General features: G+C 52.3%; 1 long non-coding RNA gene across 1 annotated transcript; it reads left to right on the top strand.

Moving 5' to 3' along the window:
- The first annotated feature begins 113942 nt into the window (after positions 1–113942).
- LOC142566613 (uncharacterized) lies at positions 113943–117041 on the top strand. The gene is made up of 2 exons (XR_012825086.1): positions 113943–114029; positions 114827–117041. It is a non-coding gene; the product is annotated as an uncharacterized LOC142566613 (long non-coding RNA).
- The last annotated feature ends 27138 nt before the right edge of the window (positions 117042–144179 follow it).

Genomic DNA, 144179 nt, shown 5'->3' with positions numbered 1-144179 from the left:
TCCAGCACACGCGCAACGATTTGTGGTAAACCGCTCATTAACCATGCACATGTATCTTATGGTACACGCGGACGTGCTTTTCTGCCAAACCACAAATTAAGCATGCACATGCTGCTTTTGGCAGAGCGCGCATGTGGATTTCTACCAAACCACGCGCTAAGCACGCCCATGCTGCTCTTTTTCAGCAGACGCGCATGGATTTGAGCCAAACAACTTGTTAAGCATGTACATGCATCTTTTGGGAGACGCGCACGTTGTTTTCTGCCAAACCACAAGTTATGCAATCACATGCTGCTTTTGGCAGAGCACGCATGTGGATTTCTACCAAACCACGTGCTGAGCATGATCATGCTGCTTATTTGAGCACACGCTCATCGATTTGTGGTAAACCACTTGTAAAGCAAGCACATGCATCTTTTGGTAGACGTGCACGTTGTTTTCTGCCGAACCACAAGTTATGCATGCACATCCTGCTTTTGGGAGAGCGCGCATGTGGATTTCACCAAACAACGTGCTAAGCACGCCCTTGCTGCTCTTTTCAGCACACGCGCATAGATTTGTGGTAAACCACTCGTTAAGCATGCACATGTATCCTTTGGTACACGCGGACGTGGTTTTCTGCCAAACCACAAATTAAGCATGCACATGCTGGTTTTGGCAGAGCGAGCACGTGGATTTCTGCCAAACGACGAGCCAAGCACGCCCATGCTGCTCTTTTCAGCACACGCGCATCGATTTGTGGTAAACAACTTGTTACGCATGCACCTGCGTCTTTTCGTAGACGCGGACATTGCTCTCTGCCAAACCGCAATTTATGCATGCACATGCTGCTTTTGGCAGAGCGCGCAGGTGGATTTCTGCCAAACGACGTGCCAAGCACGCCCAGGCTGCTCTTTTCAGCACACGCGCATCGATTTTTGGCAAACCACTTGTTAAGCATGCACATTCTGCTTTTCGCAGAGCGCGCGCGAGGATTTCTACCAAACCACGTGCTAAGCACGCCCTAGCTGCTCTTTTTCAGCAGACGCGCATGAATTTGTGCCAAACAACTTGTTAAGCATGCACATGCATCGTTTGGTGGACGCACACGTTGTTTTCTGCCAAACCGCAATTTATGCATGCACATGTTACTTTTGGCTGAGCGCGCAGGTGGATTTCTGCCAACGACGTGCCAAGCACGCCCATGCTGCTCTTTTGAGCACACGCGCATCGATTTGTGGCAAACCACTTGTTAAGCATGCACATGCATCTCTCGGTAGACGCGCACGTTGTTTTCTTCCGAACCACAAATTATGCATGCACATGCTGCTTTTGGCAGTGGGCGCATGTGGATTTCTACCAAACCACGTGCCAAGCACGCTCATGCTGCGCTTTTCAGCACACGCGCATCGATTTGTGCCTAAACACTCGTTAAGCATGCACATGCATCTTTTGGTAGACGTGCACGTTGTTTTCTGCCGAACCACAAGTTATGTATGCACATCCTGCTTTTGGGAGAGCGCGCATGTGGATTTAACCAAACAACGTTCTAAGCACGCCCTTGCTGCTCTTTTCAGCACACGCGCATAGATTTGTGGTAAACCACTCGTTAAGCATGCACATGTATCCTTTGGTACACGCGGGCGTGGTTTTTGTCCAACCACAAATTAAGCATGCACATGCTGGTTTTGGCAGAGCGCGGAGGTGGATTTCTGCCAAACGACGTGCCAAGCACGCGCATGCTGCTCTATTCAGCACACGCGCATCGATTTGTGGGAAAGCACTTGTTAAGCATGCACATTCTGCTTTTCGCAGAGCGCGCCCGAGGATTTCTACCAAACCACGTGCTAAGCACGCCCTTGTTGCTCTTTTTCAGCAGACGCGCATGGATTTGTGCCAAACAACTTGTTAAGCATGCACATGCATCGTTTGGTGGACGCGCACGTTGTTTTCTGCCAAACCGCAATTTATGCATGCACATGTTACTTTTGGCAGAGCGCGCAGGTGGATTTCTGCCAACGACGTGCCAAGCACGCCCATGCTGCTCTTTTGAGCACACGCGCATCGATTTGTGGCAAACCACTTGTTAAGCATGCACATGCATCTCTCGGTAGACGCGCACGTTGTTTTCTTCCGAACCACAAATTATGCATGCACATGCTGCTTTTGGCAGTGGGCGCATGTGGATTTCTACCAAACCACGTGCCAAGCACGCTCATGCTGCGCTTTTCAGCACACGCGCATCGATTTGTGCCTAAACACTCGTTAAGCATGCACATGCATCTTTTGGTAGACGTGCACGTTGTTTTCTGCCGAACCACAAGTTATGTATGCACATCCTGCTTTTGGGAGAGGGCGCATGTGGATTTAACCAAACAACGTTCTAAGCACGCCCTTGCTGCTCTTTTCAGCACACGCGCATAGATTTGTGGTAAACCACTCGTTAAGCATGCACATGTATCCTTTGGTACACGCGGGCGTGGTTTTCTGTCCAACCACAAATTAAGCATGCACATGCTGGTTTTGGCAGAGCGCGCAGGTGGATTTCTGCCAAACGACGTGCCAAGCACGCGCATGCTGCTCTATTCAGCACACGCGCATCGATTTGTGGGAAAGCACTTGTTAAGCATGCACATTCTGCTTTTCGCAGAGCGCGCCCGAGGATTTCTACCAAACCACGTGCTAAGCACGCCCTTGTTGGTCTTTTTCAGCAGACGCGCATGGATTTGTGCCAAACAACTTGTTAAGCATGCACATGCATCGTTTGGTGGACGCGCACGTTGTTTTCTGCCAAACCGCAATTTATGCATGCACATGTTACTTTTGGCAGAGCGCGCAGGTGGATTTCTGCCAAACGACGTGCCAAGCACGCCCATGCTGCTCTTTTGAGCACACGCTCATCGATTTGTGGTAAACCACTTGTAAAGCATGCACATGCATCTTTTTGTAGACGTGCACGTTGTTTTCTGCCAAACCACAAGTTATGCATGCACATCCTGCTTTTGGGAGAGCGCGCATGTGGATTTCACCAAACCACGTGCTAAGCACGCCCTTGCTGCTCTTTTTCAGCAGACGCGCATGGATTTGTGCCAAACAACTTGGTAAGCATGCACATGCATCTTTTGGGAGACGCGCACGTTATTTTCTGATCAAACCACAAGTTATGCAATCACATGCTGCTTTTGGCAGAGCGCGCATTTGGATTTCTACCAAACCACGTGCTAAGCACGCCCATGCTGCTCTTTTGAGCACACGCTCATCGATTTGTGGTAAACCACTTGTAAAGCATGCACATGCATCTTTTGGTTGACGTGCACGTTGTTTTCTGCCGAACCACAAGTTATGCATGCACATCCTGCTTTTGGGAGAGCGCGCATGTGGATTTCACCAAACAACGTGCTAAGCACGCTCTTGCTGCTCTTTTAAGCACACGCGCATAGATTTGTGGTAAACCACTCGTTAAGCATGCACATGTATCCTTTGGTACACTTGGACTTGGTTTTCTGCCAAACCACAAATTAAGCATGCACATGCTGGTTTTGGCAGAGCGCGCACGCGCATTTCTACCAAACCACGTGCTAAGCACGCCGATGCTGCTCTCTTCAGCACACGCGCATCGATTTGTGCCAAACCACTTGTTAAGCATGAACAAGCATCTTTCGGTACAAGCGCAGGTTGTTTTCAGCCCAACCACAAGGTATGCATGCACATGCTGCTTTTGGCACAGCGCGCGCGTGGATTTCTACCAAACCACGTGCTAAGCACGCCCATGCTGCTCTTTTCAGCACACGCTCATCGAATTGCGGTAAACCACTTGTTAAGCATGCACATGCATTTTTTGGTAGAAGCGCACGTTGTTTTCTGCCAAACCACAAGTTATGCATGCACATCCAGGCTTTTCGCAGAGCGCGCGCGAGGATTTCCACCAAACCACGTGCTAAGCACGGCCTTGCTGCTCTTTTCAGCACACGCACATCGATTTGTGGTAAACCACTCATTAAGCATGCACATGCATCTTTTGGTACACGCGGACATTGCTCTCTGCCAAACAACAAGTTATGCATGCACATGCTGCTTTTGGCAGAGCGCGCATGTGGATTTCTACCAAACCACGTGCTAAGCACGCCCATGCTGCTCTTTTCAGCACACGCTCATCGATTTGCGGTAAACCGCTTGTTAAGCATGCACATGCATTTTTGGTAGAAGCGCACGTTGTTTTCTGCCAAACCACAAGTTATGCATGCACATCCAGGCTTTTCGCAGAGCGCGCGCGAGGATTTCTACCAAACCACGTGCTAAGCATGCCCTTGCTGCTCTTTTTCAGCAGACGCGCATGGATTTGTGCCAAACAACTTGTTAAGCATGCACATGCATCGTTTGGTAGACGCGCACGTTGTTTTCTGCGAAACCGCAATTTATGTATGCACATGCTGCTTTTGGCAGAGCGCGCAGGTGGATTTCTGCCAAACGACGTGCCAAGCACGCGCATGCTGCTCTTTTCAGCACACGCGCATCGATTTGTGGCAAATCACTTGTTAAGCATGCACATTCTGCTTTTCGCAGAGCGCGCGTGTGGATTTCTACCAAACCACGTGCTAAGCACGGCCTTGCTGCTCTTTTGAGCACACGTGCATCGATTTGTGGCAAACCACTTGTTAAGCATGCACATGCATCTTTTAGTAGACGCGCACATTGTTTTCTGCCAAACCACAAGTTATGCATGCACATACTGCTTTTGGCAGAGCGCGCATGTGGATTTCTACCAAACCACGTGCTAAGCACGCCCATCCTGCTCTTTTCAGCACACGTGCATCGCTTTGTGGTAAACCACTTGCTAAGCATGCACATGCATCTTTTGGTAGACGCGGACGTTGTTTTCTGCCAAACCACAAGCTAAGCATGCACATGCAGCTTTTGGCAGAGTGCGCACGTGGATTTCTGCCAAACGACGTGCCAAGCACGCCCATACTGCTCTTTTCAGCACACGCGCATTGATTTGTGGTAACCAACTTGTTAAGCATGCACATGCATCTTTCGGTAGACGCGCACGTTGTTTTCTGCCAAACACAAGTTATGCATGCACATACTGCATTTGGCAGAGCGCCACGTGGATTTCTACCAAACCACGGGCTACGCACGCCCATGCTGCTCTTTTGAGCACACGCTCATCGATTTGTGGTAAACCACTTGCTAAGCATGCACATGCATCTTTTGGTAAACGCGGACGTTGTTTTCTGCCAAACCACAAGCTAAGCATGCACATGCAGCTTTTGGCAGAGTGCGCACGTGCATTTCTGCCAAACGACGTGCCAAGCACGCCCATACTGCTCTTTTCAGCACAAGCGCATCGATTTGTGGTAACCAACTTGTTAAGCATGCACATGCATCTTTCGGTAGACGCGCACGTTGTTTTCTGCCAAACACAAGTTAAGCATGCACATGCTGCTTTTGGCAGAGCGCGCACGTGGATTTCTACCAAACCACGTGCTAAGCGCGCCCTTGCTGCTCTTTTCAGCACACGCGCATCGATTTGTGGTAAACAACTGTTAAGCATGCACACGTATCTTTCGGTAGACGGACAGGTTGTTTTCTGCCAAACCGCAAGTTATGCATGCACATGCTGCTTTTCGCAGAACGCGCATGTGGATATCTACCAAACCACGTGCTAAGCACGCCCATGCTGCTCTTTTCAGCACACGTGCAACGATTTGTGGTAAACCACTTGTTAAGCATGCACATGCATTTTTGGTAGACGCGCACGTTGTTTTCTGCCAAACCACAGGTTATGCATGCACATCCTGCTTTTGGGGGAGCGCGCGTGTGGATTTCCACCAAACCACGTGCTAAGCATGCCCTTGCTGCTCTTTTCAGCACACGCGCATCGATTTGTGGTAAACCACTCGTTAAGCATGCACATGCATCTCTTGGTACACGCGGACGTGGTTTTCTGCCAAACCACAAATTATGCATGCACATGCTGCTTTTAGCAGAGCGCGCAGGTGGATTTCAGCCTAACGACGTGCCAAGCACGCCCGTACTGCTCTTTTCAACAAACACGCATCGCTTTGTGGTAAACCACTAGTTAAGCTTGCACATGCATCTTTTGGTAGACACGCACGTTGTTTTCTGCAGAACAACAAGTTATGCATGCACATGCTGCTTTTGGGAGAGCGCGCATGTGGATTTCTACCAAACCCCGTGCCAAGCACGCCCATGCTGCTCTTTTCAGCACACGCGCATCGATTTGTGCCAAACCACTTGTTAAACGTGCACATACATCTTTCGGTGACGCGCACGTTGTTTTCTGCCAAAGCACAAGTTATGCACGCACATATGGCTTTTGGCAGAGCGCGCATGTGGATGTCTACCAAACCACGTACTAAGCACGCCCATGCTGCTCTTTTCATCACACGCGCATCGATTTGTGCCAAACCACTTGTTAAGCATGCACATGCACCTTTCGGTAGACGCGCACGTTGTTTTCTGCCAAACCACAAGCTAAGCATGCACATGCTGCTTTTGGCAGAGCGCGCACGTGGATTTCGGCCAAACGACGTGCCAAGCACGCCTATGCTGCTCTTTTCAGCACACGCGCATCGATTTGTGGTAAACCACTTGTTAAGCATGCACATGCATCTTTTGGTAGACGCACACATTGTTTATTGCCAAACGACTAGTTATGCATGCACATCCTGCTTTTGGGAGAGCGCGCATGTGCATTTCTCCCAAACCACGTGATAAGCACGCCCATGCTGCTCTTTTCAGCACAGGCTTATCGATTTGAGCCAAACCACTTGTTAAGCATGCACATGCATCTTTCGCTAGACACGCTGTTTGTTTTCTGCCAAACCACAAGTTATGCATGCACATGCTGCGTTTGGCAGAGCGCGCATGTCGATTTCTACTAAACCACGGGCTAAGCACGCCCATGCTGCTCTTCTCAGCACACTCGCATCCATTTGCGCCAAGCCACTTGTTAAACATGCACATGCATCTTTAGGTAGACGCGCATATTGTTTTCTGCCAAACCACAAATTTTGCATCCACATGCTGCTTTTGGCAGAGCGCGCACGGGCATTTCTGCAAAACGACGTGCCAAGCTCGCCCATGCTGCTCTTTTCAGCACACGCGCATCGATTTGCGGTGAACCACTCGTTAAGCATGCACATGCATCTTTTTGTAGACGCAGACGTTGTTTTCTTCCAAACCACAAATTAAGCAAGCACATGCTGCTTTTGGCAGAGCGCGCACGTGGATTTCTACCAAACCACGTGCTAAGCGCGCCCTTGCTGCTCTTTTCAGCACGCGCGCATGAATTTGTGCCAAACAACTTGTTAAGCATGCACATGCATCTTTCGGCAGATGCGCACGTTGTTTTCTGCCAAACCACAAGCTATGCAGATCCTGCTTTTGGCAGAGCGCGCACGTGGATTTCTACCAAACCACGTGCTAAGCAGGCCCATGCTGCTGTTTTCAGCACACACGCATCGATTTGGGCTAAAGCACTTGTTAAGCATGCACATGCAGCTTTTGGTAGACGCGCACGTTTTCTGCCAAACCACAAGTTATGCATGCACATGCTGCTTTTGGCAGAGCGCGCATGTGGATTTCTACCAAACCACGTGCCAAGCACGCTCATGCTGCGCTTTTCAGCACACGCGCATCGATTTGTGCCTAAACACTCGTTAAGCATGCACATGCATCTTTTGGTAGGCGTGCACGTTGTTTTCTGCCGAACCACAAGTTATGTATGCACATCCTGCTTTTGGGAGAGCGCGCATGTGGATTTAACCAAACAACGTTCTAAGCACGCCCTTGCTGCTCTTTTCAGCACACGCGCATAGATTTGTGGTAAACCACTCGTTAAGCATGCACATGTATCCTTTGGTACACGCGGGCGTGGTTTTTGTCCAACCACAAATTAAGCATGCACATGCTGGTTTAGGCAGAGCGCGCAGGTGGATTTCTGCCAAACGACGTGCCAAGCACGCGCATGCTGCTCTATTCAGCACACGCGCATCGAATTGTGGGAAAGCACTTGTTAAGCATGCACATTCTGCTTTTCGCAGAGCGCGCCCGAGGATTTCTACCAAACCACGTGCTAAGCACGCCCTTGTTGCTCTTTTTCAGCAGACGCGCATGGATTTGTGCCAAACAACTTGTTAAGCATGCACATGCATCGTTTGGTGGACGCGCACGTTGTTTTCTGCCAAACCGCAATTTATGCATGCACATGTTACTTTTGGCAGAGCGCGCAGGTGGATTTCTGCCAACGACGTGCCAAGCACGCCCATGCTGCTCTTTTGAGCACACGCGCATCGATTTGTGGCAAACCACTTGTTAAGCATGCACATGCATCTCTCGGTAGACGCGCACGTTGTTTTCTTCCGAACCACAAATTATGCATGCATATGCTGCTTTTGGCAGTGGGCGCATGTGGATTTCTACCAAACCACGTGCCAAGCACGCTCATGCTGCGCTTTTCAGCACACGCGCATCGATTTGTGCCTAAACACTCGTTAAGCATGCACATGCATCTTTTGGTAGACGTGCACGTTGTTTTCTGCCGAACCACAAGTTATGTATGCACATCCTGCTTTTGGGAGAGGGCGCATGTGGATTTAACCAAACAACGTTCTAAGCACGCCCTTGCTGCTCTTTTCAGCACACGCGCATAGATTTGTGGTAAACCACTCGTTAAGCATGCACATGTATCCTTTGGTACACGCGGGCGTGGTTTTCTGTCCAACCACAAATTAAGCATGCACATGCTGGTTTTGGCAGAGCGCGCAGGTGGATTTCTGCCAAACGACGTGCCAAGCACGCGCATGCTGCTCTATTCAGCACACGCGCATCGATTTGTGGGAAAGCACTTGTTAAGCATGCACATTCTGCTTTTCGCAGAGCGCGCCCGAGGATTTCTACCAAACCACGTGCTAAGCACGCCCTTGTTGGTCTTTTTCAGCAGACGCGCATGGATTTGTGCCAAACAACTTGTTAAGCATGCACATGCATGGTTTGGTGGACGCGCACGTTGTTTTCTGCCAAACCGCAATTTATGCATGCACATGTTACTTTTGGCAGAGCGCGCAGGTGGATTTCTGCCAAACGACGTGCCAAGCACGCCCATGCTGCTCTTTTGAGCACACGCTCATCGATTTGTGGTAAACCACTTGTAAAGCATGCACATGCATCTTTTTGTAGACGTGCACGTTGTTTTCTGCCAAACCACAAGTTATGCATGCACATCCTGCTTTTGGGAGAGCGCGCATGTGGATTTCACCAAACCACGTGCTAAGCACGCCCTTGCTGCTCTTTTTCAGCAGACGCGCATGGATTTGTGCCAAACAACTTGGTAAGCATGCACATGCATCTTTTGGGAGACGCGCACGTTATTTTCTGATCAAACCACAAGTTATGCAATCACATGCTGCTTTTGGCAGAGCGCGCATTTGGATTTCTACCAAACCACGTGCTAAGCACGCCCATGCTGCTCTTTTGAGCACACGCTCATCGATTTGTGGTAAACCACTTGTAAAGCATGCACATGCATCTTTTGGTTGACGTGCACGTTGTTTTCTGCCGAACCACAAGTTATGCATGCACATCCTGCTTTTGGGAGAGCGCGCATGTGGATTTCACCAAACAACGTGCTAAGCACGCTCTTGCTGCTCTTTTAAGCACACGCGCATAGATTTGTGGTAAACCACTCGTTAAGCATGCACATGTATCCTTTGGTACACTTGGACTTGGTTTTCTGCCAAACCACAAATTAAGCATGCACATGCTGGTTTTGGCAGAGCGCGCACGCGCATTTCTACCAAACCACGTGCTAAGCACGCCGATGCTGCTCTCTTCAGCACACGCGCATCGATTTGTGCCAAACCACTTGTTAAGCATGAACAAGCATCTTTCGGTACAAGCGCAGGTTGTTTTCAGCCCAACCACAAGGTATGCATGCACATGCTGCTTTTGGCACAGCGCGCGCGTGGATTTCTACCAAACCACGTGCTAAGCACGCCCATGCTGCTCTTTTCAGCACACGCTCATCAAATTGCGGTAAACCACTTGTTAAGCATGCACATGCATTTTTTGGTAGAAGCGCACGTTGTTTTCTGCCAAACCACAAGTTATGCATGCACATCCAGGCTTTTCGCAGAGCGCGCGCGAGGATTTCCACCAAACCACGTGCTAAGCACGGCCTTGCTGCTCTTTTCAGCACACGCACATCGATTTGTGGTAAACCACTCATTAAGCATGCACATGCATCTTTTGGTACACGCGGACATTGCTCTCTGCCAAACAACAAGTTATGCATGCACATGCTGCTTTTGGCAGAGCGCGCATGTGGATTTCTACCAAACCACGTGCTAAGCACGCCCATGCTGCTCTTTTCAGCACACGCTCATCGATTTGCGGTAAACCGCTTGTTAAGCATGCACATGCATTTTTGGTAGAAGCGCACGTTGTTTTCTGCCAAACCACAAGTTATGCATGCACATCCAGGCTTTTCGCAGAGCGCGCGCGAGGATTTCTACCAAACCACGTGCTAAGCATGCCCTTGCTGCTCTTTTTCAGCAGACGCGCATGGATTTGTGCCAAACAACTTGTTAAGCATGCACATGCATCGTTTGGTAGACGCGCACGTTGTTTTCTGCGAAACCGCAATTTATGTATGCACATGCTGCTTTTGGCAGAGCGCGCAGGTGGATTTCTGCCAAACGACGTGCCAAGCACGCGCATGCTGCTCTTTTCAGCACACGCGCATCGATTTGTGGCAAATCACTTGTTAAGCATGCACATTCTGCTTTTCGCAGAGCGCGCGTGTGGATTTCTACCAAACCACGTGCTAAGCACGGCCTTGCTGCTCTTTTGAGCACACGTGCATCGATTTGTGGCAAACCACTTGTTAAGCATGCACATGCATCTTTTAGTAGACGCGCACATTGTTTTCTGCCAAACCACAAGTTATGCATGCACATACTGCTTTTGGCAGAGCGCGCATGTGGATTTCTACCAAACCACGTGCTAAGCACGCCCATCCTGCTCTTTTCAGCACACGTGCATCGCTTTGTGGTAAACCACTTGCTAAGCATGCACATGCATCTTTTGGTAGACGCGGACAGGTTGTTTTCTGCCAAACCACAAGCTAAGCATGCACATGCTGCTTTTCGCAGAACGCGCATGTGGATATCTACCAAACCACGTGCTAAGCACGCCCATGCTGCTCTTTTCAGCACACGTGCAACGATTTGTGGTAAACCACTTGTTAAGCATGCACATGCATTTTTGGTAGACGCGCACGTTGTTTTCTGCCAAACCACAGGTTATGCATGCACATCCTGCTTTTGGGGGAGCGCGCGTGTGGATTTCCACCAAACCACGTGCTAAGCATGCCCTTGCTGCTCTTTTCAGCACACGCGCATCGATTTGTGGTAAACCACTCGTTAAGCATGCACATGCATCTCTTGGTACACGCGGACGTGGTTTTCTGCCAAACCACAAATTAAGCATGCACATGCTGCTTTTGGCAGTGCGGGCACGTGGATTTCTACCAAACCACGTGCTAAGCACGCCCTTGCTGCTCTTTTCAGCAGACGCGCATGGATTTGTGCCAAACAACTTGTTAAGCATGCACATACATCTTTTGGTAGACGCGCACGTTGTTTTCTGCCAAACCACAATTTATGCATGCACATGCTGCTTTTAGCAGAGCGCGCAGGTGGATTTCAGCCTAACGACGTGCCAAGCACGCCCGTACTGCTCTTTTCAACAAACACGCATCGCTTTGTGGTAAACCACTAGTTAAGCTTGCACATGCATCTTTTGGTAGACACGCACGTTGTTTTCTGCAGAACAACAAGTTATGCATGCACATGCTGCTTTTGGGAGAGCGCGCATGTGGATTTCTACCAAACCCCGTGCCAAGCACGCCCATGCTGCTCTTTTCAGCACACGCGCATCGATTTGTGCCAAACCACTTGTTAAACGTCCACATACATCTTTCGGTGACGCGCACGTTGTTTTCTGCCAAAGCACAAGTTATGCACGCACATATGGCTTTTGGCAGAGCGCGCATGTGGATGTCTACCAAACCACGTACTAAGCACGCCCATGCTGCTCTTTTCATCACACGCGCATCGATTTGTGCCAAACCACTTGTTAAGCATGCACATGCACCTTTCGGTAGACGCGCACGTTGTTTTCTGCCAAACCACAAGCTAAGCATGCACATGCTGCTTTTGGCAGAGCGCGCACGTGGATTTCGGCCAAACGACGTGCCAAGCACGCCTATGCTGCTCTTTTCAGCACACGCGCATCGATTTGTGGTAAACCACTTGTTAAGCATGCACATGCATCTTTTGGTAGACGCACACATTGTTTATTGCCAAACGACTAGTTATACATGCACATCCTGCTTTTGGGAGAGCGCGCATGTGCATTTCTCCCAAACCACGTGATAAGCACGCCCATGCTGCTCTTTTCAGCACAGGCTTATCGATTTGGGCTAAAGCACTTGTTAAGCATGCACATGCAGCTTTTGGTAGACGCGCACGTTTTCTGCCAAACCACAAGTTATGCATGCACATGCTGCTTTTGGCAGAGCGCGCATGTGGATTTCTACCAAAGCACGTGTCAGGCACGCTCATACTGCTCTTTTCAACCCACGCGCATGGATTTGTGCCAAACCATTTGTTAAGCATGAACATGCATCGTTCCGTAGGAGCGCACGTTGTTTTCTGCCAAACCACAAGCTAAGCATGGACATGCAGCTTTTGGCAGAGCGCGCACATGGATTTGTATCAAACGACGTGCCAAGCACGCCCATGCTGCTCTTTTCAGCACATGCGCATCGATTTGTGGTAAACCACTTGTTAAGCATGCACATGCATCTTTCGTTAGACGCGCACTCTGTTTTCGGCCAAACCACAAGCTAAGCATGCACATGCTGCCTTTCGCAGAGCGCGCACGTGGATTTCTGCCAAACGACGTACCAAGCACGCCCATGCTGCTCTTTTCAGCACACGCGCATGGATTTGTGCCAAACCACTTGTTAAGCATGCACAGGCATCTTTCAGTAGAAGCGCACGTTGTTTTCTGCCAAACCACCAGCTAAGCATGCACATGCAGCTTTTGGCAGAGCGCGCACGCGGATTTCTGCCAAACGACGTGCCCAGCACGCCTATGCTGCTATTTTAAACACACGCGCATCGTTTTGTGGTAAACCACTTGTTAAGCATGCACATGCATCTTTTGGTTGACACGCACGTTGTTTTCTGCTAAACCACAAGTTATGCATGCACATGCTGCGTTCGGCAGAGCGTGCATGTGGATTTCTACCAAAGCACGTGACAGGATCGCTCATACGGCTCTTTTCAACCCACGCGCATGTATTTCTGCCAAACCATTTGTTAAGCATGTACATGCATCGTTCCGTAGAAGCGCACGTTGTTTTCTGCCAAGCCACAACCTAAGCATGGACATGCAGCTTTTGGCAGAGCGCGCACGTGGATTTCTGTCAAACGACGTGCCAAGCACGCCCTTGTTGCTGTTTTCAGCACATGCGCATTGATTTGTGGAAAACCACTTGTTAAACATGTACATGCATTTTTCGTTAGACGGGCACGTTGTTTTCTGCCAAGCCACAATCTAAGCATGCACATGCTGCTTTTGGCAGAAGCGCGCACGTGCATTTCTGCCAAGCGACGTGCCAAGCACACCCTTGCTGCTCTTTTCAGCACACGCGCATGGATTTGCGCCAAACAACTTGTTAAGCATGCACATGCATCTTTCGTTAGACGCGCACTCTGTTTTCGGCCAAACCACAAGTTAGGCATGCACTTGCTGCTTTTGGCAGAGCGCGCATGTGGATTTTTACCAACCCACGTGCTAGGCACGCCCATGCTGCTCTTTTCAGCACACGCGCATTGATTTGTGCCAAACCACTTGATAAGCATGCACATGCATCGTTCGGCAGAAGCGCGCCTTGTTTTCTCCCAAACCACAAGCTAAGCATGGACATGCAGCTTTTGGCAGAGCGCGCACTTGGATTTCTACCAAACCACGTACCAAGCACGCCCATACTTCTCTTTTCAACACATGCGCATCGATTTGTGGTAAACTACTTGTTAAGCATGCACATGCATCTTTCGTTTGACGCGCACGTTGTTTTCTGCCAAACCACAAGCTAAGCATGGACATGCAGCTTTTGGCAGAGGGCGCACGTGGATTTCTGCCAAACGACGTGCCAAGCACGCCCATGCTGCTCTTTTCAGCACACGCGCATCGTTTTCTGGTAAAGCACTTGTTAAGCATGCACATGCATCTTTTGGTAGACGCGGACGTTGTTTTCTGCCAAACCACAATCTAAGCACGCACATGGAGCTTTTGGCAGAGCGCGCACGTGGATTTCGGCCAAACGACGTGCCAAGCACGCCCATGCTGCTCTTTTCAGCACACGCGCATCGATTTGTGGTAAACCACTTGTTAAGCATGCATACGCATGTTTTGGTAGACGCGCACGCTGTTTTCTGCCAAACCACATGTTATGCATGAACATGCTGCTTTTGGCAGAGCGCGCGTGTGCATTTCTGCCAAGCCACGTGCTAAGCACGCCCATGCTGCTCTTTTCAGCACATGCGCATCGATTTGTGGTAAACCACTTGTTAAGCATGCACATGCATCTTTTGGTAGACGCGGACGTTGTTTGCTGCCAAACCACAAGCTAAACACACACATGCAGCTTTTTGCAGAGGGCGCACGTGGATTTCTGCCAAACGACGTGCCAAGCACGCCCATGCTGCTCTTTTCAGCACACGTGCATCAATTTGTGGTAAACCACATCTTATGCATGCACATACATCTTTTGGTAGACGCGCAGGTTGTTTTCTGCCAAACCACATGTTATGCATGCACATTCTGCTTTTGGCAGAGCGCGCGTGTGCATTTCTGCCAAACCACATGCTAAGCACGCCCATGCTGCTCTTTTCAGCACATGCGTATCGATTTGTGGTAAACCACTTGTTAAGCATGCACATGCATCTTTCGGTAGACACGCACGTTGTTTTCTGCCAAACCACAAGATATGCATGCAGATGCTGCTTTTGGCAGAGCGCGCACGTGGATTTCTACCAAACCATTAGCTAAGCTGGCCCATGCTGCTGTTTTCAGCACACGCGTATTGTTTTGTGGTAAACCACTTGTTAAGCATGCACATGCATCTTTTGGTAGAAGCGGACGTTGTTTTCTGCCAAGCCACAAGCTAAGCACGCACATGCAGCTTTTTGCAGAGCGCGCACGTGGAATTCTGCCAAATGACGTGACAAGCAAGCCCATGCTGCTCTTTTGAGCACACGCGCATCGTTTTGTGGTAAACCACTTATTAAACATGTCCATGCATCTTTTCGTAGACACGGACGTTTTTTTCTGCCAAACCACAAGTTATGCATGCACAGCTGCTTTTGGCAGAGCGCGCATGTGGATTTCTAGCAAACCACGTGCCAAGCACGCACTTGCTGCTCTTTTCTACACACGCGTATGGATTTCTGCCAAACCATTTGATAAGCATGTACGTGCATCTATCCGTAGAAGCGCACGCTGTTTTCTGCCAAACCACAAGCTAAGCATGGACATGCAGCTTTTGGCAGAGCACGCACGTGGATTTCTCCCAAACGACGTGCCAAGCACGCCCATGATGCTCTTTTCTGCACACGCGCATCGATTTGTGGTAAAGCACTTGTTAAGCATGCACATGCATATTTTGGTAGTCGCGCACATTGTTTTCTGCCAAAATACTAGCTAAGCATGCACATGCAGCTTTTGGCAGAGCGCACATGTGGATTTCTACTAAACCACGTGCTAAGCACGCCCATGCTGCTCTTTGCAGCACATGCGCATCGATTTGTGGTAAACCACTTGTTAAGCACGCACATGCATCTTTCGGTAGACGCGCACGTTGTTTTCTGCCAAACCACAAGTTATGCATGCAGATGCTGCTTTTGGCAGAGCGCGCATGTGGATTTCTACCAAACCACGTGCTAAGGAGGCCCATGCTGCAATTTTCAGCACACGCGCATCCATTTGCCGTAAATAACTTGTTCAGCATGCACATGCATCTTTTCGTAGACGCGCACGTTGTTTTCTCCCGAACGGCAAGTTAAGCATGCACATGCGGCTTTTGGCTGAGCGCGCACGCGGGTTTCTGCCAAACGACGAGCCAAGCACGCACATGCTGCTCTTTTCAGCACACGCGCATCGATTTGAGGTAAACAACCTGTTAAGCATGCACACGCATCTTTTGGTAGAAGCGCTCGTTGTTTTCTGCCAAACCACGAGCTAAGCATGCACATGCTGCTTTTGGCAGAGCCTGCATGTGGATTTCTACCAAACCACGTGCTAAACAGGCTCATGCTGCTCTTTTCAGCACACGCGCATCGATTTGTGCCAAACCACTTGTTAAGCATACATATGTATCTTTCGGTAGACGCGCACGTTGTTTTCTGCCAAACTAGAAGTTATGCATGCACATGCTGCTTTTGGCAGAGCGCGCATGTGGATTTCTAACAAACCACGTTCCAAGCACGCTCATGCTGTTCTTTTCAACACACGCGTATGGATTTGTGCCAAACCATTTGTTAAGCATGTACATGTATCTTTCCGTAGAAGCGCACATTGTTTTCTGCCAAACCACAAGCTAAGCATGGACATGCAGCTTTTGGCAGAGCGCGCACGTGGATTTCTGCCAAACGACGTGCCAAGCACGCCCGTGCTGCTCTTTTCAGCACACGCTCATCGATTTGTGCCAAACCACTTTTTAAGGATGCACATGCATCTTTCTGAAGACAAAATTATAATAAATAAATTTAATATCTAAAGACATATTTATAATAAATAAAAGCCTATCCGTTTGACAACGTTTCATCTGTGTTCCCCTTTGCAAGGTGATACAGACTTGCAGGTGGTTCGTATCGGGGACCCTTGACATATGTCCAACCACCAAACAAAGGGTTATTACGAATGTTTCATTTCAGGAAGGTGTGTTACCCTCCAGTCTTTCATTCCCGTTCGCAGACACGCATAAGGCGAAAGTGCTGCGGGAGGAGCGTCGTTAGTCCAAGCCAACGAGCTACCGTAACTCACCTCGCCTATATCGTTGTTATTTAGGTTTAGATAAGAAATATATATATTTCAAATCCACACATCACGAATCCAAAAAGAGGTGCCCGTGACCAGCCCAGCTAGTTTTCTTTCATTTCGTACTTCGTCGTAGCGGCTAATAGTAGCTCACGAAGGAAAGCACTGAGTGTGGATATGGCAGAGAAGGTGTTCTATATACTGTCTGGTCACCCATCTAAAATTGCCCGCCGTGCTACTGGCCATTCCTAGAAAATTGTATATGCGACGCCCTGCCATTTGCAACACAGCAACTTTGTTTTGCGATGGGAGAGTCCGGGTGAGAGACAGGGTGGTTATGGAGATAAAGACACGCTATTTTCTGCAGTAACTTAGGAATGCATGAATGAATTCCGTCATTTATTGAGAAAAAGGAGGAGCAAGCATCTGTGGAAGCATGTCTTAGCAGACTTGGAATGAATCGGGGGACAAAGGGGAGAAACTGGGGCCCAGGTTGCAGGCGAAGTCGCAGCTTAGGGGCGAGATAATATAAGCATGAGTTGGCGAAACCAATTGAATTCCAGTGTAGATGTGCGATGTGCCGAGTAAATGATTGAAGTCACCGCCCAGCATCCATCCTTTGCGGCAGTATAAGCTCCCGCCGTTCTTGGTAACAAACCTTTACTGAAAACCAATCTTCGCAATTACTTATTCATCAGCCATGCCTAGCCACGTATTTCTTAGTGCAGGGTCTGTGTACTACAGCTACACTGTCCCGACTAGTTACGACCATAATGTGACGCTTCGGTTACGGATGCCATACTCGTGACTCTTACTATACTACTACTACATTGCGCGAATACTATGAACATGGATTTACTGCATAAGTTAGTGAACAGACATTTTAGAACCGCGTTTTTCGCCTTACATGAGCTCAACGGAAGCACCATTGCAGCAAGTTACGGTGCGCGTCCCTTCAAGACAGAGGCGCGAACGCTAACATAAGAACGCGTTAGAAAGCAGGATCGTGGGCCTCGTGCCTAACATATCCAAGTCAACATTATGTTAACAATCATGCCGTCGTTTCTAGGCAAAGAGGTTGTGTATTTAAACTTTTGGACTGACTGTCCAATCCGCCACCTACGGGAGCACGTGAAGCCGCCGGGGGCCACATTGTTAGAGAAGAGGGAGCGCGACGCGCTACGCAACCTGTGCTTGCTGTTCTGCGATGAAAAAATAAAATGACACCCCTTTAGGAAGTATATCAGTCCGCCATTGTGTGTCGCTGTTGTCAAAAATAATATGTCATGGTGGTGGGTTCCTTGTGTTCTATGTACAAAATGTTGCGAGAACTGAAAAACACTCGTTCCTGTTTTATTCATTTAGTAACCCGCCGCGTGCATCGGCACTGTGATGCCCTTTCGTCGATGCGCGGTGCCGGCCCGTATTGACACGACGACATGACCTCGAAATATAGTATCATTATGCCATTTCATTAAAAAATCCCTATTTGTGTAAATGAGCGTTTTTGGTTTAAACCTAGAAAACAAGAAAAAATATTCAACTGTAGGTCTCATTTTCGTCCGGCATTTCAGTTCTAGCTGAAAAGAGTCGGTGAAAGTAAATTGACAATAAAGCTAAGGCGACCCACAGTCTGCACGCAGCCGCAAGCCTACATGCGCTCCAATGAGAATAACCTGTGAAAGTTAAGGTCATGTGTCAGCTGGCGGCTCAAGCAAATTTAGTTCTTTTTCGTTTCTGCATTCGTTGTGGCTGCGTCTGCGGCAAAATCTTGAAGTGGGAAGGCAGATAAACAGAAATTGGTGGAGGCAGGTGGTTGCGTATTGGTTAGCGTGCCTATCTCCCAAATGCAAGATGGTGCATTTGGGAGATGGGCTCGAATCCCGGTGGTTTGTTTCTGAAGACAGCTTTCTGTGCTCTCTGGTTACTGTGAAGCTCAGAATGAGGCGGCAGCCTGACGACAACGGTCGCCGTCAACGTAAAAGAATAAGCGGACGTGCAAGGTCACACCTAAAGCCGAAAGCACATTCAGAGGAAATACACTATGTACTTGTCGACAAAAAAAGCGTGATGAGTAACGAGCGGTGTTGATGAGCGTGGCTGTAGACAGATAATGTCACCATAGACAGGACCACGCTCCAATCCCGGTCAGCGGAAATATACATCGACAGCATGTCAACTAGCGTGTAATTGATACTTCATTAAGGTCGTCGTGTGTTTGTGTTGTGTCTAGCAGGAATGAGTAGTGTAAGAGATGACACTGGAGAAAAAGCGGTGAGCGAAGTCCGCGAAAAGTAATTGAGGATAGCCATATTGAACGTCGACGCCATGTTGAATAAAGCCTGCGACTTCAGTTGCTCAGCTGCCAGAAAGGCTTGAGTGGTAGCATACCGCTGGGCGTATTTGGTAACCACAGCGATAAACACACACTTTGCGGAAGTAAACAGAGGAAAGGGACGTAGTGAGTTGGCCGCCCTTTTAGATCTCTGGCATAGCTTGAAAGATGAAAATTCCTGTGGTTTTTTCCGCGCCGCGAAAGCTTGCTACTTTGTGCCGTCTGATTGGTCCGGATGACTCTAAAAAAGTAGGGTGTTCTATTAAACATATGAACCCTTTTGTTAAGTGTGAAGAAGGGGTAGTATACCTCTTTCCAATGAAGTGTGGAAAAGAGTATATCAGCCAAACTGGCCGATGTATTAATAAACGCCTGCGGGAGCATAAGCTTTCATTGCAAAATGTATATGGTTCTAACTTGCCGCTTCGTTGCAAGGCCTGCGGAAATGAGGATGAACGGGTATGTGAAGCGAGGCTTCATGATACGACAATCGTGTATAAAAGTAAAGATTCTGTTGCGCTTCAATTGTTGGAGGCCAACGAGATTAAGAAAAGAGGGGACAACTGTGTCAGTACCCCGTCTTTGAATATATACACGAATGAAGGCATGTTTTTAGATAAGTTTTATATTTAGATTAAGCGTGATTCCCTTTATCTTCAGAGTTCTCGCACGTTCACATTCACATATTCAGTGTCCCTCTTTTTTCGTTCTCCTCTCCTCATGGCTATATAATCAGCCACCTGTCATTTCAAAAAAACAGTTGCAAGTAGCGCCTTGTCCTGTCTGTATTTCATCTTGTGCGCTGTCACTTTTGGTGCCTAATCTATTGAAAGTGTGGCGAAGTGTGACGCACAAAATAGTATATGTCAACCCAAATGAATCAGCGTGGAATTACTTGCGCGACACGCCAAGGTGGCCGTTCACCAGGACATCATGAAGTTGCAGCGCTGAGAGTTTTCATTGAGTACTTGAGAATAAAAACGAGCACTTCAGAGACGTCCGAGGGACATTTCTAGGGTTCAAGAGCACATCGTCCCCCCCCCCCCCAAAAAAAATCACGATTATAAGATTTCGAATAGGGACATCATAAGATCGAGCACTACGGCGCTTGCTCATCTTGTTTAGGATGACGTCAGCATTTCATTCAGCGTTTATTTCAGAGAAAATGAGTTAAAGTTCCCTTTATTTGCATCACAATGGCAGGCGTAATCAGGCAAACATTTACAGCATTTCATTAGAGAGTGCCTGTCTACTCTGTGGAGATTATGTATGACAATGCCAACAAACACAGAAATCTTTGTTTACATCGATTCGCACATACATGGGACCCGCCTAATTTTTTTACTGTCAATTTATATGCTCGAGAATGGCGCTCATTAATTCAATATTTCCATTCAGAGTGAGCAAAAGCGTGTGTCGTATCCACCGTAGAATTGATTTAAATGGCTTTAATTCCATGGACATTATATCGTTGCCAACTTCCATGGAATTGGAGTCGTCGAAATGGGATACAGTTGGCAGGGAAATCAGGAGGTTGATGAACAGCAAGTAGGCAGAAGCTTGCACAAGACGGCAGTGATATAAAATGACTTTCTGAGCACGTGATCAGGAGGCCACGCAATGGTTTCCACATCTATTAAAAATCCTCCAAAATATGAACAGAGGCCGACAAAAATGCGGGCATTTTAGGAAAGGTGAAACCTCTGGAAATTTTAGGACAGCATTGGCCTAAATATAAAATATGACTTAAAAATAAGAATCTCTAACGTCGACAGGGTGGCCTAATTTTGGCGCAAATAAAATGGCTGATGAAGCAGTTCAGCCGAAACGCAATGGTACGAAATAAAGTGAGAATGTCGGCAAGTGTTGAACACAGGTCAAGTAGATCCTGTGCCCGACGCCGGCGCTCGGCAGCTGTCAAGCGACTGGACGTAATAGCGTGATGCCTGGTCGTCAGTAGTTACAGTATGATTGGGGTCTGAAATATTGGATGCGGACTCCATCACATGAATTCTACGGTGTCATTCTTCGACAGATGGCACCGATTCTCGCGCAATGAGGATGGGAACAAATTATCTAACTTGCCGGCTGTCACCTTCCTCCTACTGCCAACATTCCTTCCCTTCCGTAGTTGCTTAGATATTATTGGGTTCAGCTGCTAATCACGAGGTCCCGGGATCGAATCCCAACCACTGTAGCCGTATTTAAATGGGTGTGAAATGCGAAAACCCCCGTACTTAGGGTTAGGCGCACGTTAAAAAATCCCAAGTGGTCTAAATTATTCCCGACTCCTCCACTACGGCGTGCCTCATAATGAAATCGTGGTTTTCGCAAGTAAAACCTCATAATGTGTTATGCAACATTCGTTAAGGATGTCCTGGGCATTCGCACAATTCTTGACTACAATTAAGCGTCAGGAGTTGTGCGCGAGGGCTTTGAGTATGTGGATAGCATTTATGGCGTTCGATAGCTGCAAGTCTACATTGCGGCTATATAATAAAGCGGAACGGCAACATGGTAGAGAATGTGGAGAACATACAAATCCCGCATATATTACTGCACTATAATTTTAAATAGCGTTATTGCTTCACGCACGTGGATAACCACCATAGGAGACGACTTTGGAAACTAACTGCAAGTACTGTATATGTGGTACCTAAGGGTGTACCTGGCCTGATGGCCAGTAAATGTGACGTAATATTGCGAGCTGCTTCGGCCATAGCATACTAACGGACGACGACACAGACGGAAGTGACTAGCGCAAGAGACAGGGGACACTAAAGACGCAACAAGGACAAGCGCCCAGATGGAAGTTTGCGCTTATCCTGGTCGCCTTTTAGTGTCCCGTGTCCACTCTTGCGCTAGTCACGTTAGCATGGAATACCAACAAACCCGGTCTCACACCCTTCAACGACACAGGGACAGTTTGCTCAACTCTTGTGTCGTGAGTTTTGTGTCAAGGTGAAAAACCCACATATCCATATATATGTCTTAATACTTAAGCACATCTAGATTTGCTGCTGCGGCGGTAGCCCATGAGTGCGCATTGAAAAGTCGCTAGTGAAATAATTGTGTGCGCCTTAACGAATTCGATAGGGCAAAATCAAAATCCGTACACGACGGTGTCTCTAGTAGACGCTGTGCGATGGTCTGGCGTTAACAATGTGTGCCGACTGAAGAAAGGCTGCCCCGAAGTGCTTCTGACGGTTAGGCTAGCTTCTTTACTCCGTAGAATGAAAAAAACAAAAAGAAAAGGGTAAGAAAAAAACAAGAAGAAAAAGAGAACCGCATCAAAAGCCCAGAATCAATCATTGCTCGTCGCGACTAAAAGTACTTAGGATGACGAGTAATTTCCAGGCGACGAGCGAATACGCTTTATCAAGAACACTGATAAAAATGGCGGGACGAGCATTGTGGCGAAGTTCAAGGCGCAGGGATAGCTTTTATATTTTTATTTTTTTTGGTTGACGTCATCACGTGTAACCGCGGTACGTTTGAAAAGTGTAAGGTCAGTGCTCCACGTGGTGGCACTCACGCGAGCTAAACCCTTGTGTCCAGAAACGCTGGATACCATGCTTCGGCTGGTACTGCCTTTCCCATTAGTAGGATCTGCGTGAAAAACGCAAGGGGGCTTGTGATGACGTTGACAGATGGCCAGCCCACATACCCACAAAAGTCTTGATGGCTCGCTGGTCTGGTTATGTAGGCCAAGGGGGGTGGTGCCGACCCGCCAGTGATCCTGGCAGTGAAGTGGTCCGACGACACCAGCGCGCACACTCCGAAGTGCAACTTCATCGCGCAGGCTCCGGGGGATGGCTTTGGTGTGATAATCTGTCAGGTGCTTCGGCTGGTACTGCCGTTCCCAGTAGTAAGATCTGCGTGAAAAACGCAAGGGGGTTTGTCATCATGTTGACAGATGGTCAGCCGACATGCCCACTAAAGTGTTGATGGCTCGTTGGTCTTCTTATGCAGGCCGAGGGGGGCGGTGGCGTCCCGTCAGTGATCCTGGAAGTGACGTGGTCCCACGACACCAGTGCGCACGGTCCGAAGTGCAACTTCATTGCACAGGCTCCAGGGGTTGGATATGAAGTGACTATGTGCGAGAATCTGTCAGGTGCTTCGGCTGGTACTGCCATTTCCAGTAGTAGGATCTGCGTGATACACGCAAAAGGATTTGTCATGACGTTGACAAATGGCCAGCCGGCGTGCCCATTAAAGTGTTGATGGCTCGCTGGTCTTCCTATGTAGGCCGAGGGGGACGGTCGCGTCCCGTCAGTGATCCTGGCAGTGACATGGTCCGACGACAACAGCGCGCACCTCCGAAGTGCAACTTCATAACGCAGGCTCCGGTGGAAGGCTTTGGTGTGACTAGCGATAATCTGCGAGGTGCTTCGGCTGGTACTGCCGTTTCCAGTAGTAGGATCTGCGCGATACACGCAAGAGGGTTTGTCATGACGTTGACAGATGGCCTGCCGGCATGCCCATTTAAGTGTTGATGGCTCGCAGGTCTTCTTATGTAGGCCGAGGGGGATGGTCGCGTCCCGTCAGTGATCCTGGCAGTGACATGGTGCGACGACAACAGCGCGCACGCTCCGAAGTGCAACTTCACTACGCAGCCTCCGGGGGATGGCTTTGGTGTGACTATCGGGGAAAATCTGTCAGGTGCATCGGCTGGTACTGCATTTCCCAGTTGTAGGATCTGCGTGAAAAACGCGAGGGGGTATTTCATGATGTTGACAGATGGTCCGCCGACATACCCACTAAGGGGTTGATGGCTCGCTGGTCTTCTTATGTAGGCCGCCGGGGGCGGTGGCGTCCGGTCAGTGATCCTGACAGTGACGTGGTCCCACGACACCAGCACGCACGCTCCGAAGTACAACTTCACTGCGCAGGCTCCGGGGGTTGGCTATGGAGTGACTATGTGCGAGAATCTGTCAGGTGCTTCGGCTGCTACTGCCGTTTCCAGTAGTAGGATCTGCGTGATGCACGCAAGAGGGTTTGTCATGACGTTGACAAATGGCCATCCGGCATGCCCATTAAATTGTTGATGGCTCGCTGGTCTTCTTATGTAGGCCGAGGGGGACGATCGCGTCCCGTCAGTGATCTTGGCAGTGACATGGTCCGACGACAAGAGCGCGCACCCTCCGAAGTGCAACTTCATTACGCAGGCTCCGGTGGATGGCTTTGGTGTCACTTGCGATAATCTGCCAGGTGCTTCGGCTGGTACTGCCGTTCCCAGTAGTAGGATCTGCGTAAAAAACGCAAGGGCGTTTTTCATGATGTTGACAGATGGTCCGCCGACATACCCACTAAAATGTTGATGGCTCGCTGGTCTTCTTATGTAGGCCGCGGGGGGCGGTGGCGTCCGGTTAGTGATCCTGACAATGGCGTGGTCCCACGACACCAGCACGCACGCTCCGAAGTGAAACTTCACTGCGCAGGCTCCGGGGGTTGGCTATGGAGTGACTAGGTGCGAGAATCTGTCAGGTGCTTCGGCTGGTACTGCCATTTCCAGTAGTAGGATCTGCGTGATACACGCAAAAGGGTTTGTCATGACGTTGACAAATGGCCAGCCGGCGTGCCCATTAAAGTGTTGATGGCTCGCTGGTCTTCCTACGTAGGCCGAGGGGGACGGTCGCGTCCCGTCAGTGATCCTGGCAGTGACATGGTCCGACGACAACAGCGCGCACCCTCCGATGTGCAACTTCATAACGCAGGCTCCGGTGGATGGCTTTGGTGTGACTAGCGATAATCTGCCAGGTGCTTCGGCTGGTACTGCCGTTTCCAGTAGTAGGATCTGCGCGATACACGCAAGAGGGTTTGTCATGACGTTGACAGATGGCCTGCCGGCATGCCCATTTAAGTGTTGATGGCTCGCAGGTCTTCTTATGTAGGCCGAGGGGGACGGTCGCGTCCCGTCAGTGATCCTGGCAGTAACATGGTGCGACGACAACAGCGCGCACGCTCCGAAGTGCAACTTCACTACGCAGCCTCCGGGCGATGGCTTTGGTGTGACTATGGGGGAAAATCTATCAGGTGCATCGGCTGGTACTGCCGTTCCCAGTTGTAGGATCTGCGTGAAAAACGCGAGGGGGTTTTTCATGATGTTGACAGATGGTCCGCCGACATACCCACTAAAGGGTTGATGGCTCGCTGGTCTTCTTATGTAGGCCGCGGGGGGCGGTGGCGTCCGGTCAGTGATCCTGACAGTGACGTGGTCCCACGACACCAGCACGCACGCTCCGAAGTGCAACTTCACTGTGCAGGCTCCGGGGGTTGGCTATGGAGTGACTATGTGCGAGAATCTGTCAGGTGCTTCGGCTGGTACTGCCGTTTCCAGTAGTAGGATCTGCGTGATACACGCAAGAGGGTTTGTCATGACGTTGACAAATGGCCATCCGGCATGCCCATTAAAGTGTTGATGGCTCGCTGGTCTTCTTATGTATGCCGAGGGGGACGGTCGCGTCCCGTCAGTGATCTTGGCAGTGACATGGTCCGACAACAACAGCGCGCACCCTCCGAAGTACAACTTTATTACGCAGGCTCCGGTGGATGGCTTTGGTGTTACTAGCGATAATCTGCCAGGTGCTTCGGCTGGTACTGCCGTTGCCAGTAGTAGGATATGCGTAAAAAACGCAAGGGGGTTTTTCATGATGTTGACAGATGGTCCGCCGACATACCCACTAAAATGTTGAGGGCTCGCTGGTCTTCTAATGTAGGCCGCGGGGGGCGGTGGCGTCCGGTCAGTGATCCTGACAGTGACGTGGTCCCACGACACCAGCACGCACGCTCCGAAGTGCAACTTCACTGCGCAGGCTCTGGGGGTTGGCTATGGAGTGACTAGGTGCGAGAATCTGTCAGGTGCTTCGGCTGGTACTGCCGTTCCCAGTAGTAAGATCTGCGTGAAAAACGAAAGGGGGTTTGTCATGATGTTGACAAATGGCCAGCCGGAGTGCCCATTAAAGTGTTGATGGCTCGCTGGTCTTCCTATGTAGGCCGAGGGGGACGGTCGCGTCCCGCCAGTGATCCTGGCAGTGACATGGTCCGACGACAACAGCGCGCACCCTCCGAAGTGCAACTTCATAACGCAGGCTCCGGTGGATGGCTTTGGTGTGACTAGCAATAATCTGCCAGGGGCTTCGGCTGGTAGTGCCGTTTCCAGTAGTAGGATCTGCGTGATACACGCAAGAGGGTTTGTCATGACGTTGACAGATGGCCAGCCGGCATGCCCATTTAAGTGTTGATGGCTCGCAGGTCTTCTTATGTTGGCCGAGGGGGACTGTCGCGTCCCGTCAGTGATCCTGGCAGTGACATGGTGCGACGACAACAGCGCGCACGCTCCGAAGTGCAACTTCACTACGCAGCCTCCGGTCGATGGCTTTGGTGTGACTATGGGGGAAAATCTATCAGGTGCATCGGCTGGTACTGCCGTTCCCAGTTGTAGGATCTGCGTGAAAAACGCGAGGGGGTTTTTCATGATGTTGACAGATGGTCCGCCGACATACCCACTAAAGGGTTGATGGCTCGCTGGTCTTCTTATGTAGGCCGCGGGGGGCGGTGGCGTCCGGTCAGTGATCCTGACAGTGACGTGGTCCCACGACACCAGCACGCACGCTCCGAAGTGCAACTTCACTGTGCAGGCTCCGGGGGTTGGCTATGGAGTGACTATGTGCGAGAATCTGTCAGGTGCTTCGGCTGGTACTGCCGTTTCCAGTAGTAGGATCTGCGTGATACACGCAAGAGGGTTTGTCATGACGTTGACAAATGGCCATCCGGCATGCCCATTAAAGTGTTGATGGCTCGCTGGTCTTCTTATGTATGCCGAGGGGGACGGTCGCGTCCCGTCAGTGATCTTGGCAGTGACATGGTCCGACAACAACAGCGCGCACCCTCCGAAGTACAACTTTATTACGCAGGCTCCGGTGGATGGCTTTGGTGTTACTAGCGATAATCTGCCAGGTGCTTCGGCTGGTACTGCCGTTGCCAGTAGTAGGATATGCGTAAAAAACGCAAGGGGGTTTTTCATGATGTTGACAGATGGTCCGCCGACATACCCACTAAAATGTTGAGGGCTCGCTGGTCTTCTAATGTAGGCCGCGGGGGGCGGTGGCGTCCGGTTAGTGATCCTGACAATGGCGTGGTCCCACGACACCAGCACGCACGCTCCGAAGTGAAACTTCACTGCGCAGGCTCCGGGGGTTGGCTATGGAGTGACTAGGTGCGAGAATCTGTCAGGTGCTTCGGCTGGTACTGCCATTTCCAGTAGTAGGATCTGCGTGATACACGCAAAAGGGTTTGTCATGACGTTGACAAATGGCCAGCCGGCGTGCCCATTAAAGTGTTGATGGCTCGCTGGTCTTCCTACGTAGGCCGAGGGGGACGGTCGCGTCCCGTCAGTGATCCTGGCAGTGACATGGTCCGACGACAACCGCGCGCACCCTCCGAAGTGCAACTTCATAACGCAGGCTCCGGTGGATGGCTTTGGTGTGACTAGCGATAATCTGCCAGGTGCTTCGGCTGGTACTGCCGTTTCCAGTAGTAGGATCTGCGCGATACACGCAAGAGGGTTTGTCATGACGTTGACAGATGGCCTGCCGGCATGCCCATTTAAGTGTTGATGGCTCGCAGGTCTTCTTATGTAGGCCGAGGGGGACGGTCGCGTCCCGTCAGTGATCCTGGCAGTGACATGGTGCGACGACAACAGCGCGCACGCTCGAAGTGCAACTTCACTACGCAGCCTCCGGGCGATGGCTTTGGTGTGACTATGGGGGAAAATCTATCAGGTGCATCGGCTGGTACTGCCGTTCCCAGTTGTAGGATCTGCGTGAAAAACGCGAGGGGGTTTTTCATGATGTTGACCGATGGTCCGCCGACATACCCACTAAAGGGTTGATGGCTCGCTGGTCTTCTTATGTAGGCCGCGGGGGGCGGTGGCGTCCGGTCAGTGATCCTGACAGTGACGTGGTCCCACGACACCAGCACGCACGCTCCGAAGTGCAACTTCACTGTGCAGGCTCCGGGGGTTGGCTATGGAGTGACTATGTGCGAGAATCTGTCAGGTGCTTCGGCTGGTACTGCCGTTTCCAGTAGTAGGATCTGCGTGATACACGCAAGAGGGTTTGTCATGACGTTGACAAATGGCCATCCGGCATGCCCATTAAAGTGTTGATGGCTCGCTGGTCTTCTTATGTATGCCGAGGGGGACGGTCGCGTCCCGTCAGTGATCTTGGCAGTGACATGGTCCGACAACAACAGCGCGCACCCTCCGAAGTACAACTTTATTACGCAGGCTCCGGTGGATGGCTTTGGTGTTACTAGCGATAATCTGCCAGGTGCTTCGGCTGGTACTGCCGTTGCCAGTAGTAGGATATGCGTAAAAAACGCAAGGGGGTTTTTCATGATGTTGACAGATGGTCCGCCGACATACCCACTAAAATGTTGAGGGCTCGCTGGTCTTCTAATGTTGGCCGCGGGGGGCGGTGGCGTCCGGTCAGTGATCCTGACAGTGACGTGGTCCCACGACACCAGCACGCACGCTCCGAAGTGCAACTTCACTGCGCAGGCTCTGGGGGTTGGCTATGAAGTGACTAGGTGCGAGAATCTGTCAGGTGCTTCGGCTGGTACTGCCGTTCCCAGTAGTAAGATCTGCGTGAAAAACGAAAGGGGGTTTGTCATGATGTTGACAAATGGCCAGCCGGAGTGCCCATTAAAGTGTTGATGGCTCGCTGGTCTTCCTATGTAGGCCGAGGGGGACGGTCGCGTCCCGTCAGTGATCCTGGCAGTGACATGGTCCGACGACAACAGCGCGCACCCTCCGAAGTGCAACTTCATAACGCAGGCTCCGGTGGATGGCTTTGGTGTGACTAGCGATAATCTGCCAGGTGCTTCGGCTGGTACTGCCGTTTCCAATAGTAGGATCTGCGCGATACACGCAAGAGGGTTTGTCATGACGTTGACAGATGGCCTGCCGGCATGCCCATTTAAGTGTTGATGGCTCGCAGGTCTTCTTATGTAGGCCGAGGGGGATGGTCGCGTCCGGTCAGTGATCCTGACAGTGACGTGGTCCCACGACACCAGCACGCACGCTCCGAAGTGCAACTTCACTGCGCAGGCTCCGGGGGTTGGCTATGGAGTGACTAGGTGCGAGAATCTGTCAGGTGCTTCGGCTGGTACTGCCGTTCCCAGTAGTAAGATCTGCGTGAAAAACGAAGGGGGGCTTGCCATGATGTTGACAGATGGTCAGCCGACATGCCCACTAAAGTGTTGATGGCTCGTTGGTCTTCTTATGCAGGCCGAGGGTGGCGGTGGCGTCGCGTCAGTGATCCTGGAAGTGACGTGGTCCCACGACACCGGCGCGCACGCTCCGAAGTGCAACTTCATTGCGCAGGCTCCAGGGGTTGCATATGACGTGACTATGTGCGAGAATCTGTCAGGTGCTTCGGCTGGTACTGCCATTTCCAGTAGTAGGATCTGCGTGATACACGCAAAAGGGTTTGTCATGACGTTGACAATAGGCCAGCCGGCGTGCCCATTAAAGTGTTGATGGCTCGCTGGTCTTCCTATGTAGGCCGAGGGGGACGGTCGCGTCCCCTCAGTGATCTTGGCAGTGACATGGTCCGACGAAAACAGCGCGCACCCTCCGAACTGCAACTTCATAACGCAGGCTCCGGTGGATGGCTTTGGTGTGACTAGCGATAATCTGCCAGGTGCTTCGGCTGGTAGTGCCGTTTCCAGTAGTAGGATCTGCGTGATACACGCAAGAGGGTTTGTCATGACGTTGACAGATCCCCAGCCGGCATGCCCATTTAAGTGTTGATGGCTCGCAGGTCTTCTTATGTTGGCCGAGGGGGACGGTCGCGTCCCGTCAGTGATCCTGGCAGTGACATGGTGCGACGACAACAGCGCGCACGCTCCGAAGTGCAACTTCACTACGCAGCCTCCGGGGGATGGCTTTGGTGTGACTATGGGGGAGAATCTGTCAGGTGCATCGGCTGGTACTGCCGTTCCCAGTTGTAGGATCTGCGTGAAAAACGCGAGGGGGTTTTTCATGATGTTGACAGATGGTCCGCCAACATACCCACTAAAGGGTTGATGGCTCGCTGGTCTTCTTATGTAGGCGGCGGGGGGAGGTGGCGTCCGGTCAGTGATCCTGACAGTGACGTGGTCCCACGACACCAGCACGCACGCTCCGAAGTGCAACTTCACTGCACAGGCTCCGGGGGATGGCTATGGAGTGACTATGTGCGAGAATCTGTCAGGTGCTTCGGCTGCTACTGCCGTTTCCAGTAGTAGGATCTGCGTGATACACGCAAGAGGGTTTGTCATGACGTTGAGAAATGGCCATCCGGCATGCCCATTAAAGTGTTGATGGCTCGCTGGTCTTCTTATGTAGGCCGAGGGGGACGGTCGCGTCCCGTCAGTGATCTTGGCAGTGACATGGTCCGACGACAACAGCGCGCACCCTCCGAAGTACAACTTCATTACGCAGGCTCCAGTGGATGGCTTTGGTGTGACTAGCGATAATCTGCCTGGTGCTTCGGCTGGTACTGCCGTTGCCAGTAGTAGGATCTGCGTAAAAACGCAAGGGGGTTTTTCATGATGTTGACAGATGGTCCGCCGACATACCCACTAAAATGTTGATGGCTCGCTGGTCTTCTAATGTAGGCCGCGGGGGGCGGTGGCGTCCGGTCAGTGATCCTGACAGTGACGTGGTCCCACGACACCAGCACGCACGCTCCGAAGTGCAACTTCACTGCGCAGGCTCTGGGGGTTGGCTATGGAGTGACTAGGTGCGAGAATCTGTCAGGTGCTTCGGCTGGTACTGCCATTTCCAGTAGTAGGATCTGCGTGATACACGCAAAAGGGTTTGTCATGACGTTGACAAATGGCCAGCCGGCGTGCCCATTAAAGTGTTGATGGCTCGCTGGTCTTCCTATGTAGGCCGAGGGGGACGGTCGCGTCCCGTCAGTGATCCTGGCAGTGACATGGTCCGACGACAACAGCGTGCACCCTCCGAAGTGCAACTTCATAACGCAGGCTCCGGTGGATGGCTTTGGTGTGACTAGCGATAATCTGCCAGGTGCTTCGGCTGGTACTGCCGTTTCCAATAGTAGGATCTGCGCGATACACGCAAGAGGGTTTGTCATGACGTTGACAGATGGCCTGCCGGCATGCCCATTTAAGTGTTGATGGCTCGCAGGTCTTCTTATGTAGGCCGAGGGGGATGGTCGCGTCCCGTCAGTGATCCTGGCAGTGACATGGTGCGACGACAACAGCGCGCACGCTCCGAAGTGCAACTTCACTACGCAGCCTCCGGGCGATGGCTTTGGTGTGACTATGGGGGAAAATCTGTCAGGTGCATCGGCTGGTACTGCCGTTCCCAGTTGTAGGATCTGCGTGAAAACGCGAGGGGGTTTTTCATGATGTTGACAGATGGTCCGCCGACATACCCACTAAAGGGTTGATGGCTCGCTGGTCTTCTTATGTAGGCCGCGGGGGGCGGTGGCGTCCGGTCAGTGATCCTGGCAGTGACGTGGTCCCACGACACCAGCACGCACGCTCCGAAGTGCAACTTCACTGCGCAGGCTCCGGGTGTTGGCTATGGAGTGACTATGTGCGAGAATCTGTCAGGTGCTTCGGCTGGTACTGCCGTTTCCAGTAGTAGGATCTGCGTGATACACGCAAGAGGGTTTGTCATGACGTTGACAAATGGCCATCCGGCATGCCCATTAAAGTGTTGATGGCTCGCTGGTCTTCTTATGTAGGCCGAGGGGGAGGGTCGCGTCCCGTCAGTGATCTTGGCAGTGACATGGTCCGACAACAACAGCGCGCACCCTCCGAAGTGCAACTTCATTACGCAGGCTCCGGTGGATGGCTTTGGTGTGACTAGCGATACTCTGCCAGGTGCTTCGGCTGGTACTGCCGTTCCCAGTACTAGGATCTGCGTAAAAAACGCAAGGGGGTTTTTCATGATGTTGACAGATGGTCCGCCGACATACCCACTAAAATGTTGATGGCTCGCTGGTCTTCTTATGTAGGCCGCGGGGGGCGGTGGCGTCCGGTCAGTGATCCTGACAGTGACGTGGTCCCACGACACCACCACGCACGCTCCGAAGTGCAACTTCACTGCGCAGGCTCCGGGGGTTGGCTATGGAGTGACTAGGTGCGAGAATCTGTCAGGTGCTTCGGCTGGTACTGCCGTTCCCAGTAGTAAGATCTGCGTGAAAAACGAAGGGGGGCTTGCCATGATGTTGACAGATGGTCAGCCGACATGCCCACTAAAGTGTTGATGGCTCGTTGGTCTTCTTATGCAGGCCGAGGGGGGCGGTGGCGTCCCGTCAGTGATCCTGGAAGTGACGTGGTCCCACGACACCGGCGCGCACGCTCCGAAGTGCAACTTCATTGCGCAGGCTCCAGGGGTTGGATATGACGTGACTATGTGCGAGAATCTGTCAGGTGCTTCGGCTGGTACTGCCATTTCCAGTAGTAGGATCTGCGTGATACACGCAAAAGGGTTTGTCATGACGTTGACAATAGGCCAGCCGGCGTGCCCATTAAAGTGTTGATGGCTCGCTGGTCTTCCTATGTAGGCCGAGGGGGACGGTCGCGTCCCCTCAGTGATCCTGGCAGTGACATGGTCCGACGAAAACAGCGCGCACCCTCCGAACTGCAACTTCATAACGCAGGCTCCGTTGGATGGCTTTGGTGTGACTAGCGATAATCTGCCAGGTGCTTCGGCTGGTACTGCCGTTTCCAGTAGTAGAATCTGCGCGATACACGCAAGAGGGTTTGTCATGACGTTGACAGATGGCCTGCCGGCATGCCCATTTAAGTGTTGATGTCTCGCAGGTCTTCTTATGTAGGCCGAGGGGGATGGTCGCGTCCCGTCAGTGATCCTGGCGGTGACATGGTGCGACGACAACAGCGCGCACGCTCCGAAATGCAACTTCACTACGCAGCCTCCGGGCGATGGCTTTGGTGTGACTATGGGGGAAAATCTGTCAGGTGCATCGGCTGGTACTGCCGTTCCCAGTTGTAGGATCTGCGTGAAAAACGCGAGGGGGTTTTTCATGATGTTGACAGATGGTCCGCCGACATACCCACAAAAGGGTTGATGGCTCGCTGGTCTTCTTATGTAGGCCGCGGGGGGCGGTGGCGTCCGGTCAGTGATCCTGGCAGTGACGTGGTCCCACGACACCAGCACGCACGCTCCGAAGTGCAACTTCACTGCGCAGGCTCCAGGGGTTGGATATGAAGTGACTATGTGCGAGAATCTGTCAGGTGCTTCGGCTGGTACTGCCGTTTCCAATAGTAGGATCTGCGTGATACACGCAAGAGGGTTTGTCATGACGTTGACAAATGGCCATCCGGCATGCCCATTAAAGTGTTGATGGCTCGCTGGTCTTCTTATGTAGGCCGAGGGGGACGGTCGCGTCCCGTCAGTGATCTTGGCAGTGACATGGTCCGACGACAACAGCGCGCACCCTCCGAAGTGCAACTTCATTACGCAGGCTCCGGTGGATGGCTTTGGTGTGACTAGCGATAATCTGCCTGGTGCTTCGGCTGGTACTGCCGTTCCCAGTACTAGGATCTGCGTAAAAAACGCAAGGGGGTTTTTCATGATGTTGACAGATGGTCCGCCGACATACCCACTAAAATGTTGATGGCTCGCTGGTCTTCTTATGTAGGCCGCGGGGGGCGGTGGCGTCCGGTCAGTGATCCTGACAGTGACGTGGTCCCACGACACCAGCACGCACGCTCCGAAGTGCAACTTCACTGCGCAGGCTCCGGGGGTTGGCTATGGAGTGACTAGGTGCGAGAATCTGTCAGGTGCTTCGGCTGGTACTGCCGTTCCCAGTAGTAAGATCTGCGTGAAAAACGAAGGGGGGCTTGCCATGATGTTGATAGATGGTCAGCCGACATGCCCATTAAAGTGTTGATGGCTCGTTGGTCTTCTATGCAGGCCGAGGGGGGCGGTGGCGTCCCGTCAGTGATCCTGGAAGTGACGTGGTCCCACGACACCGGCGCGCACGCTCCGAAGTGCAACTTCATTGCGCAGGCTCCAGGGGTTAATAATAATGATATTTGGGGTTTTACGTGCCAAAACCACTTTCTGATTATGAGGCACGCCGTAGTGGAGGGCTCCGGAAATTTTGACCACCTGGGGTTCTTTATCGTGCACCTAAATGTAAGCACACGGGTGTTTTCGCATTTCGCCCCCATCGAAATGCGGCCGCCGTGGCCGGGATTCGATCCCGCGACCTCGTGCTCAGCAGCCCAACACCATAGCCACTGAGCAACCACGGCGGGTTCTCCAGGGGTTGGATATGAAGTGACTATGTGCGAGAATCTGTCAGGTGCTTCGGCTGGTACTGCCATTTCCAGTAGTAGGATCTGCGTGATACACGCAAAAGGGTTTGTCATGACGTTGACAATAGGCCAGCCGGCGTGCCCATTAAAGTGTTGATGGCTCGCTGGTCTTCCTATGTAGGCCGAGGGGGACGGTCGCGTCCCGTCAGTGATCCTGGCAGTGACATGGTCCGACGAAAACAGCGCGCACCCTCCGAAGTGCAACTTCATAACGCAGGCTCCGGTGGATGGCTTTGGTGTGACTAGCGATAATCTGCCAGGTGCTTCGGCTGGTACTGCCGTTTCCAGTAGTAGGATCTGCGTGAAAAACGCGAGGGGGTTTTTCATGATGTTGACAGATGGTCCGCCGACATACCCACTAAAGGGTTGATGGCTCGCTGGTCTTCTTATGTAGGCCGAGGGGGGCGGTGGCGTCCCGTCAGTGATCCTGGCAGTGACGTGGTCCCACGACACCAGCACGCACGCTCCGAAGTGCAACTTCACGGCGCAGGCTCCAGGGGTTGGATATGAAGTGACTATGTGCGAGAATCTGTCAGGTGCTTCGGCTGGTACTGCCATTTCCAGTAGTAGGATCTGCGTGATACACGCATAAGGGTTTGTCATGACGTTGACAAATGGCCAGCCGGCGTGCCCATTAAAGTGTTGATGGCTCGCTGGTCTTCCTATGTAGGCCGAGGGGGACGGTCGCGTCCCGTCAGTGATCCTGGCAGTGACATGGTCCGACGACAACAGCGCGCACCTTCCGAAGTGCAACTTCATTACGCAGGCTCCGGTGGATGGCTTTGGTGTGACTAGCGATAATCTGCCAGGTGCTTCGGCTGGTACTGCTGTTCCCAGTAGTAGGATCTGCGTAAAAAACGCAATGGGGGTTTTTCATGATGTTGACAGATGGTCCGCCGACATACCCACTAAAGGGTTGATGGCTCGCTGGTCTTCTTATGTAGGCCGCGGGGGGCGGTGGCGTCCGGTCAGTGATCCTGACAGTGACGTGGTCCCACGACACCAGCACGCACGCTCCGAAGTGCAACTTCACTGCGCAGGCTCCGGGGGTTGGCTATGGAGTGACAAGGTGCGAGAATCTGTCAGGTGCTTCGGATGGTACTGCCGTTCCCAATAGTAAGATCTGCGTGAAAAACGAAAGGGGGTTTGTCATGATGTTGACAGATGGTCAGCCGACATGCCCACTAAAGTGTTGATGGCTCGTTGGTCTTCTTATGCAGGCCGAGGGGGGCGGTGGCGTCGCGTCAGTGACCCTGGAAGTGACGTGGTCCCACGACACCGGCGCGCACGCTCCGAAGTGCAACTTCATTGCGCAGGCTCCAGGGGTTGGATATGAAGTGACTATGTGCGAGAATCGGTCAGGTGCTTCGGCTGGTACTGCCATTTCCAGTAGTAGGATCTGCGTGATACACGCAAAAGGGTTTGTCATGACGTTGACAATAGGGCAGCCGGCGTGCCCATTAAAGTGTTGATGGCTCGCTGGTCTTCCTATGTAGGCCGAGGGGGACGGTCGCGTCCCCTCAGTGATCCTGGCAGTGACATGGTCCGACGAAAACAGCGCGCACCCTCCGAACTGCAACTTCATAACGCAGGCTCCGTTGGATGGCTTTGGTGTGACTAGCGATAATCTGCCAGGTGCTTCGGCTGGTACTGCCGTTTCCAGTAGTAGGATCTGCGCGATACACGCAAGAGGGTTTGTCATGACGTTGACAGATGGCCTGCCGGCATGCCCATTTAAGTGTTGATGTCTCGCAGGTCTTCTTATGTAGGCCGAGGGGGATGGTCGCGTCCCGTCAGTGATCCTGGCGGTGACATGGTGCGACGACAACAGCGCGCACGCTCCGAAATGCAACTTCACTACGCAGCCTCCGGGCGATGGCTTTGGTGTGACTATGGGGGAAAATCTGTCAGGTGCATCGGCTGGTACTGCCGTTCCCAGTTGTAGGATCTGCGTGAAAAACGCGAGGGGGTTTTTCATGATGTTGACAGATGGTCCGCCGACATACCCACAAAAGGGTTGATGGCTCGCTGGTCTTCTTATGTAGGCCGCGGGGGGCGGTGGCGTCCGGTCAGTGATCCTGGCAGTGACGTGGTCCCACGACACCAGCACGCACGCTCCGAAGTGCAACTTCACTGCGCAGGCTCCAGGGGTTGGATATGAAGTGACTATGTGCGAGAATCTGTCAGGTGCTTCGGCTGGTACTGCCGTTTCCAATAGTAGGATCTGCGTGATACACGCAAGAGGGTTTGTCATGACGTTGACAAATGGCCATCCGGCATGCCCATTAAAGTGTTGATGGCTCGCTGGTCTTCTTATGTAGGCCGAGGGGGACGGTCGCGTCCCGTCAGTGATCTTGGCAGTGACATGGTCCGACGACAACAGCGCGCACCCTCCGAAGTGCAACTTCATTACGCAGGCTCCGGTGGATGGCTTTGGTGTGACTAGCGATAATCTGCCTGGTGCTTCGGCTGGTACTGCCGTTCCCAGTACTAGGATCTGCGTAAAAAACGCAAGGGGGTTTTTCATGATGTTGACAGATGGTCCGCCGACATACCCACTAAAATGTTGATGGCTCGCTGGTCTTCTTATGTAGGCCGCGGGGGGCGGTGGCGTCCGGTCAGTGATCCTGACAGAGACGTGGTCCCACGACACCAGCACGCACGCTCCGAAGTGCAACTTCACTGCGCAGGCTCCGGGGGTTGGCTATGGAGTGACTAGGTGCGAGAATCTGTCAGGTGCTTCGGCTGGTACTGCCGTTCCCAGTAGTAAGATCTGCGTGAAAAACGAAGGGGGGCTTGCCATGATGTTGATAGATGGTCCGCCGACATACCCACTAAAATGTTGATGGCTCGCTGGTCTTCTTATGTAGGCCGCGGGGGGCGGTGGCGTCCGGTCAGTGATCCTGGAAGTGACGTGGTCCCACGACACCGGCGCGCACGCTCCGAAGTGCAACTTCATTGCGCAGGCTCCAGGGGTTGGATATGAAGTGACTATGTGCGAGAATCTGTCAGGTGCTTCGGCTGGTACTGCCATTTCCAGTAGTAGGATCTGCGTGATACACGCAAAAGGGTTTGTCATGACGTTGACAATAGGCCAGCCGGCGTGCCCATTAAAGTGTTGATGGCTCGCTGGTCTTCCTATGTAGGCCGAGGGGGACGGTCGCGTCCCGTCAGTGATCCTGGCAGTGACATGGTCCGACGAAAACAGCGCGCACCCTCCGAAGTGCAACTTCATAACGCAGGCTCCGGTGGATGGCTTTGGTGTGACTAGCGATAATCTGCCAGGTGCTTCGGCTGGTACTGCCGTTTCCAGTAGTAGGATCTGCGTGATACCCGCAAGAGGATTTGTCATGACGTTGACAAATGGCCATCCGGCAAGCCCATTTAAGTGTTGATGGCTCGCAGGTCTTCTTATGTAGGCCGAGGGAGATGGTCGCGTCCCGTCAGTGATCCTGGCAGTGACATGGTGCGACGACAACAGCGCGCACGCTCCGAAGTTCAACTTCACTACGCAGCCTCCGGGGGATGGCTTTGGTGTGACTATGGGGGAAAATCTGTCAGGTGCATCGGCTGGTACTGCCGTTCCCAGTTGTAGGATCTGCGTGAAAAACGCGAGGGGGTTTTTCATGATGTTGACAGATGGTCCGCCGACATACCCACTAAAGGGTTGATGGCTCGCTGGTCTTCTTATGTAGGCCGAGGGGGGCGGTGGCGTCCCGTCAGTGATCCTGGCAGTGACGTGGTCCCACGACACCAGCACGCACGCTCCGAAGTGCAACTTCACGGCGCAGGCTCCAGGGGTTGGATATGAAGTGACTATGTGCGAGAATCTGTCAGGTGCTTCGGCTGGTACTGCCATTTCCAGTAGTAGGATCTGCGTGATACACGCATAAGGGTTTGTCATGACGTTGACAAATGGCCAGCCGGCGTGCCCATTAAAGTGTTGATGGCTCGCTGGTCTTCCTATGTAGGCCGAGGGGGACGGTCGCGTCCCGTCAGTGATCCTGGCAGTGACATGGTCCGACGACAACAGCGCGCACCTTCCGAAGTGCAACTTCATTACGCAGGCTCCGGTGGATGGCTTTGGTGTGACTAGCGATAATCTGCCAGGTGCTTCGGCTGGTACTGCCGTTCCCAGTAGTAGGATCTGCGTAAAAAACGCAATGGGGGTTTTTCATGATGTTGACAGATGGTCCGCCGACATACCCACTAAAGGGTTGATGGCTCGCTGGTCTTCTTATGTAGGCCGCGGGGGGCGGTGGCGTCCGGTCAGTGATCCTGACAGTGACGTGGTCCCACGATACCAGCACGCACGCTCCGAAGTGCAACTTCACTGCGCAGGCTCCGGGGGTTGGCTATGGAGTGACAAGGTGCGAGAATCTGTCAGGTGCTTCGGATGGTACTGCCGTTCCCAATAGTAAGATCTGCGTGAAAAACGAAAGGGGGTTTGTCATGATGTTGACAGATGGTCAGCCGACATGCCCACTAAAGTGTTGATGGCTCGTTGGTCTTCTTATGCAGGCCGAGGGGGGCGGTGGCGTCGCGTCAGTGATCCTGGAAGTGACGTGGTCCCACGACACCGACGCGCACGCTCCGAAGTGCAACTTCATTGCGCAGGCTCCAGGGGTTGGATATGAAGTGACTATGTGCGAGAATCGGTCAGGTGCTTCGGCTGGTACTGCCATTTCCAGTAGTAGGATCTGCGTGATACACGCAAAAGGGTTTGTCATGACGTTGACAATAGGGCAGCCGGCGTGCCCATTAAAGTGTTGATGGCTCGCTGGTCTTCCTATGTAGGCCGAAGGGGACGGTCGCGTCCCGTCAGTGATCCTGGCAGTGACATGGTCCGACGAAAACAGCGCGCACCCTCCGTACTGCAACTTCATAACGCAGGCTCCGGTGGATGGCTTTGGTGTGACTAGCGATAATCTGCCAGGTGCTTCGGCTGGTACTGCCGTTTCCAGTAGTAGGATCTGCGCGATACACGCAAGAGGGTTTGTCATGACGCAGCCTCCAGGCGATGGCTTTGGTGTGACTATGGGGGAAAATCTGTCAGGTGCATCGGCTGGTACTGCCGTTCCCAGTTGTAGGATCTGCGTGAAAAACGCGAGGGGGTTTTTCATGATGTTGACAGATGGTCCGCCGACATACCCACTAAAGGGTTGATGGCTCGCTGGTCTTCTTATGTAGGCCGCGGGGGGCGGTGGCGTCCGGTCAGTGATCCTGGCAGTGACGTGGTCCCACGACACCAGCACGCACGCTCCGAAGTGCAACTTCACTGCGCAGGCTCCAGGGGTTGGATATGAAGTGACTATGTGCGAGAATCTGTCAGGTGCTTCGGCTGGTACTCCCGTTTCCAATAGTAGGATCTGCGTGATACACGCAAGAGGGTTTGTCTTGACGTTGACAAATGGCCATCCGGCATGCCCATTAAAGTGTTGATGGCTCGCTGGTCTTCTTATGTAGGCCGAGGGGGACGGTCGCGTCCCGTCAGTGATCTTGGTAGTGACATGGTCCGACGACAACAGCGCGCACCCTCCGAAGTGCAACTTCATTACGCAGGCTCCGGTGGATGGCTTTGGTGTGACTAGCGATAATCTGCAAGGTGCTTCGGCTGGTACTGCCGTTCCCAGTACTAGGATCTGCGTAAAAAACGCAAGGGGGTTTTTCATGATGTTGACAGATGGTCCGCCGACATACCCACTAAAATGTTGATGGCTCGCTGGTCTTCTTATGTAGGCCGCGGGGGGCGGTGGCGTCCGGTCAGAGATCCTGACAATGACGTGGTCCCACGACACCAGCACGCACGCTCCGAAGTGCAACTTCACTGCGCAGGCTCCCGGGGTTGGCTATGGAGTGACTAGGTGCGAGAATCTGTCAGGTGCTTCGGCTGGTACTGCCGTTCCCAGTAGTAAGATCTGCGTGAAAAACGAAGGGGGGCTTGCCATGATGTTGATAGATGGTCAGCCGACATGCCCATTAAAGTGTTGATGGCTCGTTGGTCTTCTTATGCAGGCCGAGGGGGGCGGTGGCGTCCCGTCAGTGATCCTGGAAGTGACGTGGTCCCACGACACCGGCGCGCACGCTCCGAAGTGCAACTTCATTTTGCAGGCTCCAGGGGTTGGATATGAAGTGACTATGTGCGAGAATCTGTCAGGTGCTTCGGCTGGTACTGCCATTTCCTGTAGTAGGATCTGCGTGATACACGCAAAAGGGTTTGTCATGACGTTGACAATAGGCCAGCCGGCGTGCCCATTAAAGTGTTGATGGCTCGCTGGTCTTCCTATGTAGGCCAAGGGGGACGGTCGCGTCCCGTCAGTGATCCTGGCAGTGACATGGTCCGACGAAAACAGCGCGCACCCTCCGAAGTGCAGCTTCATAACGCAGGCTCCGGTGGATGGCTTTGGTGTGACTAGCGATAATCTGCCAGGTGCTTCGTCTGGTACTGCCGTTTCCAGTAGTAGGATCTGCGTGATACACGCAAGAGGATTTGTCATGACGTTGACAAATGGCCATCCGGCATGCCCATTTAAGTGTTGATGGCTCGCAGGTCTTCTTATGTAGGCCGAGGGAGATGGTCGCGTCCCGTCAGTGATCCTGGCAGTGACATGGTGCGACGACAACAGCGCGCACGCTCCGAAGTGCAACTTCACTACGCAGCCTCCGGGGGATGGCTTTGTTGTGACTATGGGGGAAAATCTGTCAGGTGCATCGGCTGGTACTGCCGTTCCCAGTTGTAGGATCTGCGTGAAAAACGCGAGGGGGTTTTTCATGATGTTGACAGATGGTCTGCCGACATACCCACTAAAGGGTTGATGGCTCGCTGGTCTTCTTATGTAGGCCGAGGGGGGCGGTGGCGTCCCGTCAGTGATCCTGGAAGTGACGTGGTCCCACGACACCAGCGCGCACGCTCCAAGTGCAACTTCATTGCGCAGGCTCCAGGGGTTGGATATGAAGTGACTATGTGCGAGAATCTGTCAGGTGCTTCGGCTGGTACTGCCATTTCCAGTAGTAGGATCTGCGTGATACACGCATAAGGGTTTGTCATGACGTTGACAAATGGCCAGCCGGCGTGCCCATAAAAGTGTTGATGGCTCGCTGGTCTTCCTATGTAGGCCGAGGGGGACGGTCGCGTCCCGTCAGTGATCCTGGCAGTTACATGGTCCGACGACAACAGCGCGCACCTTCCGAAGTGCAACTTCATTACGCAGGCTCCGGTGGATGGCTTTGGTGTGACTAGCGATAATCTGCCAGGTGCTTCGGCTGGTACTGCCGTTCCCAGTAGTAGGATCTGCGTAAAAAACGCAATGGGGGTTTTTCATGATGTTGACAGATGGTCCGCCGACATACCCACTAAAGGGTTGATGGCTCGCTGGTCTTCTTATGTAGGCCGCGGGGGGCGGTGGCGTCCGGTCAGTGATCCTGACAGTAACGTGGTCCCACGACACCAGCACGCACGCTCCGAAGTGCAACTTCACTGCGCAGGCTTCGGGGGTTGGCTATGGAGTGACAAGGTGCGAGAATCTGTCAGGTGCTTCGGCTGGTACTGCCGTTCCCAATAGTAAGATCTGCGTGAAAAACGAAAGGGGGTTTGTCATGATGTTGACAGATGGTCAGCCGACATGCCCACTAAAGTGTTGATGGCTCGTTGGTCTTCTTATGCAGGCCGAGGGGGGCGGTGGCGTCCCGTCAGTGATCCTGGAAGTGACATGGTCCCACGACACCAGCGCGCACGCTCCGAAGTGCAACTTCAATGCGCAGGCTCCAGGGGTTGGATATGAAGTGACTATGTGCGAGAATCTGTCAGGTGCTTCGGCTGGTACTCCCATTTCCAGAAGTAGGATCAGCGTGATACACGCAAAACGGTTTGTCATGACGTTGACAAATGGCCAGCCGGCGTGCCCATTAAAGTGTTGATGGCTCGCTGGTCTTCCTATGTAGGCCGAGGGGGACGGTCGCGTCCCGTCAGTGATCCTGCCAGTGACATGGTCTGACGACAACAGCGCGCACCCTCCGAAGTGCAACTTCATAACGCAGGCTCCGGTGGATGGCTTTGGTGTGACTAGCGATAATCTGCCAGGTGCTTCGGCTGGTACTGCCGTTTCCAGTAGTAGGATCTGCGTGGTACACGCAAGAGGGTTTGTCATGATGTTGACAGAAGGCCAGCCGGCATGCCCCTTTAAGTGTTGATGGCTCGCAGGTCTTCTTATGTAGGCCGAGGGGGACGGTCGCGTCCCGTCAGTGATCCTGGCAGTGACATGGTGCGACGACAACAGCGCGCACGCTCCGAAGTGCAACTTCACTACGCAGCCTCCGGGGGATGGCTATGGTGTGACTATGGGGGAAAATCTATCAGGTGCATCGGCTGGTACTGCCGTTCCCAGTTGTAGGATCTGCGTGAAAAACGCGAGGGGGTTTTTCATGATGTTGACAGATGGTCCGCCGACATACCCACTAAAGGGTTGATGTCTCGCTGGTCTTCTTATGTAGGCCGTGGGGGGCGGTGGCGTCCGGTCAGTGATCCTGACAGTGACGTGGTCCCACGACACCAGCACGCACGCTCCGAAGTGCAACTTCACTGCGCAGGCTCCGGGGGTTGGCTATGGAGTGACTATGTGCGAGAATCTGTCAGGTGCTTCGGCTGGTACTGCCGTTTCCAGTAGTAGGATCTGCGTGATACACGCAAGAGTGTTTGTCATGACGTTGACAAATGGCCATCCGGCATGCCCATTAAAGTGTTGGTGGCTCGCTGGTCTTCTTATGTTGGCCGAGGGGGACGGTCGCGTCTCGTCAGTGATCCTGGCAGTCACATGGTCCGACGACAACAGCGCGCACCCTCCGAAGTGCAACTTCATTACGCAGGCTCCGGTGGATGGCTTTGGTGTGACTAGCGATAATCTGCCAGGTGCTTCGGCTGGTACTGCCGTTCCCAGTAGTAGGATCTGCGTAAAAAACGCAAGGGGGTTTTTCATGATGTTGACAGATGGTCCGCCGACATACCCACTAAAATGTTGATGGCTCGCTGGTCTTCTTATGTAGGCCGCGGGGGGCGGTGGCGTCCGGTCAGTGATGCTAACAGTGACGTGGTCCCACGACACCAGCACGCACGCTCCGAAGTGCAACTTCACTGTGCAGGCTCCGGGGGTTGGCTATGGAGTGACTAGGTACGAGAATCTGTCAGGTGCTTCGGCTGGTACTGCCTTTCCCAGTAGTAAGATGTGCGTGAAAAACGAAAGGGGGTTTGTCATGATGTTGACAGATGTTCAGCCGACATGCCCACTAAACTGTTGATGGATCGTTGGTCTTCTTATGCAGGCCGAGGGGGGCGGTGGCGTCCCGTCAGTGATCCTGGAAGTGACGTGGTCCCACGACACCAGCGCGCACGCTCCGAAGTGCAACTTCACTGCGCAGGCTCCCGGGGTTGGCTATGGAGTGACTAGGTGCGAGAATCTGTCAGGTGCTACGGCTGGTACTGCCGTTCCCAGTAGTAAGATCTGCGTGAAAAACGAAGGGGGGCTTGCCATGATGTTGATAGATGGTCAGCCGACATGCCCATTAAAGTGTTGATGGCTCGTTGGTCTTCTTATGCAGGCCGAGGGGGGCGGTGGCGTCCCGTCAGTGATCCTGGAAGTGACGTGGTCCCACGACACCGGCGCGCACGCTCCGAAGTGCAACTTCATTGCGCAGGCTCCAGGGGCTGGATATGAAGTGACTATGTGCGAGAATCTGTCAGGTGCTTCGGCTGGTACTGCCATTTCCAGTAGTAGGATCTGCGTGATACACGCAAAAGGGTTTGTCATGACGTTGACAATAGGCCAGCCGGCGTGCCCATTAAAGTGTTGATGGCTCGCTGGTCTTCCTATGTAGGCCAAGGGGGACGGTCGCGTCCCGTCAGTGATCCTGGCAGTGACATGGTCCGACGAAAACAGCGCGCACCCTCCGAAGTGCAACTTCATAACGCAGGCTCCGGTGGATGGCTTTGGTGTGACTAGCGATAATCTGCCAGGTGCTTCGTCTGGTACTGCCGTTTCCAGTAGTAGGATCTGCGTGATACACGCAAGAGGATTTGTCATGACGTTGACAAATGGCCATCCGGCATGCCCATTTAAGTGTTGATGGCTCGCAGGTCTTCTTATGTAGGCCGAGGGAGATGGTCGCGTCCCGTCAGTGATCCTGGCAGTGACATGGTGCGACGACAACAGCGCGCACGCTCCGAAGTGCAACTTCACTACGCAGCCTGCGGGGGATGGCTTTGGTGTGACTATGGGGGAAAATCTGTCAGGTGCATCTTCTGGTACTGCCGTTCCCAGTTGTAGGATCTGCGTGAAAAACGCGAGGGGGTTTTTCATGATGTTGACAGATGGTCTGCCGACATACCCACTAAAGGGTTGATGGCTCGCTGGTCTTCTTATGTTGGCCGAGGGGGGCGGTGGCGTCCCGTCAGTGATCCTGGAAGTGACGTGGTCCCACGACACCAGCGCGCACGCTCCAAGTGCAACTTCATTGCGCAGGCTCCAGGGGTTGGATATGAAGTGACTATGTGCGAGAATCTGTCAGGTGCTTAGGCTGGTACTGCCATTTCCAGTAGTAGGATCTGCGTGATACACGCATAAGGGTTTGTCATGACGTTGACAAATGGCCAGCCGGCGTGCCCATAAAAGTGTTGATGGCTCGCTGGTCTTCCTATGTAGGCCGAAGGGGACGGTCGCGTCCCGTCAGTGATCTTGGTAGTGACATGGTCTGACGACAACAGCGCGCACCCTCCGAAGTGCAACTTCATTACGCAGGCTCCGGTGGATGGCTTTGGTGTGACTAGCGATAATCTGCAAGGTGCTTCGGCTGGTACTGCCGTTCCCAGTACTAGGATCTGCGTAAAAAACGCAAGGGGGTTTTTCATGATGTTGACAGATGGTCCGCCGACATACCCACTAAAATGTTGATGGCTCGCTGGTCTTCTTATGTAGGCCGCGGGGGGCGGTGGCGTCCGGTCAGAGATCCTGACAATGACGTGGTCCCACGACACCAGCACGCACGCTCCGAAGTGCAACTTCACTGCGCAGGCTCCCGGGGTTGGCTATGGAGTGACTAGGTGCGAGAATCTGTCAGGTGCTTCGGCTGGTACTGCCGTTCCCAGTAGTAAGATCTGCGTGAAAAACGAAGTGGGGCTTGCCATGATGTTGATAGATGGTCAGCCGACATGCCCATTAAAGTGTTGATGGCTCGTTGGTCTTCTTATGCAGGCCGAGGGGGGCGGTGGCGTCCCGTCAGTGATCCTGGAAGTGACGTGGTCACACGACACCGGCGCGCACGCTCCGAAGTGCAACTTCATTGCGCAGGCTCCAGGGGTTGGATATGAAGTGACTATGTGCGAGAATCTGTCAGGTGCGTCGGCTGGTACTGCCATTTCCAGTAGTAGGATCTGCGTGATACACGCAAAAGGGTTTGTCATGACGTTGACAATAGGCCAGCCGGCGTGCCCATTAAAGTGTTGATGGCTCGCTGGTCTTCCTATGTAGGCCAAGGGGGACGGTCGCGTCCCGTCAGTGATCCTGGCAGTGACATGGTCCGACGAAAACAGCGCGCACCCTCCGAAGTGCAACTTCATAACGCAGGCTCCGGTGGATGGCTTTGGTGTGACTAGCGATAATCTGCCAGGTGCTTCGTCTGGTACTGCCGTTTCCAGTAGTAGGATCTGCGTGATACACGCAAGAGGATTTGTCATGACGTTGACAAATGGCCATCCGGCATGCCCATTTAAGTGTTGATGGCTCGCAGGTCTTCTTATGTAGGCCGAGGGAGATGGTCGCGTCCCGTCAGTGATCCTGGCAGTGACATGGTGCGACGACAACAGCGCGCACGCTCCGAAGTGCAACTTCACTACGCAGCCTCCGGGGGATGGCTTTGGTGTGACTATGGGGGAAAATCTGTCAGGTGCATCGGCTGGTACTGCCGTTCCCAGTTGTAGGATCTGCGTGAAAAACGCGAGGGGGTTTTTCATGATGTTGACAGATGGTCTGCCGACATACCCACTAAAGGGTTGATGGCTCGCTGGTCTTCTTATGTAGGCCGAGGGGGGCGGTGGCGTCCCGTCAGTGATCCTGGAAGTGACGTGGTCCCACGACACCAGCGCGCACGCTCCAAGTGCAACTTCATTGCGCAGGCTCCAGGGGTTGGATATGAAGTGACTATGTGCGAGAATCTGTCAGGTGCTTCGGCTGGTACTGCCATTTCCAGTAGTAGGATCTGCGTGATACACGCATAAGGGTTTGTCATGACGTTGACAAATGGCCAGCCGGCGTGCCCATAAAAGTGTTGATGGCTCGCTGGTCTTCCTATGTAGGCCGAGGGGGACGGTCGCGTCCCGTCAGTGATCCTGGCAGTGACATGGTCCGACGGCAACAGCGCGCACCTTCCGAAGTGCAACTTCATTACGCAGGCTCCGGTGGATGGCTTTGGTGTGACTAGCGATAATCTGCCAGGTGCTTCGGCTGGTACTGCCGTTCCCAGTAGTAGGATCTGCGTAAAAAACGCAATGGGGGTTTTTCATGATGTTGACAGATGGTCCGCCGACATACCCACTAAAGGGTTGATGGCTCGCTGGTCTTCTTATGTAGGCCGCGGGGGGCGGTGGCGTCCGGTCAGTGATCCTGACAGTAACGTGGTCCCACGAGACCAGCACGCACGCTCCGAAGTGCAACTTCACTGCGCAGGCTTCGGGGGTTGGCTATGGAGTGACAAGGTGCGAGAATCTGTCAGGTGCTTCGGCTGGTACTGCCGTTCCCAGTAGTAAGATCTGCGTGAAAAACGAAGGGGGGCTTGCCATGATGTTGATAGATGGTCAGCCGACATGCCCATTAAAGTGTTGATGGCTCGTTGGTCTTCTTATGCAGGCCGAGGGGGGCGGTGGCGTCCCGTCAGTGATCCTGGAAGTGACGTGGTCCCACGACACCGGCGCGCACGCTCCGAAGTGCAACTTCACTGCGCAGGCTCCCGGGGTTGGCTATGGAGTGACTAGGTGCGAGAATCTGTCAGGTGCTTCGGCTGGTACTGCCGTTCCCAGTAGTAAGATCTGCGTGAAAAACGAAGGGGGGCTTGCCATGATGTTGATAGATGGTCAGCCGACATGCCCATTAAAGTGTTGATGGCTCGTTGGTCTTCTTATGCAGGCCGAGGGGGGCGGTGGCGTCCCGTCAGTGATCCTGGAAGTGACGTGGTCCCACGACACCGGCGCGCACGCTCCGAAGTGCAACTTCATTGCGCAGGCTCCAGGTGTTGGATATGAAGTGACTATGTGCGAGAATCTGTCAGGTGCTTCGGCTGGTACTGCCATTTCCAGTAGTAGGATCTGCGTGATACACGCAAAAGGGTTTGTCATGACGTTGACAATAGGCCAGCCGGCGTGCCCATTAAAGTGTTGATGGCTCGCTGGTCTTCCTATGTAGGCCAAGGGGGACGGTCGCGTCCCGTCAGTGATCCTGGCAGTGACATGGTCCGACGAAAACAGCGCGCACCCTCCGAAGTGCAACTTCATAACGCAGGCTCCGGTGGATGGCTTTGGTGTGACTAGCGATAATCTGCCAGGTGCTTCGTCTGGTACTGCCGTTTCCAGTAGTAGGATCTGCGTGATACACGCAAGAGGATTTGTCATGACGTTGACAAATGGCCATCCGGCATGCCCATTTAAGTGTTGATGGCTCGCAGGTCTTCTTATGAAGGCCGAGGGAGATGGTCGCGTCCCGTCAGTGATCCTGGCAGTGACATGGTGCGACGACAACAGCGCGCACGCTCCGAAGTGCAACTTCACTGCGCAGGCTCCCGGGGTTGGCTATGGAGTGACTAGGTGCGAGAATCTGTCAGGTGCTTCGGCTGGTACTGCCGTTCCCAGTAGTAAGATCTGCGTGAAAAACGAAGGGGGGCTTGCCATGATGTTGATAGATGGTCAGCCGACATGCCCATTAAAGTGTTGATGGCTCGTTGGTCTTCTTATGCAGGCCGAGGGGGGCGGTGGCGTCCCGTCAGTGATCCTGGAAGTGACGTGGTCCCACGACACCGGCGCGCACGCTCCGAAGTGCAACTTCATTGCGCAGGCTCCAGGGGTTGGATATGAAGTGACTATGTGCGAGACTCTGTCAGGTGCTTCGGCTGGTACTGCCATTTCCAGTAGTAGGATCTGCGTGATACACGCATAAGGGTTTGTCATGACGTTGACAAATGGCCAGCCGGCGTGCCCATAAAAGTGTTGATGGCTCGCTGGTCTTCCTATGTAGGCCGAGGGGGACGGTCGCGTCCCGTCAGTGATCCTGGCAGTGACATGGTCCGACGACAACAGCGCGCACCTTCCGAAGTGCAACTTCATTACGCAGGCTCCGGTGGATGGCTTTGGTGTGACTAGCGATAATCTGCCAGGTGCTTCGGCTGGTACTGCCGTTCCCAGTAGTAGGATCTGCGTAAAAAACGCAATGGGGGTTTCTCATGATGTTGACAGATGGTCCGCCGACATACCCACTAAAGGGTTGATGGCTCGCTGGTCTTCTTATGTAGGCCGCGGGGGGCGGTGGCGTCCGGTCAGTGATCCTGACAGTAACGTGGTCCCACGACACCAGCACGCACGCTCCGAAGTGCAACTTCACTGCGCAGGCTTCGGGGGTTGGCTATGGAGTGACAAGGTGCGAGAATCTGTCAGGTGCTTCGGCTGGTACTGCCGTTCCCAATAGTAAGATCTGCGTGAAAAACGAAAGGGGGTTTGTCATGATGTTGACAGATGGTCAGCCGACATGCCCACTAAAGTGTTGATGGCTCGTTGGTCTTCTTATGCAGGCCGAGGGGGGCGGTGGCGTCCCGTCAGTGATCCTGGAAGTGACATGGTCCCACGACACCAGCGCGCACGCTCCGAAGTGCAACTTCATTGCGCAGGCTCCAGGGGTTGGATATGAAGTGACTATGTGCGAGAATCTGTCAGGTGCTTCGGCTGGTACTCCCATTTCCAGTAGTAGGATCTGCGTGATACACGCAAAACGGTTTGTCATGACGTTGACAAATGGCCAGCCTGCGTGCCCATTAAAGTGTTGATGGCTCGCTGGTCTTCCTATGTAGGCCGAGGGGGACGGTCGCGTCCCGTCAGTGATCCTGCCAGTGACATGGTCTGACGAAAACAGCGCGCACCCTCCGAAGTGCAACTTCATAACGCAGGCTCCGGTGGATGGCTTTGGTGTGACTAGCGATAATCTGCCAGGTGCTTCGGCTGGTACTGCCGTTTCCAGTAGTAGGATCTGCGTGGTACACGCAAGAGGGTTTGTCATGATGTTGACAGAAGGCCAGCCGGCATGCCCCTTTAAGTGTTGATGGCTCGCAGGTCTTCTTATGTAGGCCGAGGGGGACGGTCGCGACCCGTCAGTGATCCTGGCAGTGACATGGTGCGACGACAACAGCGCGCACGCTCCGAAGTGCAACTTCACTACGCAGCCTCCGGGGGATGGCTATGGTATGACTATGGGGGAAAATCTATCAGGTGCATCGGCTGGTACTGCCGTTCCCAGTTGTAGGATCGGCGTGAAAAACGCGAGGGGGTTTTTCATGATGTTGACAGATGGTCCGCCGACATACCCACTAAAGGGTTGATGTCTCGCTGGTCTTCTTATGTAGGCCGTGGGGGGCGGTGGCGTCCGGTCAGTGATCCTGACAGTGACGTGGTCCCACGACACCAGCACGCACGCTCCGAAGTGTAACTTCACTGCGCAGGCTCCGGGGGTTGGCTATGGAGTGACTATGTGCGAGAATCTGTCAGGTGCTTCGGCTGGTACTGCCGTTTCCAGTAGTAGGATCTGCGTGATACACGCAAGAGTGTTTGTCATGACGTTGACAAATGGCCATCCGGCATGCCCATTAAAGTGTTGGTGGCTCGCTGGTCTTCTTATGTAGGCCGAGGGGGACGGTCGCGTCTCGTCAGTGATCCTGGCAGTCACATGGTCCGACGACAACAGCGCGCACCCTCCGAAGTGCAACTTCATTACGCAGGCTCCGGTGGATGGCTTTGGTGTGACTAGCGATAATCTGCCAGGTGCTTCGGCTGGTACTGCCGTTCCCAGTAGTAGGATCTGCGTAAAAAACGCAAGGGGGTTTTTCATGATGTTGGCAGATGGTCCGCCGACATACCCACTAAAATGTTGATGGCTCGCTGGTCTTCTTATGTAGGCCGCGGGGGGCGGTGGCGTCCGGTCAGTGATCCTAACAGTGACGTGGTCCCACGACACCAGCACGCACGCTCCGAAGTGCAACTTCACTGTGCAGGCTCCGGGGGTTGGCTATGGAGTGACTAGGTACGAGAATCTGTCAGGTGCTTCGGCTGGTACTGCCTTTCCCAGTAGTAAGATGTGCGTGAAAAACGAAAGGGGGTTTGTCATGATGTTGACAGATGTTCAGCCGACATGCCCACTAAACTGTTGATGGATCGTTGGTCTTCTTATGCAGGCCGAGGGGGGCGGTGGCGTCCCGTCAGTGATCCTGGAAGTGACGTGGTCCCACGACACCAGCGCGCACGCTCCGAAGTGCAACTTCGTTGCGCAGGCTCCAGGGGTTGAATATGAAGTGACTATGTGCGAGAATCTGTCAGGTGCTTCGGCTGGTACTGCCATCTCCAGTAGTAGGATCTGCGTGATACACGCAAGAGGGTTTGTCATGACGTTGACAAATGGCCATCCGGCATGCCCATTAAAGTGTTGATGGCTCGCTGGTCTTCTTATGTAGGCCGAGGGGGACGGTCGCGTCCCGTCAGTGATCCTGGCAGCGACATGGTGCGAAGACAACAGCGCGCACACTCCGAAGTGCAACTTCACTACGCAGCCTCCGGGGGATGGCTTTGGTGTGACTATGGGGGAAAATCTGTCAGGGGCATCGGCTGGTACTGGCGTTCCCAGTTGTAGGATCTGCGTGAAAAACGCTAGGGTGTTTTTCATGATGTTGACAGATGGTCCGCCGACATACCCACTAAAGGGTTGATGGCTCGCTGGTCTTCTTATGTAGGCCGCGGGGGGCGGTGGCGTCCGGTCAGTGATCCTGACAGTGACGTGGTCCCACGACGCCAGCACGCACGCTCCGAAGTGCAACTTCACTGCGCAGGCTCCGGGGGATGGCTATGGAGTGACTAGGTGCGAGAATCTTTCAGGTGCTTCGGCTGGTACTGCCGTTCCCAGTAGTAAGATCTGCGTGAAGAACGAAAGGGGGTTTGTCATGATGTTGACAGATTATCAGCCGACATGCCCACTAAAGTGCTGATGGCTCGTTGGTCTTCTTATGCAGGCCGAGGGGGGCGGTGGCGTCCCGTCAGTGATCCTAGAAGTGACATGGTCCCACGACACCAGCGCGCACGCTCCGAAGTGCAACTTCATTGCGCAGGCTCGAGGGGTTGGATATGCAGTGACTATGTGCGAGAATCTGTGAGGTGCTTCAGCTGGTACTCCCATTTCCAGTAGTAGGATCTGCGTGATACACGCAAAACGGTTTGTCATGACGTTGACAAATGGCCAGCCGGCGTGCCCATTAAAGTGTTGATGGCTCGCTGGTCTTCCTATGTAGGCCGAGGGGGACGGTCGCGTCCCGTCAGTGATCATGGCAGTGACAACGTCTGACGACAACAGCGCGCACCCTCCGAAATGCAACTCCATAACGCAGGCTCCGGTGGATGGCTTTGGTGTGACTAGCGATAATCTGCCAGGTGCTTCGGCTGTTACTGCCGTTTCCAGTAGTAGGATCTGCGTGATACACACAAGAGGGTTTGTCATGACGTTGACAGAAGGCCAGCCGGCATGCCCATTTAAGTGTTGATGGCTCGCAGGTCTTCTTATGTAGACCGAGGGGGACGGTCGCGTCCCGTCAGTGATCCTGGCAGTGACACGGTGCGACGACAACAGCGCGCACCCTCCGAAGTGCAACTTCATTACGCAGGCTCCGGTGGATGGCTTTGGTGTGACTAGCGATAATCTGCCAGGTGCTTCGGCTGGTACTGCCGTTCGCAGTAGTAGGATCTGCGTAAAAAACGCAAGGGGGTTTTTCATGATGTTGACAGATGGTCCGCCGGCATGCCCATTTAAGTGTTGATGGCTCGCAGGTCTTCTTATGTAGGCCGAGGGGGACGGTCGCGTCCCGTCAGTGATCCTGGCAGTGACATGGTGCGACGACAACAGCACGCACGCTCCGAAGTGCAACTTCACTGCGCAGGCTCCGGGGGTTGGCTATGGAGTGACTAGGTGCGAAAATCTGTCAGGTGCTTCGGCTGGTACTGCCGTTCCCAGTAGTAAGATCTGCGTGAAAAACGAAAGGGGGTTTGTCATGATGTTGACAGATGGTCAGCCGACATGCCCACTAAAGTGTTGATGGCTCGTTGGTCTTCTTATGCAGGCCGAGGGGGGCGGTGGCGTCGCGTCTGTGATCCTGGAAATGACATGGTCCCACGATACCAGCGCGCACGCTCCGAAGTGCGACTTCATTGCGCAGGCTCCAGGGGTTGGATATGAAGTGACTATGTGCGAGAATCTGTCAGGTGCTTCGGCTGGTACTCCCATTTCCAGTAGTAGGATCTGCGAGATACACGCAAAACGGTTTGTCATGACATTGACAAATGGCCAGCCGGCGTGCCCATTAAGGTGTTGATGGCTCGCTGGTCTTCCTATGTAGGCCGAGGGGGACGGTCGCGTCCCGTCAGTGATCCTGGCAGTGACAACGTCTGACGACAACAGCGCGCACCCTCCGAAGTGCAACTTCATAAAGCAGGCTCCGGTGGATGGCTTTGGTGTGACTAGCGATAATCTGCCAGGTGCTTCGGCTGGTACTGCCGTTTCGAGTAGTAGGATCTGCGTGATACAAGCAAGAGGGTTTGTCATGACGTTGACAGAAGGCCAGCCGGCATGCCCTTTAAGTGTTGATGGCTCGCAGGTCTTCTTATGTAGGCCGAGGGGGACGGTCGCGTCCCGTCAGTGATCCTGGCAGTGACATGGTGCGACGACAACAGCGCCCACGCTCCGAAGTGCAACTTCACTACGCAGCCTCCGGGGGATGGCTTTGGTGTGACTATAGGGGAAAATCTATCAGGTGCATCGGCTGGTACTGCCGTTCCCAGTTGTAGGATCTGCGTGAAAAACGCGAGGGGGTTTTTCATGATGTTGACAGATGGTCCGCCGACATACCCACTAAAGGGTTGATGTCTCGCTGGTCTTCTTATGTAGGCCGAGGGGGGCGGTGGCGTCCGGTCAGTGATCCTGACAGTGACGTGGTCCCACGACACCAGCACGCACGCTCCGAAGTGCAACTTCACTGCGCAGGCTCCGGGGGTTGGCTATGGAGTGACTATGTGCGAGAATCTGTCAGGTGCTTCGGCTGGTACTGCCGTTTCCAGTAGTAGGATCTGCGTGATACACGCAAGAGTGTTTGTCATGACGTTGACAAATGGCCATCCGGCATGCCCATTAAAGTGTTGATGGCTCGCTGGTCTTCTTATGTAGACCGAGGGGGACGGTCGCGTCTCGTCAGAGATCCTGGCAGTGACATGGTCCGACGACAACAGCGCGCACCCTCCGAAGTGCAACTTCATTACGCAGGCTCCGGTGGATGGCTTTGGTGTGACTAGCGATAATCTTCCAGGTGCTTCGGCTGGTACTGCCGTTCCCAGTAGTAGGATCTACGTAAAAAACGCAAGGGGGTTTTTCATGATGTTGACAGATGGTCCGCCGACATACCCACTAAAATGTTGATGGCTCGCTGGTCTTCTTATGTAGGCCGCGGGGGGCGGTGGCGTCCGGTCAGTGATCCTGACAGTGACGTGGTCCCATGACACCAGCACGCACGCTCCGAAGTGCAACTTCACTGCGCAGGCTCCGGGGGTTGGCTATGGAGTGACTATGCGCGAGAATCTGTCAGGTGCTTCGGCTGGTACTGCCATTTCTAGTAGTAGGATCTGCGTGATACACGCAAAAGGGTTTGTCATGACGTTGACAAATGGCCAGCCGGCGTGCCCATTAAAGTGTTGATGGCTCGCTGGTCTTCCTATGTAGGCCGAGGGGGACGGTCGCGTCCCGTCAGTGATCCTGGCAGTGACATGGTCCGACGACAACAGCGCGCACCCTCCGAAGTACAACTTCATAACGCAGGCTCCGGTGGATGGCTTTGGTGTGACTAGCGATAATCTGCCAGGTGCTTCGGCTGGTACTGCCGTTTCCAGTAGTAGGATCTGCGTGATACACACAAGAGGGTTTGTCATGACGTTGACAGAAGGCCAGCCGGCATGCCCATTTAAGTGTTGCTGGCTCGCAGGTCTTCTTATGTAGGCCGAGGGGGACGGTCGCGTCCCGTCAGTGATCCTGGCAGTGACATGGTGCGACGACAACAGCGCGCACCCTCCGAAGTGCAACTTCATTACGCAGGCTCCGGTGGATGGCTTTGGTGTGACTAGCGATAATCTGCCAGGTGCTTCGGCTGGTACTGCCGTTCGCAGTAGTAGGATCTGCGTAAAGAACGCAAGGGGGTTTTTCATGATGTTGACAGATGGTCCGCCGACATACCCACTAAAGGGTTGATGGCTCGCTGGTCTTCTTATGTAGGCCGCGGGGGGCGGTGGCGTCCGGTCAGCGATCCTGACAGTGACGTGGTCCCACGACACCAGCACGCACGCTCCGAAGTGCAACTTCACTACGCAGCCTCCGGGGGATGGCTTTGGTGTGACTATGGGGGAAAATCTGGCAGGTGCATAGGCTGGTACTGCCGTTCCCAGTTGCAGGATCTGCGTGAAAAACGCAAGGGGGTTTTTCATGATGTTGACAGATGGTCCACCGACATACCCACTAAAGGGTTGATGGCTCGCTGGTCTTCTTATGTAGGCCGCGGGGGGCGGTGGCGTCCGGTCAGTGATCCTGACCGTGACGTGGTCCCACGACACCAGCACGCACGCTCCGAAGTGCAACTTCACTGCGCAGGCTCCAGGGGTTGGCTATGGAGTGACTATGTGCGAGAATCTGTCAGGTGCTTCGGCTGGTACTGCCATTTCCAGTAGTAGGATCTGCGTGATACACGCAAAAGGGTTTGTCATGACGTTGACAAATGGCCAGCCGGCGTGCCCCTTAAAGCGTTCATGGCTCGCTGGTCTTCCTATGTAGGCCGAGGGGGACGGTCGCGTCCCGTCAGTGATCCTGGCAGTGACATGGTCCGACGACAACAGCGCGCACCCTCCGAAGTGCAACTTCATAACGCAGGCTCCGGTGGATGGCTTTGGTGTGACTAGCGATAATCTGCCAGGTGCTTCGGCTGGTACTGCCGTTCCCAGTAGTAGGATCTGCGTAAAAAACGCAATGGGGGTTTTTCATGATGTTGACAGATGGTCCGCCGACATACCTATAAAGGGTTGATGGCTCGCTGGTCTTCTTATGTAGGCCGCGGGGGGCGGTGGCGCCCGGTCAGTGATCCTGACAGTGACGTGGTCCCAAGACACCAGCACGCACGCTCCGAAGTGCAACTTCACTGCGCAGGCTCCGGGGGTTGGCTATGGAGTGACTAGGTGCGAAAATCTGTCAGGTGCTTCGGCTGGTACTGCCGTTCCCAGTAGTAAGATCTGCGTGAAAAACGAAAGGGGGTTTGTCATGATGTTGACAGATGGTCAGCCGACATGCCCACTAATGTGTTGATGGCTCGTTGGTCTTCTTATGCAGGCCGAGGGGGGCGGTGGCGTCGCGTCAGTGATCCTGGAAGTGACATGGTCCCACGACACCAGCGCGCACGCTCCGAAGTGCAACTTCATTGCGCAGGCTCCAGGGGTTGGATATGAAGTGACTATGTGCGAGAATCTGTCAGGTGCTTCGGCTGGTACTCCCATTTCCAGTAGTAGGATCTGCGAGATACACGCAAAACGGTTTGTCATGACATTGACAAATGGCCAGCCGGCGTGCCCATTAAAGTGTTGATGGCTCGCTGGTCTTCCTATGTAGGCCGAGGGGGACGGTCGCGTCCCGTCAGTGATCCTGGCAGTGACATGGTCTGACGACAACAGCGCGCACCCTCCGAAGTGCAACTTCATAACGCAGGCTCCGGTGGATGGCTTTGGTGTGACCAGCGATAATCTGCCAGGTGCTTCGGCTGGTACTGCCGTTTCGAGTAGTAGGATCTGCGCGATACACGCAAGAGGGTTTGTCATGACGTTGACAGAAGGCCAGCCGGCATGCCCTTTAAGTGTTGATGGCTCGCAGGTCTTCTTATGTAGGCCGAGGGGGACGGTCCCGTCCCGTCAGTGATCCTGGCAGTGACATGGTGCGACGACAACAGCGCGCACGCTCCGAAGTGCAACTTCACTACGCAGCCTCCGGGGGATGACTTTGGTGTGACTATGGGGGAAAATCTATCAGGTGCATCGGCTGGTACTGCCGTTCCCAGTTGTAGGATCTGCGTGAAAAACGCGAGGGGGTTTTTCATGATGTTGACAGATGGTCCGCCGACATACCCACTAAAGGGTTGATGTCTCGCTGGTCTTCTTATGTAGGCCGCGGGGGGCGGTGGCATCCGGTCAGTGATCCTGACAGTGACGTGGTCCCACGACACCAGCACGCACGCTCCGAAGTGCAACTTCACTGCGCAGGCTCCGGGGGTTGGCTATGGAGTGACTATGTGCGAGAATCTGTCAGGTGCTTCGGCTGGTACTGCCGTTTCCAGTAGTAGGATCTGCGTGATACACGCAAGAGTGTTTGTCATGACGTTGACAAATGGCCATCCGGCATGCCCATTAAAGTGTTGATGGCTCGCTGGTCTTCTTATGTAGGCCGAGGGGGACGGTCGCGTCTCGTCAGAGATCCTGGCAGTGACATGGTCCGACGACAACAGCGCGCACCCTCCGAAGTGCAACTTCATTACGCAGGCTCCGGTGGATGGCTTTGGTGTGACTAGCGATAATCTTCCAGGTGCTTCGGCTGGTACTGCCGTTCCCAGTAGTAGGATCTACGTAAAAAACGCAAGGGGGTTTTTCATGATGTTGACAGATGGTCCGCCGACATACCCACTAAAATGTTGATGGCTCGCTGGTCTTCTTATGTAGGCCGCGGGGGGCGGTGGCGTCCGGTCAGTGATCCTGACAGTGACGTGGTCCCATGACACCAGCACGCACGCTCCGAAGTGCAACTTCACTGCGCAGGCTCCGGGGGTTGGCTATGGAGTGACTATGTGCGAGAATCTGTCAGGTGCTTCGGCTGGTACTGCCATTTCTAGTAGTAGGATCTGCGTGATACACGCAAAAGGGTTTGTCATGACGTTGACAAATGGCCAGCCGGCGTGCCCATTAAAGTGTTGATGGCTCGCTGGTCGTCCTATGTAGGCCGAGGGGGACGGTCGCGTCCCGTCAGTGATCCTGGCAGTGACATGGTCCGACGACAACAGCGCGCACCCTCCGAAGTACAACTTCATAACGCAGGCTCCGGTGGATGGCTTTGGTGTGACTAGCGATAATCTGCCAGGTGCTTCGGCTGGTACTGCCGTTTCCAGTAGTAGGATCTGCGTGACACACGCAAGAGGGTTTGTCATGACGTTGACAAATGGCCATCCGGCATGCCCATTAAAGTGTTGATGGCTCGCTGGTCTTCTTATGCATGCCGAGGGGGACGGTCGCGTCCCGTCAGTGATCCTGGCAGTGACATGGTCCAACGACAACAGCGCGCACCCTCCGAAGTGCAACTTCATTACGCAGACTCCGGTGGATGGCTTTGGTGTGACTAGCGATAATCTGCCAGGTGCTTCGGCTGGTACTGCCGTTTCCAGTAGTAGGATCTGCGTGATACACACAAGAGGGTTTGTCATGACGTTGACAGAAGGCCAGCCGGCATGCCCATTTAAGTGTTGATGGCTCGCAGGTCTTCTTATGTAGGCCGAGGGGGACGGTCGCGTCCCGTCAGTGATCCTGGCAGTGACATGGTGCGACGACAACAGCGCGCACCCTGCGAAGTGCAACTTCATTACGCAGGCTCCGGTGGATGGCTTTGGTGTGACTAGCGATAATCTGCCAGGTGCTTCGGCTGGTACTGCCGTTCGCAGTAGTAGGATCTGCGTAAAGAACGCAAGGGGGTTTTTCATGATGTTGACAGATGGTCCGCCGACATACCCACTAAAGGGTTGATGGCTCGCTGGTCTTCTTATGTAGGCCGCGGGGGGCGGTGGCGTCCGGTCAGCGATCCTGACAGTGACGTGGTCCCACGACACCAGCACGCACGCTCCGAAGTGCAACTTCACTACGCAGCCTCCGGGGGATGGCTTTGGTGTGACTATGGGGGAAAATCTGGCAGGTGCATAGGCTGGTACTGCCGTTCCCAGTTGCAGGATCTGCGTGAAAAACGCAAGGGGGTTTTTCATGATGTTGACAGATGGTCCACCGACATACCCACTAAAGGGTTGATGGCTCGCTGGTCTTCTTATGTAGGCCGCGGGGGGCGGTGGCGTCCGGTCAGTGATCCTGACCGTGACGTGGTCCCACGACACCAGCACGCACGCTCCGAAGTGCAACTTCACTGCGCAGGCTCCAGGGGTTGGCTATGGAGTGACTATGTGCGAGAATCTGTCAGGTGCTTCGGCTGGTACTGCCATTTCCAGTAGTAGGATCTGCGTGATACACGCAAAAGGGTTTGTCATGACGTTGACAAATGGCCAGCCGGCGTGCCCCTTAAAGCGTTGATGGCTCGCTGGTCTTCCTATGTAGGCCGAGGGGGACGGTCGCGTCCCGTCAGTGATCCTGGCAGTGACATGGTCCGACGACAACAGCGCGCACCCTCCGAAGTGCAACTTCATAACGCAGGCTCCGGTGGATGGCTTTGGTGTGACTAGCGATAATCTGCCAGGTGCTTCGGCTGGTACTGCCGTTCCCAGTAGTAGGATCTGCGTAAAAAACGCAATGGGGGTTTTTCATGATGTTGACAGATGGTCCGCCGACATACCCACTAAAGGGTTGATGGCTCGCTGGTCTTCTTATGTAGGCCGCGGGGGGCGGTGGCGCCCGGTCAGTGATCCTGACAGTGACGTGGTCCCAAGACACCAGCACGCACGCTCCGAAGTGCAACTTCACTGCGCAGGCTCCGGGGGTTGGCTATGGAGTGACTAGGTGCGAAAATCTGTCAGGTGCTTCGGCTGGTACTGCCGTTCCCAGTAGTAAGATCTGCGTGAAAAACGAAAGGGGGTTTGTCATGATGTTGACAGATGGTCAGCCGACATGCCCACTAATGTGTTGATGGCTCGTTGGTCTTCTTATGCAGGCCGAGGGGGGCGGTGGCGTCGCGTCAGTGATCCTGGAAGTGACATGGTCCCACGACACCAGCGCGCACGCTCCGAGGTGCAACTTCATTGCGCAGGCTCCAGGGGTTGGATATGAAGTGACTATGTGCGAGAATCTGTCAGGTGCTTCGGCTGGTACTCCCATTTCCAGTAGTAGGATCTGCGAGATACACGCAAAACGGTTTGTCATGACATTGACAAATGGCCAGCCGGCGTGCCCATTAAAGTGTTGATGGCTCGCTGGTCTTCCTATGTAGGCCGAGGGGGACGGTCGCGTCCCGTCAGTGATCCTGGCAGTGACATGGTCTGACGACAACAGCGCGCACCCTCCGAAGTGCAACTTCATAACGCAGGCTCCGGTGGATGGCTTTGGTGTGACTAGCGATAATCTGCCAGGTGCTTCGGCTGGTACTGCCGTTTCGAGTAGTAGGATCTGCGTGATACACGCAAGAGGGTTTGTCATGACCTTGACAGAAGGCCAGCCGGCATGCCCTTTAAGTGTTGGTGGATCGCAGGTCTTCTTATGTAGGCCGAGGGGGACGGTCGCGTCCCGTCAGTGATCCTGGCAGTGACATGGTGCGACGACAACAGCGCGCACGCTCCGAAGTGCAACTTCACTACGCAGCCTCCGGGGGATGGCTTTGGTGTGACTATGGGGGAAAATCTATCAGGTGCATCGGCTGGTACTGCCGTTCCCAGTTGTAGGATCTGCGTGAAAAACGCGAGGAGGTTTTTCATGATGTTGACAGATGGTCCGCCGACATACCCACTAAAGGGTTGATGTCTCGCTGGTCTTCTTATGTAGGCCGCGGGGGGCGGTGGCGTCCGGTCAGTGATCCTGACAGTGACGTGGTCCCACGACACCAGCACGCACGCTCCGAAGTGCAACTTCACTGCGCAGGCTCCGGGGGTTGGCTATGGAGTGACTATGTGCGAGAATCTGTCAGGTGCTTCGGCTGGTACTGCCGTTTCCAGTAGTAGGATCTGCGTGATACACGCAAGAGTGTTTGTCATGACGTTGACAAATGGCCATCCGGCATGCCCATTAAAGTGTTGATGGCTCGCTGGTCTTCTTATGTAGGCCGAGGGGGACGGTCGCGTCTCGTCAGAGATCCTGGCAGTGACATGGTCCGACGACAACAGCGCGCACCCACCGAAGTGCAACTTCATTACGCAGGCTCCGGTGGATGGCTTTGGTGTGACTAGCGATAATCTTCCAGGTACTTCGGCTGGTACTGCCGTTCCCAGTAGTAGGATCTACGTAAAAAACGCAAGGGGGTTTTTCATGATGTTGACAGATGGTCCGCCGACATACCCACTAAAATGTTGATGGCTCGCTGGTCTTCTTATGTAGGCCGCGGGGGGCGGTGGCGTCCGGTCAGTGATCCTGACAGTGACGTGGTCCCACGACACTAGCACGCACGCTCCGAAGTGCAACTTCACTGCGCAGGCTCCGGGGGTTGGCTATGGAGTGACTAGGTACGAGAATCTGTCAGGTGCTTCGGCTGGTACTGCCTTTCTCAGTAGTAAGATCTGCGTGAAAAACGAAAGGGGGTTTGTCATGATGTTGACAGATGTTCAGCCGACATGCCCACTAAAGTGTTGATGGCTCGTTGGTCTTCTTATGCAGGCCGAGGGGGGCGGTGGCGTCCCGTCAGTGATCCTGGAAGTGACGTGGTCCCAAGACACCAGCGCGCAGGCTCCGAAGTGCCACTTCATTGCGCAGGCTCCAGGGGTTGTATATGAAGTGACTATGTGCGAGAATATGTCAGGTGCTTCGGCTGGTACTGCCGTTTCCAGTAGTAGGATCTGCGAGATACACGCAAGAGGGTTTGTCATGACGTTGACAAATGGCCATCCGGCATGCCCATTAAAGTGTTGATGGCTCGCTGGTCTTCCTATGCAGGCCGAGGGGGGCGGTGGCGTCCCGTCAGTGATCCTGGAAGTGACGTGGTCCCAAGACACCAGCACGCATGCTCCGAAGTGCAACTTCACTGCGCAGGCTCCAGGGGTTGGCTATGGAGTGACTATGTGCGAGAATCTGTCAGGTGCTTCGGCTGGTACTGCCATTTCCAGTAGTAGGATCTGCGTGATACACGCAAAAGGGTTTGTCATGACGTTGACAAATGGCCAGCCGGCGTGCCCCTTAAAGCGTTGATGGCTCGCTGGTCTTCCTATGTAGGCCGAGGGGGACGGTCGCGTCCCGTCAGTGATCCTGGCAGTGACATGGTCCGACGACAACAGCGCGCACCCTCCGAAGTGTAACTTCATAACGCAGGCTCCGGTGGATGGCTTTGGTGGGACTAGCGATAATCTGCCAGGTGCTTCGGCTGGTACTGCCGTTCCCAGTAGTAGGATCTACGTAAAAAACGCAAGGGGGTTTTTCATGATGTTGACAGATGGTCCGCCGACATACCCACTAAAATGTTGATGGCTCGCTGGTCTTCTTATGTAGGCCGCGGGGGGCGGTGGCGTCCGGTCAGTGATCCTGACAGTGACGTGGTCCCACGACACCAGCACGCACGCTCCGAAGTGCAACTTCACTGCGCAGGCTCCGGGGTTTGGCTATGGAGTGACTAGGTACGAGAATCTGTCAGGTGCTTCGGCTGGTACTGCCTTTCTCAGTAGTAAGATCTGCGTGAAAAACGAAAGGGGGTTTGTCATGATGTTGACAGATGTTCAGCCGACATGCCCACTAAAGTGTTGATGGCTCGTTGGTCTTCTTATGCAGGCCGAGGGGGGCGGTGGCGTCCCGTCAGTGATCCTGGAAGTGACGTGGTCCCAAGACACCAGCACGCATGCTCCGAAGTGCAACTTCACTGCGCAGGCTCCAGGGGTTGGCTATGGAGTGACTATGTGCGAGAATCTGTCAGGTGCTTCGGCTGGTACTGCCTTTCTCAGTAGTAAGATCTGCGTGAAAAACGAAAGGGGGTTTGTCATGATGTTGACAGATGTTCAGCCGACATGCCCACTAAAGTGTTGATGGCTCGTTGGTCTTCTTATGCAGGCCGAGGGGGGCGGTGGCGTCCCGTCAGCGATCCTGGCAGTGACATGGTCCGACGACAACAGCGCGCACCCTCCGAAGTGTAACTTCATTACGCAGGCTCCGGTGGATGGCTTTGGTGTGACTAGCGATAATCTTCCAGGTGCTTCGGCTGGTACTGCCGTTCCCAGTAGTAGGATCTACGTAAAAAACGCAAGGGGGTTTTTCATGATGTTGACAGATGGTCCGCCGACATACCCACTAAAATGTTGATGGCTCGCTGGTCTTCTTATGTAGGCCGCGGGGGGCGGTGGCGTCCCGTCAGCGATCCTGGCAGTGACATGGTCCGACGACAACAGCGCGCACCCTCCGAAGTGTAACTTCATTACGCAGGCTCCGGTGGATGGCTTTGGTGTGACTAGCGATAATCTTCCAGGTGCTTCGGCTGGTACTGCCGTTCCCAGTAGTAGGATCTACGTAAAAAACGCAAGGGGGTTTTTCATGATGTTGACAGATGGTCCGCCGACATACCCACTAAAATGTTGATGGCTCGCTGGTCTTCTTATGTAGGCCGCGGGGGGCGGTGGCGTCCGGTCAGTGATCCTGACAGTGACGTGGTCCCACGACACCAGCACGCACGCTCCGAAGTGCAACTTCACTGCGCAGGCTCCGGGGGTTGGCTATGGAGTGACTAGGTACGAGAATCTGTCAGGTGCTTCGGCTGGTACTGCCTTTCTCAGTAGTAAGATCTGCGTGAAAAACGAAAGGGGGTTTGTCATGATGTTGACAGATGTTCAGCCGACATGCCCACTAAAGTGTTGATGGCTCGTTGGTCTTCTTATGCAGGCCGAGGGGGGCGGTGGCGTCCCGTCAGTGATCCTGGAAGTGACGTGGTCCCAAGACACCAGCGCGCACGCTCCGAAGTGCAACTTCATTGCGCAGGCTCCAGGGGTTGTATATGAAGTGACTATGTGCGAGAATCTGTCAGGTGCTTCGGCTGGTACTGCCGTTTCCAGTAGTAGGATCTGCGAGATACACGCAAGAGGGTTTGTCATGACGTTGACAAATGGCCATCCGGCATGCCCATTAAAGTGTTGATGGCTCGCTGGTCTTCCTGTGTAGGCCGAGGGGGACGGTCGCGTCCCGTCAGTGATCCTGGCAGTGACATGGTCCGACGACAACAGCGCGCACCCTCCGAAGTGCAACTTCATAACGCAGGCTCCGGTGGATGGCTTTGGTGTGACTAGCGATAATCTGCCAGGTGCTTCGGCTGGTACTGCCGTTTCCAGTAGTAGGATCTGCGCGATACACGCAAGAGGCTTTGTCATGACGTTGACAGATGGCCAGCCGGCATGCCCATTTAAGTGTTGATGGCTCGCAGGTCTTCTTATGTAGGCCGCGGGGGGCGGAGGCGTCCGGTCAGTGATCCTGACAGTGACGTGGTCCCACGACACCAGCACGCACGCTCCGAAGTGCAACTTCACTGCGCAGGCTCCGGGGTTTGGCTATGGAGTGACTATGTGCGAGAATCTGTCAGGTGCTTCGGCTGGTACTGCCGTTTCCAGTAGTAGGATCTGCGTGATACACGCAAGAGTGTTTGTCATGACGTTGACAAATGGCCATCCGGCATGCCCATTAAAGTGTTGATGGCTCGCTGGTCTTCTTATGTAGACCGAGGGGGACGGTCGCGTCTCGTCAGAGATCCTGGCAGTGACATGGTCCGACAACAGCGCGCACCCACCGAAGTGCAACTTCATTACGCAGGCTCCGGTGGATGGCTTTGGTGTGACTAGCGATAATCTTCCAGGTGCTTCGGCTGGTACTGCCGTTCCCAGTAGTAGGATCTACGTAAAAAACGCAAGGGGGTTTTTCATGATGTTGACAGATGGTCCGCCGACATACCCACTAAAATGTTGATGGCTCGCTGGTCTTCTTATGTAGGCCGCGGGGGGCGGTGGCGTCCGGTCAGTGATCCTGACAGTGACGTGGTCCCACGACACCAGCACGCACGCTCCGAAGTGCAACTTCACTGCGCAGGCTCCGGGGGTTGGCTATGGAGTGACTAGGTACGAGAATCTGTCAGGTGCTTCGGCTGGTACTGCCTTTCTCAGTAGTAAGATCTGCGTGAAAAACGAAAGGGGGTTTGTCCTGATGTTGACAGATGTTCAGCCGACATGCCCACTAAAGTGTTGATGGCTCGTTGGTCTTCTTATGCAGGCCGAGGGGGGCGGTGGCGTCCCGTCAGTGATCCTGGAAGTGACGTGGTCCCAAGACACCAGCGCGCACGCTCCGAAGTGCAACTTCATTGCGCAGGCTCCAGGGGTTGTATATGAAGTGACTATGTGCGAGAATCTGTCAGGTGCTTCGGCTGGTACTGCCGTTTCCAGTAGTAGGATCTGCGAGATACACGCAAGAGGGTTTGTCATGACGTTGACAAATGGCCATCCGGCATGCCCATTAAAGTGTTGATGGCTCGCTGGTCTTCCTATGTAGGCCGAGGGGGACGGTCGCGTCCCGTCAGTGATCCTGGCAGTGACATGGTCCGACGACAACAGCGCGCACCCTCCGAAGTGCAACTTCATAACGCAGGCTCCGGTGGATGGCTTTGGTGTGACTAGCGATAATCTGCCAGGTGCTTCGGCTGGTACTGCCGTTTCCAGTAGTAGGATCTGCGCGATACACGCAAGAGGCTTTGTCATGACGTTGACAGATGGCCAGCCGGCATGCCCATTTAAGTGTTGATGGCTCGCAGGTCTTCTTATGTAGGCCGCGGGGGGCGGTGGCGTCCGGTCAGTGATCCTGACAGTGACGTGGTCCCACGACACCAGCACGCACGCTCCGAAGTGCAACTTCACTGCGCAGGCTCCGGGGGTTGGCTATGGAGTGACTATGTGCGAGAGTCTGTCAGGTGCTTCTGCTGGTACTGCTGTTTCCAGTAGTAGGATCTGCGTGATACACGCAAGAGGGTTTGTCATGACGTTGACAAATGGCCATCCGGCATGCCCATTAAAGTGTTGATGGCTCGCTGGTCTTCTTATGTATGTCGAGGGGGACGGTCGCGTACCGTCAGTGATCCTGGCAGTGACATGGTGCGACGACAACAGCGCGCACGCTCCGAAGTGCAACTTCACTACGCAGCCTCTGGGGGATGGCTTTGGTGTGACTATGGGGGAGAATCTGTCAGGTACATCGGCTGGTACTGCCGTTCCCAGTTGTAGGATCTGCGTGAAAAACGCGAGGGGGTTTTTCATGATGTTGACAGATGGTCCGCCGACATAGCCACTAAAGGGTTGATGGCTCGCTGGTCTTCTTATGTAGGCCGCGGGGCGCGGTGGCGTCCGGTCAGTGATCCTGACAGTGACGTGGTCCCACGACACCAGCATGCACGCTCTGAAGTGCAACTTCACTGCGCAGGCTCCGGGGGTTGGCTATGGAGTGACTATGTGCGAGAATCTGTCAGGTGCTTCGGCTGGTACTGCCGTTTCCAGTAGTAGGATCTGCGTGATACAAGCAAGAGGGTTTGTCATGACGTTGACAAATGGCCATCCGGCATGCCCATTAAAGTGTTGATGGCTCGCTGGTCTTCTTATGAATGCCGAGGGGGACGGTCGCGTCCCGTCAGTGATCCTGGCAGTGGCATGGTGCGACGACAACAGCGCGCACGCTCCGAAGTGCAACTTCGCTACGCAGGCTCCGGGGGTTGGCTATGGAGTGACTAGGTACGAGAATCTGTCAGGTGCTTCGGCTGGTACTGCATTTCCCAAGAATAGCAGCTTGGGCTTGTTGCTTTTCCATCCTGCTAGTAACAGCGCAAAATGTAGACAAAGGACGAGACAAGAAGACACCACAAGCGCTGATGTATTTCGCTAGAATAGCAGCTTGGGCTTGTTGGTTTTTCATCCTGCTAGTAACAGCGCAAAATGTAGACAAGGGACGAGACAAGAAGACACCACAAGCGCTGATGTATTTCGCTAGAATAGCAGCTTGGGCTTGTTGGTTTTCCATCCTGCTAATAACAGCGCAAAATGTAGACAAGGGACGAGACAAGAAGACACCACAAGCGCTTGTGGTGTCTTCTTGTCTCGTCCCTTGTCTACATTTTGCGCTGTTACTAGCAGGATGCCTTTCCCAGTAGTAAGATCTGCGTGAAAAACGAAAGGGGGTTTGTCATGATGTTGACAGATGTTCAGCCGACATGCTCACTAAAGTGTTGATGGCTCGTTGGTCTTCTTATGCAGGCCGAGGGGGGCGGTGTCGTCGCGTCAGTGATGCTGGAAGTGACGTGGTCCCACGACACCAGCGCGCACGCTCCGAAGTGCAACTTCATTGCGCAGGCTCCAGGGGTTGGATATGAAGTGACTATGTGCGAGAATCTGTCAGGTGCTTCGGCTGGTACTGCCGTTTCCAGTAGTAGGATCTGCGAGATACACGCAAGAGGGTTTGTCATGACGTTGACAAATGGCCATCCGGCATGCCCATTAAAGTGTTGATGGCTCGCTGGTCTTCCTATGTAGGCCGAGGGGGACGGTCGCGTCCCGTCAGTGATCCTGGCAGTGACATGGTCCGACGACAACAGCGCGCACCCTCCGAAGTGCAACTTCATAACGCAGGCACCGGGGGATGGCTTTGGTGTGACTAGCGATAATCTGCCAGGTGCTTCGGCTGGTACTGCCGTTTCCAGTAGTAGGATCTGCGCGATACACGCAAGAGGCTTTGTCATGACGTTGACAGATGGCCAGCCGGCATGCCCATTTAAGTGTTGATGGCTCGCAGGTCTTCTTATGTAGGCCGCGGGGGGCGGTGGCGTCCGGTCAGTGATCCTGACAGTGACGTGGTCCCACGACACCAGCACGCACGCTCCGAAGTGCAACTTCACTGCGCAGGCTCCGGGGGTTGGCTATGGAGTGACTATGTGCGAGAATCTGTCAGGTGCTTCGGCTGGTACTGCCGTTTCCAGTAGTAGGATCTGCGTGATACATGCAAGAGTGTTTGTCATGACGTTGACAAATGGCCATCCGGCATGCCCATTAAAGTGTTGATGGCTCGCTGGTCTTCTTATGTAGGCCGAGGGGGACGGTCGCGTCTCGTCAGAGATCCTGGCAGTGACATGGTCCGACGACAACAGCGCGCACCCACCGAAGTGCAACTTCATTACGCAGGCTCCGGTGGATGGCTTTGGTGTGACTAGCGATAATCTTCCAGGTGCTTCGGCTGGTACTGCCGTTCCCAGTAGTAGGATCTACGTAAAAAAACGCAAGGGGGTTTTTAATGATGTTGACAGATGGTCCGCCGACATACCCACTAAAATGTTGATGGCTCGCTGGTCTTCTTATGTAGGCCGCGGGGGGCGGTGGCGTCCGGTCAGTGATCCTGACAGTGACGTGGTCCCACGACACCAGCACGCACGCTCCGAAGTGCAACTTCACTGCGCAGGCTCCGGGGGTTGGCTATGGAGTGACTAGGTACGAGAATCTGTCAGGTGCTTCGGCTGGTACTGCCTTTCTCAGTAGTAAGATCTGCGTGAAAAACGAAAGGGGGTTTGTCATGATGTTGACAGATGTTCAGCCGACATGCCCACTAATGTGTTGATGGCTCGTTGGTCTTCTTATGCAGGCCGAGGGGGGCGGGGGCGTCCCGTCAGTGATCCTGGAAGTGACGTGGTCCCAAGACACCAGCGCGCATGCTCCGAAGTGCAACTTCATTGCGCAGGCTCCAGGGGTTGTATATGAAGTGACTATGTGCGAGAATCTGTCAGGTGCTTCGGCTGGTACTGCCGTTTCCAGTAGTAGGATCTGCGAGATACACGCAAGAGGGTTTGTCATGACGTTGACAAATGGCCATCCGGCATGCCCATTAAAGTGTTGATGGCTCGCTGGTCTTCCTATGTAGGCCGAGGGGGACGGTCGCGTCCCGTCAGTGATCCTGGCAGTGACATGGTCCGACGACAACAGCGCGCACCCTCCGAAGTGTAACTTCATAACGCAGGCTCCGGTGGATGGCTTTGGTGTGACTAGCGATAATCTGCGAGGTGCTTCGGCTGGTACTGCCGTTCCCAGTAGTAGGATCTACGTAAAAAACGCAATGGGGGTTTTTCATGATGTTGACAGATGGTCCGCCGACATACCCACTAAAGGGTTGATGGCTCGCTGGTCTTCTTATGTAGGCCGCGGGGGGCGGTGGCGCCCGGTCAGTGATCCTGACAGTGACGTGGTCGCACGACACCAGCACGCACGCTCCGAAGTGCAACTTCACTGCGCAGGCTCCGGGGGTTGGCTATGGAGTGACTAGGTGCGAAAATCGGTCAGGTGCTTCGGCTGGTACTGCCGTTCCCAGTAGTAAGATCTGCGTGAAAAACGAAAGGGGGTTTGTCATGATGTTGACAGATGGTCAGCCGACATGCCCACTAAATTGTTGATGGCTCGTTGGTCTTCTTATGCAGGCCGAGGGGGGCGGTGGCGTCGCGTCAGTGATCCTGGAAGTGACATGGTCCCACGACACCAGCGCGCACGCTCCGAAGTGCAACTTCATTGCGCAGGCTCCAGGGGTTGGATATGAAGTGACTATGTGCGAGAATCTGTCAGGTGCTTCGGCTGGTACTCCCATTTCCAGTAGTAGGATCTGCGAGATACACGCAAAACGGTTTGTCATGACATTGACAAATGGCCAGCCGGCGCGCCCATTAAAGTGTTGATGGCTCGCTGGTCTTCCTATGTAGGCCGAGGGTTACGGTCGCGTCCCGTCAGTGATCCTGGCAGTGACATGGTCTGACGACAACAGCGCGCACCCTCCGAAGTGCAACTTCATAACGCAGGCTCCGGTGGATGGCTTTGGTGTGACTAGCGATAATCTGTCAGGTGCTTCGGCTGGTACTGCCGTTTCCAGTAGTAGGATCTGCGTGATACACGCAAGAGTGTTTGTCATGACGTTGACAAATGGCCATCCGGCATGCCCATTAAAGTGTTGATGGCTCGCTGGTCTTCTTATGTAGGCCGAGGGGGACGGTCGCGTCTCGTCAGAGATCCTGGCAGTGACATGGTCCGACGACAACAGCGCGCACCCACCGAAGTGCAACTTCATTACGCAGGCTCCGGTGGATGGCTTTGGTGTGACTAGCGAGAATCTTCCAGGTGCTTCGGCTGGTACTGCCGTTCCCAGTAGTAGGATCTACGTAAAAAACGCAAAGGGGTTTTTAATGATGTTGACAGATGGTCCGCCGACATACCCACTAAAATGTTGATGGCTCGCTGGTCTTCTTATGTAGGCCGCGGGGGGCGGTGGCGTCCGGTCAGTGATCCTGACAGTGACGTGGTCCCACGACACCAGCACGCACGCTCCGAAGTGCAACTTCACTGCGCAGGCTCCGGGGGTTGGCTATGGAGTGACTAGGTACGAGAATCTGTCAGGTGCTTCGGCTGGTACTGCCTTTCTCAGTAGTAAGATCTGCGTGAAAAACGAAAGGGGGTTTGTCATGATGTTGACAGATGTTCAGCCGACATGCCCACTAATGTGTTGATGGCTCGTTGGTCTTCTTATGCAGGCCGAGGGGGGCGGTGGCGTCGCGTCAGTGATCCTGGAAGTGACATGGTCCCACGACACCAGCGCGCACGCTCCGAAGTGCAACTTCATTGCGCAGGCTCCAGGGGTTGGATATGAAGTGACTATGTGCGAGAATCTGTCAGGTGCTTCGGCTGGTACTCCCATTTCCAGTAGTAGGATCTGCGAGATACACGCAAAACGGTTTGTCATGACATTGACAAATGGCCAGCCGGCGCGCCCATTAAAGTGTTGATGGCTCGCTGGTCTTCCTATGTAGGCCGAGGGTTACGGTCGCGTCCCGTCAGTGATCCTGGCAGTGACATGGTCTGTCGACAACAGCGCGCACCCTCCGAAGTGCAACTTCATAACGCAGGCTCCGGTGGATGGCTTTGGTGTGACTAGCGATAATCTGCCAGGTGCTTCGGCTGGTACTGCCGTTTCGAGTAGTAGGATCTGCGTGATACACGCAAGAGGGTTTGTCATGACGTTGACAGATGGCCAGCCGGCATGCACATTTAAGTGGTGGCGGATCGCAGGTCTTCTTATGTAGGCCGAGGGGGACGGTCGCGTCCCGTCAGTGATCCTGGCAGTGACATGGTGCGACGACAACAGCGCGCACGCTCCGAAGTGCAACTTCACTACGCAGCCTCCGGGGGATGGCTTTGGTGTGACTATGGGGGAAAATCTATCAGGTGCATCGGCTGGTACTGCCGTTCCCAGTTGTAGGATCTGCGTGAAAAACGCGAGGGGGTTTTTCATGATGTTGACAGATGGTCCGCCGACATACCCACTAAAGGGTTGATGTCTCGCTGGTCTTCTTATGTAGGCCGCGGGGGGTGGTGGCGTCCGGTCAGTGATCCTGACAGTGACGTGGTCCCACGACACCAGCACGCACGCTCCGAAGTGCAACTTCACTGCGCAGGCTCCGGGGGTTGGCTATGGAGTGACTATGTGCGAGAATCTGTCAGGTGCTTCGGCTTTTACTGCCGTTTCCAGTAGTAGGATCTGCGTGATACACGCAAGAGTGTTTGTCATGACGTTGACAAATGGCCATCCGGCATGCCTATTAAAGTGTTGATGGCTCGCTCGTCTTCTTATGTAGGCCGAGGGGGACGGTCGCGTCTCGTCAGAGATCCTGGCAGTGACATGGTCCGACGACAACAGCGCGCACCCACCGAAGTGCAACTTCATTACGCAGGCTCCGGTGGATGGCTTTGGTGTGACTAGCGATAATCTTCCAGGTGCTTCGGCTGGTACTGCCGTTCCCAGTAGTAGGATCTACGTAAAAAACGCAAGGGGGTTTTTCATGATGTTGACAGATGGTCCGCCGACATACCCACTAAAATGTTGATGGCTCGCTGGTCTTCTTATGTAGGCCGCGGGGGGCGGTGGCGTCCGGTCAGTGATCCTGACAGTGACGTGGTCCCACGACACCAGCACGCACGCTCCGAAGTGCAACTTCACTGCGCAGGCTCCGGGGGTTGGCTATGGAGTGACTAGGTACGAGAATCTGTCAGGTGCTTCGGCTGGTACTGCCTTTCTCAGTAGTAAGATCTGCGTGAAAAACGAAAGGGGGTTTGTCATGATGTTGACAGATGTTCAGCCGACATGCCCACTAAAGTGTTGATGGCTCGTTGGTCTTCTTATGCAGGCCGAGGGGGGCGGTGGCGTCCCGTCAGTAATCCTGGAAGTGACGTGGTCCCAAGACACCAGCGCGCACGCTCCGAAGTGCAACTTCATTGCGCAGGCTCCAGGGGTTGTATATGAAGTGACTATGTGCGAGAATCTGTCAGGTGCTTCGGCTGGTACTGCCGTTTCCAGTAGTAGGATCTGCGAGATACACGCAAGAGGGTTTGTCATGACGTTGACAAATGGCCATCCGGCATGCCCATTAAAGTGTTGATGGCTCGCTGGTCTTCCTATGTAGGCCGAGGGGGACGGTCGCGTCCCGTCAGTGATCCCGGCAGTGACATGGTCCGACGACAACAGCGCGCACCCTCCGAAGTGCAACTTCATAACGCAGGCTCCGGTGGATGGCTTTGGTGTGACTAGCGATAATCTGCCAGGTGCTTCGGCTGGTACTGCCGTTTCCAGTAGTAGGATCTGCGCGATACACGCAAGAGGCTTTGTCATGACGTTGACAGATGGCCAGCCGGCATGCACATTTAAGTGTTGATGGCTCGCAGGTCTTCTTATGTAGGCCGCGGGGGGCGGTGGCGTCCGGTCAGTGATCCTGACAGTGACGTGGTCCCACGACACCAGCACGCACGCTCCGAAGTGCAACTTCACTGCGCAGGCTCCGGGGGTTGGCTATGGAGTGACTATGTGCGAGAGTCTGTCAGGTGCTTCTGCTGGTACTGCTGTTTCCAGTAGTAGGATCTGCGTGATACACGCAAGAGGGTTTGTCATGACGTTGACAAATGGCCATCCGGCATGCCCATTAAAGTGTTGATGACTCGCTGGTCTTCTTATGTATGCCGAGGGGGACGGTCGCGTACCGTCAGTGATCCTGGCAGTGACATGGTGCGACGACAACAGCGCGCACGCTCCGAAGTGCAACTTCACTACGCAGCCTCCGGGGGATGGCTTTGGTGTGACTATGGGGGAGAATCTGTCAGGTACATCGGCTGGTACTGCCGTTCCCAGTTGTAGGATCTGCGTGAAAAACGCGAGGGGGTTTTTCATGATGTTGACAGATGGTCCGCCGACATAGCCACTAAAGGGTTGATGGCTCGCTGGTCTTCTTATGTAGGCCGCGGGGCGCGGCGGCGTCCGGTCAGTGATCCTGACAGTGACGTGGTCCCACGACACCAGCACGCACGCTCTGAAGTGCAACTTCACTGCGCAGGCTCCGGGGGTTGGCTATGGAGTGACTATGTGCGAGAATCTGTCAGGTGCTTCGGCTGGTACTGCCGTTTCCAGTAGTAGGATCTGCGTGATACAAGCAAGAGGGTTTGTCATGACGTTGACAAATGGCCATCCGGCATGCCCATTAAAGTGTTGATGGCTCGCTGGTCTTCTTATGTATGCCGAGGGGGACGGTCGCGTCCCGTCAGTGATCCTGGCAGTGACATGGTGCGACGACAACAGCGCGCACGCTCCGAAGTGCAACTTCACTACGCAGCCTCCGGGGGATGGCTTTGGTGTGACTATGGGGAAAATCTATCAGGTGCATCGGCTGGTACTGCCGTTCCCAGTTGTAGGATCTGCGAGAAGAACGCGAGGGGGTTTTTCATGATGTTGACAGATAGTCCGCCGACTTACAAACTTAAGGGTTGATGGCTCGCTGGTCTTCTTATGTAGGCCGCGGGGGGCGGTGGCGTCCGGTCAGTGATCCTGACAGTGATGTGGTCCCACGACACCAGCACGCACGCTCCGAAGTGCAACTTCACTGCGCAGGCTCCGGGGGTTGGCTATGGAGTGACTAGGTACGAGAATCTGTCAGGTGCTTCGGCTGGTACTGCATTTCCCAAGAATAGCAGCTTGGGCTTGTTGGTTTTCCATCCTGCTAGTAACAGCGCAAAATGTAGACAAGGGACGAGACAAGAAGACACCACAAGCGCTGATGTATTTCGCTAGAATAGCAGCTTGGGCTTGTTGGTTTTTCATCCTGCTAGTAACAGCGCAAAATGTAGACAAGGGACGAGACAAGAAGACACCACAAGCGCTGATGTATTTCGCTAGAATAGCAGCTTGGGCTTGTTGGTTTTCCATCCTGCTAATAACAGCGCAAAATGTAGACAAGGGACGAGACAAGAAGACACCACAAGCGCTTGTGGTGTCTTCTTGTCTCGTCCCTTGTCTACATTTTGCGCTGTTACTAGCAGGATGCCTTTCCCAGTAGTAAGATCTGCGTGAAAAACGAAAGGGGGTTTGTCATGATGTTGACAGATGTTCAGCCGACATGCTCACTAAAGTGTTGATGGCTCGTTGGTCTCCTTATGCAGGCCGAGGGGGGCGGTGGCGTCCCGTCAGTGATGCTGGAAGTGACGTGGTCCCACGACACCAGCGCGCACGCTCCGAAGTGCAACTTCATTGCGCAGGCTCCAGGGGTTGGATATGAAGTGACTATGTGCGAGAATCTGTCAGGTGCTTCGGCTGGTACTGCCGTTTCCAGTAGTAGGATCTGCGAGATACACGCAAGAGGGTTTGTCATGACGTTGACAAATGGCCATCCGGCATGCCCATTAAAGTGTTGATGGCTCGCTGGTCTTCCTATGTAGGCCGAGGGGGACGGTCGCGTCCCGTCAGTGATCCTGGCAGTGACATGGTCCGACGACAACAGCGCGCACCCTCCGAAGTGCAACTTCATAACGCAGTCACCGGTGGATGGCTTTGGTGTGACTAGCGATTATCTGCCAGGTGCTTCGGCTGGTACTTCCGTTTCCAGTAGTAGGATCTGCGCGATACACGCAAGAGGCTTTGTCATGACGTTGACAGATGGCCAGCCGGCATGCCCATTTAAGTGTTGATGGCTCGCAGGTCTTCTTATGTAGGCCGCGGGGGGCGGTGGCGTCCGGTCAGTGATCTTGACAGTGACGTGGTCCCACGACACCAGCACGCACGCTCCGAAGTGCAACTTCACTGCGCAGGCTCCGGGGGTTGGCTATGGAGTGACTATGTGCGAGAGTCTGTCAGGTGCTTCTGCTGGTACTGCCGTTTCCAGTAGTAGGATCTGCGTGATACACGCAAGAGGGTTTGTCATGACGTTGACAAATGGCCATCCGGCATGCCCATTAAAGTGTTGATGGCTCGCTGGTCTTCTTATGTATGCCGAGGGGGACGGTCGCGTACCGTCAGTGATCCTGGCAGTGACATGGTGTGACGACAACAGCGCGCACGCTCCGAAGTGCAACTTCACTACGCAGCCTCCGGGGGATGGCTTTGGTGTGACTATGGGGTAGAGAATCTGTCAGGTGCATAGGCTGGTACTGCCGTTCCCAGTTGCAGGATCTGCGTGAAAAACGCGAGGGGGCTTTTCATGATGTTGACAGATGGTCCGCCGACATAGCCACTAAAGGGTTGATGGCTCGCTGGTCTTCTTATGTAGGCCGCGGGGCGCGGTGGCGTCCGGTCAGTGATCCTGACAGTGACGTGGTCCCACGACACCAGCACGCACGCTCTGAAGTGCAACTTCACTGCGGAGGCTCCGGGGGTTGGCTATGGAGTGACTATGTGCGAGAATCTGTCAGGTGCTTCGGCTGGTACTGCCGTTTCCAGTAGTAGGATCTGCGTGATACAAGCAAGGGGGTTTGTCATGACGTTGACAAATGGCCATCCGGCATGCCCATTAAAGTGTTGATGGCTCGCTGGTCTTCTTATGTACGCCGAGGGGGACCGTCGCGTCCCGTCAGTGATCCTGGCAGTGACATGGTCCGACGACAACAGTGCGCACCCTCCGAAGTGCAACTTCATTACGCAGGCTCCGGTGGATGGCTTTGGTGTGACTAGCGATAATCTGCCAGGTGCTTCGGCTGGTACTGCCGTTTCCAGTAGTAGGATCTGCGAGATACACGCAAGAGGGTTTGTCATGACGTTGACAAATGGCCATCCGGAATGCCCATTAAAGTGTTGATGGCTCGCTGGTCTTCTTATGCATGCCGAGGGGGACGGTCACGTCCCGTCAGTGATCCTGGCAGTGACATGGTCCGACGACAACAGCGCGCACCCTCCGAAGTGCAACTTCATTACGCAGGCTCCGGTGGATGGCTTTGGTGCGACTAGCGATAATCTGCCAGGTGCTTCGGCTGGTACTGCCGTTCCCAGTAGTAGGATCTGCGTAAAAACGCAAGGGGGTTTTTCATGATGTTGACAGATGGTCCGCCGACATACCCACTAACATGTTGATGGCTCGCTGGTCTTCTTATGTAGGCCGCGGGGGGCGGTGGCGTCCGGTCAGTGATCCTGACAGTGACGTGGTCCCACGACACCAGCACGCACGCTCCGAAGTGCAACTTCACTGCGCAGGCTCCGGGGGTTGGCTATGGAGTGACTAGGTACGAGAATCTGTCAGGTGCTTCGGCTGGTACTGCATTTCCCAAGAATAGCAGCTTGGGCTTGTTGGTTTTCCATCCTGCTAGTAACAGCGCAAAATGTAGACAAGGGACGAGACAAGAAGACACCACAAGCGCTGATGTATTTCGCTTGAATAGCAGCTTGGGCTTGTTGGTTTTTCATCCTGCTAGTAACAGCGCAAAATGTAGACAAGGGACGAGACAAGAAGACACCACAAGCGCTGATGTATTTCGCTAGAATAGCAGCTTGGACTTGTTGGTTTTTCATCCTGCTAGTAACAGCGCAAAATGTAGACAAGGGACGAGACAAGAAGACACCACAAGCGCTTGTGGTGTCTTCTTGTCTCGTCCCTTGTCTACATTTTGCGCTGTTACTAGCAGGATGCCTTTCCCAGTAGTAAGATCTGCGTGAAAAACGAAAGGGGGTTTGTCATGATGTTGACAGATGTTCAGCCGACATGCTCACTAAAGTGTTGATGGCTCGTTGGTCTTCTTATGCAGGCCGAGGGGGGCGGTGGCGTCCCGTCAGTGATGCTGGAAGTGACGTGGTCCCACGACACCAGCGCGCACGCTCCGAAGTGCAACTTCATTGCGCAGGCTCCAGGGGTTGGATATGAAGTGACTATGTGCGAGAATCTGTCAGGTGCTTCGGCTGGTACTGCCGTTTCCAGTAGTAGGATCTGCGAGATACACGCAAGAGGGTTTGTCATGACGTTGACAAATGGTCATCCGGCATGCCCATTAATGTGTTGATGGCTCGCTGGTCTTCCTATGTAGGCCGAGGGGGACGGTCGCGTCCCGTCAGTGATCCTGGCAGTGACATGGTCCGACGACAACAGCGCGCACCCTCCGAAGTGCAACTTCATAACGCAGGCACCGGTGGATGGCTTTGGTGTGACTAGTGATAATCTGCCAGGTGCTTCGGCTGGTACTACCGTTTCCAGTAGTAGGATCTGCGCGATACACGCAAGAAGCTTTGTCATGACGTTGACAGATGGCCAGCCGGCATGCCCATTTAAGTGTTGATGGCTCGCAGGTCTTCTTATGTAGGCCGCGGGGGGCGGTGGCGTCCGGTCAGTGATCTTGACAGTGACGTGGTCCCACGACACCAGCACGCACGCTCCGAAGTGCAACTTCACTGCGCAGGCTCCGGGGGTTGGCTATGGAGTGACTATGTGCGAGAGTCTGTCAGGTGCTTCTGCTGGTACTGCCGTTTCCAGTAGTAGGATCTGCGTGATACACGCAAGAGGGTTTGTCATGACGTTGACAAATGGCCATCCGGCATGCCCATTAAAGTGTTGATGGCTCGCTGGTATTCTTATGTATGCCGAGGGGGACGGTCGCGTACCGTCAGTGATCCTGGCAGTGACATGGTGTGACGACAACAGCGCGCACGCTCCGAAGTGGAACTTCACTACGCAGCCTCCGGGGGATGGCTTTGGTGTGACTATGGGGGAGAATCTCTCAGGTGCATCGGCTGGTACTGCCGTTCCCAGTTGTAGGATCTGCGTGAAAAACGCGAGGGGGTTTTTCATGATGTTGACAGATGGTCCGCCGACATAGCCACTAAAGGGTTGATGGCTCGCTGGTCTTCTTATGTAGGCCGCGGGGCGCGGTGGCGTCCCGTCAGTGATCCTGGAAGTGACGTGGTCCCACGACACCAGCGCGCACGCTCCGAAGTGCAACTTCATTGCGCAGGCTCCAGGGGTTGGATATGAAGTGACTATGTGCGAGAATCTGTCAGGTGCTTCGGCTGGTACTGCCGTTTCCAGTAGTAGGATCTGCGTGATACAAGCAAGAGGGTTTGTCATGACGTTGACAAATGGCCATCCGGCATGCCCATTAAAGTGTTGATGGCTCGCTGGTCTTGTTATGTACGCCGAGGGGGACGGTCGCGTCCCGTCAGTGATCCTGGCAGTGACATGGTCCGACGACAACAGCGCGCACCCTCCGAAGTGCAACTTCATTACGCAGGCTCCGGTGGATGGCTTTGGTGTTCCTAGCGATAATCTGCCAGGTGCTTCGGCTGGTACTGCCGTTCCCAGTAGTAGGATCTGCATAAAAAACGCAAGGGGGTTTTTCATGATGTTGACAGATGGTCCGCCGACATACCCACTAAAGGGTTGATGGCTCGCATGTCTTCTTATGTAGGCCGCGGGGGGCGGTGGCGTCCGGTCTGTGATCCTGACAGTGACGTGGTCCCACGACACCAGCACGCACGCTCCGAAGTGCAACTTCACTACGCAGCCTCCGTGGGATGGCTTTGGTGTGACTATGGGGGAAAATCTGTCAGGTGCATCGGCTGGTACTGCCGTTCCCAGTTGTAGGATCTGCGTGAAAAACGCTAGGGGGTCTTTCATGATGTTGACAGATGGTCCGCCGACATACCCACTAAAGGGTTGATGGCTCGCTGGTCTTCTTATGTAGGCCGCGGGGGGCGGTGGCGTCCGGTCAGTGATCCTGACAGTGACGTGGTCCCACGACACCAGCACGCACGCTCCGAAGTGCAACTTCACTGCGCAGGCGCCGGGGGTTGGCTATGGAGTGACTATGTGCGAGTGTCTGTCAGGTGCTTCTGCTGGTACTGCCGTTTCCAGTAGTAGGATCTGCGTGATACACGCAAGAGGGTTTGTCATGACGTTGACAAATGGCCATCCGGCATGCCCATTAAAGTGTTGATGGCTCGCTGGTCTTCTTATGTATGCCGAGGGGGACGGTCGCGTACCGTCAGTGATCCTGGCAGTGACATGGTCTGACGACAACAGCGCGCACCCTCCGAAGTGCAACTTCATAACGCAGGCTCCGGTGAATGGCTTTGGTGTGACTAGCGATAATCTTCCAGGTGCTTCGGCTGGTACTGCCGTTCCCAGTAGTAGGATCTACGTAAAAAACGCAAGGGGGTTTTTCATGATGTTGACAGATGGTCCGCCGACATACCCACTAAAATGTTGATGGCTCGCTGGTCTTCTTATGTAGGCCGCGGGGGGCGGTGGCGTCCGGTCAGTGATCCTGACAGTGACGTGGTCCCACGACACCCGCACGCACGCTCCGAAGTGCCACTTCACCGCGCAGGCTCCGGGGGTTGGCTATGGAGTGACTAGGTACGAGAATCTGTCAGGTGCTTCGGCTGGTACTGCCTTTCTCAGTAGTAAGATCTGCGTGAAAAACGAAAGGGGGTTTGTCATGATGTTGACAGATGTTCAGCCGACATGCCCACTAAAGTGTTGATGGCTCGTTGGTCTTCCTATGCAGGCCGAGGGGGGCGGTGGCGTCCCGTCAGTGATCCTGGAAGTGACGTGGTCCCACGACACCAGCGCGCACGCTCCGAAGTGCAACTTCATTGCGCAGGCTCCAGGGGTTGGATATGAAGTGACTATGTGCGAGAATCTGTCAGGTGCTTCGGCTGGTACTGCCGTTTCCAGTAGTAGGATCTGCGAGATACACGCAAGAGGGTTTGTCATGACGTTGACAAATGGCCATCCGGCATGCCCATTAAAGTGTTGATGGCTCGCTGGTCTTCCTATGTAGGCCGAGGGTGACGGTCGCGTCCCGTCAGTGATCCTGGCAGTGACATGGTCCGACGACAACAGCGCGCACCCTCCGAAGTGCAACTTCATAACGCAGGCTCCGGTGGATGGCTTTGGAGTGACTAGCGATAATCTGCCAGGTGCTTCGGCTGGTACTGCCGTTTCCAGTAGTAGGATCTGCGCGATACACGCAAGAGGCTTTGTCATGACGTTGACAGATGGCCAGCCGGCATGCCCATTTAAGTGTTGATGGCTCGCAGGTCTTCTTATGAAGGCCGCGGGGGGCGGTGGCGTCCGGTCAGTGATCCTGACAGTGACGTGGTCCCACGACACCAGCACGCACGCTCCGAAGTGCAACTTCACTGCGCAGGCTCCGGGGGTTGGCTATGGAGTGACTATGTGCGAGAGTCTGTCAGGTGCTTCTGCTGGTACTGCCGTTTCCAGTAGTAGGATCTGCGTGATACACGCAAGAGGGTTTGTCATGACGTTGACAAATGGCCATCCGGCATGCCCATTAAAGTGTTGATGGCTCGCTGGTCTTCTTATGTATGCCGAGGGGGACGGTCGCGTACCGTCAGTGATCCTGGCAGTGACATGGTGCGACGACAACAGCGCGCACGCTCCGAAGTGCAACTTCACTACGCAGCCTCCGGGGGATGGATTTGGTGTGACTATGGGGGAGAATCTGTCAGGTACATCGGCTGGTACTGCCGTTCCCAGTTGTAGGATCTGCGTGAAAAACGCGAGGGGGTTTTTCATGATGTTGACAGATGGTCCGCCGACATAGCCACTAAAGGGTTGATGGCTCGCTGGTCTTCTTATGTAGGCCGCGGGGCGCGGTGGCGTCCGGTCAGTGATCCTGACAGTGACGTGGTCCCACGACACCAGCACGCACGCTCTGAAGTGCAACTTCACTGCGCAGGCTCCGGGGGTTGGCTATGGAGTGACTATGTGCGAGAATCTGTCAGGTGCTTCGGCTGGTACTGCCGTTTCCAGTAGTAGGATCTGCGTGATACAAGCAAGAGGGTTTGTCATGACGTTGACAAATGGTCATCCGGCATGCCCATTAAAGTGTTGATGGCTCGCTGGTCTTCTTATGTATGCCGAGGGGGACGGTCGCGTCCCGTCAGTGATCCTGGCAGTGACATGGTGCGACGACAACAGCGCGCACGCTCCGAAGTGCAACTTCACTACGCAGGCTCCGGGGGATGGCTTTGTGTGACTATGGGGAAAATCTATCAGGTGCATCGGCTGGTACTGCCGTTCCCAGTTGTAGGATCTGCGAGAAGAACGCGAGGGGGTTTTTCATGATGTTGACAGATAGTCCGCCGACTTACAACGTTAAGGGTTGATGGCTCGCTGGTCTTCTTATGTAGGCTGCGGGGGGCGGTGGCGTCCGGTCAGTGATCCTGACAGTGACGTGGTCCCACGACACCAGCACGCACGCTCAGAAGTGCAACTTCACTGCGCAGGCTCCGGTGGATGGCTTTGGTGTGACTAGCGATAATCTGCCAGGTGCTTCGGCTGGTACTGCCGTTTCAAGTAGTAGGATCTGCGAGATACACGCAAGAGGGTTTGTCTTGACGTTGACAAATGGCCATTCGGCATGCCCATTAAAGTGTTGATGGCTCGCTGGTCTTCTTATGCATGCCGAGGGGGACGGTCGCATCCCGTCAGTGATCGTGGCAGTGACATGGTCCGAAGACAACAGCGCGCACCCTCCGAAGGGCAACTTCATTACGCAGGCTCCGGTGGATGGCTTTGGTGTGACTAGCGATAATCTGCCAGGTGCTTCGGCTGGTACTGCCGTTCCCAGTAGTAGGATCTGCGTAAAAAACGCAAGGGGGTTTTTCATGATGTTGACAGATGGTCCGCCGACATACCCACTAACATGTTGATGGCTCGCTGGTCTTCTTATGTAGGCCGCGGGGGGCGGTGGCGTCCGGTCAGTGATCCTGACAGTGACGCGGTCCCACGACACCAGCACGCACGCTCCGAAGTGCAACTTCACTGCGCAGGCTCCGGGGGTTGGCTATGGAGTGACTAGGTACGAGAATCTGTCAGGTGCTTCGGCTGGTACTGCATTTCCCAAGAATAGCAGCTTGGGCTTGTTGGTTTTCCATCCTGCTAGTAACAGCGCAAAATGTAGACAAGGGACGAGACAAGAAGACACCACAAGCGCTGATGTATTTTGCTAGAATAGCAGCTTGCGCTTGTTGGTTTTCCATCCTGCTAGTAACAGCGCAAAATGTAGACAAGGGACGAGACAAGAAGACACCACAAGCGCTTGTGGTGTCTTCTTGTCTCGTCCCTTGTCTACATTTTGCGCTGTTACTAGAAGGATGCCTTTCCCAGTAGTAAGATCTGCGTGAAAAACGAAAGGGGGTTTGTCATGATGTTGACAGATGTTCAGCCGACATGCTCACTAAAGTGTTGATGGCTCGTTGGTCTTCTTATGCAGGCCGAGGGGGGCGGTGGCGTCCCGTCAGTGATCCTGGAAGTGACGTGGTCCCACGACACCAGCGCGCACGCTCCGAAGTGCAACTTCATTGCGTAGGCTCCAGGTGTTGCATATGAACTGACTATGTGCGAGAATCTGTCAGGTGCTTCGGCTGGTACTGCCGTTCCCAGTAGTAGGATCTGCGTAAAAAACGCAAGGGGGTTTTTCATGATGTTGACAGATGGTCCGCCGACATACCCACTAACATGTTGATGGCTCGCTGGTCTTCTTATGTAGGCCGCGGGGGGCGGTGGCGTCCGGTCAGTGATCCTGACAGTGACGTGGTCCCACGACACCAGTACGCACGCTCCGAAGTGCAACTTCACTGCGCAGGCTCCGGGGGTTGGCTATGGAGTGACTAGGTACGAGAATCTGTCAGGTGCTTCGGCTGGTACTGCATTTCCCAAGAATAGCAGCTTGGGCTTGTTGGTTTTCCATCCTGCTAGTAACAGCGCAAAATGTAGACAAGGGACGAGACAAGAAGACACCACAAGCGCTGATGTATTTCGCTAGAATAGCAGCTTGGGCTTGTTGGTTTTCCATCCTGCTAGTAACAGCGCAAAATGTAGACAAGGGACGAGACAAGAAGACACCACAAGCGCTTGTGGTGTCTTCTTGTCTCGTCCCTTGTCTACATTTTGCGCTGTTACTAGAAGGATGCCTTTCCCAGTAGTAAGATCTGCGTGAAAAACGAAAGGGGGGTTTGTCATGATGTTGACAGATGTTCAGCCGACATGCTCACTAAAGTGTTGATGGCTCGTTGGTCTTCTTATGCAGGCCGAGGGGGGCGGTCGCGTCCCGTCAGTGATCCTGGCAGTGACATGGTCCGACGACAACAGCGGGCACCCTCCGAAGTGCAACATCATAACGCAGGCACCGGTGGATGGCTTTGGTGTGACTAGCGATAATCTGCCAGGTGCTTCGGCTGGTACTGCCGTTTCCAGTAGTAGGATCTGCGCGATACACGCAAGAGGCTTTGTCATGACGTTGACAGATGGCCAGCCGGCATGCCCATTTAAGTGTTGATGGCTCGCAGGTCTTCTTATGTAGGCCGAGGGGGACGGTCGCGTCCCGTCAGTGATCCTGGCAGTGACATGGTCCGACGACAACAGCGGGCACCCTCCGAAGTGCAACTTCATAACGCAGGCACCGGTGGATGGCTTTGGTGTGACTAGCGATAATCTGCCAGGTGCTTCGGCTGGTACTGCCGTTTCCAGTAGTAGGATCTGCGCGATACACGCAAGAGGCTTTGTCATGACGTTGACAGATGGCCAGCCGGCATGCCCATATAAGTGTTGATGGCTCGCAGGTCTTCTTATGTAGGCCGCGGGGGGCGGTGGCGTCCGGTCAGTGATCCTGACAGTGACGTGGTCCCACGACACCAGCACGCACGCTCCGAAGTGCAACTTCACTGCGCAGGCTCCGGGGGTTGGCTATGGAGTGACTATGTGCGAGAGTCTGTCAGGTGCTTCTGCTGGTACTGCCGTTTCCAGTAGTAGGATCTGCGTGATACACGCAAGAGGGTTTGTCATGACGTTGACAAATGGCCATCCGGCATGCCCATTAAAGTGTTGATGGCTCGCTGGTCTTCTTATGTATGCCGAGGGGGACGGTCGCGTACCGTCAGTGATCCTGGCAGTGACATGGTGTGACGACAACAGCGCGCACGCTCCGAAGTGCAACTTCACTACGCAGCCTTCGGGGGATGGCTTTGGTGTGACTATGGGGGAGAATCTGTCAGGTGCATCGGCTGGTACTGCCGTTCCCAGTTGTAGGATCTGCGTGAAAAACGCGAGGGGGCTTTTCATGATGTTGACAGATGGTCCGCCGACATAGCCACTAAAGGGTTGATGGCTCGCTGGTCTTCTTATGTAGGCCGCGGGGCGCGGTGGCGTCCGGTCAGTGATCCTGACAGTGACGTGGTCCCACGACACCAGCACGCACGCTCTGAAGTGCAACTTCACTGCGGAGGCACCGGGGGTTGGCTATGGAGTGACTATGTGCAAGAATCTGTCAGGTGCTTCGGCTGGTACTGCCGTTTCCAGTAGTAGGATCTGCGTGATACAAGCAAGAGGGTTTGTCATGACGTTGACAAATGGCCATCCGGCATGCCCATTAAAGTGTTGATGGCTCGCTGGTCTTCTTATGTACGCCGAGGGGGACGGTCGCGTCCCGTCAGTGATCCTGGCAGTGACATGGTCCGACGACAACAGCGCGCACCCTCCGAAGTGCAACTTCATTACGCAGGCTCCGGTGGATGGCTTTGGTGTGACTAGCGATAATCTGCCAGGTGCTTCGGCTGGTACTGCCGTTCCCAGTAGTAGGATCTGCATAAAAAACGCAAGGGGGTTTTTCATGATGTTGACAGATGGTCCGCCGACATACCCACTAAAGGGTTGATGGCTCGCATGTCTTCTTATGTAGGCCGCGGGGGGCGGTGGCGTCCGGTCAGTGATCCTGACAGTGACGTGGTCCCACGACACCAGCACGCACGCTCCGAAGTGCAACTTCACTGCGCAGGCTCAGGGGGTGGGCTATGGAGTGACTAGGTGCGAGAATCTGTCAGGTGCTTCGACTGGTACTACCGTTCCCAGTAGTAAGATCTGCGTGAAAAACGAAAGGGGGTTTGTCATGATGTTGACAGATGGTCAGCCGACATGCTCACGAAAGTGTTGATGGCTCGTTGGTCTTCTTATGCAGGGCGAGGGGGGCGGTGGCGTCCCGTCAGTGTTCCTGGAAGTGACGTGGCCCCACGACACCGGCGCGCACGCTCCGAAGTGCAACTTCATTGCGCAAGCTCCAGGGGTTGGATATGAAGTGACTATGTGCGAGAATCTGTCAGGTGCTTCGGCTGGTACTTCCATTTCCAGTAGTAGGATCTGCGCGATACACGCAAAAGGGCTTGTCATGACGTTGACAAATGGCCAGCCGGCGTGCCCATTAAAGTGTTGATGGCTCGCTGGTCTTCCTATGTAGGCCGAGGGGGACGGTCGCGTCCCGTGAGTGATCCTGGCAGTGACATGGTCCGACGACAACAGCGCGCACCCTCCGAAGTCCAACTTCATAACGCAGGCTCCGGTGGATGGCTTTGGTGTGACTAGCGATAATCTGCCATGTGCTTCGGCTGGTACTGCCGTTTCCAGTAGTAGGATCTGCGCGATACACGCAAGAGGCTTTGTCATGACGTTGACAGATGGCCAGCCGGCATGCCCATTTAAGTGTTGATGGCTCGCAGGTCTTCTTATGTAGGCCGAGGGGGACGGTCGCGTCCCGTCAGTGATCCTGGCAGTGACATGGTGCGACGACAACAGCGCGCACGCTCCGAAGTGCAACTTCACTACGCAGCCTCCGTGGGATGGCTTTGGTGTGACTATGGGGGAAAATCTGTCAGGTGCATCGGCTGGTACTGCCGTTCCCAGTTGTAGGATCTGCGTGAAAAACGCTAGGGGGTTTTTCATGATGTTGACAGATGGTCCGCCGACATACCCACTAAAGGGTTGATGGCTCGCTGGTCTTCTTATGTAGGCCGCGGGGGGCGGTGGCGTCCGGTCAGTGATCCTGACAGTGACGTGGTCCCACGACACCAGCACGCACGCTCCGAAGTGCAACTTCACTGCGCAGGCTCCGGGGTTGGCTATGGAGTGACTATGTGCGAGAATCTGTCAGGTGCTTCGGCTGGTACTGCCGTTTCCAGTAGTAGGATCTGCGTGATACAAGCAAGAGGGTTTCTCAGGACGTTGACAAATGGCCATCCGGCATGCCCATGAAAGTGTTGATGGCTCGCTGGTCTTCTTATGTACGCCGAGGGGGACGGTCGCGTCCCGTCAGTGATCCTGGCAGTGACATGGTCCGACGACCAGAGCGCGCACCCTCCGAACTGCAACTTCATTACGCAGGCTCCGGTGGATGGCTTTGGTGTGACTAGCGATAATCTGCCAGGTGCTTCGGCTGGTACTGCCGTTCCCAGTAGTAGGATCTGCATAAAAAACGCAAGGGGGTTTTTCATGATGTTGACAGATGGTCCGCCGACATACCCACTAAAGGGTTGATTGCTCGCATGTCTTCTTGTGTAGGCCGCGGGGGGCGGTGGCGTCCGGTCAGTGATCCTGACAGTGACGTGGTCCCACGACACCAGCGCGCACGCTCCGAAGTGCAACTTCATTGCGCAGGCTCCAGGGGTTGGATATGAACTGACTATGTGCGAGAATCTGTCAGGTGCTTCGGCTGGTACTGCCGTTTCCAGTAGTAGGATCTGCGTGAAAAACGAAAGGGGGTTTATCATGATGTTGACAGATAGTCAGCCGACATGCTCACTAAAGTGTTGATGGCTCGTTGGTCTTCTTATGCAGGCCGAAGGGGGCGGTGGCGTCCCGTCAGTGTTCCTGGAAGTGACGTGGTCCCACGACACCAGCGCGCACGCTCCGAAGTGCAACTTTATTGCGCAAGCTCCAGGGGTTGGATATGAAGTGACTATGTGCGAGAATCTGTCAGGTGCTTCGGCTGGTACTGCCATTTCCAGTAGTAGGATCTGCGTGATACACGCAAAAGGGCTTGTCATGACGTTGACAAATGGCCAGCCGGCGTGCCCATTAAAGTGTTGATGGCTCGCTGGTCTTCCTATGTAGGCCGAGGGGGACGGTCGCGTCCCGTCAGTGATCCTGGCAGTGACATGGTCCGACGACAACAGCGCGCACCCTCCGAAGTCCAACTTCATAATGCAGGCTCCGGTGGATGGCTTTGGTGTGACAAGCGATAATCTGCCATGTGCTTCGGCTGGTACTGCCGTTTGCAGTAGTAGGATCTGCGTGATACACGCAAGAGGGTTTGTCATGACGTTGACAAATGGCCATCCGGCATGCCCATTAAAGTGTTGATGGCTCGCTGGTCTTCTTATGCATGCCGAGGGGGACGGTCGCATCCCGTCAGTGATCCTGGCAGTGACATGGTCCGAAGACAACAGCGCGCACCCTCCGAAGGGCAACTTCATTACGCAGGCTCCGGTGGATGGCTTTGGTGTGACTAGCGATAATCTGCCAGGTGCTTCGGCTGGTACTGCCGTTCCCAGTAGTAGGATCTGCGTAAAAAACGCAAGGGGGTTTTTCATGATGTTGACAGATGGTCCGCCGACATACCCACTAACATGTTGATGGCTCGCTGGTCTTCTTATGTAGGCCGCGGGGGGCGGTGGCGTCCGGTCAGTGATCCTGACAGTGACGTGGTCCCACGACACCAGCACGCACGCTCCGAAGTGCAACTTCACTGCGCAGGCTCCGGGGGTTGGCTATGGAGTGACTAGGTACGAGAATCTGTCAGGTGCTTCGGCTGGTACTGCATTTCCCAAGAATAGCAGCTTGGGCTTGTTGGTTTTCCATCCTGCTAGTAACAGCGCAAAATGTAGACAAGGGACGAGACAAGAAGACACCACAAGCGCTGATGTATTTTGCTAGAATAGCAGCTTGGGCTTGTTGGTTTTCCATCCTGCTAGTAACAGCGCAAAATGTAGACAAGGGACGAGACAAGAAGACACCACAAGCGCTTGTGGTGTCTTCTTGTCTCGTCCATTGTCTACATTTTGCGCTGTTACTAGAAGGATGCCTTTCCCAGTAGTAAGATCTGCGTGAAAAACGAAAGGGGGTTTGTCATGATGTTGACAGATGTTCAGCCGACATGCTCACTAAAGTGTTGATGGCTCGTTGGTCTTCTTATGCAGGCCGAGGGGGGCGGTGGCGTCCCGTCAGTGATCCTGGAAGTGACGTGGTCCCACGACACCAGCGCGCACGCTCCGAAGTGCAACTTCATTGCGTAGGCTCCAGGTGTTGGATATGAACTGACTATGTGCGAGAATCTGTCAGGTGCTTCGGCTGGTACTGCCGTTCCCAGTAGTAGGATCTGCGTAAAAACGCAAGGGGGTTTTTCATGATGTTGACAGATGGTCCGCCGACATACCCACTAACATGTTGATGGCTCGCTGGTCTTCTTATGTGTGCCGCGGGGGGCGGTGGCGTCCGGTCAGTGATCCTGACAGTGACGTGGTCCCACGACACCAGTACGCACGCTCCGAAGTGCAACTTCACTGCGCAGGCTCCGGGGGTTGGCTATGGAGTGACTAGGTACGAGAATCTGTCAGGTGCTTCGGCTGGTACTGCATTTCCCAAGAATAGCAGCTTGGGCTTGTTGGTTTTCCATCCTGCTAGTAACAGCGCAAAATGTAGACAAGGGACGAGACAAGAAGACACCACAAGCGCTGATGTATTTCGCTAGAGTAGCAGCTTGGGCTTGTTGGTTTTCCATCCTGCTAGTAACAGCGCAAAATGTAGACAAGGGACGAGACAAGAAGACACCACAAGCGCTTGTGGTGTCTTCTTGTCTCGTCCCTTGTCTACATTTTGCGCTGTTACTAGAAGGATGCCTTTCCCAGTAGTAAGATCTGCGTGAAAAACGAAAGGGGGTTTGTCATGATGTTGACAGATGTTCAGCCGACATGCTCACTAAAGTGTTGATGGCTCGTTGGTCTTCTTATGCAGGCCGAGGGGGGCGGTCGCGTCCCGTCAGTGATCCTGGCAGTGACATGGTCCGACGACAACAGCGGGCACCCTCCGAAGTGCAACTTCATAACGCAGGCACCGGTGGATGGCTTTGGTGTGACTAGCGATAATCTGCCAGGTGCTTCGGCTGGTACTGCCGTTTCCAGTAGTAGGATCTGCGCGATACACGCAAGAGGCTTTGTCATGACGTTGACAGATGGCCAGCCGGCATGCCCATTTAAGTGTTGATGGCTCGCAGGTCTTCTTATGTAGGCCGAGGGGGACGGTCGCGTCCCGTCAGTGATCTTGGCAGTGACATGGTCCGACGACAACAGCGGGCACCCTCCGAAGTGCAACTTCATAACGCAGGCACCGGTGGATGGCTTTGGTGTGACTAGCGATAATCTGCCAGGTGCTTCGGCTGGTACTGCCGTTTGCAGTAGTAGGATCTGCGCGATACACGCAAGAGGCTTTGTCATGACGTTGACAGATGGCCAGCCGGCATGCCCATTTAAGTGTTGATGGCTCGCAGGTCTTCTTATGTAGGCCGCGGGGGGCGGTGGCGTCCGGTCAGTGATCCTGACAGTGACGTGGTCCCACGACACCAGCACGCACGCTCCGAAGTGCAACTTCACTGCGCAGGCTCCGGGGGTTGGCTATGGAGTGACTATGTGCGAGAGTCTGTCAGGTGCTTCTGCTGGTACTGCCGTTTCCAGTAGTAGGATCTGCGTGATACACGCAAGAGGGTTTGTCATGACGTTGACAAATGGCCATCCGGCATGCCCATTAAAGTGTTGATGGCTCGCTGGTCTTCTTCTGTATGCCGAGGGGGACGGTCGCGTACCGTCAGTGATCCTGGCAGTGACATGGTGTGACGACAACAGCGCGCACGCTCCGAAGTGCAACTTCACTACGCAGCCTTCGGGGGATGGCTTTGGTGTGACTATGGGGGAGAATCTGTCAGGTGCATCGGCTGGTACTGCCGTTCCCAGTTGTAGGATCTGCGTGAAAAACGCGAGGGGGTTTTTCATGATGTTGACAGATGGTCCGCCGACATAGCCACTAAAGGGTTGATGGCTCGCTGGTCTTCTTATGTAGGCCGCGGGGCGCGGTGGCGTCCGGTCAGTGATCCTGACAGTGACGTGGTCCCACGACACCAGCACGCACGCTCTGAAGTGCAACTTCACTGCGGAGGCACCGGGGGTTGGCTATGGAGTGACTATGTGCGAGAATCTGTCAGGTGCTTCGGCTGGTACTGCCGTTTCCAGTAGTAGGATCTGCGTGATACAAGCAAGAGGGTTTGTCATGACGTTGACAAATGGCCATCCGGCATGCCCATTAAAGTGTTGATGGCTCGCTGGTCTTCTTATGTACGTCGAGGGGGACGGTCGCGTCCCGTCAGTGATCCTGGCAGTGACATGGTCCGACGACAACAGCGCGCACCCTCCGAAGTGCAACTTCATTACGCAGGCTCCGGTGGATGGCTTTGGTGTGACTAGCGATAATCTGCCAGGTGCTTCGGCTGGTACTGCCGTTCCCAGTAGTAGGATCTGCATAAAAAACGCAAGGGGGTTTTTCATGATGTTGACAGATGGTCCGCCGACATACCCACTAAAGGGTTGATGGCTCGCATGTCTTCTTATGTAGGCCGCGGGGGGCGGTGGCGTCCGGTCAGTGATCCTGACAGTGACGTGGTCCCACGACACCAGCACGCACGCTCCGAAGTGCAACTTCACTGCGCAGGCTCAGGGGGTTGGCTATGGAGTGACTAGGTGCGAGAATCTGTCAGGTGCTTCGACTGGTACTACCGTTCCCAGTAGTAAGATCTGCGTGAAAAACGAAAGGGGGTTTGTCATGATGTTGACAGATGGTCAGCCGACATGCTCACGAAAGTGTTGATGGCTCGTTGGTCTTCTTATGCAGGGCGAGGGGGGCGGTGGCGTCCCGTCAGTGTTCCTGGAAGTGACGTGGCCCCACGACACCGGCGCGCACGCTCCGAAGTGCAACTTCATTGCGCAAGCTCCAGGGGTTGGATATGAAGTGACTATGTGCGAGAATCTGTCAGGTGCTTCGGCTGGTACTTCCATTTCCAGTAGTAGGATCTGCGCGATACACGCAAAAGGGCTTGTCATGACGTTGACAAATGGCCAGCCGGCGTGCCCATTAAAGTGTTGATGGCTCGCTGGTCTTCCTATGTAGGCCGAGGGGGACGGTCGCGTCCCGTGAGTGATCCTGGCAGTGACATGGTCCGACGACAACAGCGCGCACCCTCCGAAGTCCAACTTCATAACGCAGGCTCCGGTGGATGGCTTTGGTGTGACTAGCGATAATCTGCCATGTGCTTCGGCTGGTACTGCCGTTTCCAGTAGTAGGATCTGCGCGATACACGCAAGAGGCTTTGTCATGACGTTGACAGATGGCCAGCCGGCATGCCCATTTAAGTGTTGATGGCTCGCAGGTCTTCTTATGTAGGCCGAGGGGGACGGTCGCGTCCCGTCAGTGATCCTGGCAGTGACATGGTGCGACGACAACAGCGCGCACGCTCCGAAGTGCAACTTCACTACGCAGCCTCCGTGGGATGGCTTTGGTGTGACTATGGGGGAAAATCTGTCAGGTGCATCGGCTGGTACTGCCGTTCCCAGTAGTAGGATCTGCGTGAAAAACGCTAGGGGGTTTTTCATGATGTTGACAGATGGTCCGCCGACATACCCACTAAAGGGTTGATGGCTCGCTGGTCTTCTTATGTAGGCCGCGGGGGGCGGTGGCGTCCGGTCAGTGATCCTGACAGTGACGTGGTCCCACGACACCAGCACGCACGCTCCGAAGTGCAACTTCACTGCGCAGGCTCCGGGGGTTGGCTATGGAGTGACTAGGTACGAGAATCTGTCAGGTGCTTCGGCTGGTACTGCATTTCCCAAGAATAGCAGCTTGGGCTTGTTGGTTTTCCATCCTGCTAGTAACAGCGCAAAATGTAGACAAGGGACGAGACAAGAAGACACCACAAGCGCTGATGTATTTCGCTAGAATAGCAGCTTGGGCTTGTTGGTTTTCCATCCTGCTAGTAACAGCGCAAAATGTAGACAAGGGACGAGACAAGAAGACACCACAAGCGCTTGTGGTGTCTTCTTGTCTCGTCCCTTGTCTACATTTTGCGCTGTTACTAGAAGGATGCCTTTCCCAGTAGTAAGATCTGCGTGAAAAACGAAAGGGGGTTTGTCATGATGTTGACAGATGTTCAGCCGACATGCTCACTAAAGTGTTGATGGCTCGTTGGTCTTCTTATGCAGGCCGAGGGGGGCGGTCGCGTCCCGTCAGTGATCCTGGCAGTGACATGGTCCGACGACAACAGCGGGCACCCTCCGAAGTGCAACTTCATAACGCAGGCACCGGTGGATGGCTTTGGTGTGACTAGCGATAATCTGCCAGGTGCTTCGGCTGGTACTGCCGTTTGCAGTAGTAGGATCTGCGCGATACACGCAAGAGGCTTTGTCATGACGTTGACAGATGGCCAGCCGGCATGCCCATTTAAGTGTTGATGGCTCGCAGGTCTTCTTATGTAGGCCGAGGGGGACGGTCGCGTCCCGTCAGTGATCTTGGCAGTGACATGGTCCGACGACAACAGCGGGCACCCTCCGAAGTGCAACTTCATAACGCAGGCACCGGTGGATGGCTTTGGTGTGACTAGCGATAATCTGCCAGGTGCTTCGGCTGGTACTGCCGTTTGCAGTAGTAGGATCTGCGCGATACACGCAAGAGGCTTTGTCATGACGTTGACAGATGGCCAGCCGGCATGCCCATTTAAGTGTTGATGGCTCGCAGGTCTTCTTCTGTATGCCGAGGGGGACGGTCGCGTACCGTCAGTGATCCTGGCAGTGACATGGTGTGACGACAACAGCGCGCACGCTCCGAAGTGCAACTTCACTACGCAGCCTTCGGGGGATGGCTTTGGTGTGACTATGGGGGAGAATCTGTCAGGTGCATCGGCTGGTACTGCCGTTCCCAGTTGTAGGATCTGCGTGAAAAACGCGAGGGGGTTTTTCATGATGTTGACAGATGGTCCGCCGACATAGCCACTAAAGGGTTGATGGCTCGCTGGTCTTCTTATGTAGGCCGCGGGGCGCGGTGGCGTCCGGTCAGTGATCCTGACAGTGACGTGGTCCCACGACACCAGCACGCACGCTCTGAAGTGCAACTTCACTGCGGAGGCACCGGGGGTTGGCTATGGAGTGACTATGTGCGAGAATCTGTCAGGTGCTTCGGCTGGTACTGCCGTTTCCAGTAGTAGGATCTGCGTGATACAAGCAAGAGGGTTTGTCATGACGTTGACAAATGGCCATCCGGCATGCCCATTAAAGTGTTGATGGCTCGCTGGTCTTCTTATGTACGCCGAGGGGGACGGTCGCGTCCCGTCAGTGATCCTGGCAGTGACATGGTCCGACGACAACAGCGCGCACCCTCCGAAGTGCAACTTCATTACGCAGGCTCCGGTGGATGGCTTTGGTGTGACTAGCGATAATCTGCCAGGTGCTTCGGCTGGTACTGCCGTTCCCAGTAGTAGGATCTGCATAAAAAACGCAAGGGGGTTTTTCATGATGTTGACAGATGGTCCGCCGACATACCCACTAAAGGGTTGATGGCTCGCATGTCTTCTTATGTAGGCCGCGGGGGGCGGTGGCGTCCGGTCAGTGATCCTGACAGTGACGTGGTCCCACGACACCAGCACGCACGCTCCGAAGTGCAACTTCACTGCGCAGGCTCAGGGGGTTGGCTATGGAGTGACTAGGTGCGAGAATCTGTCAGGTGCTTCGACTGGTACTACCGTTCCCAGTAGTAAGATCTGCGTGAAAAACGAAAGGGGGTTTGTCATGATGTTGACAGATGGTCAGCCGACATGCTCACGAAAGTGTTGATGGCTCGTTGGTCTTCTTATGCAGGGCGAGGGGGGCGGTGGCGTCCCGTCAGTGTTCCTGGAAGTGACGTGGCCCCACGACACCGGCGCGCACGCTCCGAAGTGCAACTTCATTGCGCAAGCTCCAGGGGTTGGATATGAAGTGACTATGTGCGAGAATCTGTCAGGTGCTTCGGCTGGTACTTCCATTTCCAGTAGTAGGATCTGCGCGATACACGCAAAAGGGCTTGTCATGACGTTGACAAATGGCCAGCCGGCGTGCCCATTAAAGTGTTGATGGCTCGCTGGTCTTCCTATGTAGGCCGAGGGGGACGGTCGCGTCCCGTGAGTGATCCTGGCAGTGACATGGTCCGACGACAACAGCGCGCACCCTCCGAAGTCCAACTTCATAACGCAGGCTCCGGTGGATGGCTTTGGTGTGACTAGCGATAATCTGCCATGTGCTTCGGCTGGTACTGCCGTTTCCAGTAGTAGGATCTGCGCGATACACGCAAGAGGCTTTGTCATGACGTTGACAGATGGCCAGCCGGCATGCCCATTTAAGTGTTGATGGCTCGCAGGTCTTCTTATGTAGGCCGAGGGGGACGGTCGCGTCCCGTCAGTGATCCTGGCAGTGACATGGTGCGACGACAACAGCGCGCACGCTCCGAAGTGCAACTTCACTACGCAGCCTATGTGGGATGGCTTTGGTGTGACTATGGGGGAAAATCTGTCAGGTGCATCGGCTGGTACTGCCGTTCCCAGTTGTAGGATCTGCGTGAAAAACGCTAGGGGGTTTTTCATGATGTTGACAGATGGTCCGCCGACATACCCACTAAAGGGTTGATGGCTCGCTGGTCTTCTTATGTAGGCCGCGGGGGGCGGTGGCGTCCGGTCAGTGATCCTGACAGTGACGTGGTCCCACGACACCAGCACGCACGCTCCGAAGTGCAACTTCACTGCGCAGGCTCCGGGGTTGGCTATGGAGTGACTATGTGCGAGAATCTGTCAGGTGCTTCGGCTGGTACTGCCGTTTCCAGTAGTAGGATCTGCGTGATACAAGCAAGAGGGTTTCTCAAGACGTTGACAAATGGCCATCCGGCATGCCCATGAAAGTGTTGATGGCTCGCTGGTCTTCTTATGTACGCCGAGGGGGACGGTCGCGTCCCGTCAGTGATCCTGGCAGTGACATGGTCCGACGACCAGAGCGCGCACCCTCCGAACTGCAACTTCATTACGCAGGCTCCGGTGGATGGCTTTGGTGTGACTAGCGATAATCTGCCAGGTGCTTCGGCTGGTACTGCCGTTCCCAGTAGTAGGATCTGCATAAAAAACGCAAGGGGGTTTTTCATGATGTTGACAGATGGTCCGCCGACATACCCACTAAAGGGTTGATGGCTCGCATGTCTTCGTGTGTAGGCCGCGGGGGGCGGTGGCGTCCGGTCAGTGATCCTGACAGTGACGTGGTCCCACGACACCAGCGCGCACGCTCCGAAGTGCAACTTCATTGCGCAGGCTCCAGGGGTTGGATATGAACTGACTATGTGCGAGAATCTGTCAGGTGCTTCGGCTGGTACTGCCGTTTCCAGTAGTAGGATCTGCGTGAAAAACGAAAGGGGGTTTATCATGATGTTGACAGATAGTCAGCCGACATGCTCACTAAAGTGTTGATGGCTCGTTGGTCTTCTTATGCAGGCCGAAGGGGGCGGTGGCGTCCCGTCAGTGTTCCTGGAAGTGACGTGGTCCCACGACACCAGCGCGCACGCTCCGAAGTGCAACTTTATTGCGCAAGCTCCAGGGGTTGGATATGAAGTGACTATGTGCGAGAATCTGTCAGGTGCTTCGGCTGGTACTGCCATTTCCAGTAGTAGGATCTGCGTGATACACGCAAAAGGGCTTGTCATGACGTTGACAAATGGCCAGCCGGCGTGCCCATTAAAGTGTTGATGGCTCGCTGGTCTTCCTATGTAGGCCGAGGGGGACGGTCGCGTCCCGTCAGTGATCCTGGCAGTGACATGGTCCGACGACAACAGCGCGCACCCTCCGAAGTCCAACTTCATAATGCAGGCTCCGGTGGATGGCTTTGGTGTGACAAGCGATAATCTGCCATGTGCTTCGGCTGGTACTGCCGTTTGCAGTAGTAGGATCTGCGTGATACACGCAAGAGGGTTTGTCATGACGTTGACAAATGGCCATACGGCATGCCCATTAAAGTGTTGATGGCTCGCTGGTCTTCTTATGCATGCCGAGGGGGACGGTCGCATCCCGTCAGTGATCCTGGCAGTGACATGGTCCGAAGACAACAGCGCGCACCCTCCGAAGGGCAACTTCATTACGCAGGCTCCGGTGGATGGCTTTGGTGTGACTAGCGATAATCTGCCAGGTGCTTCGGCTGGTACTGCCGTTCCCAGTAGTAGGATCTGCGTAAAAAACGCAAGGGGGTTTTTCATGATGTTGACAGATGGTCCGCCGACATACCCACTAACATGTTGATGGCTCGCTGGTCTGCTTATGTAGGCCGCGGGGGGCGGTGGCGTCCGGTCAGTGATCCTGACAGTGACGTGGTCCCACGACACCAGCACGCACGCTCCGAAGTGCAACTTCACTGCGCAGGCTCCGGGGGTTGGCTATGGAGTGACTAGGTACGAGAATCTGTCAGGTGCTTCGGCTGGTACTGCATTTCCCAAGAATAGCAGCTTGGGCTTGTTGGTTTTCCATCCTGCTAGTAACAGCGCAAAATGTAGACAAGGGACGAGACAAGAAGACACCACAAGCGCTGATGTATTTTGCTAGAATAGCAGCTTGGGCTTGTTGGTTTTCCATCCTGCTAGTAACAGCGCAAAATGTAGACAAGGGACGAGACAAGAAGACACCACAAGCGCTTGTGGTGTCTTCTTGTCTCGTCCATTGTCTACATTTTGCGCTGTTACTAGAAGGATGCCTTTCCCAGTAGTAAGATCTGCGTGAAAAACGAAAGGGGGTTTGTCATGATGTTGACAGATGTTCAGCCGACATGCTCACTAAAGTGTTGATGGCTCGTTGGTCTTCTTATGCAGGCCGAGGGGGGCGGTGGCGTCCCGTCAGTGATCCTGGAAGTGACGTGGTCCCACGACACCAGCGCGCACGCTCCGAAGTGCAACTTCATTGCGTAGGCTCCAGGTGTTGGATATGAACTGACTATGTGCGAGAATCTGTCAGGTGCTTCGGCTGGTACTGCCGTTCCCAGTAGTAGGATCTGCGTAAAAAACGCACGGGGGTTTTTCATGATGTTGACAGATGGTCCGCCGACATACCCACTAACATGTTGATGGCTCGCTGGTCTTCTTATGTAGGCCGCGGGGGGCGGTGGCGTCCGGTCAGTGATCCTGACAGTGACGTGGTCCCACGACACCAGTACGCACGCTCCGAAGTGCAACTTCACTGCGCAGGCTCCGGGGGTTGGCTATGGAGTGACTAGGTACGAGAATCTGTCAGGTGCTTCGGCTGGTACTGCATTTCCCAAGAATAGCAGCTTGGGCTTGTTGGTTTTCCATCCTGCTAGTAACAGCGCAAAATGTAGACAAGGGACGAGACAAGAAGACACCACAAGCGCTGATGTATTTCGCTAGAATAGCAGCTTGGGCTTGTTGGTTTTCCATCCTGCTAGTAACAGCGCAAAATGTAGACAAGGGACGAGACAAGAAGACACCACAAGCGCTTGTGGTGTCTTCTTGTCTCGTCCCTTGTCTACATTTTGCGCTGTTACTAGAAGGATGCCTTTCCCAGTAGTAAGATCTGCGTGAAAAACGAAAGGGGGTTTGTCATGATGTTGACAGATGTTCAGCCGACATGCTCACTAAAGTGTTGATGGCTCGTTGGTCTTCTTATGCAGGCCGAGGGGGGCGGTCGCGTCCCGTCAGTGATCCTGGCAGTGACATGGTCCGACGACAACAGCGGGCACCCTCCGAAGTGCAACTTCATAACGCAGGCACCGGTGGATGGCTTTGGTGTGACTAGCGATAATCTGCCAGGTGCTTCGGCTGGTACTGCCGTTTCCAGTAGTAGGATCTGCGCGATACACGCAAGAGGCTTTGTCATGACGTTGACAGATGGCCAGCCGGCATGCCCATTTAAGTGTTGATGGCTCGCAGGTCTTCTTATGTAGGCCGAGGGGGACGGTCGCGTCCCGTCAGTGATCTTGGCAGTGACATGGTCCGACGACAACAGCGGGCACCCTCCGAAGTGCAACTTCATAACGCAGGCACCGGTGGATGGCTTTGGTGTGACTAGCGATAATCTGCCAGGTGCTTCGGCTGGTACTGCCGTTTGCAGTAGTAGGATCTGCGCGATACACGCAAGAGGCTTTGTCATGACGTTGACAGATGGCCAGCCGGCATGCCCATTTAAGTGTTGATGGCTCGCAGGTCTTCTTATGTAGGCCGCGGGGGGCGGTGGCGTCCGGTCAGTGATCCTGACAGTGACGTGGTCCCACGACACCAGCACGCACGCTCCGAAGTGCAACTTCACTGCGCAGGCTCCGGGGGTTGGCTATGGAGTGACTATGTGCGAGAGTCTGTCAGGTGCTTCTGCTGGTACTGCCGTTTCCAGTAGTAGGATCTGCGTGATACACGCAAGAGGGTTTGTCATGACGTTGACAAATGGCCATCCGGCATGCCCATTAAAGTGTTGATGGCTCGCTGGTCTTCTTCTGTATGCCGAGGGGGACGGTCGCGTACCGTCAGTGATCCTGGCAGTGACATGGTGTGACGACAACAGCGCGCACGCTCCGAAGTGCAACTTCACTACGCAGCCTTCGGGGGATGGCTTTGGTGTGACTATGGGGGAGAATCTGTCAGGTGCATCGGCTGGTACTGCCGTTCCCAGTTGTAGGATCTGCGTGAAAAACGCGAGGGGGTTTTTCATGATGTTGACAGATGGTCCGCCGACATAGCCACTAAAGGGTTGATGGCTCGCTGGTCTTCTTATGTAGGCCGCGGGGCGCGGTGGCGTCCGGTCAGTGATCCTGACAGTGACGTGGTCCCACGACACCAGCACGCACGCTCTGAAGTGCAACTTCACTGCGGAGGCACCGGGGGTTGGCTATGGAGTGACTATGTGCGAGAATCTGTCAGGTGCTTCGGCTGGTACTGCCGTTTCCAGTAGTAGGATCTGCGTGATACAAGCAAGAGGGTTTGTCATGACGTTGACAAATGGCCATCCGGCATGCCCATTAAAGTGTTGATGGCTCGCTGGTCTTCTTATGTACGCCGAGGGGGACGGTCGCGTCCCGTCAGTGATCCTGGCAGTGACATGGTCCGACGACAACAGCGCGCACCCTCCGAAGTGCAACTTCATTACGCAGGCTCCGGTGGATGGCTTTGGTGTGACTAGCGATAATCTGCCAGGTGCTTCGGCTGGTACTGCCGTTCCCAGTAGTAGGATCTGCATAAAAAACGCAAGGGGGTTTTTCATGATGTTGACAGATGGTCCGCCGACATACCCACTAAAGGGTTGATGGCTCGCATGTCTTCTTATGTAGGCCGCGGGGGGCGGTGGCGTCCGGTCAGTGATCCTGACAGTGACGTGGTCCCACGACACCAGCACGCACGCTCCGAAGTGCAACTTCACTGCGCAGGCTCAGGGGGTTGGCTATGGAGTGACTAGGTGCGAGAATCTGTCAGGTGCTTCGACTGGTACTACCGTTCCCAGTAGTAAGATCTGCGTGAAAAACGAAAGGGGGTTTGTCATGATGTTGACAGATGGTCAGCCGACATGCTCACGAAAGTGTTGATGGCTCGTTGGTCTTCTTATGCAGGGCGAGGGGGGCGGTGGCGTCCCGTCAGTGTTCCTGGAAGTGACGTGGCCCCACGACACCGGCGCGCACGCTCCGAAGTGCAACTTCATTGCGCAAGCTCCAGGGGTTGGATATGAAGTGACTATGTGCGAGAATCTGTCAGGTGCTTCGGCTGGTACTTCCATTTCCAGTAGTAGGATCTGCGCGATACACGCAAAAGGGCTTGTCATGACGTTGACAAATGGCCAGCCGGCGTGCCCATTAAAGTGTTGATGGCTCGCTGGTCTTCCTATGTAGGCCGAGGGGGACGGTCGCGTACCGTCAGTGATCCTGGCAGTGACATGGTGCGACGACAACAGCGCGCACGCTCCGAAGTGCAACTTCACTACGCAGCCTCCGTGGGATGGCTTTGGTGTGACTATGGGGGAAAATCTGTCAGGTGCATCGGCTGGTACTGCCGTTCCCAGTTGTAGGATCTGCGTGAAAAACGCTAGGGGGTTTTTCATGATGTTGACAGATGGTCCGCCGACATACCCACTAAAGGGTTGATGGCTCGCTGGTCTTCTTATGTAGGCCGCGGGGGGCGGTGGCGTCCGGTCAGTGATCCTGACAGTGACGTGGTCCCACGACACCAGCACGCACGCTCCGAAGTGCAACTTCACTGCGCAGGCTCCGGGGTTGGCTATGGAGTGACTATGTGCGAGAATCTGTCAGGTGCTTCGGCTGGTACTGCCGTTTCCAGTAGTAGGATCTGCGTGATACAAGCAAGAGGGTTTCTCAAGACGTTGACAAATGGCCATCCGGCATGCCCATGAAAGTGTTGATGGCTCGCTGGTCTTCTTATGTACGCCGAGGGGGACGGTCGCGTCCCGTCAGTGATCCTGGCAGTGACATGGTCCGACGACCAGAGCGCGCACCCTCCGAACTGCAACTTCATTACGCAGGCTCCGGTGGATGGCTTTGGTGTGACTAGCGATAATCTGCCAGGTGCTTCGGCTGGTACTGCCGTTCCCAGTAGTAGGATCTGCATAAAAAACGCAAGGGGGTTTTTCATGATGTTGACAGATGGTCCGCCGACATACCCACTAAAGGGTTGATGGCTCGCATGTCTTCTTGTGTAGGCCGCGGGGGGCGGTGGCGTCCGGTCAGTGATCCTGACAGTGACGTGGTCCCACGACACCAGCGCGCACGCTCCGAAGTGCAACTTCATTGCGCAGGCTCCAGGGGTTGGATATGAACTGACTATGTGCGAGAATCTGTCAGGTGCTTCGGCTGGTACTGCCGTTTCCAGTAGTAGGATCTGCGTGAAAAACGAAAGGGGGTTTATCATGATGTTGACAGATAGTCAGCCGACATGCTCACTAAAGTGTTGATGGCTCGTTGGTCTTCTTATGCAGGCCGAAGGGGGCGGTGGCGTCCCGTCAGTGTTCCTGGAAGTGACGTGGTCCCACGACACCGGCGCGCACGCTCCGAAGTGCAACTTTATTGCGCAAGCTCCAGGGGTTGGATATGAAGTGACTATGTGCGAGAATCTGTCAGGTGCTTCGGCTGGTACTGCCATTTCCAGTAGTAGGATCTGCGTGATACACGCAAAAGGGCTTGTCATGACGTTGACAAATGGCCAGCCGGCGTGCCCATTAAAGTGTTGATGGCTCGCTGGTCTTCCTATGTAGGCCGAGGGGGACGGTCGCGTCCCGTCAGTGATCCTGGCAGTGACATGGTCCGACGACAACAGCGCGCACCCTCCGAAGTCCAACTTCATAATGCAGGCTCCGGTGGATGGCTTTGGTGTGACTAGCGATAATCTGCCATGTGCTTCGGCTGGTACTGCCGTTTGCAGTAGTAGGATCTGCGTGATACACGCAAGAGGGTTTGTCATGACGTTGACAGATGGCCAGCCGGCATGCCCATTTAAGTGTTGGTGGCTCGCAGGTCTTCTTATGTTGGCCGAGGGGGACGGTCGCGTCCCGTCAGTGATCCTGGCAGTGACATGGTGCGACGACAACAGCGCGCACGCTCCGAAGTGCAACTTCACTATGCAGCCTCCGGGGGATGGCTTTGGTGTGACTATGGGGGAGAATCTGTCAGGTGCATCGGCTGGTACTGCCGTTCCCAGTTGTAGGATCTGCGTGAAAAACGCGAGGGGGTTTTTCATGATGTTGACAGATGGTCCGCCGACATACCCACTAAAGGGTTGAAGGCTCGCTGGCCTTCTTATGTAGGCCGCGGGGGGCGGTGGCGTCCGGTCAGTGATCCTGACAGTGACGTGGTCCCACGACACCAGCACGCACGCTCCGAAGTGCAACTTCACTGCGCAGGCTCCGGGGGTTGGCTATGGAGTGACTAGGTGCGAGAATCTGTCAGGTGCTTCGGCTGGTACTGCCGTTCCCAGTAGTTAAGATCTGCGTGAAAAACGAAATGGGGTTTGTCATGATGTTGACAGATGGTCAGCCCACATGCTCACTAAAGTGTTGATGGCTCGTTGGTCTTCTTATGCAGGCCGAGGGGGGCGGTGGCGTCCCGTCAGTGATCCTGGAAGTGACGTGGTCCCACGACACCGGCGCGCACGCTCCGAAGTGCAACTTCATTGCGCAAGCTCCAGGGGTTGGATATGAAGTGACTATGTGCGAGAATCTGTCAGGGCACTCTCTCTCTCAAGCATACAGACGTACAGATAACTGGCATCTTCGCCTCCACGCACATTTACACGCGCCCACACATGTACACACACAGAAAAATGTGCGCACGCACGCACGCGCACTGAAATGCACGCATACACAAATGCGCGTATGCTCGCAGACGCATAAACGGGCTCGTGCGCACGCAGATTCAAATACGGAGACACAAGCACGGGCAAACACAAACTCAAGTAAACGCGCATGCACACTCAAGATGTGCAGACACATATACACTCTCTCTCCCTCCCTGCTGCCTCTCAAGACGCTGCTGCGTGAATCTGCGCTACTGCAGAGTGAATCAAACTTGCTCTGCAATTACAGTTCCAACGCCAGCTCTAATAAATCACCTTACGGTTTAAATTTCGTGCTTCTTGAAGTCAATAGGGCTATGTTTTTATCTACACTGGCTACAAGAGTGTAGTTAGTGTAGGAAGTCGCCCTCTTTTACTTGGCGTAGAATAGTTTAGCTCCGCCTATCTACCTGTCCTGACCCTCCCGAGGAAGTTCCCAGAAGGATCTGTTTCGCTGAGCACATTGGATTGGCCCCACAAGCCATGACCAGCGTCCTGCTTTATACAGCTACACCTTAGCCTTATGGTGACTGCGTTGTCTCCTCCGGCGGAAGTCCTGCTTGTTCATCACGTTGCTCTTCCGCAAACCGTTGTCAGTATCACCAACAACTCTACCAGCCTTCACCTCGACAACTTCGGTATCGGTGACCACGTCCTACCACAAGACGTAGCCTTAGGTTTGCTCTCAAGTTTGCCTATTTTCAGCCTCGGCTGCTTATATTACATCGTCTCCCGTTGACTTTTCTTTGCCGGCTGTTCTTCCTCAGCTCACAAACGTTATTGCTCCCGGACTTCCGCCTCACCACACGAACTAGCTGCTCTCTACGTTCAGCGACATTTCTGACCTTGGCCGGCCTTTAGGCCAGACCTCTCTCACGACACACCATATTGACATGGGTGACGCACATCCTATTCACAGGCGACCATCCCGTCGGTCCTTGCACGAACAAGTCATTCAAACGGAGGTCGAGAAGATTCTTTCTCGATGAATCATTGAACCATCATCCAGTCCTTCGGCATCCCCTGTCGTTCTAGTGAAGAAGGAGGCCAGCTTGTGCTTCTGCGTGGATTACAGGCACCTCAACAAGATCACAAACAAAGACGTTGATCCCCTATCACGCGTTGATTACGCAATTGACTGCCTCCATGGTGCGAAGTACATTTCATCCATCGACCTTGGTTCCGGTTACTGCCCGACTGTGTCGACGACATGGACCGAGAGAAAACCGCCTTTATAACACCCGATGGCCTATACAAGTTCAAATTTTTATCATTCGGCTTATGTAATGCTCCATCTATTTTTTAATGCATGATGGACACACTCCTCCATAACCTCAAGTGTTACTTGCCGTGCAGAAGTTTCCTGTGCCAACATGTGCTAAAAATGTCCGGAGCTTCGTGGGCTTGTTCTCGTACCTCCGCCGCTTCGTGCACAATTTTTCGGAGGTCACCCGTCCTCTGCTCTTCTGAAGGCAGATGCTTCATTTTCTTGGGGACCTGAACAAACAACAGCCTTCTCGAAGCTTATCTCTCTCCTTACATCTCCATATCTTCATGCGCACTTGGACCAGACTGCTCCAAGAGAAGTCCGCACTCATGCGAGTGGTCATGGAATCGGTGTCATTTTTTGCCAACATCAGTGACGCTACGACCCCGTCATTGCCTACGCCAGGCGTCTGCTTTCTCCAGCTGAGCGGAATTATTTCATTACTGAACGTGAGTGCCTTGCTCTTCTCTAGGCAGTGGCGAAATCTCACCCTCATCTATGTGGTCGGCCCTTTAGATTCACCACAGACCACCTTGCGCTCTGCTGGCTTTCGTCCCTCAAAGACCCTACCGATCGCCTTGGTCACTGGGCGCTGCGCCTACAGAAATACTCGTACACAGTTGCTTACAAGTCCGACCGTTTATACCAAGATGCCGACTGATTGTACCGCTACACAGACAATGTTCCTGCGACCTTTGCTTTTGCTCTGTATTTTCTTTATCTGCTTAGCTGACCTTGCTACCGAACAGCGCCGAGATCCAAGCATACGTGGTATCATGGAAAAGTTCCCCTCTAGGTTATCTGATCCTTCTCTTGGCATGTTTCTACTCAAGGACGGCACTTTATATCGGCGTAGCATGTACCCCAGTGGATGTAAGATGGTGCTGGTTATTCTACGGCATGTTCACACCACTATTCCGTCCAAGCTGCACGATCTACCAACTTTTGGTCACCTCGGGGAATCAGTACATACGACCTTATCCAGCGACGACTCTTTTGGCCCGGTATGTATCGATCTGACCGCCGCTACGTCACTTCTTGTGAGTTATGTCAACGCCAGAAGAAGCCATCTGAGCTCGCGGTTGGTTTACTCCTACCTCTTGGCGTTCATACCGAACCCTTCTATTGCGTTAGTGTAGATCTCTTGGCGCCTTTCCCCAGATCGGACTGATGCAAGAACTGTATTGCAGTCGCAACAGATTATAAAACGTGGTTCGCGTTCACCAGAGCCCTTCCAACCGACGCAGCCTACTTTCTGTTGCACAACGTCATTGTTCGCCACGGCGCTCCTCGTCAACTTCTTACCCACAGGAGTCGCTCCTTCCTCTTTACAGTTGTGGGCGACTTCCCCCGTCCTTATTCTACCAAGCACAAATTTACTAATGCATGCCATCCGCAGACGAACTGTCTTATGGAGGGGCTTAATCGTATAATAACAGACATGCTCTTCATATATGTTTCTGATGACCATACTGACTGGGATACTGCTCTCCCCTTTGTCATATTCGTGTACGATTCATCCCGCCATGACACTGCACGTTACCCGCCATTTTATTTGTTGTGCGGCCGAAATCCAGTATTGCTTTTTAATACAATATTGCCTACCCATCAAGAGTGTCTCAGTATACAAGCAATGTCATTGCTCGAACCCAAGAAACACGCCAAGTTGCTCTCCGTCGCCTTTGTGCTTCTCTGAACAAGAGCATAAGCATTTGTGACAGTAGTCACCGGGACGCCGATTATATTTCCGGGGATCTTCTCCCTCCAGAGAAGCCATTGCTGAGGGTGCTGGGCATGTGGCTGCAGTCCAACCAGCGGGCCACACACACCCTTACACTCCTCAAAACCAGTGTCAAGGCGATATCGCGCATGATCTCCCGCGTGACATCCAAGAACAGAGCCATGAAGGAAAGCGACATCCTGCGACTGGTCAGTAGCCTGGTGGTGAGCAGAATCACATACAGCCTGCCTTACTACCACCTCACACAGTCCGAGACGAAGCAGGCCGACACACTTTTAAGGATGGCTTTGAAGACCGCTCTCCGCCTGCCGATGAGTACATCGACTGAAAAATTATTGGCGCTAGGGTTGCACAACACCCTCAGCGAACTGGCAGAAGCCCATTACGTCTCGCAACAACAGAGACTTGCGCGGACTCGCACGGGCCGGCAGGTCCTACAAACCTTGGGGTTCCCAACAATAACAACACGAACCCAAGCAACCTATTCCATACCTCGTCACGTCCAGGACAGGTTTCACGTTGCCCCGATACCACGCAACATGGACCCTAACCTACACTCCGCCAGGAGGAGAGCAAGGGCCCAGTACATGGAGAATGCGTTCAGATTCAATACCACGGCCCGTTTTACGGACGCTGCCATGTATGGCACGAACAGCGAGGGCGCAGTTGCAGTGGCTTGCGACTACCGAGGCCACGTTACCTCCGCTGCATCGACCCGCCCCTGCACGATTACGGAAGCCGAGGAGCTGGCCATCGCGTTAGCCATCCGCGAGGGCATACACGCAAACCAGCGACTGACGATCCTCACGGATTCCCAGCAGGCCTGCCGCAACTTCCTACAGGGAAGAATTGGAAGACCTGCTGCACAAGTCCTAGCCGGAATACTCAAGGAGGACCCTGAGGACTTCACTACCCAAACCATCATCTGGATACCGGGCCACACTGGCATCACGGGCAACTTGCAGGCCGACAGAGCAGCTCGAGGATTCGTACATAACCGAGCACTCAACACGCCGGGTGCAGAAGACCTGGACCCTGTCGACCTCGAGTATTCAGCCATCGTGAACTACCACAGAGGGCGTCGCTTGCGATATCCACCACCCCATCGAAATCTAAACACAGAAGATGCCGCTGCCTGGCGTAGGCTCCAGACAGGCACTTACACGAACTTACACATATTACATAGGATGCACCCCACAGCCTACAGGGACGAATGCCCATGGTGTGGGGCCACACCAACCCTATACCACATTACGTGGGAGTGCGCACACCACAACATAGAACACCCAGACAGGAACACCACGAGGGAGCAATGGGAGGCACTGCTGTCCAGCTCGGCCCTCGACGACCAGCTCAAGCTGATAAAAGAGAGCTGAGAAGATGGCAAGAGCCAGCGGAGCCCTGGACTAAGGGCCCCGATCATTAGCTGTTTTTTTTATTATTATTTTATTACAGTTTATCTCTCTCTCTCTCCCACCCGCCGTTTCAGCATCTCGGAAAACCTGATATCCCGCTACTCCGGCGCTTACCGGGTCCTCTGTCAGATAACCTACGGAACCTACGATATGTCTCCGGTCACACCTACTACTCGCTCCATCCAGACTTCACATCACGTCGTTCAGGTCAGCCGTCTAAAAGCTACCAGTCCTTTTCTGCCTAAAAAGCAGCGGGACGGCGCTTCCACACGAAGTGGAAATATGTTGTGCAGCTCTGCACAAAGCTGAGGAAGATGAGCACGAGCTTAGGTCTGAAGAAGTGAACGCTTTAATGACTAGCCTTCTGTAGACTTGGCTTTGTCAATTATTGTAAATTACTGTTAATTCTGTAAATAAAAAATATGGGATTTTACGTGCCAAGACCACGATCTGATTATGAGGCACGGCGTAGTTGGGGAATCCGGAAAATTTAGACCACCTGGACATCTTCAACGTACCCCTATATCTAAGCACACGTGTGCCTTCGCATTTCGCGCCCATCGAACTGCGGCCGCCATACTTTATATGCGCTTCATGCCTTGCTTCTTCTCTCAGCAAAAATATTGGGACACGCTGACGAAGAAAATGTTTGAATCGTCGTCGGAAGAAGACGATGTTCTGGGCTTCGCCCGCTTGCTACCTTCGTGTTAGCTGATATAATTATTGTGAATATTCTGTATATACACGTCTGACTGCTTTTAACCACGTAACATTTTTGGTGGAGGTCGCGGGATCATTATCAAGACAGATTTACGCAGCGGGTGCTCCTTGGCTGCATCTACAATGCCAGCTCAAGCGAGGATGCTTCGGGCCCGTCGACACCTACGCCCACCGTCATTATAGCACAAGCCCGCGACCCAGGAACCTTTTCTGGCACCGACGACACTGGTTTTAAAGACTGGCTTCAACTATATGAGCGGGTGAACGCCAGCAACCATTGGGACCAGACCATCATGATCGCGAATCAGATATTTTGCCTCATGGGCACGGCACGCGTCTGGTTTCAGACCCACGAGGAAGAACTTACCAGCTGGGCCATTTGTAAACAGAAACTCAAAGATTTGTTTGGCAAGCCAATTGGACGTCAGTGCGCAGCCAAAAAAGACCTCGCTTCGCGTGTCCAGACGTGCACAGAATCTATCTCACTTACATCGAGGACGTGTTCACTCTGTGCCGCAAAGTGGATCCGAAGATGTCCGAACCAGATAAGGTTGCACATGTCATTAACGGCATAGCAGATGATGCCTTCCATCTCCTTGTCTTCAAGAATTCTTCCACTGTGCAAGCCATCATTGCCGAATGCCGGCGGTTTGAAGAAGCCAAGAGTCGCCGCATTGCCCAGCCATTTCCCCGCTTTCCCAACACGGCTGCTACGTCCACCTGCGAAGACATCCGCAGTCCGACCACACCCAATCGCTCTGATGACCTCCTCCATGTCATCGGACGTGAAATAGAAGTCGCATCTTCTGTCACGACTCCAACCCATGGCCCCGACAATTGCCAGGCGACCGTTTCATTGATACAGTCCGTCGTGCGCCAAGAATTGGCCAACGTTGGCTTGACCAAAGTCTGCTCAGTTAATCTGCCTGACTACACTCCGTCCAGCACTGTCATACACACCCGCAGCCTCAATGCCCCAACACGGTATCGCAACCCGGCCGAACGGCATACTGCAGAGGACAGGCCTATATGCTTCACTTGTGGCCATATCGGCCATATTTCACGTCACTGCCGGTCTTCGGGGAATTCGATCCCCTGGTCCTATCACCCATGCCACGGCCCTCATGCTGCTCTCCGGTTCGCCCCGCAAACTGAGCCAGCAAATTCTGGCGACAATTCTCTCTCTAGCCGCTCTCCTTAGCCACGTCGGCGCTTCTCCCGATCGCCCCCATGTAACCGATCACCGTCCCATAGTTTCTTCCGGCGCACCCTGCCAGAAAACTAACGTGTGCTGCACCTAGAGGTGATGCTGCCAAACCGACCTGATGCAAAATTCCTCTTTCGACCTTGCCCACACATCGGAACCTCATTAACGTGAACGTGGATGGTGTAGTACCTGCTACGGCTCTGCTTGACACTGGCGCGCACGTATCTGTGATGAATGCTCAGCTTCGGAATCGTCTCAAGAAAGTCCCCACTCCTGCCCCTTCGCCTGTAGTCCAATTCGCCGACGCTCGAACACCAGCCGTTAATGGCATGTGTCCGGCTCACGTGAGTGTCGCCGGACATCGTACGTCTGTTTTATGTACTAGAGCACTGCCCTCACGACCTCATCCTGGGCCTTGACTTTCTGTCTACACATTCCGCTTTGATAGACTGTTCTGCTGGTGTTGTGCAACTCGTTCTACCTGCTGCTATCTGCGCTCTACCTGCTGATACGGCTTTGTTCCACGGAGCATATTCGCCTCCCTCACCATGCCGTTACCTACATAGGTGTATCCCCCGTTCCACCTGTCCCAGACGGTGACTACATCGTATCTCGTGATCCGGATGTCCTGCTCTCGCATAACGTCGCTTTTCCTCACACTGTCGTTACCATTTCGGACAACACATCCTGCCTTCCGCTTGTGAACTTTGGACTCTGTACACAAGTACTACCGCGCGGAATATGCCTGACGCTAATAACGCCAGCCAGAGAGTACCACATTTCGGCTTTAACTTGTGACAGCTCCTAGTGTTCAACGCTTGCTTCGACCCCTGTCCCTTCTGATTTGAATGCCCAAACAAAAATGATTGCTCCCGACCTTCCTCCCCAGCGTGCTCAAGAACTCCATTGCCTCCTTGCCTCATACTGGGACATATTCGACCTTGGAGAACGCCCTCTAGGACAAACATCTGTCGTAAAACATCGAAAAAACACCGGTGATGCGAGCCCGATCCATCGGCGACCCTACCGCGTCTCGCCTACTGAGCGACATATCATCCAACACGAAGTTGACAAGATGCTTTCACGAGACATCATCGAACCTTCTTGGAGCCCATGGGCATCCCTGCTGTACTAGGTAAAAAGAAGGACAACAGTTGGCGATTTTGCGTCGACCATCGACTGCTCAACAAGGTAACATAAAAGACGTCTATCCGCTACCACGCATTGACGATGCCCTAATTGCCTGCATGGAGCACAATATTTTTCGTCCATATACCTTCGCTCCTGCTACTGGCAAATTGCCGTCGATGACATGGACCGCGAGAAGACAGCTTTTATTACTCCCGATAGCCTGTATCAGTTCAAAGTGATGCCTTTCCGTTTATGTAATGCCCCGGCCACATTTGAACGAATGATGGACGCCCTCCTACACGGTTTCAAGTGGTCCATCTGCAGCAGTTTCCTGGATGACGTGATCGTTTTTTCTCCGACTTTTGCGACACACCTCAAGCGCTTGTCGACGATCCTGTCTGTTTTCCCTCAGGCGGGGCTACAACTAAATTCGTCCAAGTGCCACTTCGGTCATCGTGAAATTTCTGTGCTTGGACATCTCGTAGATTCTTCTGGTGTACGCCCTGATCACCATAAAATACGGGCCGTCAAGGACTTTCCCGTGCCACCATGTGCCAAGGATGTTCGCAGCTTCTTGGGCCTTTGCGCCTACTTCCGTCGGTTTGTCCGAAATATTGTGAACGTTGAGCGCCCTCTCAATCGGCTCCTCAAGAATTATGTTGCATTCATTTGGGGCCCTGAGCAAGCTGGTGCTTTCATCGAGCTGATTGGGCTGCTTAGGTCCCCGCCCATTCTAGCTCACTTTGACGCGTCAGCTCCAACAGAAGTCCATACCGATGCCAGTGGTCACGGTATTGGAGCTATTTTGGCACAGAAACAACAAGGGCGAGAACGTGTTATTGCCTACGCCAGCCGCCTTCTTTCCTCTGCGGAGAGCAATTAATCAATCACCGAACGCGAGTGTCAGGCTCTCGTTTGGGCAGTGGGCAAATTCGGCCTCGGAATTTCGTACGGCAGCCAATTCCCAGTTATTACTGATCACCACGCTCTGTGTTGGCTTTCGTCCCTGAAAGATCCTTCAGGGCGCCTTGGCCGCTGGGCTCTGCGCCTCCAAGAATACAACTATTCCTTTGTATACAAGAACGGCCGGTTACACCAAGATGCGCACTGCTTCTCGTGCCATCCTGTCGACCCTCCTGACGTTTCTGCGGCCGGCGTACCTGTCACCGTTCTCTCTCTGGCTGGTTTTCGCGACATTGGAGCCGAACAACATCGGGACCCCTCCTTGCAACACCTTATTCAAAGGCTCACGTCAACGGCGCCCGATCCTTCCCTTCGAATGTTTGAACTTCAAGATGGTATATTATACCGCTCTAACATGCGCCCGGACTGCCCTGCCCGACTTTTCGTTGTGCCTGAGCATCTGCGTCAGACTGTTCTCGCCCAACTTCATGATGTACCGACTGCAGGTCACCTTGGCGTGTCACGGACTTATGACCGCGTTCGTCGGCGCTTCTTTTGGCCTGGTCTAAACCGTGACGTCTGCCATTATGTCACTGCGTGTGATCTCTGTCAACGACGCAAAAAGCCGACCAAACTCCCTGCTGGTCGCCTTCAACCACGTGACGTACCATCAGAACCCTTCTTCCGTGTAGGTGTTGAACTTTTAGGCCCTTTCCCTACGTCTGCTTCGGGAAACAAGTGGATTGCTGTAGCAACAGACTACACCACCCGATATGCAATCACACGGGCTCTTCCGACATGCTATGCAACCGACCTCGCCGACTTCCTAGAAAACGTCATCCTTCACCACGGCGCCCCTCGACAGCTCCTCACCGACCGAGGCCGCTACTTTCTTTTTAAAATTGTCAATGACATTCTACACTCGTGCGCGACTAAACACAAACTTGCCACTGCTTATCATCCACAAACGGACGGTTTAACCGAGCGCCTTAACCGCACCCTTACTGACTGCTGTCCATATATGTCTCCGATGACCATCTCGACTGAGACGTTGCGCTGCCGTTCGTTACTTTCGCCTATAATTCGTCTTGCCATGATACCGGAGGCTTCTCTCCATTCTTCCTCTTGTTTGGCCCCGACCCTACGTTACCTTTCTACACCGCTCTGCCTGCTAGTCTGAATTCCACATCCGAGTGCGCCCGTGCAGCCATCCTCAAAGCAAAAGAAGCACGCCATATTGCTCGACGTCGACTTGTTGAGTCGCAGGACCATGAGTGGCGCTTATATGACGCCCGCCATCGTGACGTCCATTACACACTGGGCGCCCTGGTTCTCCTTTGGTCGCCGTCGCGACGCGTTGGCCTCTCGGAGAAGTTACTTTCACGCGGTGAAGGTACTTACCGTGTCTTGCGTCAAGTAACTGACGTCACGCACGAAATCGCCCCTCTTTAGTCAACCGCGGCTCCGCATGGCTCCGACGTGGTCGACGCGCGCGTCTTAAGTTGTATCACTCGGCCGCCTCCTAACCAGCACCGAGCCGGTGCTTCAGCCGCCGGGGGTCATGTGACACGCTGACGAAGATGTTTTAATTATCGTCAGAAGAAGACGATATTCTGAGTGTTGCGCGCTGGCTACCATCTTGTCAGCTGATATAATTATTGTAAATATTTTGTAAATACACGTCTGACTGTTTTTAACGCCGTAACAATATTATTCTAAACCTAACTTAACGGGAAGCTTTTGCTGCTACATGGGAAGTCAGCAAACCTTTCTTCTTACAACCACTGCACCGCAATTCAGGAGTTATGTTGAACTTGAAAGAAACAGTTAAAATAAGATTTCAGATAACAGATTTTATTTAGCTTCCACTTTCTTTAAATTCAAAAAAATTTGAAATTTCAAGCAACAATACTCGAAGTATGCGAATCTGTACCTCAGCAACTAAAAACGATATCGGAATTCTGTAAGCTGCACCTAATATGTCATTTAATGCAGACAAAATGATATATCATATGCCACCCTTAAATACACAGCTAACTCCTGAATATGGTATTCGCAAAATCTTTACAGGCATTGTAACTTCACATAAGTTATAGATTCATGTATCGAATTTGTCCGATTGAGATGCTCCAAGGGATGCAGTTTAGAGGGATGCGACATCAGTTTTTATCCGAACTAGCGAATTTGTCAACTTCGTACTTCTATTCATTTTTCAGATTTGCCAATTTCCTATAATTCTTGTCAATAATGCCATGGCCTAGATCAAAATTATTGCAGCGATCACTGTGATCTAACGTTCCTTCTTGAATGCAACAATTCTCATTCAGATCGGTTGAGCGATTTTCTCATAAAATTATTAGGCGTTTAACATGTATTTGAGAAGCCGGCATCGAAGAAGGGGCCGAGATAAAGCTTCCTCTTATTGAATCACACCGGTTTTTATGGTATCTTCGACTGGTCGCCTCTAGCCCCCGAAGCAGGGTCGGGCAGATCCGGCGTTCTCCGAGCTCAGAGCTAGAGGACAAGCGCGCAAGCCGAACGTGCGACTCACTATCGGAGGAGGAAATGACAGATGCGAAACAACGTGGCTACTGCCAACGTCCGATGTTTCGCCTATCCAAAGCTCCCGGCGCTGCCGGAAAAACCGGCGGACGCGGGACGAGTGTTCGTCGAGACGCCGGCATACAGTGGCCTAGGTTGCCTAGGTTACGGTGGGCCGTCGCCAACAGCAGCGACGCAGCGCTGCAACGAGGTTTCAATCTCGACGACTGCTCCGACGACAGGGCTTGCAGCGCCTCAGAGGGCTCGAAGATGGAGGAGAGCAATCGAGCATAACCAGCCGAACGCAGGGCGCGCACGCTCTTTCAACCAGCCGAAGACAATGCCACTTGCGAGAGCGCTCCAGAGCGCTCAGAAACGACCAGCCGAAGATGGCATTAGAAAATGCAAGAAAAATACCGCTTACTATACGGAAGCCCGCGCCCCCAGCTTTGTTTACCTTCAAGACCGAGTGGTGCTGCGAGTTTGCTGAACGCAACAACAGGACAGAAAATATGGGTGAGTGAGCCATTTTTTCATGGAAGCACAGTATGTTAATGAGGTTTTCTTGAGGTTGCCGCGGCGCTGTCGATAAGCCGTTTCCGATGTGCACAAGCATGATTGACTCCAGTTGCTTATGTTGCAGGCATTAATTAGTACCTGGAACATATTCGAGGCAGCATAAGCTTGTGCAAAACACATATATATATATTTTTTTGCTAATGGGAACTTGTGGCAGATTCGGCACGACAATCTGTTGTTGGTTTTGCTTTTTTAAACGAAAATGTGGAAGGTACGGATCGGCGCCTGCATCCAACGATCATTCCAGTATCGCGTATGAAATCTTTCGGTAGAGGAAAAGCAGTTACAGTATACATGTGGCAGAATGCGTATATGGTTGAGTGCGTAGCTCCAGCAGGTTGGGAGAAAAAAGCGTCTTTTGAGTCCTGTACTTTGTTTTAGAAGACGTGGTGGTCAGTCGGCTTGCTCAACTTGTAGCACATATGGTCAACGAGCCAGCACTGGTGCCTGCATTTCCTGTGCTTTCTCACTTCACATATGCGCTACGCAATGTTTTAATCTTCCGAAAATTCACTTGTCAATACTTCACCGCCATTTGTTTTTTCGTCTTAGCTTTTTCAGTGTGCTATGTGGTAGCAGCTGATGTGCGTTCCGTAAACTATGCTTTCAAGTTCACGCAATTTCGACATATTTTTAGTTGGGCTACGTCTTTTCTTTTCCGTTGCATAGGTATATTGAATTTACTTAGCGCGCGAGCGCCCTGTCTACATAAAAGTTTTGGCATTCTGGTGCAGGATGTGGGCTTTGGAAGGACCAGCTGATGAAAAAATCAACGCCTGTGCTGCACAGTAAGGCTTCTGGCAGACCTGAAAGCAACGATAGATATGGTGCCTGCCTGTACAAATCGCAGCAGCTCGCTTCCCTGAAAGCTAGGCGCTGAAGAAGTACTTGACTAACCTACCCGCTAATTAGTCTGTGCTTATTTTCATAAACTTTGTAAAAATATTCATGTTACGTGTCCCCACATTCACAAAATGGCGAAATGGACACCGTGTTATTTAGAACCACAAACATGAAAAAGCCAGGTCAATGAAATCAAATTAATTTTTTATTCCCCTTCAGCTGTCATATAATTTTTGTTTTAAATCGCATGAATATGATGGGCGAGGTCATCAGTTGCCCGTGGTGCTTTGCAGCTGCGACAGGATCTTTTCGCTGCGCACAATTGTGAAGTAACACTTTCGTAGTATTTGTAGCCAGCACTTCAGTATTTTGTGGCATGCTGAAGCTACTTTAGCATGAGCAAGTGTAGATTAAAAATATGCCATAGCTTTGTGGTTGATCTCAGCTTTTCTGAAATAACGGTAGTAATGCGCTCTATACTGTATTTTTCAGCATTGTCATTGTGACAGTCTGCATCACCATTTGGCCAATTTTGGGATCCCACAAGACACGCTGCTACCCTGGGTATTGTACCTCGGTCAATTGCTGAAGTTCTGCAAGCCCCATTGAAGCCAACTGCCATCCGCATCCAATGGAAGAAACTCATTGTTCGGGCCGTCATAATTTATCTTCAGCTGAAGCTAGAAGCAGGGTAGAAGCAGCATATATTCTACAAGAATTTACCACTGCATGCCGTCGGGTGGCTACACCCGACAGACTACTGTCTTGAACAGAGATGGTGTTTTAGTCTAGAATATATTTGTCAGCAGTACTACTCCTTCTGTTTATATCCTTGGAAACAAACAAACGAAGACACCAAAGACAACAAAAGAGAAATTACTTCTACTTTCTAATTGAATTAAAGAAATGACAAATTAATGGCAATGAAAGTGGTTGAGAAAACTTGCCATAGGCGTGCGATGCTCTAACCAATGGAGCTACCGCGGCACCGTTTTCCCATCCACTTTCTTGTGTATTTACATTTTACTACTAGAACTAACTACTACTACTACTACTAGAACTGCACCATTTCCCATCTGCGGCAAGTTGTTTTTTCATCCACTTTCATTGCCATTAATTTATCATTTCTTTAATTCAATTAGTAAGTACAAGTAATTTCCCTTATGTTGTCTTCGGTGACTTTGCTTGTTGGCTTCTCATGATATGATTATTAAAAATCGCGCCCCTCGGTCAACCCCCTTTCTTCTCCTTCATTACTGCTTCTGTTTGTAGGATCAGAGTTCACGCTGTATTGCATACTATCAAAGTACAAAAAGGCGAGAATAATGTTAATTTATTGTTTTAGAAAAAAAATTGGCACTTGAATTGACCATAAATTATTAAGGGGTACATACTGACTTAATAAATATGACTGAAGAAAGGCCATCTGGATGAAAAATACAATGACTTCAGCTACAACGCGTCTGTGAAGGCAAATGCATGCGGTCAAACTGCTTTTAGTGGTGACGTTTGAGCTGGGGGGTAGGATATCAGGAAAATGATAGATGTCTTAAGCAGAATATTTCGACGGCTATTATAGTGCAGCAGGACATTAACTGGACCTCTCCTCCACTTGCACACCAATGTAAGCGCAGCACACACAGCACAGTTGGAAAGGCAGTTGCTCTTCGTGCGTGTGTTGGCAACCTGGTTCCTGCAAAGAGAAGGGGTTGGTAATAAACATACAACGATGTTAAAGAAGGTCCATGAAACTAGCTTAAGTACTGTATTCGTTTTCTTTAGTTTACATTTCGTAATAATACATTACTTTAAGAAGTTTGTGTTCTAGAGCGCGATTTTTTTGTACATTAATTAGCTCATACTGTTTTTATTTATTTTTATTTGCAAAGAAACATTTTTCAGCGGGTCTACCGCTTGCTCAGCAAGACCGACAACAGCGATCTAACACTTACATAATGAACCCTGTAGAAAGCTGGGATGTTCGCAATAAAGGTGTGCGAGATATATCTGCTACCACTTGCTTGCACTGTCTGTATAAGGTGCTGTCACTACACTGCTACACCTTTATTTATCGCAATAAAAAATAATGTGATGCACAAAACTCTACTCTGTTGTATTGTTATTCTGTCTCTTTTATTCGAACAAAATATTACATTAACCTGTGTATACGTGCAGGTATAATTCTGAATGCCATTTCATGGTTGGTGACTTCCTCGTTGAGCTTGGATCTTCATAGGGATGACAAGCTAATTAAACTGAATGGTTTGAAGCAAGGATTACGTAATTATTGCTTACGACTTTAAATTGCACCAACTGCACACGGTGCGCGCGAAATTACCGTCCATTTCTTATTTTCCTTAGCGCAACTAGCCGCATCAAATTAAAGAAAATTGCAAAAATTAAAGTGAACACACCTGCTCGTTTACAAAGATGCTCGCTTTGCTGCGGCGTGTTTCGCCGTCCTTGGATTAGCGTAGGCAGTGACGATCTTCCTGAGTACAAACAGCGCCGACGGGGCGACGGCCGGCGCTCGCGCAAGCGACACACGCACACAGGCAATGCACCCACTGGTGACAGGAATCTTCGTAGCTGTTGTCTTTTTGCAGGTTCGAAGTCCGCCGCAGTTATGTATCGCGCCGTGCTTGAACTGATGCGGAACTGACACGTGAATGCACTGACGCCGATAGTAGGTTCGGAGCACTGGCACGAAGAATACCCGTGTGCAGGTCATGAACTGGCTCATGCACGGAGTAAGACGACAATCACTGCACCAGCTCGCAGTCTTCGTGACAGGACGGCCGATCTGTCTCGGCGCTGCAGTGGAATAATTCCGGTGCCGAAGCGCTCCAGAGGACTGCAACGGTCCCTAAAACGAAGCCCTTGAAAATGCGCAGCACGGTTAAACCAAGATAAGCTACGGAGGCAACTGGCGTCCATCGGAAAATGCTGACGAGGCGAGCGACAGATCGCAAGGCAGCCATGTTTACGCACTAACTTCACTCGAGGAGCGATTCAAGGTAGCTGCGAGGCTACCTTGAGATTCTCGAGTAAAGCGCTCTAGCTTTCCTTCACTCAAGGCGCGTTTCAAGTGGAGGGCGATTTGTGAAATGAAAAACCGCCCTCAAGCAGCATTTCGAGTGGAGGGTCAAGTCGAGGGGCGTTTGTGAATACGGGGGTGAGTCTAGTGAGCCCGGCCCACTGTGCCATAGCCTTCGCAGTGTAAGGCATTGAAAAGGGAATGGGAACACAGCGGAGGCAACATTTGATTGCCGATAACTCCGCTTCTGCTGAACGCATTTAAGTACTTTTTGCAGCAAAGTATTTCTGAAATAGCCTATTTTCACTTCAAGGGCTTTTCTCCATTTCTATAAAAAGTGGTTGTGGGCCCCTTAAGTTCCGTGATGCCTTTTTTGAAGGCCACTGCTTTATCTGAGTAAAGTATCAGTGGCACTCCTCTCCATGCTAGAAATCTTTAAAATGCTAGGAGGAAGCCCACTCGTCAATTCCAGGTTTACAGCTCGGGTGGTGGCGCATGTTCATAGCAAACAGTATCCTTTGCGGTGACGGTCTGTTTGATTTATGTGGAGCGGTCCTGCAAAGTCTAATCTAGTTGGCACATTGGGTCATAGAGAACTAAGACAGGTTGTGAAGTTAAGGCTTTCGTATTTTGTTGAAAAGCCTGCTTTTTAGTGGCATCCGAAATGAAATACGAGTTGGATTTATGCAAGAGCTCCATCAGCGGGTGTGCGGTGTCACAGAAGTTCGGAATGAACCGATACGAATTTGGTCCTCCCCTGGAAGTTCTTGAGCTCCGTCATGCCATGTCATTTTAGCGATGGCTCTATGCCCACGGAGTTGTTGCGTCGTCTGTGATCGCGCCCAGGAAGCTCGTACTTGCCGGAGATCTGCTTAATTGCAGATGATGAAGCACGCGTGATGATCAGCATACAGTGGCGAAACGTCCTATCTTGCGGCATTTCTTGCAGCACACTTTTGATGCTGGGCTCTTATTTGGGGTGTCTTCCTTGTCTACCGCACCAGTGACCGGAATGCTAGTCTGAGGCTGCTCAACTGTTTTGCGTTTCCTGTCGACACGTCGCGTTGGGTGAGTTGTATGCAGAGATCGATGCCTACTGTTTCCGATGAGCCGGCAGCATGAATGTGCAGTTGCTTCTTAAGGACTTCCTCAAACTGCTTGCGCAAAGTACTGCTTTCTTGAATGTGAGTACTTCTTCAAGCTGTAGTTGTGTCACGTTGCGATAGCATTTTGACCAGCTTACTAAGGCAAGTGAGAGCTGTATCATAGTTGTCTCCGAATAAATGCTTGCCCTCTTCCCACAGTAGCGCAACAATACGCCTGCCATTAGATTTGCGGTTAGTCTCGTCAGATCGCTCTAGACTTGTAAGTGATTGACTCGCTTTGCTGAGTGCTACCCATTGCTTTGAGTCACCAAACGGACTGCAGATTCTGTAACGCTTCGTGATCAGAAAGGCTTGCCACTTATAGTGCACAGACCATCAAGTTCGTATTGCGTTCGATGAATGCTTTGCTTTGACTTGCTCCTTCGAGTGTCCATTGAAAGGTGGAATTTACTGCGACTAATCCTTGGATATCGGTGATCCATTCAAGTTCTCCAGTCAATACCTTCCAGAGATGTTCTGACCCGATGGCCAAACAAAGTCCGGGTTTGGCATTTGCCTCATAGAAAGGCCACTTATCTGCAAGAAATTTGCCTTTAAGTCTTAGTTGTCCCACAAATTTGTTGTCGATGGATGGCACAGAAACGTAGTGGCACCATGGCACCATGAAATATGGCACCATGATTGCTTGCACTGTGCAGACTTCAGCCTTGTGCTAGTTACGCGAAAGAAATTTTACGATTCTACGCCTTTCAGCGCCTGATGGAGTGCTGAAACGCACGCACCTGCGTTGAAAGCGACTCTTGTCTCACCAACAACCTTCAGTCGTAACCTTATTGCGAGACTTGAGCTTTACATGACAAGATCTTGACTCGTGAACCCGTTACGTACATCTGAAGCAACGATTGTGCTAAACTAGCTGTTCCTTTTTCTCAGCCAGAGAGAGCTTAGCATCACAGGTGCGCGTTGAATGGTTATTTGATTAGCAGAAGAAATGCACTTCCCGCCGAAGACGCATTATGCAAAAGTGGTTCTGTGGTCTCGTGACTTTTCGATGTATGTACGCCTTTCGAACGCATGTCCCTGATGTGAAGCACTTCGCCTGGCTTTTTATTTCTACCCTGGTAAAGTTGAGCAGCTCTTTCAACTTGACTGCCACCATTTGTTCTGAAACGTTTCCCCGCAGGGGTTGGCAATGCTTAGTCCCCTTAGCGCCTCTCCCCACTTCTCTCGCACAAGATCAAGTACATGTCACATGGCAAGGCATTGCGCATGACATCTACCAGCATTCCTGAAACACTAAGGGCTGGTAGGTTCGATGCAGTAAGGCAATGAATATGCAGTTACGTGGCATCATACAGCTACTGGAGACCTCGCATCGTGTTCCCGAAATGACATGCGGTAAGTTTCTCAGGGTTGACAAGTGACACTGTTCGGTCTTCTTTTGGCCACCGAACCATTACGTAAGAAACTCGACGGCATCCACACGACATTCTGTGGTCAGTAGACCAGCAATCGAAGCTCCTGCCTTATCTACGAGCTAATTCCGCAAGCAGTGGAACTTGGTCTTGTGCAATAGTGTCTCACTGCATTGAACAGTTTCCTTCTGACTGTTCCCAAAATTCTGATAATAGGGGAATGTCTCCTCCAAAAATGGGAATGTTAAGCTTAAGCAGTCATAATCCCAAATGCGACGTTGCCATGTTAGTTGAGGCCGGATAAGGTTGAGCAGAAACTGGGTTTCGGGTCGCAATCAAGTCGTTCCAAAGTGGTGATCTGGCAAAGCACTTCCGCCAGCATACCATTACCTGATTGCCATAACCTGTTGCAGTGCTGTATTCTGCTTCAAGATCGTCGTCAGGAACGTGCCCTTCAATAGTGGCATTAAGACTTGAATTTTAAGATTTCTGCTAATCAGGCAGTCAAGGACACGTGTGAGATTGGCGATGTCAGTGTTGCAGTGGTTCAGTAGCACTTGGCCCTCATGCAGCTGCTTGGTGTTCTGGGCATGTTAAGCTGCCCACTTGTTCTTTAGATGGTCCGTCAGTGAAACTTTTCGGCTGTGAGTACACAGGCGTCCGGCTTCCTTGGTGATGCCTGGGAGTGTTGGTCGGTCTCTCGATCCTCTCACCAATAGCAAGAAGTGGTCGAGTATAAGGTCCCTTGAATTGTGTGAAGGAGCGTAGTGTGCTGCATGGTGTATTCGGCCTCGAAAACATAAGGAAACTGAGCTGACACAAGAAGTCAGACACCGAGCCATATTCCCTTGCGATCACCAACGCCCTTTTTCCACCACAGTTGGAGCACAATTATTCTTTTTTTAAGGGAATAGGGCTGTTATATTGTGACATGGTGGTGACATTGATATTGGCGTGGTGGTGACGTTGAAGGACACAGCAGCAATACTGTGAAAGGCAAAACTAACTTTGATTGGGTGAACCTGTACCCAGAAAAACGGACTACACGTATAGCACAACGATAGCGGCTAACACGGTCGGCGATCGTCGAAAATCCGATCACCGGGCCTAGCGCGTCGGCTTTTATACAGCAGTCGTCGAACGTTCCAGACTAATCGTTGGGACCCGCGTGCCTTCCACAAAGTTCTACGCCATTCGCGTCAGGCGATGAAATCAGATACACAAGGTTCGGCGACAACAGACAGCGGATAGAAGCATCGATAACTTTCCAGAAACTTCGGATTAATGCAGGCGCGTCCCGCGCTGTGCGATAACATTTGTTAGGCGGCGAAACGTGGTCGCCCGATAAAGATAAGTAGACGTGTCAATACCCCCCTCTTAAAAAGCATCGACCCGATGCTGGAAACAAACGAAAGTAATAAAGAAAAGCACTCGTAGCAAAGAAAACAACAAAATAAAGAAGTTCGTCAGGGTCTGTAGAAGGGTTTAAGGCGCACCACGTGGACCACTTCAGATCGTGCGCGCCGCCGCAATGCCTTCTGGCACGACCTCATAGTCCAGTGGGCCAATACGTCGGATGACCTTGTAGGGTCCGAAATAGCGTCGCAGTAGTTTCTCACTGAGTCCTCGTCGGCGCATTGGGGTCTATACCCAAACACGGTCACCGGGCTGGTACTCGACGAAGCGTCGTCGGAGAAGACTTCTGAGCTTTTGCTGCTTGCTCATTTGCAGACTTGGATTTACGTCGAAGTCTGGTTCAGGGACTATGGCCGGCAGGGTAGATGCGGCATAATCTGAGAGGACAAAGGCATTGCTCGTTTCCACAATTTCCTCGATGGATGTGATTGTCGTGCCCTTGCTGATGTGCTGGAACTCGTGGCTGAAGTTGGTTAGCATCACTACCGTTTTCCCTCCGTGGAGTCGAGATATCCCTCTTGCGACGCTAATTTCATGGTCTAGCAGTAGGCGTTGGTCACCCTCGATGACGCCTTCTACGTCGGCAGGTGTTTTGGTGCCGACGGAAATGACAATGCTAGAGCGAGGCGGGATGCTGACTTGACTTTCGAGCACGCTTAAGGCATGGTGACTACGAGAGCTCTCCGGCGGTATCGCTTGATCTTCAGTCAGGGTTACTGACTTCGACTTCAGGTCGATGACTGCGCCATGTTGGTTTAGGAAGTCCATGCCGAGAATGACGTCGCGTGAACATAGTTCACGCGACGTCACTTGATTCACGACGCCCGTGATTAAGTCGGGCGTCACGGGCGTCACTAATAGGGCATCGGGCATCACGGGCGTCACTAATCACCACGCCCGTGGTCAAGCAACAGCAGCTCACAAGTCTGCTCCAACGATACAAAGGTTGCTTTTCAACGTCATTGAGGATTCGACAAACACCAGTCGCCAAGCATCGCATAACCACCGAGGAGTGCGCTCGACGACTCCGCCAGAGCCCATACCGAGTTTCGCCGCGTGAACATTGTTGGAGAATAACGAAGGTGGCAGGGTGTGCGGTCATGAACGGTAATTCTTGCCGTGCTGATTCCAGTCGGCGTAATCAGGTGTCCTCCAGGGGTCCGAATTTGAGGCCCTTCCCATGCCGTCTTAACTTTCTTCAACAGGCCAGCGTTGTGTCTACTCATGCCGGAGTAATCGGCCCTGTATCGACTAAGGCAGTGACTGCGTGGCCGTCGAGAAGCACGTCGCGGTTGGTGGTTCTTTGCCTTGCATCGCAGTTCGGTCTGGGCGTAGGATCTCGGCTGCGTCACATTGACCTGTGGCCGGTATGTGACGTCGTCAGGTCGTCTTTCGTCGTCGTAGCCTTTGCTTCCAGACTTAGGCGGGACGGCGGCGTGTCATTATGTAGTCGAGGTAGTTTCTTCGGCGTCTGGGTCGGCGGCGGATGATCATCAGTTCGACGAACAGCAACCGCACCTCTATCGGTTGCTGCTTTTAGTTTTCCGGATACGGGCGCGCAGTGCGGCCCTGGGCTGGGCCGGTGTATCGTCGGCGCTGCGCCGACAGGTGGCGGCCTGGTGATGGCGAACGGGACGGTCGTCGAGAGTTGCACTGAGTGGCGGCTAGGTAATCGGCGATGTGACGTGGGCGCTCCCCAAGCTGCGGCCGCGGCGCATTGACGGCGAACCCTCTCAGTCCCAAGTCGCGGTATGGGCATCGGCGGTACGCATGGCCGGCTTCTCCGCAGTGCTAGCAGAGCGGCAGGCGGTTGGGGGCTCGCCAATTGTCCGTCTTCCTCGCGTAGGTGCGCTGGGCGACGGGTGGGCGTGCTGGCCGCCACGGACGACGGAATTGCGGCGTTACAGGGCCCTGGCGCGGTCGCGGAGGGGGGCCTTGATGGTGTGCGACGGCGGCGTAGGTCATCGCTTTTGGCTGGGGCTGCGGTAATTGATGTTGCACTTCAGGAACCCCAAGCGATCGCTGAACCTCATCTTTCACGATGTCGGCGATCGAGGTCACTTGAGGCTGAGATGAAGGCAGGACCTTGCGCTGTTCTTCGCGCACAATGGCCCTGATGGTCTGTTGAAGGTCGTCGGAACCCAGTCCTTAGATGGCGGACTGCGGCGTGAGCCCCTGGCGGTTATATTGCCGGGTGCGCATCTCCAGTGTTTTCTCGATCGTCGATGCCTCTGCAAAAAACTCAGCTACAGACTTCGGTGGGTTACGAATAAGTGAGGCGAGAAGTTCTTGCTTGACGCCCCGCATACGGAAGCGGACTTTTTTCTCCTCCGACATTTCCGGGTCGGCGTGCCGGAAAAGACGGGCCATCTCCTCCGTGAAGATCGTGATCGTCTCGTTTGGCAGCTGCACTCTGGTTTCTAGTAGTGCTTGGGCTCGCTCTTTTCGCACGACGCTTGTAAACGTTTGCAAGAAGCCGCTTCGGAACAGGTCCCACGTCGTTCAGGTGGCTTCTCGATTCTCGAACCAGGTCCTGGCGGCGTCTTCCAGTGCGAAATTGACATGCCGCAGCTTGTTGTCGCTGTCCCAACTGTTAAACGTAGCGACCCCCTCATACATCTCGAGCCAGGTTTCCGGGTCCTCGAATGTTGAACCGCGGAATGTCGGAGGCTCACTGGGCTGCAGCAGCATGATAGGGGACGCTCTGGCTGCCATTGCGGTTGCCTTGGCTACAACCTTCTTGGTCTTCTCAGGTAGAAGTCCGTGCTCCGGGGGCAGCTGTAGAAGACGGCGGCTTGCTCGATGGTCCGGGACTACGTTGGTGTTCTCTTTGTGGTCCGGGCCTGGATAACGGCTTTTCGGGGGCGTCCGATACATGGATGAAAAGCACGTCCACCAGATGTCCCGTGGTGGTGACGTTGAAGGACAGATTAGCAATACTGTGAAAGACAAAACTAATTTTTATTGGGCGAACCTGTGCCCACAATAGCGGTCTACACTTATAGCAGAACGATAGCGGCGAACACGGTCGGCGAACGTCGAAAATCCGATCACCGCGTCAAGCGCGTCGGCTCTTATACAGCAGTCGTCGAATGTTCGACTAATCGTTGGGACCCCCGTGCCTTCCAGAAAGTTCTACACCATTCGCGTCAGGCGATGAAATCAGATAACACAAGGTTAGGCGACAACAGAGAGTGGATGGAAGCATCGATAACTTTCCAGAAACTTCGGATACATGCAGGCACGTCCCGCGCTGTGCGACATTTGTTAGGCGGCGAAACGTGGTCGCCCGATAAAGATAAGTATACGTGTCGATAATATTAGAGAGGTTTAGCTTTTCTGGTATTCGGGCAAACGCAGGTGGACAGGAGACGGAAACGGGAGCCTACTGCATGGTGCAGCCACCTGGTAGCGCAGAGCTCGAACAGACAAAACTGGCTAATATTGCAGCAACCAAGTGTATTTTACATAGTTGCGTGTGGAAATTTTTGCCAGCAACACGGTTATACCAGTGCCCAAAATTTACACCAGCAGCGAAGTAGAATACACTTGCTTAAGGCAATATTAGCTGTTTTTGTCTGTTTGAGCTCTGCACCATCCAGGCCGCTCACGTTAACGCCTCCGCCCCAATGCCCACCTGCACTTACCCAAATACTGGACAAGCTAAACCTCTCCATTCTCGTATTGTGTAAATTTTTTCTTTTGTGACTCAAATTTGTGCAATTCCTAGGTTCCGTTTTGAATTTACCACAACGGCAGTAAATTGTGCACACATAAACAAGAACGTGTTTCGCTCCCCACTTTCGAATTAGTTGCAAATTTCAGTGACTACAACATAATATTTTTTTTATTCTGATTGGGTATGACCACACAATAGTTTCGAAAAATAAATGACTCCTGTAGTATATTTGCAGAATTTGAAAACGTAACCTTCCTGCCATTGTTACATTGCTCGCACGTTAAATGATGCGACTTCCTTTATTGACCCTTTTCATAGCAGTCCCGTGCCCGCTGCCACGTTTGATAATGTGGCGACGCAACCACTGCTTGCCTGAACTGCGCCCGTTGCCTCCGCGTTTACAGTGGGTGTGTATGACGCCGGTGTGGCTTAGCAAACCTCGTTTTTGGGAGGTGTCGTAGATGGTGACTTGGTGGATGACACGAACCTTTGACTACAGTTTCGGAGAACATGCAAAAGTGCTTTGGAAGTTGATTATGCTATGTCCAAACAGCGTATACGGTGTTTGTTTTAAAAGCGAGACTAAATACATATTGCAAGTTTTCCAAACTTTCCGTTCATGAATTGAACCAGGATTAGTGTTTTGCTCTTCGTTCTTTATATGGCCAATATTTTGAAGCAGCGGCTTGTCATAATTCTGACTCAAATTTTCTTGGCGCGGTCCCCCCCACCATCTGATTATTTCTGCCTAAACACTCGTGAGTGTGCTCAGTTCCGATAAATTTGTTCTTGCTGCGTGCGAAGCTTGAAACGTGGCCGTTTTGTATATTGTAATATCTTGTAGCAAAGATTTATCGCTAGCAGCACGCTTACTCTTGTGGACCGTCACGAAGCATTCGGCTTCGAACATTAGTGCGTTATTGTTGCAGTCCCTCTTTTATTGTGCGTATATAGCATGCAAATTCAAGTGTGTGCCCATTCACTTATTAACCCGTTGGCAATAGAGTGGGTATAAGATTGCGTGCCAGTTGGGGTAGATATTTGTAGATACTGTGCACGAACGTACTATGACAGGAAGTGGCGCTACTCTCTTCGTCATTGTTTAACGAGTGATACTGACTCTTGCCGACATCCCGGGGCTGAAACACTTTCTTTGAAGGTTAGCGATATAACGCTGGTGGAAGAGCAAATTTCTGTATCCTCGAAGAAAGTCCTACATCTCGAAGTGCCGGTAACATGTACGGACAGTTGCAGCAACCGTACACTAATTTCGCTGCACAGATTCATTCCATTCCTTAGTATGCCAGCCACCACTTTTGTAGCCGACTACTGCGCGTCTCCAATCCACATGATTGGAGCACAGTTCATTAGCGAAAACTCAGTTCCATTTCCGACAGCTGATTTCACAGACGCAAGGTGGAAGCGGTAATGGTTTCATGTTCGTGTGCTGTCACTGAGGCGATGTTCTCTACAACAAGCTGCTCCATGAAAAATGTCAACACGTTAGTTTACTATAAAAATGTCAATATTTTCTTTGTTGTTTGTGTATGATGTACTTCGGCGAGTATAGCACGAGACCCTTTGTGTATTATGTTTTTTTTTTGTGTTACTCTGTTTGCTGTGTGGCTTTTCTTTGGACGTTTTTGTTGTGTATTGCCTGTGTGTTTCTGGACCTAGCGAAGCTGCTAAAAAGCGGCTTTTAGTCCAGAAACCTTTGTCTCAAAGGAAAGTAAAGCCAAATTGAATGCAGGTGAGTGAATGTCGGACGGAATACAAAAACAAAATAAATATTGTTTACAAAAAATGTTTCGCTTATTGGTCTGTGAACTGTCCGTCAGAATAGTTTTGATGGTGAATGGACCCGACAGCGGTGTTTACATTAAGCAAGTTTATATTGACAAGTTACTAAAACATTCATAATCAGCAACACGAAAGTAGCAAAGAAGTTCCGAAGGCGGCATGTTGCTTGTATTGTGTCCACAGAAATTGATTAGAATTAAGGTTCACAGGTGTGTTAACACAGAGAAGGCTGCATAGTAACATGTTAATCTGCAGAGGAAAATATAACTACCGATTCCAAGGTGACTTTCGCTAATGATCAACTTCATTTGTGCCCCACATGTTAGTAGCATCTATGACATGCAAGGACTACAAGTTAGTGTTTTACATTTAATTGTAGAAACTGAAAATAAAGAAAAAACCAGAGAACAAGAGATCGACTTCGCATATCATGAAAAGCAAGCCTCCTGGCAACCTGAAGCCGCCAGGCCCGCTGAGCTCGGCTGCTGAAATTGCCAAGAACTGGCAAGCAATCAAGCAAAGGTTCGAATTTTTTTCTCGCCGCATCAGTACAGCCAACCGGCAAGCCTCGAACGGAATCATACAAGACAGTACTTCTGCTGAGCGTTGCAGGCGAGGAAGCCATTGAGATCCTCAACACGTTCAGCTTTGGCGAAGACGAGAGCAGGAATGACTACGCCACTGTCATTGTGAAGTTGGATGCTTATTGTGCGGCTCAGCAGAACGAAGTCCATGAGCGCTACGTTTTCCGTACGCGAGTCCAGGCCCTTGGTGAGCGTTTCGAAATTTTTTTGCGAGACTTAAAGAACCAGGCACGAGCATGCAACTTTGGCTCCCAAATGGACGCAATGATTAGGGACCAAATTGTTTATGGAACTAACGACGAGAAACTTCAAGAAGGGTTGCTGGACATAACGCTGATTTTACTGAAGGCTGAGCAGGTTGCTAAAGCAGCTGAAGCGATCCCAGCGCAACAAAAAGTTTGGGCAAGGGACGAAAGCCACATTGACGCGATGCGTAAGGAACGCCCAAGTAAACAAAGTGAGTTGCCCAGACATTACAAGTGTCCTGAGTGCGCACGTATGCACCTGCTGCAATGGTGTCCTGCATTCGGGAAAACATGTCGCAAATGTCAATGCCCCAACTATTTTGCTATCGGCTGCAGACGATTTGCCGATATTGGCTTACTTCAGGGGGGTGAAGATAACTTTGACATTCTGGTCGTGTCAAGCTGCGCAGCAAGCCAACATGACTGGACAGTTGTCGCCCAAATCAAGAACGTACCACTTGAATTCAAGGTCAATACAGGAGGGAAAGAAAATCTACTACCTTTCGGATGCTACAGTCAAATTCGCCGGAAGCCGCCCCTGAAACCAAGCAGTGCGGTGTTACGTTCGGATGGCGGAGGGGTTATCGAGCATGATGGCGTCATTTGTACAGAATTAGCACTAGGTGATGGTCGCGCCGTCCTCGACTTCTTCGTGGTGTCCAAGGGGCATCAGGTCATCCTGGGCTTACAGGCTAGCGAAAATCTTGGACTTTTGTCACGCATACACGCAGTATCTCGAAACAGTTCTGAGGAAGTCTCAATGGACTTTCGAGACTTGTTCACAGGAACCGGGTCCGTGGAAAGGGTCAGTCGAATGGTTCTACGTGACGACGCCAATCGTCCAAGCAGCCCGACGAGTACCGTTGGTTCTACAGGAAACCTTGCGAGAAGAATTGGGACGCATGGAGAGCGCAGGCATCATGACGAAAGTCACCGCGCCCAAGGACTGGGTAAGCCCATTGGTGATTGTTAGAAAGAAAGACGGGAAAATTCGAGTATGTATCGACCCCAGGAGGATTAACCAATGCTTCAAGAGAGAACATTACACTATGCCGCGAAGGGAAGACATAGAGGCAGAGTTAGCGGGCGCTACAGTTTTCACCCGTCTTGACGCGAACTCTGGTTTTCACCAAATTCCGTTGGACAACGATACCTCACGAATTTGCACCTTTGCAACGCCATTTGTGCGTTACAGATTTCTGCGCTTATCGTTTGGTATAGCATCGGCGCCTGAGGTATTTAAGAAAACGCTAAATGAAATTGTTGAAGGCCTTCCTGGGGTCAGAGTATACGTTGATGATGTACTGGTGTGGGGGTCGTCGAGGCAGGAGCATGACAGGTGCCTGCAGTCGGTACTGCAAGCAGCAGAACGCGGCTGTCTGACATTTAATCCTAACAAGTGTTCCATTGGTGTCGGCAAAATCGAGTTTCTTGGTGACGTCATTGACCAGGAAGGCATCAAACCAAGCCCGTCACTGACAAAATCAATGATGCAAATTCCACCGCCGACCGGCAAGCTCGCAGTACAGAGGATGCTACTAACCGTGAATTATTTCAGCAAGTTGATGTCGTCACTGGCCCAATGGACGACGTTCCTCAGAAATCTTATAAAACAGAATACTGTGTTTGACTGGACGCCTAATCACGCTGAAGAGTGGAGGCAGCTTTGCGAAAGTTTAAGTAAGGCGCCTTTACTAGCCGTGTTCGATCGAACAAAAGCAACAAAGGTGTCATGTGATGCATCGGAAATCGGAATCGGCGCAGCGCTATTGCAGAGCCACCAAGACACATGGAAGCCAGTCGCGTATGCCTCGCGGGCACTTACAGAGTGCGAACAACGTTACTCGCAAATTGAAAAGGAGGTGTTGGCGGTGGCTTATGGATGCGAGAAGTTTAACCATTTTTTCTATCGGCGGTCGTTTATTCTTGAAATTGATCACCATCCTTTAATCGCCACCTCGCAGAACGCCATTGGAGACATGCCCCCGAGGTTGCAGCGGTTTTTCCTGCGCCTTCTTCGTTATGATGTAAAACTTCAGTTCACACCAGGGAAGAAACTGCTTCTCGCCGACATGCTGTCACGTGCAACAACCGGACCCATCACGGAAAACGACGCCATCAACGATGACACTGAAGTGCACGCAGTAAGTGTTGTCTCTTCACTTGTCACCGATAACACATGGAAGAGGTTGGCAACGGAAACTAGTCGGGATGAGGAATTAAAGGAAGTTCTTGTGGACTTGGCGGCAGGAAAAGCACTCCAAGGCCATTGGAAAGCTTTTGAAGGAGATCTTTCTCACGTGAACGGAGTCCTCTTAATAGGGTGCAAAGTTGTAATTCCGGCTACGATGAGAAAAAAAACTTTGGAACGCATTCACCAAGGCCATCTGGGCCTTGGTGAATGCAAATCACGGGCCAGGTATCTCGTCTTCTGGGCAGGAATAAACCGTCACATAGAAGCTTTCGCACAGGTGTGTTCTGCATGTAAAACGTACGCGCACAGACAGCCCCAAGAGCCGTTACAATTACGCCCAATACCTGATAAACCGTGGCATCGTGTCGGCATCGATATTTTTCAGCATGGTGGACGGTCATACCTGTGCGTCTACGACGCATTATCAAACTTTCTAGAAGTAGAGCTGCTAAAAGATACTACCGCCAAGACAGTCATTGAAGCAACAAGTGCAATTTTTGCTAGATATGGCATACCAGTTGAAGTTTGTTCGGATAATGGCCCAAAATTTTCTAGCCACGCTTTTGCTGCATTTGCCCGAAGGTTCCATCTTCAACCACACCACTTCCAGCCGGCGGTACCCCCAGTCCAACCGTCTGGCGGAAAAAGGCGCGCAAGTAGTTAAGAGAATTTTAAAGGAAAGCACTCAAATGAATCACGATTTTTGCTTGGTCTTCTTGCTTACAGATCTACTCCATTGGAATCCGGACCATCAGCTGGCGAAGCACTTCAAGGAAGACGACTACAGACAACGTTGCCCGACGTACGGCCATGCCCAGGTCGCAGCGTAAAGAAGCATCGTCAGACCAATCATTGCAGCCGACAACTACCACCGCTCAACCCCCGAGACACGCTACGCATCAGAGAAGGGGCGTGGGCCACCAAAGGTCAAGTCCTTCAAGCTGCAACATATCCCCGGTCATATAACATAATCACTGAAGACGGCACAATCGTGCGGCGCAATCAGCGACATCTGCTTCCTACAAGAGAAGCTTTTCGACAGAGAGGCCTTTGTGACTCCGAGGAGGACCTCCGCCAAGGAGCTGACGAAAGACCTTCAGCATACAGCAGAAACGATGCCGCAGAGTCACCGGCCACAACTGGCAACATTCCCGCCTCATCCAACTGAAACGGGAACTGCAGGCTTGCAGCAGAACTAAAAACCTGCGTTCAGAAGATCAACCGAGAACGAAGGCCCCCACAGAGGCTTACTTACAATCGAAGCTTTGTGCAAGTTCTCTAAATCACGTTCTAAATGTTCGTTTCTACTAATGTTCTTTCCTGTGTTTTTTCCTCCTTTGAAAGAAAAGGGGATGTATCGTATCCATCGTATCTAGCGCAGCGCTGGCTTCGCATCTACGGCACGTGTGACGTCACCGATATCGATATCGCACATGACACATGGTGGTGAGGGAACGCACCCTCTCCTACTTAGTGTATATATACACGCCTGTTTAATAAACGGGGACGCTTTCCGCTCCCCTTGCATGGAGCCTCTGGTCATGTCTTGCCTGCGGCACCACATGATACAGTATATACAGCATATATATACTGTATATACTTAGGGAGTGAAACGAATAAGATAGTTACCTTGCAATGGGGCACACGGGCGTCATTACCACCTGTGCCCATTGGTGACCTCTGTGTGGTGTGCTGGCTTGTGACGTCACTGGGACTAGCCGGCTGCCCTTCAGGTGTAAAAAAATAGAGTATAAGATTTGCACATGAATCAGGTAATTGACAAATCCGCAGAGTACAATGAAACTTTTTATGTGGATTCCATAGATTCAGGAATATAATCGATATTATTTGTTTCTATTGCTTAGTGTTCTAACATTTTAGTGATATCTGCATGTTTAAAGGTCTCAAAAATTGTTTTCACTTATTTCAGAAGTCATAAATCTGCCACTCACCAGCAGTTTTATGTTACTGACTGACAACTAATAATTGCAGCGTTAGGCAATATTTTCTCATTTATGCAGGACTACCCTATTTATTTCAATATAGGTCACCCTTTATTTTCTGGAATGGTATCCGAAATGACCTATAGCCTCATACTCATTGCAATAAAAATGTCGATCTATATTCGTGAAAAAGCTAACAATATTCATGAGCTAATGGCATTCCTTCGACGCACAGGCCATAAAGACAGTCTGGCGATTATCCAGACAAGCTTCAAGAAATGCTGCTATCCAACGAACTCGATGGCAATGGGTACGTTATTTGGGGTGCTGAGGATACCTGAGAACTACGCAATGAGGATGACTTCTCAGGCAGTCCCGACAAGGATGCAGTTTAAAGCATAGACTACCAAGATTTAGTAGCTGAACTTACGGTAAAGAAAGGGGTGTCGTGCTCGAAGTTCTTAGTTTTTCTAAAGAAATATGAGTTCCCTTTGGTAAATTTATTATTTATTTACAGTGAAATCAGCATATAGGAGTCAACCTATATACAAGTAAATATGGTACTTGCATGTGCTCTGCCATGAACTACAATAAAGGATGAGAAAGTTTGTGGGCAATTATCCCTGAGGACTGAAAACATGCACAATCTTTTTGCAAACGTGTTTTAGGATTACTAATATTTTAAACATTATTATATTAGTGGGTTTCAATAACCCTGCACATAGTGACATCTCATTGAGACTGAGTTTCGCAACAAAATCATCATTAAGTGAAAATGAATCCACTCCACATTGCTTGAACACAACATGGAACAAATTTACATTGTAAGAAATATGACAATACAACACTGTTATTTAAAAACGATACACAGGCTTGCATATTACAATATTATACACACTGTCACATTTCATGGTCTAACTCCTGGAAATGTTTCATCTTCCTCGTATGGTGCCTTCAACCATACATATTCTACAACCATGTCCTTCCACCTGTAGCAATGTATACAAGCAAGCTAAATGCTAGAGGGTTAAAATGTTTCAAACTTGTAGCAGGCAATTCCTTGAGCTGCTTCTCTGCCTTGTCATACTTCTTCACATTAGCAAACTTTTAGAGACTATGTACATACATGGTACACTCAATCTTCATTTTGGCTTGCGTTAATGGCCAACAAACCATCACTGGCAGACTTTATGAAATCAAGCTTGCCAGCGAGCTGTTCATAAGAAGGGAACTTTACTAATGCCGCTTGGGCATTGCTTAGATCTTCTTCTTACATATTGCAAGTCTTGACACGCTGCAATGCCATGGTAATGTTCAGATCTAAATTTGCTGACAACAGAATTAAAATATAATGGCTTTATGAAATTTATGTGTTTAACTTGTTTTGTGTTGGGCTTTGCGTTGCCATAACAAAAGTTCATGCAGTGAGTCAGCAACAAAGTCGCGAAAGTATGATAGCCCAGCAACACATTCTTTAAAAAAGTGGGAGATGGCATTTAGTGGCACCATGCTCCTTTCCTATCCACTTAAAAACACCCTGATGACCTCTGGTACGAACTGAACCCCTGTAAAAAAACCAAGAGTTTTGTGTGAGCACTTCTTTGTACAACTCACTTTTTTCGTTGTTGAAATTGAGTTTGAAGAGCAGTTGAAACCAAAGAATGAATATCAAGTTACTTACAAAATTAAACAAGAATGGAGAAACAATTCATCAAAAGTTGCAAGACGCGCACGGAAATGACGCCCTAAAGGAAATAACTGTGTTCAAGTGGATCCAGTATTTTTTTGGGAAAGGCCTTGAAGACCCCTAGGACTATTTAAGATCCACTCCACCTCGTGCGAAATGGAAACATTGGTTCTGTTCGTTGTCTTGCGTTCCGTGACTGCCGAATGACTGCTAGAATGATGGCAGAAGCACTTGTTTTGGGGAAAGTTGTATGTTGACCAGATTATGCCATAACGTTTGGAAAAGACACGTTTGCAACAAGGTGTTGTCGAAAGCGATCAATCCTGTGCAAAAGTTTGAGATTGGAAGGGTTTAGTTTACAGAATACATTTTTGTAAAGTTGTCATCAGTTGTCATCGGCAAAGTGACAAATTTACAAATACACCAAGTTTAAGTCGCAGAGAAAAAGCTGAAATAATAAAAATCGTGCTGGTTGCGTTTCCAGATTGCCATGTAATGGTGCACCACGAATTCTTATGTTAAGGTCAAACAATCAATGCAGCTTTCTACATGTAGGCCCTGAAGCATCTGAAAAGTTTCCGTGATAGCAAAAGAACCTAACAGCCAGAAATGGCACAAAGCACCTAAAAAGAATGTTCACAATGGTCAAATGTTGTTCATCCAGCCCATTCAATGCACTGGCTGGTGAACTACCACTACTGAACAGTCTGATGAGTACACAGTATGAGCAAATGCAGTGTTCTGTGGAAATCAGCAATGTGGGGGAAGTTTCATGAAAGGAAAAAATTGTGTTATCCGTCTGAAAGTAGCCTAGAGCTACCAGGAAATCCATTTTTTTCTATAAAAAAAGCTGCACAGTTCCAAAAAAATTCATCCTGGCGTTTGGATTGAATCTTGGACTAATGCCTTTCCAGAACAGTTCCTCCACCGACTGAGCTAACCAGAGGACAAGATGAGGAAGAATTAATTGGCAATTCAAAGCACTAGAATACTCATAGAGTAAATGAGTTCTGCGGAAACTCACAAAGTGGCGCCCATTATTTGAGTACACTAACAATGGTTTCATCAAACGAACTGGTAACAGGTTACTTGAAGAAACGAGTACAAGAGGTACTATTTTACTGAGCGTTTATCATATACACTGAGAATAAGGTAGCTTTACATACGACAACATTGCTCAGGCGACGCAGGCCATCCACTTGCGGACCTCCTGCCTGGGTCGTCGGGCTCATCTTGCGCCTCCCGTTGTTCTGGCATCTGCACATCGCTGTTCGCTCCTACAGAGAGAAAAGAGCATAAAATTTCGTGAAATTGAAAACATAAAACCAGTAGCTTTGCTAACACTTAGGGCAGGTTCCTTGTACTTGTTCCCAACAGTTCAATCATAGGGAGGTGCGTGTGGTGAAATGCTTGCCTAAAAAAATGTGGGAGAAAACTGCACTTTCAAGAGGAAGCAGCAGCACAGTTCTACATGATTTACACATTTTTAAATGCCGTCCCATAAAAAATAGCAGGCTTGAGGCATTTGGATTATGGTAGTTACAGTAACTACTTGGCTCTCATGGTTCAAAACTGCAGCTACACGGCTAAATAAAATGAACATGGTATGCATACTTGAATGCAAGCTTTCAGGAAGCCATACAGCGACCTATCATCGGTGTGAAATGAATAAAGATATCAATACACATGGTACGGCACAAGGGCATGCAACATTGGATTTAGCAATCGAGTTGAGTGCTAACATCTCAACTCGTGCACGTCACTCCTTCACCCCCCCCCCAAAGAATGATAAAAGAAAACGTGAAGTAACAAGTCTCCTACCAAAATCAGTAGAAGAGGCGGCGAAACACTCCAAGGCGGCTCTCTGGCGGGTGTTGGGCTGGCGCTGCTTTGCCCGTGCTGCACTCGCAGCAGCGCAGGCAGGCCTGCCCTTAGTGCAACGGTGGCTCCGCATCGCTGATCTTGGCGGGCGGTAGCTGCACTCACGTGCCAGGTCTACTACCTGTTGTAACAGCCTGCGCACGACCTCGCAATCTTCCTCCGTCCCTGATCTAGTAAAGCAAACAGGCGCATTAGAAAATTTGGCCGAAACGTGTGAGCTTAGGATATCGAGTAATAAACGTCTGGAACACTTAATTTCTCCTGCTTTTTATGTCCTCGCACAGGAACTGCCCAGGAGGAGGTCCAGCCGTTCCCTCACGCTTCTGACGTTACGAACCACTTGGGTGGGGTCACAGAGCTTTTCATTGATTTTCACCCACAGCGCGGCATCGTCGAAGGGGTTTCGCGCCAGTACTTCTAATATACTAACATCGTCACTCGGCATGAATTACCTGCGCGAACGAACGACGGGCGGGACAGCCATGTTGTAGTGCTTTCTTTTTTTTTTGGCTTGTCTTGACTCGGCTTATTCGGTCGTCGGTGTGGACGCGGTAATCTGGCCACCTGGGTCGGAGCAGACGGTACCGGTATCCAGCAATCCGGTCACGGAATACGGCATCCGGCAAAGCCATGCGCATGCGCAGTTCGCACCCGGTAAAACGCCCCAACGCTCTCGGGGCCGCTTTCCGGACAAGCTAAAGCTCTCTATTATTACACTTTGCGCGTGACACAAAGACTTTGTTGGGGTACTTGGCAAAAAGTACGTACACATTGAAATGGAGAAAGGTTAACAGGGTTTCTCAAGGCACAGCATAATGAATATATGAAAACTACATAGATTTGATTTTTTTAATTACATAAATGTAATACCCTAACACACACCCATCACATAAAGAAACTGGGGGAAGTGTTCAATAAATTCTTGTTTGCTGTGAAGATGGTGCCTAAGAGGAAAATATGGGAGATTATGAAATAAGCAAAGAATTCCACCTTGCACGGCACTGCAATGTGGAATTGCCTAAAGACATTCCATGGCTTGAGTACATGTACGTAGGCTGTAGCACTTGATTTTAACCGGCATGCCTGGGCTGCGAAGAAGCAAACTTGTGCTGCATCACTCGTCTGCAAACTTGTGCTTGCCACTGTACATGACCGTTATTTAGTAAGCTCAGTTACAAAAGTGTTTTATTGATGCGAGTGGACACTACCAATCATAAATGTGTTTGTCGGATAGACTGAAATCAGCTCACATGATATAACACGGAAAAGCTCCGAGATAATGCAACATTGTTTGCTGTCTATTTGTTATTGTACTTTTTGGTCTTTGCATGAATATTAATAACTACCTTTAATTAGGACGTCTTCGTATGCTGGTAGTGTTCAGATTACATCGTAACTCAGCCAGGGGACGTAAGTCGTCTGGAAGCGAAATTGTAGTCCACTAAGAAAATGCTGTCTTGTGAAAGTGATTAGCCCTAAAACAAGCAATAAAATCTGTTACGTGTCAAGTATAAATTATGTCAATAATGATATGTTGCTGAAATGGCACAAACACGGTGACCATGGGAGAGACACATAGGAAATAATTTTTAACACATTCGGTTCGACTGCGCCATGTAGAGTTTACCTAGTTTGTCATGCCCATACTAACGCCTCATTTCTGACACATCATGCCGTGTGTAACATCTTCCAAACCTCAGCTATACAGAGCCCTACCATTCCTCGCATAGAAAAAGTTGGGCACAAAATGCTGTGAACTGGGCAGTAATCAGATTATTAGACGTGATGACAATGAAAGTAAAGGTGCCATACATGCCAAAGATAAGGTCACGGCAGCAGAATTGACATCAACTTGCTCTCTTTACGTTATGAGCTTAGCCAATTCGAAATGTAACGATAAATTTATTCAGTATTCTCGTCTTGGCCCTTGTGTGATACTTAGTGCATAGTGATGTGATAGGACAGGCATAGAGAGTTTAGATGCTGTCCGGAACTTGAAAGGCAGTCGTTCCACGTTTGCCTGAAAAAACGAAAAATGAAGAAGCATAAACAACTTGCACTCGCTTTGATACAATTATGTCAGGCCGCAACATAGGCAAGAAATGTGGCAGCTGATGGCGCAACTTGTGACAATGGTGTGTGATGAATAGTTCGTCATTCATAAAATGTCAACATGGCGGTTAGATAGTGCACATCTGAGGTGTATGAAAGTACGTACAGTAAACTTTTGCTTACAACAGCATTGCAATTTACACACTGAATAATATAATCAGGCATTATAGGCAAACTTAGCATTAAAAAGATATACAGTTACACCTTCACATACCGTTTGTCAGTGTAACAGATCGAGCAACGCAACAAAATATTTAACTTTTAGGAGTTGTCCATCAATCATGTATTCCGAATTTCAATATACTGAAGTGTGTTTACACTCGATTGCAATGTAAGGAAATGGTCACTTCCACCGCATAGGTATACCAAGACAACATACCGAGCTTGTGCGGATGAAGATGTGGGCATGGGATAGCAGCAATGGCGCAGTCTTTGCTGAGACCATTCTTCTTTTACAACCAGATTCTTCCACTAATCCGTGCCTGGAACCCCTTCGATGGAGCCTGTACTACGCCCTTCCTTGCTGAAAACTCGGCCTTTGCATCATGCGGCCATTTGCTGTTCTCTTCGTCTGCGCATGCCGGAAACGTCAGCGGAATCATCGCACCGGATCTTTTCACCAAACCAACGGCATCAACGCATGCGTCACCGTGTGGTGTGCCTATAAATAGGCTAACGATGACGACCCTCGTCAGTGGGCATGGGATAGCAGCAATGGCGCAGTCTTTGCTGAGACCATTCTTTTTTTACATCCAGGTTGGAAACTCGACCTCCCTTTACTGTAAGCGCTCTAGCAATCGCGCTTTGCTGCTCGTCCCATGCCCGGACATTTTGTGGTGTTTATTTGCCGACTGTGCACATGTTACGAAGTTGCTTGTGATGTCCGGAGACATTGAGCCCAACCCTGGGCCTAATCCAAGTTGTAGCACTAACCTTGTTCTCGAGGCCATCAACTCTCTTGCTACTAAAATGGATGCGCGTCACGCTGAGCTAATCTCAACTCTCAATGAAGTGAAAGCCAGCCAAGAATTACTTGAGGAGCGTATTACTAGCATGAATGCCAGATTAGCGTACGTAGAGCAGAAATTCGCTGCACTTGAAACTCAGCAAGAACCTGCTCATATCCGAGACATTATTACCGAAGCCATGAAAAGTGAGAATGCGTCGCTGCAATCTCGTCTGGACGATTTCGAGGACAGCTCAAGAGGAGATAACTTGATTTTCTATGGTATCACCGATGGTGCCTCTGAAACTTGGGCGGAAACAGTAAAAAAGTTCGTGCACTCCTAGTGCAGTTTTTCGCGTTGCAATTACCCGAAGAATAAATTGAGCTTGCGCATCGCTGAGGTTCCCTTATAAATAACAAATGTCGACCAGTGGTAGTGAAATTGGCATCATTTAAAGCAAAGGAAAACATATTAGCACAAAAGAAGACACTGACAGGATCCGGTGTATCCATTCAAGAAGACTTCTGTCGGGCAACTAGAATGACCAGGAATAAGTTAATTGCATTTGGGATGTCTTCCGGTCAATTGTATCATCTCAGGTACAACAAATTGTTCATCAACAAAGCGTGCTACGCGTATTGCTCTCAAACCGATACCGTTTATGAACTCCCGCAGAACAGTATTGCTACTGCCAGCGGTAATGTAGGCAGCAGCGGAATAAATTTCCCTGCGAATCCCCCGTCACCCGCTTTGAGTTAGCATCGCGCGGCCGTACAGAATAAGCATGGCAACGATTACTCTGTGCTGTTCACTAACATCCGCTCCATTATGAATAAGCGCGATGCTCTGTCTGCGCTGATCGACACGTGCAATGCAGATATTGTTGTTTTAGTCGAGACCTGGCTTTCAGATAAAATTGAAAATTCGGAGCTTTTCGCGTGTAGTAAGGCTTACAATATTTATAGAAATGACGGAATAGGACGATGTGGTTATGGGACCTTGATCGCTGTTTCATCTGATATCACCTCTTTTGATATACACGTGCCTTCGCAAATTGAGTTCTTGTTTTGTTGCATTCACATAAATAACAAAGACGTGATATTTGCCGCTTGCTATCGACCACCCGATAGTACATCCACATTTTACAATGAGCTATTTGACTGTCTTAACCAAATCGTTGTTAAATATCCAGCAGCACCAATATTCTTGCTCGGTGATTTCAATTTCCCTGGCATTGACTGGTCTGTTGACTTCCCATCAGTGACTTTATCCTCATCCCAATGTTCAACCTTTCTTGATATATGTTCGACATTTGGCCTCATCCAGTTTGTTAAAGAGCCTACCCGTGTCACTGCAGTTTCTGCCAACATAATTGACCTCGTCTTCACCACATCTCCTGATTCAATTTCATCACTATCAATTATACCTCGTTTAAGCGATCATTGCGTGAATCATATTGCAATCCCCTTGCGCTCGCCACAGCTTCTAAAACACCGCACGAAAATTCGTGACTACAGTCGAGCAGATTTTTCCTCGATCAATAACGAATTACAAAGTTTTGCCGATTTCTTTTTTCCTCATTTCAGGGAAAGAACTATTGCAGAAAACTGGCTCCTTTTCAAGAACAAGGATCAAACGCTAACTGAAAAATATGTTCCGACTCGCCTATTATCATCATGCAATCGGGCTCCTTGGTTTAACTGAAGTTTAAAACAGCTTCTTAACAAGAAAAAAAAACGCATTTTTCGACGCTTCAAGGTATCTGGGGAAACCAAAGCAAAAGCTGCCTACGTAGCTATCGCATCTGAATATAAAATGGCCATTCGCTCAGCCAAGAATTACTTTTTTTCTGAAACACTACCTCATCTGCTCACAACTAATCCTAAGAAGTTTTGGAACATTATTAACGTACGCAAACCCACAGAAATCGTTCTGAAAACTGACGATGGATTTCCTGTCCCCCATGAGCTTTGCTCAACGGTTTTTAACACATTCTCGCTATCTTTTTTTAACACTCTAATAGATACTTCACCGTCCGCACGTGCCTTTACGTACCCTGAGATGGAGCCGATTTCGATCGATTTAGATGGCATATACAATTCGATTATGAAAGCTAAACTTTCTTCATCGGCAGATGTTGATACCATAAATTACAAGTTGCTTAAGAGTACTGTAGCGCATTCATCTGCTTTCTTGTCATATATTTTTACGCAGTCTTTGCAGAGTTGAACATTTCCGGACGACTGGAGGACGGCGAAGGTGATTCCAGTCCACAAATCCAGTGATACACATAACCCCTTAAACTACCGGCCGATCTCCTTAACTTCTATTCCATGCAAATTATTAGAGCACATAATCTACTGCAACCTCATTAGCTTTCTCGAGCCTAATAATTTTTTGCATCACAGCAGCATGGTTTTCGCAAAAATTATTCTTGTGCGACTCAATTATTAACGTTTACTAATGATTTGTCTTCGGCATTAGATCGAGCTTCAGTTGCATCTTGAACTGCATCTTCCTTGACTTCGCGAAAGCTTTCAATACCGTCTCACATCGACTACTATTACTGAAACTTAGCACACTCCATCTTGATTGCAACCTGCTAAGGTGGGTTGAATGTTTCTTGCAGAATAGAACACAGTACGTTTCTGTTAATGATCATGACTGTAAATCATGCAATGTAACATCCGGTGTTCCTTAGGGGTCAGTCCTAGGGCCTCTTCTTTTTCTAATTTATATTAATGACCTGCCTGATGCTGTTACTTCTATCATAAGGCTCTTTGCAGACGACTGCGTTCTGTACCGCGTAATTTCTAATGAGTCTGACTTCTCCGTTCTTCAATCTGACTTAAATAAAATTTCTTCTTGGTGTGATGCATGGCTTATGAAACTAAACATTAACAAATGTAAAGCAATGAGGGTGTCTCGAAAGATTAACCAGTCCATTCCTCAGGGCTATGATCTTAACGGTCGACAGCTACAAGTATCTAGGCGTCCATATCACTAATAATCTGCCATGGCAGAAGCATATCCACCATGTTATTAACAAAGCTAACAGTTCCCTTGGTTTTCTTAGGCGGAATTTCCGCCTCGCTCCCGTTCCGCTGAAACTACTACTATATAAAACACTCGTGCGTTCTAAACTCGAGTACGCTTCATCGATATGCGACCAGTACACTAGCTCGTTAACACAGTCCATAGAATCGGTTCAGAACCCCTCAGTTAGGTTTATCCTCTCCAACTACTATCGCTTAGCCAGCGTTTCTCGCATAAAGCAAACGCTCGAACTACCTCTCCTTTATACTAGGCGTCGAATTTCCCGCTTGTGTCTGTTTCACAAAATATACTACACTAATAATGAGCTAAAAATGACACTTTTTTTCGTCACCGAGCCATTTGTCATTCCGTATTGATCATCAAATGAAGGTTGGGGTGCCTCAGTGTAAAAGCAATGTATGCCTCGAAGCCTTCATCCCGAAAACAAGTCAACACTGGAATCGCCTTCCCGCATCCATCGTAACCATCACAGACCATGATGTGTTCAAGTCGGCTATCTGTGACCTTGTGCTGCCTCATTAGCTATATATTTTTCTTTTTCTATTGCCACTCCCCTCTGTAATGCCTGTATGGCCTTGAGAGTAAATAAATGAAATGAAAAGATGGTTAAATGAATGAAATATATGCCGCTACTTGCGCATGCACCTCTAAAATCGTGTGCTGCACGACCGCTGAGCTGAAGCATTGTCATGATCGATATCCTATGCGAGTGCGCTTTTTGGGCCTCGCAGGATGTAATGTTTTGCTGCGAGTGAGTGATGGCAGATGATGGTGAGCGGAGAAGGATGGTGGTTTGATTAGAACTGCTTTCCCTTGTAATCAAGGGGAAAGGGGTGGATGCGGTAACACTATTGACACGTGTACTTATATTTATCGGGAGACCACGTTTCGCCGCCTAATAAATCTTATCGCACAGTGCGGGACGCGCGTGCTTGTATCCGAAGTTTCTGGAAAGTTATCGATGCTTCTATCCGCTGTCTGTTGTCGCCGAACCTTGTGTTATCTGATTTCATCGCCTGACGCGAATGGTGTAGAACTTTGTGGAAGGCACGCGGGTCCCAACGATTAGTCTGGAACATTCGATGACTGCTGTATAAAAGCCGACGCGCTGGACCCGCTGTTCAGATTTTCGACGATCACCGACGGTGATCGCCGCTATTGTTGTGCTTTAAAGGGAAGCTGAAGAGTGTCGAATTCAATAAGACGCTCATATACGGATGCGGGAACCTTATAAACCATGAAGGTAAGATTTTGGGGGGGATTTTTCACTTAGGAGCGACGCAATCGTCGGTTAAAATTGCGCTGTAGCTCCGCCCCCCGTCGAGCGCCGCGCGCTGCTGCTGACGCTGACGATGCGAGCGGAGACCGGAAACCGCGGCTTAGTGACGTCATCACTGGTGTTCCGCTCCTTCGCAGTTACCGCGATGGTGCCTGACCGGGCTTATTCCTGCGCGCGTGCCGTCCTAATCTGCTTTGCTCGACCCTACATTCCTTTATTTGTGTGTATATAGGAGTGGTAGTTGACGAGCGAGGCATCAATTGAACTTGTAGGCCGATCTTGCCGGTGTTCTGTGCAGCCTACGCTTGCACGAACACCAGCGGCCGCGACGATGTTCCGATGTTCCATTAGTTCCTGCAAGACAAGAAGCTTTCAGCTAAGTGGGAGGCTGCTGTGAAGCGAAACAACTTCAAGCGCTCAAGAACAACAGTGTTGTGCTCTAACCACTTCCGTGACGATTACTACCGGAGTTTATCAATAATGCGTGCTTTGGGTTCTCCTAAAAAAATAGTTAGCCCGCTGAACAGAAGGTGTATGTTTAACGCCCACCCTTGACGCAGGTTTCATCGCCAAGCGCCGCGAATTTTCTATTCGCACGTGTGTTGTGAAACTGCCTGCATGCAGATACCATAACGCAGTGCAAGCGTAAAGTATGCATGCGTTGGAAAGCCTGCTCACGCCAATACGCTGCGCTCCCCCTTCTCTCACACACATAAGAAACCAACCATCTCATGTAGCCGACGAAATTCGCCGGTTACCAGTAGCGTGCGGATGGCGCGCTGATGAAGGTTCTATACTACACGTGCTACAACAGCCGGTTTTCCCGCGTTTAAACCGTCTGTGTAGATTGCCGACAGCCTTG

The sequence above is a fragment of the Dermacentor variabilis genome, unplaced genomic scaffold (genome assembly GCF_050947875.1).
Source record: "Dermacentor variabilis isolate Ectoservices unplaced genomic scaffold, ASM5094787v1 scaffold_13, whole genome shotgun sequence".
NCBI lineage: Eukaryota > Metazoa > Arthropoda > Arachnida > Ixodida > Ixodidae > Dermacentor > Dermacentor variabilis.
The sequence above is the reverse complement of the archived record's forward strand: the minus strand, read 5'-3'. Positions and strand labels throughout refer to the sequence as shown.